Source organism: Strongylocentrotus purpuratus, unplaced genomic scaffold (assembly GCF_000002235.5).
Source record: "Strongylocentrotus purpuratus isolate Spur 01 unplaced genomic scaffold, Spur_5.0 spur5_scaffold_1, whole genome shotgun sequence".
Taxonomy (NCBI): domain Eukaryota; kingdom Metazoa; phylum Echinodermata; class Echinoidea; order Camarodonta; family Strongylocentrotidae; genus Strongylocentrotus; species Strongylocentrotus purpuratus.
In genome coordinates this window covers 21,250,543-21,394,721 of record NW_022145594.1, presented here as the reverse complement: position 1 = coordinate 21,394,721, position 144,179 = coordinate 21,250,543, and the positions used below count along the sequence as shown (strand labels likewise).

The window sequence follows — 144,179 nt, the reverse complement described above, 5'->3', positions numbered from 1 at the left end:
TAAAAATAATTTAAAAATAATAGATCTAGATAATAGTATACATTCTCAGATTTTATTGAATAATAATTTGCCAATGTGTGTTTTGCGTGACTGCTATTAAGCATTTGTATGCTACTATGCTTATGAACTAGGGGACATACGCCCTTAAGTCATAAATGACAGTAATGAGGATTAATGCCCCACAAAAGGGCACTAATATAGCACATCGACACGGTTTTGATCCTGGGGCCTCACAGTTACGAGGCCATTGCTTTGTCACTGAACCATGACTGTACGCAGCGGGGGCTAGGGTAGGGGGCACTTTCCATAAATAATTTTTTTTTTTAAATGCAATAAATTTTCAGTAATTTATTGCATTTACCCCGGTTCCCAACTTAACAACATCTTCTGTGTGCCCATGCCTTGAGCCATAATGCATGGCCGTCCAGAGGATTTTTGTTATGTTGGGGACCGGGGGGAAATGCAATAAATTATTGAAAATTTATTGCATTTTATGTGTGTTTTTTGATTTATGGAAAGTGCCCCATACCCTAGCCCCCGCTGCGTACAGTCATGGTTCAGTGACAAAGCAATGGCCTCGTAACTGTGAGGCCCCAGGATCAAAACCGTGTCGATGTGCTATATTAGTGCCCTTTTGTGGGGCATTAATCCTCATTACTGTCATTTATGACTTGGGGGCATAGGTCCCCTAGTTGATAAGCATAGTAGCAAACACATGCTTTAGCAGTCCCGCAAAACACACATTGGCAAATTATTATTCAATAAAATCTGAGAATGTATACTATTATCTAGATCTAGTATTTTTTTTATTTTTTTTATAAATAATTCCATAAATTGGGGTAAAACTGAAATATTCCAACTTTATGAGCAACAGTGTAGATAAATATATATATATATATATCTCCCATCCACTGTCCGACATGTATGGATAAAAAAACCACCGCAAGTTACTGGTATCGTCTAAATATTTGCAGTGGGAACTAATATTCGTTTACACTTGAAAAAGGTTACGTATACAAATAATATTGTGCTTCAATTTAAAACATGTATTCACGTCGTAACATTATTTGGAAAATGAATCAAAGTAATAGTATGCTTCTATTCATACCCTAAACAAATGTATGATGCTGATTTTTATGGAATCAACAACTTTATATATACCGTTAAGACTTTTAATATATCATTCATATTTAGCTATCTGGCTTTTGGTAGTATAGACGTACCTTCATTATAGACAAACATAGATCGAAAGTATCATCATCACTTCCATCAATAGTACACATATCTCAGAATATTTCTTGCAGAAAACCTGTTAAATTATACAGTATGACATCATTATAATTATATTATATTCATTTACATGCACGACATAAGTGTGTAGAGTAGAACAAATAACCGAATGACATAGCATACCACATGCAACAACAAGATATTTATTCACAACACTGCCCATCCGAAAACAGACGGTATGACTTTTAAAACATATTTGTTTTGATCATTACGATAGTCTAAATTTACTAAAATAACAAATACAAACTAAGTAATTAAGTATATACAAACTCACACAAACAGATCATGAAGAACTTCAGAATTAATAAGAGCGAGCAAATCTTGAACGTGTTCCGATGATAATTACAATGAAGGAGAACTGCAAGTTCGTATTGTCACTCTGAGGATTGAGAAAATGGAATGATTTATGCTGCATTTAGAAGGATTAATGTTCTCTATACAAAATCATATATATATATATATATATATATGTACGTATAAATCAGGTAAGAATATGATAGATACAATATCCAGAATGAATCATATTTACCCCGAAGTACGATGTAAACAACAATAACATAAACAAAGAATATGACAACGCAGTAAAGATAGTATTACTATAGAGATACCATTGCGCCTGCTTCTTTTGCCTATAAGCCAAATGGCGTGTTTACATGAGTTTCGCAACATATTATGGCGTATAACACAGAAAATCATTTTACTTGTAATTAATATAAGTAATATCACATATTCCGTTAATTGAACAAATATATTAAAAAGTATAGTAAGTGAAACAAAGAAAATATACATTTGTTCTGATTGTTCGGGAACGCATATGGATGGCACCCCGCCGCTCGCGGACTTTTTTCTTTCGAGTCTTGTGCATCTTTTTAAAAAAAAATGAAGATCGGACCTACAGTAACAAGGTCACATGACCTTTTGTCTTTGCATGTCAGCCCGAAAATCGCTCATTTTTATGATTTGTGTACAAAACGTATGGAAATGTCATTTTTCCTAAAAATAGATCAAACATTGGTTATTCGGTCTTGCTTAAAGTTTAGGTCGTTGCTTTGGGAGTCAAAATAGTTGAATTGTAGTAAGAAATTAAAAAACAAAAAAAAAAACAATAAAATACATAAGTTAACAAACATGGAAATACATAAGAAATTATCAAAACAAGAGAAAACATAAGAAATAAGCTTGCTCTTTCAAATTGTTATGTCGTATTGTTATTCCAAATGGTCTAACGAATATATGTGCTGAAAAAGAATGCTTAAATATGAATAATATGTGATTAATGGGTGATTTTATGACCTTATTTGCATATATTATCATAAATATGCAAATGAGTGAATTTTTCAAAATATTGAAATTATCATATTATTCTATACACTTCATTTGCCATGCGTGCACATTTTCGCAGAGATCGGCCGCTTCACGGCCGAGATCTTAAAGGGGGTCATAATGCCCCCCGGCCGTACTAAGACCTCAAATAGCCCGGCCTTTTTAGGGTTAAATCTATATATGTGCAGTCAATGATCATCGCATTAGTATGGTATCAAAGAAGCTTTTTACATTCTTTAATGCATTTGCGAAGGCTCGAAATTTTGTTAACACTCCCTCTGTTTTCATCTTCATTTGATTAAGTTCCTCTTCTGTCTTCCTCAATGTATTTGTTAAGACTAGGGATTTTTTTAACAACTCCTCTATTTTCTTTTTTGTTCGGTCTACTTCCATTTCTGCATTCATTCGTGCAATGTCAGCAGTTTGTACTTCTGTTATCGATTCCTTTTGACTCTTCTTTGTTTGAATTACTTCCACCTCTGTCTCCATCGGTTCAATTGCACAGGTTTGCGATTCTGTTTTTTTCTCTGTTTGTTTCTTTGTTTGACTTACTTCCATTGTTATATTTGTACAGGCTTGTAATTCCGTTATTATTTCCTCCCTTTCGTTCTCTGTTGGATTTACTTCAGATTCTGTCTCCGTTGGTACAATTGCAAAGGCTTGTAGTTCTGGTAATATTTTCTGTATTATGTGCTTCGTTTCATTCAGTTCCTGTCCTGAAATACATAATGCATTTGTATACGCTTCTAATTCTGTAATCATTTTCTCTACATCCTTCTCTGATTGATTCACTCTCTCATCTACCTCCTGTAATCCTTTACTTGATGCATGTAGTTTTTGCTGCGCTTTTGCTATGTCTTCTGTTAATAACTGCAACGTCTTATTTTTTTCAGCAACTTCATTTTCCTTACAACTGAGCTCTTGTTTTAGTGTACGTATTTCTCCATTAAGTTTTTGGATGCGACCTCTTGCTTCTTTCTTCAGTGTAGCCTCATACCGATGCTCCCTTTCCCTCTGAGTTTGATTACCTGAGAGAGGGCTTGTCATTTGGACATTCCCCGGAGACACCGTTACAATAAGTTCATTGTATGTGCACTCTAGGAAAAGATTTGACAGCTGCTGAAGGCAAGATGTATCGGCATTCCCGCTAACCTCTATGTCCGTAGGGCTTTTCCGTCCTGAACATGAAAAGAATAAGATGATACAGTTTCTGACCTGGTAATATTGCATCTCGGACTGGTACCCGCAGGGGAGAAAGTATCGATTAATGTACACTTAGGTGTAAACCTTTAACAAATGTAATTTAAACTGGGGGTGAAAGCTTCACAGAGTCCCATTCTTGTGATGCAAAGTCAACATAGTCTTAGGAAAACGGAAGATGGAAATTCCCAAGTTCAGCCCATGTCACTACACACACCTTTTAAAAGGATAGTTGAGTTCTGTTTTCAGACCGCAAATGCCTTCAAAATGCATGGTTATTGCTCTGATTCTTATCTTTGAAATTTCTTGTGCACTTTTAGAACCTAAAATTGCTATGAAGGTAATTTTAGACCCCAAAATGTGTGAAATGTAGCCAATACGATCATACCAATTCAGCTCCATTTAAAAAAAAAATACTGTGACCGTTAATTACTTATTTAATTAAAAATAACATTACATGAGCCGGCTGGTTGTGAATAATATAACCAACACGAAAATGCCAACAAAAAAGCCAACACCGGCATTGGCTGAAATACGACGTAAAAGGCGCTATTTCGTGTTTTTTTTTTTGTATAAGTATTAGAAATCGTTATATTTTATGGATATTTCAGCCGTCTCTGAACCGATTTTGATCAAACGAAGATAATTTTGTCATTTAAATTGTATGTTCTTTCAAATTTGACACTCAGTTTTTCATTATCTCACCAAAAAAAATATTTTGTGTAGCGCCCTCTTCAACAGAACTGAACTATCCATTTAACTCTAACATCTTCAAATTGGCATAAAATTCGATTAAGTATTGGATACAGATATTACAGGTGAAATTTTACGTTTTTAGCCCCGTCAGTTATTAGAATAGAGGTTTCCTGCCCTGGAAAAGGTCTCTCCAAAAAATCTTCTGAAGATGGTGGTGGATTCATTTGCTTATTTCACTAATATATGTTTTTTTAACAGAATTCAGTCAGACTTAAAATATGATAATAAACATTGGACACGTCTTTCATGCCAAATGGGGGTGTATTCGCATACAATTTGTTGGATGCCTTTTATCTCCCTGGGTTACAGTCTAACTTGTCACTCTGTTCTCACTAGAGAGCCTAATGACCTCCCTCTCCCTACATTCCTTCCAGCTCAATACTCCCTGATGCAGGACATCAAAATTCACATCAGCGGGGTTGAGAAGCTCCTAAAGAAGATTTGGCCCTGTGAATTAAGGGTCCTGACAATACTTCTTCTATTCTTCTGAAAAATGTTATCGTTCAGTAAGTGCTGTTCTTGCTCATATATTCGACCAGTCAAACCAAAGCGATCAGCTTCACTGCGACTGGAAAAGGGGCCAACATATTTAATGTCTTTAAGGAGGGGTACAAATCCAAGACTTGCAATTACCGGCCCATATTCATCAGCACCTTGTCAGCTACTGGAACACATAGTCGTAGTGGCTTATAAACTTCCCGTTGATATGCAATTCATCTATTTAATTTTCCAGTTCCGACAGGGTCTTTAAAGGTACTATGTCCCTTTTGCAGGGCCAAAAAATGTAAAAGTTAAATTCCAACTGCATTTGAAAGATAATACTAATTTAGAACTTCCCTAAAAAAAGTTGGGGCTTGAAAATGTTTTCAAGTGGGAAAATAACCCCTATTAGTTGTCAAATCGACTTTAGGGCTATAGAGCCCAAAAGTAATAGTCTTTATTTTCAGACAATTGTACCGAATGGTCATACGTTTTATGCTGCGCAAAGATTCAATCAGTTTAATCTTGGCCATCACAAGAAGTGGGTTATTGATGTAGACAAATGCTCATGTACCCTTTACAACTCTATTCATGTATGTTATTACCAAAGAAGAAAAAAGCCAGTCAGTCACTCAATACTGTCTGACAGTGAAGTCTAGCAAGTAAACGGGTTTCCTTGCATAATTTGAATATGAGGACACTGCTAACGTTTAAATTTCACAGATAGGACATACATGACATATACATAATTCCTGCAAAGTTCTACAGCATTTTGAGGTTAGCTGCAAAAGGGACATAGTACCTTTAAGTGTCCGGTAATAGGTTAGCGCATCATAACCCTTGTATACCAAAGTCAGCACAGTTTAAAATGAGTAAGGTTAAACCTCTCATGAATGATTTGGCACTGAAAGTCTCTCAGATTAATTCTCTTTTCTAGACAAACGTATATCAATGTAAAAAGAACAACCCAATTACTTATATATATTTTTAATAGTTTTAGGTTTGAAGGTGTTTCTTGCTTTTTACAAAATAAAAAATTCGGTGGGGGGTCCATTTAGATAATAGAAGAAGGACAAAAAAGGGCAACTGCAAGATCCATAATTGTATTGTAGGGATTTGTTTAAACCAGTGGTCGGAAAATAGGGAAATAGGATAGTCACATAAAAGTTATCTAATTGAATATTTAGCTCAATATGGGTTACTTGGGTTTTTCTGTAAATTAGGAACTGCGTCAGACGATGCAAATGTAATAAAGGTATCTAGGTAACACAGTTTCTATGAATATTATCATTAGGGTTTAATTAGGTAGTAGTAATAATGGGGGAATAATGATACGCACCGTTTACAATCTCCTCGAATTCTTTGAAGTTGCCATCGGTGAAATCTTGTGGAACTTCATTCCTGTAAATGATACCACAAATATGGAAATGAACAAGGTGATATAATATTTAAAAAAATAATGGAGCTTTGTAAATGGCGCTCATGTTCGGCATGTTGATATTCCTGGCGCTTTGTTATTATTACTCCTGCATGGCTTCAACACATTATTAATTAGAATGATCCAAACCCTCATTGTTTTATTTTGTTTGAATAATTATTGTCTTTAGCATTCTGTTAAAAAAAAACATGAACACTGCTTGTTGATTTAAGGGTTAACATGTTGCAATAAATATGAAGAAGCCATTGTAGCTGACCTCGGACGGGGCAATCATAATTATACATCAACAACTATTTTGTTGGGTGACATTTGATAAGCTGGCCTTATATAAGGCAAAATCCATAAGGCTTGAGTTAGACAACGATTGGATATTGTTAACAAACTTGGAATGTGCAGATAGTTGAAGAAGGTGTAGTGTGAAACTTTCTCGGCTATGTTTGGTTTGGATCGGTTTGGTTTTATTTTCCGTATAAAAACATATATACATACAAGAACATGAGAATAAGCATAATTACTTTAACAGATATACAGATACATTTTTCAATTCAGAGCCATTGAGCCTTTGCTCTTCCTAGAGGTGATAGAATGAACACAGATGAGCTAACGGAAAGGTTAGACCTGTAATAAACTGTAGTGAAAAGAAACTAGATGTTCTGAATGTTTTGACATCAGACTAGGCACGCTTATCATACTCATAGGCCTAGGGTCTAGATCTAGACTAGCTAGACCTCTAGGATTTTTTAAATTTAATATAGCCAGAAATCGTACAATTACCCAAATCTCTACTAGAGTTATGGCTTAATACGCTCGTTGGCTCTTAATTAATTCATGATTGTCTTATAAATATAGATTAAGCTCCACATTAATTTACACTTAATTAACTCTAGAATCCAACCTTACATTGTTGCAATTTTATTTGAACTCGCATTTGTTTACATCGTTGGGACGCAATTCGAAAATGTGTATTGCACTCACAGTTCAAAACTACGTGAGCATAACGTCAAACTAAGGGTATGGGGCTATTATATATTTTTTCCTCTGCAACAAAGTGATACGTGTTGATTTACTTTGGCAACTTTTTAGTTTCAAGGATTGTCGTACTATACAAATCAAACAATCTTATATAAAACATAAAATCTTAAGACTTAGAAAATATTAGGCTTAAAGATTCAATAGGCAAATGAAATATCCAAATTAATGTTCAAATTTGCCGAAGGCATAACATCGCAAGGCCGAATTTCATCCGCACGCGATGTGTGTGTCTCTCTACTGTTGGAGTCAGCTACCTAGCAAGTGCAAATCGCTGTTTGTTTGGTATTTAAAAATGACAGCGATGCAAAAAAATCATCGTCACCATGAATGTGAAAGGTTTTTTTTTTCTTTCCACAAGAGGTCTCTCCGGTCTCATTATTTGCAATAATTCGTCGTAATGCCTTTTAATGGTGTCTTCTTCTTCTCTGATAATCCAACAAATAGTTAGACCTGACTTAAGCCAGACTTTAACTAGGTGTACGTACCCCAGGTTTAAATATGTGTACAATTATCACAAAGTTAGACCAGGCTTAAACCTAGGTCTAAGTTAAACCTGACTTCAGAAACGCAATGTTAAACCTAGGTTTAAATCTGAGAGTTAGACGAGGCTTAGACTCGACCTAAACCTAGGTTTAAAGTTAAGCCTGACTTCAGAATACGGGCCATTCAAAATAATCTTTCTATACAAACAACAATTGTAGCAATTGCCACTTTGCAGCAAAATTTCTTTCCATTCCAAATAGGCGTACAATATATTTCTCATCTTTATAATATTGTTAAACTTTCTTTTTCAACATATCAAAAAGCGGAACCATACTATTCAGTTTACAAATAAACATCTTTTGTTCAATTATTATAACAATGCAATGTGAAAACAATCAATAATATATTTATCTTAAATAAAAGACAACGTGTTTTCTATCTACGCGATCCACTATTCCGATGGGGGGGGGGGGCGATGCTTACCATTGGGAGGAGAGAGTAAACATCATGGGTAAATTATTTAGTTTGATTTGTGGTTGTTAATTTGCATTTTTTGTAAATAATGTAATTTAAAAAAAAATCAAAGGTTTATACTATTAAATGCCTATTATTTTTTACTTGGTTTTGATTTGAAGTGTTTATTTTGTCATATGATCTTGTTCAGTTAGCTTGTGTAACTGGCTTTTGTTTTTACTATAATTCGTATATTTTCATTTAGTTCACGAAAACAACCGTTTAGGTTGGAGCGAGTTACCGTGGTTAATTAAATAACTGATATGAAATGATAGGTAAACAAAATATTGACAGTTTGCTTACCTGTAGATGAAAACGGCACAATGTGTCAACTCCGGTGATGGATCGAAACGGGTAATGGACCTGGCTTCAAGTAGTTCCCAGCCATCTAAAATATACCAAACAATGTGTTTTATATTTTGGCACATTTCAACGCAATTATGTCATGGAAACAACTTTAGAAAGGTAATCCTAACTTAAATTTTGTCAGGTACAAATACAAACAGAAATGAACTTAAAATGATAAGAGGAAAAACTTATGCATACCATTACATGAAACCCGGAAAACTAAATCTTTTTCACTACATATATTCGCTAGACCATTTGGAATAATTATACAACAACAATTTGGAAGAGCCAGGTTATTCCTTATGTTATCTCTTGCTTTGATAATTCCTTATGCATTTCATTGTTTTTTTAAAACTTATTTCACTTTTAACTAATACCAAATAACCAATGTTTTATCTCTTTTTAGGAAAAATGATATGTCCATATGTTTTGTAAACAATTCACCAAAATGAGCGATTTTCGTGATAAAATGCTAAGATAAAAGAGCATGTGACTTTTCAAATTCCGATTTTCAAACATATTGTTTTAAAAGATGCGTAAGACTCGAAAGAAAGAAGTCACGATATGCAAACTTGATACCTGCTGCGGTTCCGGAGTAGTCGCTAAATTACTAGAGGGGGTCAAATAGATTCCCCCCCCCCCCAGGTTATCATAGGGTTAAGTTCCTTTTTTCACATGTAATTTTGAAATAATAATTGCAATACAAAATTATACTGTGAAGATGTGTTTATTGTTTAGGAATATCATTTTTTTTAATATGCTATGTTTTGTTAATGTATTGTTTTATGAAATAAAAGAAACTTAACTGAAACTAAGATCATATACAAATATGGGAAGAGATAGGGTCGCTAAAAAGTGATATCGGGTAGTTTTAGAACGCTTAAGCTCGAGAATAAATGTTGGAAGCCTTGAGATTACCTAATTCACAATATGGACACAGTTACCTACGTTAAGAATGACATATACAATTTCACGAAACAAACACCAGCAGGTAATACTCTCACAACCTAGGTTACAACGTTGAAACAGGATCATACTATCCCTATAATGTAATCCTGAATTTTCAAAAACACAATATGTTTGTGTAACAGGGTTCTTAGGGAGTAGTTGTCCTAGGGGAAAATTTTCCGGGGGCAATTGTCCTAGGGGTGGTTGTCTCTAGGGGGATTATCCGGAGGGAATTTTCCAGGGGGGGGGGGGTAATTGTCATTTGGGGTAATTTTCTCGGGGGGGGGGGATTGCCTATGGTGTAATTATGCTGATTCTTCAAATCACCTGTTTGTGTAATACTCACCTGATTTCTGCTGGAAAATTAGAAAATCTCCCTCATCTTTCAAATCATCTTCACTAAGAGTCTTCAAAAGGGTATTGCTTGTGGACCCCTCAGCGCAGATGATGAGATCAACATGGATCTTGTCTTTGCCGTTTTTCACATCGATTCCTGCACATTTCTCTTTCTTAGCTTTAATTGTCCTAATCTCTTTGTTGGTGTTATTTTCACTAAGTTCTGTGGTCGCCTTGGAAGGTTTTTCCTCCACTTTACGAACTTTAGGTCGGTCCGGCAAAAGTCTCACGAAGGACAGCATTGTTTCGGCCACATGGTCATCATTCATAGGATCCCCAGCTCCACAGAAAAGGACATGGGCTGAACACTCAATTACAGTGGGTTGTTTCTTCTTGAAACTTTCCTCGCGGTCTTTGTTTCTCTCCGCCCCAGTAACAATGACTGCAACACGATCACTACCTGCAGAAATGAATGGCAACATATGTGAATCGATCATTTATAACTTGTACACATTGAAAGATTGCAACCTAAATGTACTACTAATTGAACTCTGCCTAATTTGTGTGAAAAACATGTACCGTCACTCATTAAAATGTAATGTTTGCAATGTAGGTAAAACAATCCGTCTTATTAACAAATGGTTTCGTCCCATTTACCAAACGCTGTGTTTTAGAAAGTGTGCTGCAAATTTGTTTGTATACGAATAAATATTATCCTTGTGGTTGTACGCAATGCTAGCGTTCGAAATCAGCCGGTGTCACGACGAGGTGTCTCTGCGTGACACCCTGTCTGTAAGACAAATCTCGCCTGGTGGTATAAGTCTAGCAAACACATCTAGCGATTCTACAGGCGAGAAATGTCTCCAAGATTGGCGTTATAACTCTCTAATTTGCGAAAAGTGTCCACTGGTCAATTAACGTAATTTTGATAACAAAAAGGAACCAAATCATACTCATCAAATTGTAGAGAATATTATGAAACTTACAATTTTTTTCAACCCTATGCCCCCTCCCTCTCGCCTCCCCCTAATGAATCCGTAAATGTATAAAGCTGATTGACTTAACAAATCGAGTAAGATGTAAATGTAAATGTTAATGTATTCCTTATCATGCTCACAACAATTATTTACGTTTTTTTTCCAGAAATCTTTACATATTTAATTTTTTGTCATAACACGGCGATATTTGAATTATTGAAGTGTGATGTCTGTAATGTAAAATATGTGAATTGTAATATATTCCTAATCATACTCATGGCAATTATTCAACCGACACAGCCATAACATTATTAACATCAGTATGTATATTCACAATACAAGTCTGAATTCTTAGAATGGGCACACGGAAATGGGGTGTTACGTCCAGATACGTCTATCAGCGCTATATATATCTATTGTAGGTTTACCATGTGTGAGTAGTTGTGCACATTATGGATGCGGTACGAGTGTACTTCAAAAACGTGGTTTACCCTAAACGATTGACGGTTAATGAAAGAAAGACATTCCAAACTAGTCACTTACCAAATTAAGTCTTAATTTTAAATTTGAATATAATGAGCTGTTTCAATACAATGATGTTTCATCATTTCATTACTTACTGTTTTTGGTCCAATTTAAATATTGAGCTTTAATTTCACTACCTGCTACCTACAGAAAATGAATATGGAATAATGATAAGGACCGTGACAATCTTGCAAAGAAATTGATGGAATATAATACCAAACAAGCTATACTGTAATACTGAATTGTACTGCTAAACCTCAGACACCGCAAGACCACTTCACCCCAACCAATACTATTTCCAGCGCACAAACACATTCGTATGAAATTCTCACTCCAACTCATTACCGTTCCATACTTAATAAAACTGTAAAATTTCTGTAGAATTAGGGCCCAACTGGACCTCCCTTGTAGGTAACCCGTGCACCTTCATTAAATAGTAGTCCCAATGGTGAGGGAGCGTCTTTCAAAGTGAGGCAACAAAAGGGGCACTTTCTGGTTACAAAATTACCGTGGATCTAAAACAGATCTTTTGAAATCGTGTAACTTGGCTGCAATTAATAGCAGTGCTAATACATTTCTTAATCTATATTCTTCATTTGGTCTACATAATTTGATAACATTTCAAGCTCGTGTAGCAGCCAATACTGCAATATTAATTGACAATATATTTATGAATGTTAATCATTCCGGTGAAACCATTAATATGTACTGATGTTTTGATCACCTGTCACATTAGTACTTCACGATATTTTCAAACAGATCCATAGCAAAACATGTGAAAATAAATAGAATCTGACAAAAGTTCCTACTAATTGATGAAAAGAAGAAACAACATTATTTGATTCTTAGCTAAACAGGGTAAACTCGGTAGACATGTGATTTGAATAAATAAATGACAAAATAAAGTAAAATGGTGACAGGACGCACCGTTTTGAAAAGTACGTTTTTTTCATTTTTCACCTTTTTTTACTCTTGAATTCACGTTGATCTTTAATTCTCATCAAAATAATGTCATCAGTTTTATTTCTCATTCAGAAATCTAAGATGGCCTCCAAGATGGTGACTGTTTAACTTATTGGAAAGTGTTGTAGGTCATTCACTAGAGAAAAAGTAAAAGTGGTGTGGTCTAGTGGATAAGTCACCCGACTGCAGATCACAAGGTACGGGGTTCAAATCCCAGCCCGGCAATAATGTCCTTTGGCAAGACGTTAATCTACATTTGCAACTCTCCACCCAGCAGTTAAATGGGTACCCGGTAGGATGCGAAAGTTAAAGTAGTTTGCTCAGCATTGTGAGCGTCTGTCAAATAACGCCTAGCTGGAGTGCTCCGCAGGGAGTGAAGAATGTGCATAGATTGCGTGCGGGCAAGCCTGAATCCGATGACCGGGTTAATGATATATTTGTAAAGCGCTTAGAGACAGTTTGTATTAAGCGCTATATAAAAGCGGAATATTATTATTATTATTATTATTACCAAAACAAATTGTTACAATAAATTGTTAATATATCATATCATATTATCTGTGTTTATATTTACTGGGTTCATAAAGTCAACCTATATCGATGAAAGTAAAAACAACAATATCTTTCTTCTTGTTTCCTTTAATCTAAAATAACTTAGATCCCTAGGACACCTTCACCGCCTCTCCCGTCACATTAGGTCTATGTCGTAAAGTCTATGAAAACCTACTTCCATGACTGCCTTGATAAAAAACATCGTGATTAATCGTCGGGTACTCACCGAGGAGCTTCTTCCAGTGAAGGAAAAGCTTTTGATAGCGTGCATCTCTTACGTCTGTTAAGGACATTCTGCCCCGGTAGACTGAATGAATCAATATCACGCCATCGTATTGAGAGAAATCGTGTCCATTTTCCAATATTCTACTTGTTATTTGTACGTACTTTACGCATACTCTACACTGTTCTTCCAAAACCGATATTAAGGATTTAAACTCGGTGTCAGATCGGGCTAAAGAACAAACTGCAACCGTGCTTTTTCCAGCCATTGTACGACGTAAAATGAAGCTCAACCACGTCAGATCACTGCGACATATTATATCGTCAAATAGATGTGGGAAGTCCTAGGAAAGGGGCGGGTCAAAGTAATTTTGTGTATGCAAATTATGACTTCGTAGGCGTGACTTGAAGCAATTTTAAAAGTAGATCGTTATGAATATGGAGTCAGTATTCTGATGCTCGCAATGCTATAAGTTTGTGTAACGCTTATAGTATTCACTTCGTCAAGAATATGTCTTGATATAGGGACGCGTTTTAACTAATGAAAGGATTGTACAAGGAGAAGGAATCTTGTTTCCTCATCATCTCATAATCATGGAAAACACTCCATTTCGCTGTATGCTTGTCGGATCTCCTGGCGCAGGGAAGTCGTCCTTTATCAACACGTTGATAAATTACGTAAATTCAACGAAGCGTTTATGGCAAAAGAAGGTGAATAGCTACATACCGACTGCAAATTCACAATCAATGGGTGGACATACAATGACACGAGAGCCGGTCAAATTAACAGACAACCTGATTATAGTAGACAACCGTGGATGGCATGACTGGAGCAACGAAGCTGCCTTAAAAGAGCTATCTGCTCAAATTCGTAAGTACATCTCTTGAAGGTTTCGTGGGAGGGGGTAATACGTAAACTATCATATTCTGCTTTCTTTAAGTAGGCGACTGATGCATGTAAAAAGCACATTAGTCGACATTGAAACGAAGTTATTCTTAATATACACAGACGTTAAACTCATTTAGTGTCAAAGATATTTTGGTTCATACTTAACATGCTTATTGATATGTCCCTTGCCATGCAAAGACGATCATTCTTAAATGTATTTATTCTTATTCCTTTGTATCCTGCAGACGTTCAATGCCTTGTCCTCACATGCGTTCTGAAGTAGTTATTAATTCAATTTTATTTTAAACTTTATTTATAATCATCCAACAACATAAATGACACATTAAACAGTCATCAATACACAAATTGGCAGGAAAAAAATGAAAGGCTCCTTTCCGAAAAAGCACAAGACTTGCCAAACAGAAGCCACCTGATCATATCATGAAGGAATGATAACTCAATGCCTTGTACTAAATTCACCCATTCGAATAAATTGTGACCCCGCAGCACAATAACACCAAATATTAAGATGCAAGTACCAAAATACTTAAAGGTAAAGACCAGTTTTGGAAATGCCCCCCCCCCCTCAAAAAATGAAATGGAAGCTCTTATTAACAATCATATGAAAGAATATGCTTTGACTAATACGTAATGATCCAAATTTTGCCGAGAAACCGCCTACTTATAGATATAATTTGGAAATTAGTTTATCTATTTGGACGTGATAGATATTACGCACGTGCGCGCACGTGTGCGTAGTCCCATATACATCTTCCTGTGTAGAGTGCTTGTAACTTTACCAAGACTGGGCCAAATTTATTATCATTTTGATGATTCCAGAACCTTGCAGTACACACCAATAATTATATGCTAGATGATCAACCTTTTCTGACCGATTCCACAATGTTTCTTTCACAATGCAAACGCATGACCAGAACTGATCTTTATCTTTAATCTAAATTAAAATATTAGGTTATTATGAGTAAAATTGCAAATGATAAACAATTGTGTGCAATTTTACTCTGTTCAGAATGTTCACAAAAAATAGGTATTAAGCGGTATCAGCCTTAGTTTGTAAATTGCATGCCACAACCACACAAACTAAGCACACCTCATTTATTCGAATGTAACATAATACAAAATATTTCAGAGGCGTTTTTTTTTCATTGTAGTGAACACCCCTAAATCGGAGGGGGCGTCCCGGAAAGCGGTCCTTTTGACGACAAATAGTATGTTCATAATATGTTGAGGAAACCTTGAACCACCCTAAACGTGGTGTCATATGAAAGAAAATTGAATTATCTTCATTTTGATACATATTTCAATGGAATTGGCATTAATTAACATTAACATATTAGGTAAAAAGATAATATTTGTTGGGGGGGGGGGTAATTTTTTCGAAAAATTTAATTTTACATAGGCTATATCAAAATTGGAGAAATGCATTTTTGTTAAACTATTTGCCAATGTACACAAACTAAGATAAAGATATATTTTACAGCAAAACTAATCACATTGGATTTGGTGTCAAGAGATGGATCATTAAAATACCTTCAAGTTGATAGCAACTTTATTGAGTTATTTAGTGTGTGACATAAACAATTTCAACCGAAATGGTGCTTTTTTGTACATATTTGTTTCCCTCTAATTTTGGCCAGTATCTCGGTATACTAACTGGAAAAGAGTGATTGGACATTTGGTAGCGCAGAAAGTTCAAAGGATTTGGAGTGCTGAGTGCAATTGATAAGCACTTCTTCTGTACTCTGGGATGTTATAGGAAATGGAGGCATTGGCATTCCTCCATGTCCAAACCATCTACATCCATTTATCCTCATAACCTGTGCCACCCCATCAATCACATTGATTGAAGGAGAAATTGGATATGCCATGATTATGACAAATAAAACCCCTTTCATACAAAAAAGGGTCGATAAGTGTGTTTCCAGTTAGAGCGAAATAAAGCTATATTTGTTATGATAATTAAATTTTAGCTTCCAGCATTTCCTGAAAGTGTATGATATTTGTTATGTAATTTCATTAATTGGAAGTAAAAGAGTGGTAGATTGCAAACAATTTTTTTTCTTCAGATTGTGATGCTGTTGATTGATTTACGACCCTTGCTGCCGTGATAAATAATTTTATTTCAACAGTAAGAATGCTTATTGTATAACAGAAAAAACTTTGTACAGGGGCTATACAATCTCATTATCTCTATCATATTCGTTTTCTTTAAACAAGATCAAACTTCAGTATCAATAATTGTTGGAAAAAAGAGACTCGATTATTCTGCTTCTTAAAACAAATGTTGAATAGGATAAGTATTATACAAAACAAGAGATAGACAAACAACTCCGAAAACTTTCCTTAATCCTCTATTTATAATTTTGTTAATTATAGTATAATTTAAATTATCATTCTTTCCCTATTTCTCATTCTTTTCTTCGTCCCCGCCCGTCTCCCCACTCTGGTCCCCCATGTTTTCCTAACTTACCCTCATATTCGCATATGTCTCTCAAAACCCATTTCCCCCTTCTTCTCTCCTTTTCCTCTTCATCTGTTCTTTATTTCCTCTGCTCCAACCTTCGCCCCTCTGTCTCTCTCTTCTCCGTATTCCGGCCCTTCTCCCCTCGACCCTTCCACTCTCTGTCCCCACTCTACATTCCCTGTTATCACCCTCTCCCACTCAGCCCTCCCTTGCGTACCATTTTTCCTTCGATCCATTCTAATTCTCGACCCCCCCCCCCCTTTCCCATTTCCCCCTTCTCTTTCTCTCTATCTCTCACTTTCTCTCACCTATCTTGTCTGGCAGGTATTTTATTCCACGATCTTCCCATTTACTTCACTACATCAACTACCTTCCCCATTAGCCCTCTCTACCCCTCCCCTCTTTCTAAATTCCATTTCCCCCATCCTTTAACATCCACCTCGCCTTACCTCTTCTACTCTTCTTCACGTTCCATATCTGTTAACTCCAATATTTCGGCTTTAATTTTCTCATCCCCCCATTCTCTGTCTCTCTTTCTCTGTCTCTCTTTCATTCTTATCCTTATCGGTTTTACTTTTTGTTATCTTATAATCGCATTCTTTACGCCTATTTACATCCTTGCTACTTTCCCGCTCTGTAATTTATCTCTGCATCCTTGTTCTGACTTGTTATCAACTATTCACCTATCAGAAATAAATTATTATTGTGACAATCATTTCAAAGACATAGAAAAAGGTTTAAAAATTTATATTTATGGGCACAGGTGTATATGCCTCATTGACTTTCCCACTAGAAACAATACACTTTCTATTGTATATGTGCAGTTTCGACACCCCATATTGTTTATTATATACCTCACTTAAGAAATCCAGCCATCTGATTGGTCGAAATTGCATTCATAAACTGTAACTGTTCCTGTAAAATTCCCGGTAACCATGGTTAAAACAGTTCAAAATCCCAATAACTATGGTTACCGGGAAAATAGGTCAGTCTCCATGGTTACCCCATAGGTTTACATGTTAAAAAATGGTTTGAGCGATCGAGGATACCGTACGTGTGCGAAGAATTGGTCGATATTTTCATACAAGACAAGACAATTCCAAACAAGACAAAAATGGCTCAAGAATCTCTCCCAAGATTTCAACTTATCAAATGCAAGACTCGCTGACAGCAAGAACAACAAAAAGGGTACGTGAAATTATCCATAAACATGTTCGTTTAGTTGCTGAAAAAGCATAGACGTGAGACTCTAGACGAAAATAGATCTAGTTGTCAGGGTGTCTGATCGCGCACCCGATGTTGTGTGTTAAAAATATTCCCATAGAGATTGTACGGAATGCAGTCTACGTGCAGTCTACGTGCATTCCGCGACCATGCAAAAACGATCAAGTTTTTTTTTTCAATTCGAGATTCAAACCTTTATAATCTGTTGTGATCCTGAAGGTGATACTCAATAAGTCAGGTGTCATATGGAAGCGCAGGTTCTTCTCCATATTCCCCACAGGGCCGGCCCACCCCAAAAATTGTAAAAATATCTTGCTTAGACTAGAATCTAGATCTAGTCTACTCTCAAAGATACACTCATAAAAAACAACCGTGCAGATAAACTAGAGAAAGGCCACGGTGGTGTCATTAGTTGACTCTTTTGTTTTCGGCATATAAAAGTATTAATGACTGCTTTAATATTCGAGAAATAGTTGTTTTTATACGCTCAAGGGAAGGTTACAATTAAGCTATTGCCCTCGGCACGCCTCGGGCAATAGCACAATTCTAACCTTCCCTTGAGCGTATAAAAACAACTATTTCTCTCAAAGCAGTCATTAATACTATACTATGATACACAATACAACCACAAAATTGACATAATTTTTCAACTTTTCATTATTGCTTTAGTTATAGAACTTATAAAGTGCTATTCTTTGATTATGTTCGTCTTCTTTCTCTTCGTATTTTGCCTATTTTTTCTTTCCATTGACCCGACGAACAATATTGGAATATGTGTGGGTGTGCGTGTGTGGTTGTATGTGTGGTGCGTGTGTGTATGTGTGTAGTGTATGCGTGTGTGTGTGCGTATGTGTGTGTGCGTATGTGTGTGCGTGTGTGCGTGTGTAAGAATGTGGGTTTACCTACCGATTGATATGGAGTACAGTCAGTGTCGTAATGAGCCAAACATTTGATGGACACTCAGCCGGTATTTTCCTTATCGCCAGGAACACAATAGATACATGTATTATAGAACCGTTGAAAATCGGTGTTGGTGGTTGGAAGCTGATGTGGTAAAAACATGCCTCCCGTGAAAGAGAAACCGATGTTGATATTTGCGCCATAAAAACTGCACAAATATCATCTTCTTAATAATGAGTAGTTGTATTCGATCTAATTGCATTATATGATATGTATGTAATTAGTTATGTTGTGATTTCTGTGATAATGCTACGTTATATTATCTGTTTGCTTGATTTTGATTTCGATTTTTTTTTTCTTCAATGTATTTCTCTTGGTCATTTAGGGGATTAACTTTGTTTAACTATTTTGAGCAATACGACATCTTAGCTAGTGTTTTTTTAGTTATGTCAAATTTTACCTTTTATTAATTCCTAGATGGCCAAAGGTCTTTCGATGATGATGTTATTTGGAATGATGATAGCAACTCAGCTACCGCCGACAAATCAGACATACCGATGGCAATCACGGATAAAATAGACTGCACAACACTCGTCTTAAAGTAAGTTAGATTATCCCTTTTGTACGGAAGCGTTAAAGTGCCATTCTACTTGACGACATGACGAGATATTTCATCTTGTCAAGTCGACTTAATATCCATATCATGTCGACATGTAAAGATATTTAACCTACCATGTCGACATATCAACTTTTATTAGTCGACATGACGAAATAAATTATCTTGCCAAGTCGACTTCACAAAAAGTTCATTTCGTCATTGCGACATAAGTTATCTTACCAAGTCGACTTCTAAAAAAATACATGTCGTCATGGCGACATATATTATCTTACCAAGTCGACTACCCCAAAAGTAATGTCGACATGGCGAAATAAATTATCTTGCCAAGTCGACTTCACAAAAAGTTCATGTCGTCATGGCGACATAAATTATCTCACCAAGTCGACTTCCCAAAAAGTCATGTCGTCATGGCGAGATATGTAGTGTGACGACTATTTCATGCAGCGCGCGTATATGGCAAGCCCTTTGTGTAAAAACCAGATAAACTCTGTTTTTCTCAGATAAACTCAGTTTATCAGAAAAACTGAGTTTATCATTGATAAACTGAGTTTATTAACTGATAAACTGAGTTTTTCTGATAAACTGTGTTTATCTGTTGATAAACTGAGTTTATCTGAGAAAAACAGAGTTAATCTGGTTTTTACACAAAGGGCTTGCCATAAACGCGCGCGCTGCATGAAATAGTCGTCACACTACATATCTCGCCATGACGACATATACTTTTCGGGAAGTCGACTTGGTGAGATAATTTATGTCGCTATTACGAGATGAACTTTTTTGTGAAGTCGACTTGGCAAGATAATACATGTCGCCATGACGACATGAACTTTTTGTGAAGTCGACTTGGCAAGATAATTTATTTCGCCATGTCGACATTACTTTTGGGGTAGTCGACTTGGTAAGATAACGTATGTCGCCATGACGACATGAACTTTTTGTGAAGTCGACTTGGCAAGATAATTTATTTCGCCATGTCGACTAATAAAAGTTGATAAGTCGACATGGTAGGTTAAATATCTTTACATGTCGACATGATATGGATATTAAGTCGACTTGACAAGATGAAATATCTCGTCATGTCGTCAAGTAGAATGGCACTTTAACGCTTCCGTACTTTTGTACTCTGCAAGAAAAATAATTCTTCGATTCTTCAAACAGTAAATCCCGAGGCTCTCACAAAAGCAATATCGTTTGGGGATTTCCATGAGCACTTTTTCATTTTTTCTGACGAGAACCTCTAAATAGTTGTGCCCGGCAGTACCCTTTCCATATTAAGTTGTTTGTTTTTATAGTATTTTCTTGTTATTGCTGTGTGATTCTTCCGATGGTAACGCACAAAGGATTGATAGCCTTCAGGCAACAAAGGGTTCTCATCCAGATGTCTATATTCGGATGTTTCCACTGTTCAACGTGTGAATACGTGCGTGGTTATGACAGTGGTTCCATTCGAAAGATATGACGTAAAGCCTCAGAAAGTTTTAAACCCTAATTCTGACTGAGGGGCATTAACCCCCCCCCCCCCCCTTCACCCGCACTCTACTAAATCCATGCCTGCCGCAAACCTATTTTAGATCGCGACTTGCCTTTTGAGACCAGGTTTTATCAAACAACATTTTATTTCCAGTTCATTTTAAGTTCATTTTATTGAAAACCACACAAAACATGATATAATCTTTTACATAAAAAAGAGACTGGTATTAAATAGTACATTAATGGACACATATTAACTTGATTACATCATAAAATGAATGGTTTTAGGACCCCTTTAGAAGCTAGGGTTGTGAGCGGGGCCCTATAGTGAAACAAAATGCATAGGCTACATTAATATATGGCAAGGTGAATAAATAATAAAATGTAGCGCATAAACAAGGGATGGAAATACTAAGCTACAGAATAAAGAACACATAAATACTCACACACACACGCGCGCGCACACATACACGAACACACACAGCAAACACATTGATGGGTCGGTCCTTAGTGGTCAAAACGCATTTGAGAATGAGAAATAATTAAGATACAAAGAAAAATTATGTCATAGTTACAAGTCGGGCGAAAAAAAGAACAAAAGGGACATTTTGCATACATACGGGTACAAAATATTTACTTTCCTAAATTGCTCCATAACACATCTAATTGAACGATCAAATATATCAAGCAGATAACTTACTAGCGTTGATTAAAAGCTACTTTTACTTTTTCCGTCTATAATTAGCCTTATTTCTCTTTCTTTGTCAGAAATGAGGAAGTTTTGAGGGGCACCAATTTGACGATTTGTGATAAAGTGTCTTGCTTGTGATTGGTGAACGAAAACTGTGCTTGTTAGTGATTGTTAGTGTAAAGGAGTGTGTTGCGATTGGTCTATGGGTGTGGAGCAAGGCACGTGTAGAGAAGAGAATACATAATGGTGTCGAGGGAAGTCAACACATTCAGTATTGAGGCTGCACACCGATCGGTGAAGAGCGTATATAACATACCACGCGTATCACTTCATCACTATCAATGTATTAATGCCTTTAAACTTAGTTGTGTGTTTTTGGAGTAATGAAAGTGCAATGTCGAGAAGAAATTTTGATTAAAATGTGGACATGAACAAGAAGGTGTACTCACTTTCTAGCGACATTGAAAAACACACGTTGTTTGCTTTTTTAGTATTTTCTTGTTATTGCTGTGTGATTCTTCCGATGGTAACGCACAAAGGATTGATAGCCTTCAGGCAACAAAGGGTTCTCATCCAGATGTCTATATTCGGATGTTTCCACTGTTGAACGTGTGAATACGTGCGTGGTTATGACAGTGGCGTACGCAGGATATTTTCAATGGGGGGGGGGGGGTTAACATTTTGAAATTTGGTCCCAAAAATTTAGCAACGACTCAGCCAGCCGCTGAATAAGCGCGCGGGGGGGGGGGGTGGGGGGGGGGGGGGGGGTAAGAAGACATGTTTTTGTTTGGGGGGTCCCGAAATTTGAAAAAATGACCGAACGACATTCAGTTTCGTTGGGGGAGGGGGGGGGGGAGGTTATCTTTTTTAGGTCATCCATTGAGATTGTTTTATGGTTTTTTTTTAACCCATTTAAAAAAAAAAAGTCGAAAGGGGGGGTTCCTGAAAAAATTAACCCCCCCCCCCCCCTTCGTACGCGCCAGGGTTATGATATTATTTACATTTGGTGATATGACGTTAAGCTTCATATAGTATTTCACCCTTTTTTTACTAAGGGGCAATTTAGCCCTTTAATAAGTCGCCCATTCACCACGAAGCACAATCACCTCTTTAGCCAATCACAAACTAGACACTTCATTAAACATTATCGAATTGCAGCCCCTCAAATCTCTGACTTTTCTGACAATCAAAGAGGAAAAACACTTAATTCAATTCAAGAGTTCTTTATTCGCTTTAAAAAGCACATATAAAAAAATAACAAAAAATATACAATATATTCTACAAATAGGCACATTCACAATATATGTAAAGAAAAAAAAAACATCAACAACAGAATACATGTATAACAGGGTAAGATCACAGTGTGCATAAATACAAGATAATTTCCTCGCACTCCTCTCGGTTAAGGAAACCCTTACATAAATAATCATCCCTCGAGTTGATCAATTCCTTTACTTGTTCAACTATGCGTATTGTCTCATCATTCACTTGGCATTGCACAGCCCACTGCTTTTGAATTTCATTGTTATCCACGAAGTACTTATCATTCAAGAATCTTATGTTACCTCCCAACACAGAATGAGCTCCATACCTGGCCATTCCAGCTATATATGCCACTGTATAATTTTTGGAATTCATAGCTTTCACAACAAAAGATAAACATCTTTTTGCAAACCATAACTCTGGATCCATAACACCTGCTAAATAAGGCAAAAGATGACAGTGTGTCTGCCATGGAATTTTCCAAACCCTTCTTATTGCAACCCGCCATTGTCTACAAATATTATCAAAACATTTATCAAACAGAGGATATAACTGTGAGCCATAGAAACTCGAACAATATTTATGAAACAATATATTTCTTATGTGAGAGTTAGCATATTTGAAATTAAACAAAAACATATTACATTGTCGATTGAAATCTCCAACACACTTTGAGATATCAAAATCATTTATATTCTTAGAAATATCATTCCCTAGATGAGTTACTTTTGATGCAATATCAATATGTCTTCCATTTATCGTGATTCCTGGATCCATAACTGGTTTACCATTACAGCTGAAAACTATTAACTGACTCTTTTCAGGGTTAAACAGAATATCAAATTTAATGGCATAATCTAAACAAGTTTTAATCATTTCTTGAAGAGCAGTCACGCTAGGTGACAGCAGTGTCAAGTCATCTGCATAACCAAATGCTCCTGCAAAAACATTGCCCATAAAGCACCCTATCCCATTGTCACATAACTCTTCTATCAGCCCATCTAGATACAAACAGAACATGCAAGGAGAGATAACTCCACCCTGTTTAACACCATTTTTAACTGTAAAATAATCAGAATATGCATTGTTCCATTTCAACCTTAGCCTTTGATTCTTATACATATTAAGCAATAGCCTGCATATCATTGGGCAGACCCCTTTGCTCAGCATAATGTCAAACAATTTCACATAATTAACTCTATCAAATGCTTTACTAGCATCTAGCAATAATCCATACACATTACTCCCTTCATGATTAAAGTACGATGCAGTTTCTTTAACCATAGCAGTACATAGTGTAGTTGATAACCCTGCTTTGAATCCAAACTGTAGGTCATTAGTCTGCAAGTTCCCTTCTTCCCTTTTCATAAATACATAATCCAAAACTTTACCAATGATACTACCAAGTGTTATTGCACGAAAGTTTCCTGAATCGCCCAAATTTTTCCAACGACCTTTAGGTATTGGTACCATTGTACTTTTGAGCATACCATCTGGCGACACTCCATGCCATAACATGGCAGTAAAAAGCATTGCTAAATATCCACTGATTATTTTCTTTCCATGTATAATATGATCAGACATCACACCTGTTACACCATCACTTTTGGAATGATTTAACCTAAGTATTGCTCTAGATACTTCATCTCCTCCTATAACATGGTCATTCTGTAAACACTCATTACATTCACATTTCTCCTGTGTAGTGGAGTTTATGTGATTCAATAACGTTTCCATATTTCCTTCATCATATCCAATACTTTGATATATCCTTCCAAATTTCAATGCAAACAACTCTGCTATATTTTCTTCCCCTGAACACCATCCACTCTGTTTGGGTAACCCTTAGGCTTTTTTTAATGTTTCTTCACCTCTTTCCAAAAATTTCTGCTATTCTTCTCTTTTAATGCATTTGCCATTTTATCACATCTAACTGACATAGATTTGTTCAGCATCAATTTCAAAGCTTTATGATACTCAGACCTAGTTTTCTTTCTTAATCCATACAGTAATCCCTGAGATGGACGATCATTTTCAACCCATATCTTATGCCAAAATAATGCACTCCTAAAATAGGCCTCAACATGATCATTCCACCCAGGCACCACTTTACACTGTTGAGAACTGTGACTTGAAATCATAGCATCTGCACTACTCAGTAAAGCAATGATAATATCATCATGAAATACATTAATGAGGTCATGATGTTTTCTACATAACCTGTCCCTACATTGAATGGCTGAAACAGGGATTTTAATTTGCCTGAAGTTTTCTTCCAATTTTTGTTTATACAACTCCAAATTTTTTGATGATGCAAACTTCCAGTTCACTTTCCCTTCCCTTTCCTTTGATTCTGTTTCCTGATCAATTTCTGTTATCTTTATATTTAGCACACTCTTGACTGCCAGATGATCTGAAAAATTGTGAACACTGTCAATTGTTTCATACCCATGTAGTGCCTCAACTAGATTTTCTGATAACATACATTGATCAATTAGAGATCTTACACCACTACCCTTGCTACAGAACGTATAATCAAAATTACAACAAGGATCATTTTGACATAAGTAAAAAGAATTCTGGCCTAAAAATTGCAAAAGTGTCGTAGCTTGGTGAGAGTCTTGAGAGATATCTGTATTAAAATCACCACATACACATACATGATCATTGGGGGTTCCTTGTAATATTGAGTCAAGCTCATTTAACGTGATCTTGTATTCATCCAAATTTCCATTCAGACACCTATCATCACAAGGCATGTATACACAACATATTAAAAGCATTTTCCCGTCAGCTAGAGTAACTCTTACAGCTGTTAACCTCGAAGATTCTAAAACAACAGGTTCCAAATTGAGTTTTAAGTCACGTTTCCATAAGATTGCACATCCCCCATGAGGTCTCCCTTTTAGCAAAACATCTTCTTTCATTGCACTAACCCCATGTTTTCCTATTCCATTTTGCAATTTATCAAACCATCCAAACTGTGACTTACACAACCCATGTTCTTGTAACAGTAAAAAATCAGCTAAGCCAAAAAGCTCCTGTAAAAAAGGTGATTTTGCATCATTCGCACATTGTGTGTTATAAGAGATAATTGAAATGTTATGCAGCATGTTCATCGTTCTGATTGCTTCTCCTCCACCACCTTTGAACACACACACCATAAGGCCATATATCTCCGACCATTACTTTGTCTTTCTCAATAACGGGCACAGTGAGTTTATATGAACAGTATGCAGCATTCGGATTGGATACACACTGAATTTCAGCTGAAATAACACCTTGACCCGTTATATATTCCAACATCTGCTCATCAGTTGTGTCCTTCGACACTCTGGATATGAAGAAATCTCTCTTCGGCAGAGGTGCCCCATGAACTACACCACTCTTCACACTACCGTGTACCTTGTATGCAGACTTTACTTTACTATCACTCCTAGGAGTCCCTGCTTTCCTTTTCTCTTTCTTCTCTTTAGAGACATTAATCCATGGCGCTTCATGTTGATCAATCTTCTCCTTTATCAATGATCTACTTTGGCTATCACTCACTTCGCTATCAGACATCTGTTTTCCTTTGCGCTCTGCACGGAAAAGTGGAAAGAGCTTTTGATTAATGCTAATTAGGCGCTTATTAGGTTCTAATTAATTAGCCCTGTCTAGTTACACTATTTTGAATACCTATGATATCCGACCATAATGCATTAGAACATTGGATTAGTGAGCACGTCTCACCTTGTTCATTTAGGATTGAAAGATATGTAGAAAGGAGAAACAAACCAATGCGATATGATAGTTCAATAATTCAACAATTCTCTTATAACGTAATTTAATAAACTGATACATCTTGCAGCCCTAAAATATACTGTTTTTAATCATTATCAATTCCAGTTAAAACATTCCCATTGTGTCCACTAACTCTCACCCAATGAGACTGCAGGGAGTTCCAGATCCATCATAGGATATCTTATGATGATGCGAAAGCTTTGAATGTAATAATTCAATTTCGCTAACACTTTCTATGTCTTAAGGTACATAACGACGTTTTAACAAATGCCACGAAATGGAAATGTTTAAAAGTTTTGGACTTAAACCGACCAAGAGGTTCATTTTGGTGAAGGAACTGAAAGAGGAAATATCTGGTGCTGGTTTTAGTTATTACCTCAAATATCCTTTTAGTTCTTTGCTGCATTTATATTTTATCAGAATTCATGAGGGTTACGTCGAATTAATTTACATAGCAAAATGTACTGAGAAAGGGTTTTGACATCCACTCTTCTGTATCTATCTTTTCCTTTATAGCGGAATTGGAGGAATCGATGCAGTTGAAAACATCACCGGGCTCATCGAGACATGTCGTCAAAATACCAGTACGTAGGCCTATATTTACTTGCTATTCACATTTTCTCTTCGAATGAGCCTTATCCGTCGCAACTACTTAATAGGTGTTTTACATTTTTTCTTCACATTGATTATTTAACTGGTAACTATAAAGACAATACAAATCGTATATTATAAACATATGTAATTTAAGTAGATATCTCCTGAAGAGAAACATGTAGTAGAACATGTTGCTGTTCCTTTTTCTCTTTACATGATAGAGTTGGGCTGTTAGATATTTGTTAGATTATTGTCATTCAACCATTACTGGGCCAAAAAAAAAATCACATTTGGAGAACAATGTATGAGTTTGTAAGTTTATTGTCAGTTTCTTTGGTATTAATTATCATTTGTTATATATCTTGCATTAAGGTTAAGTAATCTTTGAGTTTTCATTCGCAATCCGAAAGAATTACCCTATGCTCCTTTACGCATATGAAATGGCGCAATGAAAAAATTAGCAGAGATATCTTAGATATCATGGAACAAGAAGTTAGTAGGCTGTTCAAAATAACTAAATGTTATCCTATGGATTTAAACAAGGTTCTGTGAAAGCCTGGTAATACATTGCAATATTTCAAACAATGAAGCAATGAAGCCATGTAGCATGAGGCATGATTTTACTCTTTAAAAGATTTAAGACCAAAGAAGCACAAGTATATATACGTGCTTTATGTATATAGCCTGACCCACATTTATTCCATCAGCCAAAACTTGGTAGAAGGTGATTTTGTCAACACTTTTTACAGACCCCGGTGCTTAGGCATCCGTGGCAGAAATATTACGACTATGATATCATTGGACAGAAAGCACGTTACTCTTCATCATGAAATTGACTTTAAATTCATATTGGTTTTCACGTTATATTCAGAGCTCAAAAAGTGGGTTACTTTATTTTTCCTCACTGTATTGCACGAGGTCCGGTCCCAAAGTTCCCATACGTACAGAATTTACAGGGGATTAGACATAATAAGATAAGGCAGATTATGATGTAGTAGACTTCAAAGAATTTACCTAACATACATAAATTGGTTACAAATTCATATTTCCTGTGATGCTTTTTAAATTTATTACAGCTTATTATTGCTATCATCAACAGTGCAGTAGCGGGTCCAGGGGGAAACCCGCCCCCCCCCCCCCTGGGAAAAAAAACATGTAAAATCACGTGATTCTTAGCTCTTTTGGGGGATGCCCCCCCCCCCCCCCACCCCGCCCACTAAGCGACTTTTCGGCCGGCGCGATTTTCACATTTTCGGGACCCGACATGTCAGGCAATATTCTCCTAATAGAAACATAATATCTTCCAATAACTTCTGTGTAAATCTTTTGCTAACACGATGCTCATCAACAGCAGGAGCATTAAAGGGGTAGTTGAGTTCTGTTGCAGAGGGCGCTACACGGAATAAGTTTTTGGTGAGATAATGAAAAACTGAGTGTCAAATTTGAAAATAAAACATAAATGCTGGCGGCCATCTTGAAAAATAGCCCGACTGGCTGGACGTCAGAGAAAATAAACCGAGCGGCTATTTTGAAGAAAAAAAAGAAGAAAAAAGGCCCTCCTCCTTCCTATCTTTCAAAAAGGCAGGACGCTAAACATGTTTTTGTTTTTAATGGCCTTACCATACACATCAAAACTTAAAATAGCTCAGTTTATTGCAAACTATCATTGTACTTCAATAATTCTGAGGGCCTCCTGTTGAATTGAATAATATTTGGCCAGGGCAGTTGAAGAAAAAAATCCATTACAAGCAAGCATCAATATACTGTGGATCTGAGCTTTGTAATAGATGATCTTCCAACAACATATAGCTTACTGGAAACCTTACGTAGCGGTCAAAGCCTCTGCCCAGCTCTCTTAGCTTTAATAAATATATTGTTTTGCCACAAAAGTTTACTGCCAATTGTGTAACCAGTTTGGACTGTTCAAAATAAAGATCAGGTTCGGAGAAGGCTGTCTCATTCTAGTTTTCACATTTTGTTTAACAATTACTTTTTCCTCTTTGTTTTCTCCTTCAATGCAAGTTGCTGATTTTTAAAGCAACATGTGTGAAGGTTGTTTGTAAGGTCTGGTACGAATTACAGGGGCATCCTCATTATTGAATAAATACATGGAAAATTCATGTACAAATTACACCAGAGACTGGTGATCAATACAGACACGCATTCCTCATATTCATCTTGGTCATATTCATCTAGGTTAAATAATAATGATAATAATAATAATAACAATAGTGGGTGCTTGGTTTGCCCTCATGTCTGTCATACGTGACACTCCTGGCGCTCCCTTTTTTTAAATTTATCTTGTTTAAAATTCATCTTTGTTAAAGAACAAAGCAAGCGGCTTAATCTAAAAAATTCCTGGCTATATTTCTTTCTGTAATGTCATTTTTTCGAAAATGTATTCATTTGCGCACAGAGCGACTACCATCTGTCGTGATAACCCACAGAGATGCGATATCGGACAAAGAAGTCAACAAAATGATCGTGTTCCTGGAAAACGAGAAAATCGACCAGGAGAAAATATTCGTCGTTAAGAACGTCACATCAAAGGATGAAAGTCTCGATGATAAGACGAGGTCATGCATCATTGATTTCATTAGAATTTGTCAGAATGATGGTCAAGCTGGTGCTTCAGCTCACAAAAGACGGGAGAATATGGAGGAGAAACGGGAGAAGAAAAGATTGCGTGCGATGGAAAGAGAGATTTCAGAGGGCCAACATGAGTATAAAAAGGCGGAGATAAGTGAAGCTAGAGCGCGATTAGAAAGTGAAACAGAAGCTAAGAAGGAAATGGATAGTATGAAAGAAGAGGCTTTGAAAAGAGAATTAGAGCATGTTGAAAGATTGCAAGATATGTCAGAAGCAAACCACAGACAAGTGAACGACCTTAAGCTAAGGAATGAATCAGATTTGCATGAGCATCATAAAATGTGCTTGCAGGGACTCTATGAAGGTCGACTAAAAAAGGAATGCATATCTTAAGAAAACGAAATCCTAGAAAAACAGTATAAAAAAGAACCATACGTTACAACTTAAAATATTTGTTTTCCTTATTTTCTGAAGAAAACGATCGTTTCAATTTATGAAATTAAACATGAAAATGACTCCATTGATTTAAAGTGCAGATATTTTACACATAGGGGACGATATCAGTAATTGGGATATAGTTAATAGTTAATAGTACTCAACTATATAAATTCAGCATTCTCTCCTCTTTTTGTTTCTTCTTCCAATTCTCGTTTTCCCCTTCTTATTTTATCTTATTTTTCCCTTGTTTTGCAATCTGGTAGGCAATTTAGCGTACTAACAGTGTATTAAAACGTCATGAACATTGTCATTATCATCCGTAATTTTTGTAATCAATATGTATCAACTTGTTGATTTCTGTGTACTCCAATTTCGGATTCAAATCACTTTAGATGGATACTTAATTATATTCTGTATTATGTTTCAGTTGCATAATCAGCCATGAAAGTAAATTCTTCTTTTCATTAATGTAGTCTTTACTCATTATATAGGCCTATTACTTAGTAAAAAGTATGCTAAAATATAATAATAGAGGTTTGGCCTACCACCAAAAGATTTAGCTTTTAATCATGAATCGAACGGATATTGCGGTAAGAAATTTATGGCTGATATGTTTCTTATTTCTGTGGAGGTATTGAAATAGTATATTTGGATCATAGAAATAGCAAATAATATTTCTAGGAATTCTTTTTTTTTTTTTTACTTGAATGACTCGCATGAAATGATAACAATATATTTTTCATAAACAAATGTGCATTGGGCAGTACATGTATATAAAATAAAAGGGACTATCAAATCCGTATTTTATAAATAAAGACTTGATGAAATGTATCATTCTGGGGGAAATGAGATTTAAATGTTATTGATATTTTATATCCCACATACTAATAATCTCGCTCTACGATTGGTCAAAAGTAAATCACGTGATGAAAGATAGTTCGCCCATTATTGATGGGAGAAGCAAAAAGTTCGTTACACTGTGTAGACAGTACTACTATCTACACAGTACAATGCACTCTCACTAAAGATAGAGGTACTATCTACACAGGGCAACGCACTTTCACTGAAGCTTATCCAAAAGCACACTAATTAAGCGCGCATTACCAATGAGCGCAATTAAAGGAAACACATGCGCGCACCGTACCATCGTTACTATCCTTGGGTATAATAATCCAAATGTTCAATTTTCCTGAATAATGAACTTTCTTATTAAATAAATGTTCGGACTTTTGAACCAAAGCCCTTCCCTCCCCCCCCCCCCCCCAAAAAAAAAAAAAACACCCACACCTCTCCGGTATGAGAAATTTGTATTGAATTTAAATAAAGAAACAGAAAACAAATCTATTTAATATGATCTTTTATGAAGGTTTTGCATTCCTACAGATGTAGATGTCATACGGTTTTTACAATAATCTTAATTATCAATTAGATTTTTATTGTAAGGTTCGTTCAGATACAACGCGGTAAACCCCCGAAAACTAAATGAATGGCAGTTGCACTTAGTAAAGATCCTGCGCGTATCCACTGAGCTGTGTGTTAAAAGATACATACTTGTAAATTAAAGCGTATTACATTTTCTGTAATCATTTAATAAAACCGCCAAAGTTTAACGCATTATAATCTGAACGAGGCTTTTATACTGGGAACGTACTGGGCATTGTAAAATTGAGAGATTGTAAGACCGTTTTATTTCATTTTCTTGATTGTATATGTATATGTATGTATACTTCTATTTCTTGTGAATTTCATCTTCAACTGATAGCTAATAATAAGCAACGATCTCTTTTTTCGTATATCACGTTACATATTCTTTATTGGTGCGTTTGCTTTGTTTTTGGTCCTTAGCATTCTGCGTATCTATGTTAACAGTGTACTTTATGTAGTTCCGTTCAACTCCAGCTATTCACAATTATACTTAACTGGAAGAAAAAAGCTCTGTGCTATAAGTAACACAAATGTTATAATTTTAAATTTAAATGTAATGTACAATGTTATAATTTTAAATTTAAATGTAATGTACAATTATTAGTGTAACAAGTGTATTCCACTAAATAGGTGGTTACTTTATGCATTCAATGTCTATGTAGTCCTTGTTATAATGGAGATATCATGAAACTAAATAAGAATTATAATAAATGTTACCAGAAACACTTTTGGGAAGATCGTAGCATGTAGTTTATATTAATGTATAGAACGTGCTATTGTAAGCGGTTGATAAATGTAAATTATTCGTTTACCCAAATTTGTTGAAACAAGCCTTTTGTTGCTAATCAGTTGTTGCATGCTTTGCTTTATATATTGTAGGAAATTATAGAGCTAGCGTATGATCATGTTTGCGATGAAAAGTGAGCAATGGTAAAATGTTATGATAGACATAATTGTAACAAAACAAATAGTATAAATTACACTGTGTACAAATCTCTGTACAGTGCGTCTACAAATATACACACTTTGAAAATATGTTTACAAATCACAATTTCATAATATCTGCATGACTTAATTTCTTATTACACAAACATGGGTGAGGTTCTTTTCAATCGGATGATAGTAAAATATCAACATTATTTTAAACTAGAGTTAGCACTGGCTTCTTTAGAAAAACTTCTTTTTGTTCAGGTCAATCTTCTTTTGTTTTCTACACAAGATTTCCATCTTTGTGTTTATCATTTTGACAAAATTTAATAACAGACGAACGAAAACTTTAGACATGCAATTTTAATTTCAATTCTAATTTCCAATATGCGATGTTGTCTGGAGCATGTGAAAAATATGCAGTGTAATGCATATCGATATCTCTTACATCCAGCTTTAATTTTTTTTTTAAAGCATTATGTGGATCAATATATGTATTTCATGTCTGAATTTCTGACTCACGATGTAACACCTGTACTTGGGTACCTTCACATTTACCTTTTCTTGGGTCTTGCGACTTTTAAAGATGAATTAAACATTGACAGAAAAAGATAAGCAAATTCGATAATTTCAACACAATCAACGCAAAAATGTAATGGAAATCAATCCCTTGCAATGATGAGGCATCGTTGAATTACAGGATAGCCTTTTCTTGAATAGCAAGGTAAACCTCAGCAAAACTTGCTATGGGAGTACATGAATGGAGGTGTCTAGATACAAGTATTGAACACCTGTTTTGGGAGGACCCCGCCCCTTTCCTTTGCCAATTTCTAGATATGCAACTCGGGCATAGCAGAGCCCTGTAAGCCCTATATATAAGATTAAAGATAACAATTGTTCCAATCAATTATTAAAGATATAGTAAACAAAGAAGATACAATAACTGCCTGATGTGCAGTTTCATCCAATCCAAAGCTATTTTTTTTTAGAGCAAACCAGTTTTTCTCAATTCGCCAGTGCTCACTCAAACGTAAGATTATTCAAATAGCTTTAGTGTTATCCGAATTAATATACTTTCTGTAGCCCTCCTGCATCTAATGTGTGTTAATTATGCATTCTATATATTTGTTTAAAATCGTTTATTATCTATATAAAATTATATACACTTAAAATATTGTATCAAAACATATTATGTTCATGAAAATGTATGATGAAAAAAGAAAAAAGATGCAGAAACCAATAAGTCAAATCAAATCAAATCATATCAAATCATCCATAATTTCAAAAAGGAAAAATAATGCGGATATAGTTAAACTCTAATTTTGGTTTACTTTTTAGACGGACTGTATCATTGTAAAGTAATTGTTAGTAAGATTGTTGGTTTGTAATTATTCTTCCATAAAACCTTGTAGAATAAATGATAAATAAATTAAAACTCTTGCACGGTGTATGGTGTTTAATAATCGTTATGTTGATGTTTCTATGAAAATTGTTTTATAACTTGCAATTAGTATAGCGTATGATTAAAATGTGTTGACGGTTCAGTGTCCTAATACTTAAATTAAAAAAGGAGTACTTACTTTCAAAGATATTATTGATACCCTTCTCGCAATTCCGAATTTCCAACCATCATGACCTGCACAAATTAATGAAAGCAGATATAGTCTTAGTGGAAAGATCAATAAGCGAGCAATAGTGCAAGAGAGTATGGACATGAAAAGAGAAGAATTATCAGTAAATGAGACTAGACAGAAATGTTTGAACTAATAAAGTTCTTTTGAGCTTCTAACTAAATGACAAGCATAGTTATTACAACCTGTTGTGGTGCCTAATCAGCACTGTAACATCATTCACTTGGTATAAGTACACTTGAAAAGTGCTGAAACTAGCTCTGACGGTGCTAATAAATAACACCCTTAGAGACTTAGTGAAAAATAAGTAGCAAATGTGTGGGTGCTGTAACGGGTAGCACATGCACCTGTGCTAGATAAGCAGCACACAAGAGCAATCAGAATATATGAGCAGCCTAAAGGTGCTATGCATATTTATTTTATCTATTTATTTTCAGGTTTTTTTAAAAACACGGTTGCCTCTTCAGCTTAAAATAAAATGCTGTCCGTGAGGGCCCCGGATGAAATTAATACAAACGATCGTATATCCAAAAGAACTAAACAAAATATACATAATACACAATCGTAATGTAGAACTTACAGCAGGAAGACAAATATTAACAATAAATTAAAACACATGTATACATACAAATTCAAGTAAGTGACATTCAAATGACTTATAGTATACTTAACAAGTGAAATAGGGAGAGAAACTGACAGAAATATAAATACAAAGTGGGATATGTATGGCGAAGACAAAACAGGTTATAGAAGGAAAGATGAATGGTAGAGAATGTAGGTAAAAAGTGAGAGAAAACGTGAGAAAGAGATTGAGGGTTAGAGGACAAATAAATAGACAATATGAGAATAACCAAAGAAATTGAACATTTTGAAGAAAAAAATAACTTCAGAGTGGATTTAAAACCCTCATTAAACAATGATACAGTAACATACAAAATATAAAACAAGGCGAAAACTAAAGGCTGTCGAAAGATGGGTGCAACCTGAAGAAGGCCCTTTGTTCTGTTTTGAGTATAGTCCTCCAAGTGCTAAAAACAGCACTTCAGTTTTAGAGTTTAGTACTAGAACTACTTTATTCGGAAGAATAAAAATCGAATCAGTGTAGAAATAGCAGATATAAAAATGTAAGAGGTAAAATGTCAGTAACAACAAAGCAGTTATAATGGTAGTAGTACACTGCAAATTCGTTGGGAAATGACTTTATACAATAGTTGGGTGGTTCTCTCATTAGTCCTTACACAGGGATTGTGTTAAGTTGTGTTAAAACAAAAGCAGCTGTGTAAATTCCTTTCACAACTTAACACAACCCCTATGTGAGGAGTGAACCATGATGTGTGTGAAGTCGTTACACAACGATTTTGCAGTGTATTACTGCCATTATAACCACTACTACCATTTGTGCCACTACCTCTACTACTACTACTACTCATACCACTCCTACTACAACTACTTTATTACTACTTCCTCTGTTTTACCTTTGCTGTTACTGACGTTTTACCTCTTACATTTGTATCTCTGCTATTTCTACACTTATCCGATTGTTAGTGTTGCAATCAGCGGCAGCAGCAGCAACAGTAGTAGGAGTGGTAGTAGCAGTTTTACAAAGGGTATTACTAATTTAGTTGTTAACTGTGACAATTAAACTATCATCGATGGCAGTAATACTGATATACGTAGGCGTAATAGGACAAGAAGTAGTATGCGAGTAGTATCATTAGTAGAAGTAGTAGTAGTAGTAGTAGTAGTAGTAGTAATGGTAGTAGTAGAAGTAGCAGTAGTAGTAGTAGTAGTAGTAGTAATGGCAGTAATAGTCGTAGTAGTAGAAGTAGTAGTGCCCCCCCCCCCCTCGAAAAGAGAGAGAGAGAGAGGGAAAGGGAAAGAGGACAGAAAGGGAAAGAAAGAAGAGGAAGATGAAAAGAAAAGGGGAAAAAAAGAAGGATATCGGGGCCCGAAAGGAACTTGCCTGCAAGACTCCCCTCCGTCCTCCTCCCCCTCCCCCCCCCCCCCCTCATCCAAAATAATGAGGAAAGGGAAAGAAAAGACGGAAAAGGTGGATAAAGGGAAGGAAAAAAGAGGAATAAAAAAGGAAAAAAAGGGGGATATCAGTTGCAATGATTCCGCTAACAAGTTTCGGATCGCGGGGGCCGAAAGGCCCTTGCATTCCTCCCCTCAGGTGGGTGAAAGCTATTTTGTTTTGTTTTTATTTTGTGGTCCTCGAAAATTTGAAAAATCGCACCCCCCCCCCCCCCCTCCTTAAGTGCCAGTGGAGGGGGCCCATCTAAAAAAAATTAAAAAAAATAACGATTTTTAACTGTATTTTGTTCCCAGGGGAGGGCCCCTCCCCACCTCTAGATCCGCCACTGCCCCAGCTAACCTAACAGATAATTTTTTCCGGCAAAAAGGTGTAGATTTTGGAGGGGGGCACTGGCGTCCTGGTTGCCCCCCCCCCCCCCCCCTCTAAAGTAAAATTCAAACGTGGTTAATTTTTAATTCGATACCGGTGATTCACAAATGTTGCTGAAATGACATAATTTTCCGAGATATAGGTAAATTATACTTTGTATGCGTTTGTTGGAAAATGACAAAGTCCTAAATTCACAGTCAGGCTAGAAATATGCTTATTTAAGATGCCTACATAAGGGCTTCCCCCCCCCCCCAAAAAAAAAAAAACGATAGAAAGAAAGGGGAAAGGAAGAAAGTGTCACAAAATAATGGGGTATCAAAATAGGCTGATCTGACCGTGATAAAATCCCTATAACCCCTAAGCTTCCAGAGGCTTTGCCCCCTGGACCCAACCAGGGCCCCGAGGAAGCCCCTGGATACTCATCTGACCGTATTCTAAAGCCTAAACTCCTTGAGCTTCCGGGGGCAAAGCCCCTGGAACCCTAGGCAATTAGTGAACGGCCAGTGTCACAACGGTATCGAAATAAGCTTATCTAACCAGAGGTTTTAGGCATTTAACTACGGTAGTTAAATGCCTAAAACCCCTGAGCTTCCGGGGGCTCTGCTACCTGAACCCCACCTAGGGCCTTGAGGCGGACTTGAAGTTGAAACTCATCTGACCGTGTTTAAATGCCTAAAACCACTGAGCTTCTGGGGGCTTCGCCCATCGTCCCCACCAGAGGGCCTAAAGCGGGGCCCTGAATGCTTATCTGATCGATATAAAATACCTCAAATCCCTGAGTTTCAGGGGGTTCATCCCCCTGGACTACACGCCAACTGGTTACCTGCCATGGCATGAATAAGGTATAAAAAATATGCTCATCTGACCGTAATTAAATGTCCATACCCCCTGAGCTTCTGGAGCTCCGCCCCTTGACCCCCCCCCCCCCCCCCCCCAGGCGCTTTGCCCCTAGACCCCACACCAATTTAGGCTACGCTCTACATGATCGTAAATACTTTAGCCTCCCCCACCCAATTTGTAAAACGTTCAGCGGGGCCTGCATGTAAGAGTACGGTGAAGCGGATTTTTTTTGTCTGCCCCCCCTTACTGTTTTTGCTCATTACGCCACTGCTGATCACCATTACGTACACATATTTGGGTCACATAATTTCATATTGAAAGAAATTGAAATATAACAGATACCTAACTGTGTCACACTATAATTCTAAAATGAAAACATACTTGAATATATACGCGCTGTAATTAAGAATAATATTTTGAAAAGATCGCTATTTACAAGAAACTAAAGATGTCTTGGGCAGGAGGAGGTCTTTTTAATTTCCATCAAACTAAGCGAGAAGCAAAAACAAAATTAACTTTCATTTGGGAATTACGACACACACAATATGAGATCCCTCTTGCCAGGAGAAAGGAACAAAAATGAAAGAGAATTAAACAACGATAGAAGAGATTTGCGAGAGCATGAGGAATTGCATTTCTTTTCAAAGAATAATGGATAACAACACAGTTTATACCATTTTTTTGTTGAGGGGGGGGGGGGGGGGGGAAAATGTATTTTGCCCCCCCCCCTCAAAAAAAAAAAAATATTTCTTACATTTTTTTTTAAATGCATATATTTGAATTGTAATGTTTTGTTGGAATAAATTTGAAATTGATTGGAGTTCTTTTTATAAAAACTGATAGCGATACGCGCATATCGTTGAAATATTGTGAGAGGATGGGCAATCGTGTTTTCAAATTTTATTATAAGGTTGAGAGGACATGAGCCCCTTAACGCTGGCGTATTGATGGGGGGGGGAGGGGGTTAGTTCTAATTCGATACCAGTGATTTACAAAAGTTGCCGAAATTACCTGATTTTCCGATATTTTTTCTCAATTTTTGTGTAAGTCATACCTTTTGATGCGTTTGTTGGCAAATTAGAAATTCCGAAATTTACAGTCGGGCATTAAGAAAAAGGTTTATTTAGAAGCCTTCATGTCAGGGCCTGCAGAGCGGCTGGGCTCGGGGTGTCGAGCCCCCCCCCCCCCCTCACTTTTTGAAAAGTTTGTTACAGAGAAAAAGAAAGAAAGAAAATAGTGACCTGCCAATGTCACAAATGAGGTATCAAAATATGCTCATATGACCGTAAGTAAATGTCTAAAACCCCTGAGCTTACGGGGGCTCCACCCGGACCCCACCAAGGGCCTTAGGCGGTCCTTTGGGTGCTCATCTGACCGTAAGTAAATACCTAAAACCCTTGAGTTTTTATTCTGCCCTCCCCCCCCCTTCAAAAGGTATGTGCTCATTACGCCATAGTGCCCCTGGAAGGTGAGCCCCCTGGAATGCCCCCCCCCCCCCAAGCCCAAACTGCTTCCGGCGCGCCTGTCTCTCTCTCTCTCTCTCTATATATATATTATATATAGAATATACTTAATTATACTTGATTATATATATTCTTTCTCTATGTCTCTCTCTCTGTATATAGAAAGTGAAAGAAAGAGAGGAAAAGAGAAGAGAGAGAGAGAGAGAGAGAAAAAAAAAGAAAAAGAAAAAGGGGGTATAGCCATAATACTGTGGGTGTAGCATAGAGATAGCCTGTGTCATCCTTTGCTTGCATCATAATTTCACACTGTCTAAGTCGATCATGAATACAAGTTAACATTTCCATCTGTGAGGAGAGTTATGGTGATTTTAATAAAGGATCGGACAGAGAGTGCAGAGAGAGAGAGAGACCAAGAGGTGGAACTTATGGACAAGAATGACTTGAAATCAAAAGCAACATCTGCAGGATAAGGGAACTATAGGAACAACAACATTAAAGGTAAAGACCAGTTTTGGAGAAGAAAACAATCAGGAATAAATACATCGGGCACATCGGGGGAAAAAATAAGACTATTATAGAGCTAATCTGTTTGTGGGAGGCTAGAGCACAGGGAGGAGGAAGACTAACAAAAGGCCTACTGCTGAAAGCAGAATGAGAGATCGGAGAGACAAAACCAGGTAATAAATAATTTACAATTTACGACATATATATGGACATGAATGAATATTGCTTGTTTAAATTAAGTGGACTCTACAAATCTGTTTCAATTTGATAAAAAATAAAAATGGAAGATTATCACATTTTATTTTCTATAATGGTCACATGAATATAGATATATCTCTTCTTGAATTATAGAAAGTGACCACTTAGCTAGCACCTGTTCGTTGGTTCGTATTTAATCGCAAAAGATCAGAGTTCCTCCTATCGCATCCCCAGTGACTCTACTCCGCAATCTCGCATGGCGCCATCCCCGTAATACAACACACAAGTGTGGTAACTGCAATAGTGTGGTACACGTACGATGGATAGGAGAGACGTGAACACACACTAATGTGAAGACGCACGGCACTTGTGCACAGCATTTACATGCATTACCAATCAATCCGCTGCAACTTGTTGACTGATACGGCAAGTGAAAACAAACAGGTATTTATTTATTGATTTGAATTATAAGATACGTTTGTATTACAATGATTATTGGATTTATGATATGAAACATTGTTAAATGTCCTCGCCATGGGGAAATGTATTTGATTATGTTGTATGTTCAGCGCTAGCGGACAACCCGTCTCCGTGAGAGAGCGAAGGGGGTGACAATGTACGGAAGAATATCTGTGTGTGTACACATCGTCATCGCATCCCCGTGAAAGTTGTGACTTCACAGATGTACGTGCGTGCATGTGAGGCCACTTTCGTGCGATGTGGTTCCAAGACGGGAGAGCAATGGACTGCGATTAGATGAGAATGGAACGTAAGTTGCATTTGATGCGTGTTTAAATGCATATAAATAGGTTTGTGCTGGTACATATGCAAATGGATGAAAAATGCATTTTCAAAAGCCATTTTGTTTAAGACTGTGTCAGTAGGTGATCACATTGAACCGTTGCAATGCTATTTTTGGATAATTATAATTTGGTGAAGATGACAGATATATATGGCCATTAAATTGTGTTGCTATGGTGATGGTGATGGTGGTGATGATAATTTGGTGATGGAATTGTCTCTGAGAGTTAATTATCTGAAGATATGTTGGATTATTTATGATAATGAGTTAGGATTGATTAATGAAGACCGGGGTATAATTTTGAGATATATTCATTTTATTGTTCATCAATTAAGTGTATTTCCATGCAATTCCTTCCATTGGATTACTATCACAGTATCACTACCCCTCTAAGTGCGCAGTGTAAAGTCAATACGGGCCAATATTTTATGTATTACAAGCCGGACTTTGTTGCGTGAAAAGTACCCCTTTACCGGAGATTTTGAGAACATAAATGTGGTTCCTCCGTTCCTGAGTGGGGGGGGGGGGGGGGGGGGGGGGGGGGGAGGGTGGAGCCTCAAATATAATAACTGTAAATTTAGTATGTAATAATAATAATATTCCACATTTATATAGCACTTAATTGACTATGACTCTAAGTGCTTTACAGATAAAGTATTACCCCAGTCACCAGATTCAAGCTTACCCGCATACAATGTATGCACATTCTCCACTCCCCGGGGAGCACTTCAGCCAGGCACCATTTTTACAGACCCTCACGATGCTGAGCAAATTACATTAAATGTTCGCATCCTACCTGGTACTGTACCCATTTAACACCTGGGTGGAGAGTATACTTGCCATTAATACTTATCACAGCACTTCTTAAAATGGTGACAACTAATATGCTCAGGCAAATATCAGCCTATATTATATATTGCTTAAAACACAAATGGGTATATAAATATTTTTGCTAAAAGCAAAGCATCATTCATTATATGCCTATCAATGTAGTTTTTATTGCAAAATCTTCACTATTGGGTAGTTTATATGTGAGTATTAATGTTGTTGTTGTTGTTGCTCTTAGTGTATTAACAGAAGTGGGCAGACCAGGAACGATCCAAAGGAGAATAAAAATTGGCTCCAGAAGTTCTGAACAGAAGAACTTGATTAAATCTACTCCATATGTTCATCTTATGGTTATATCACTGATTTTCAATTTGTAAAAGCAGTTAGGGAATATCTGTAGTCACCCAAATTCCCTGGCATTGTGATATTATTTGATGTACTTGGTTATTTACATGTACGTGAATCTGCCTGTAAACTGGAGGATCAATAAATGTACAGGTGAATGAATGCATAACTCAACTACAGTTTATACAAGAAAATGCATAATTTCTGTATTTTCCTTCTTTGAGTAACCTGAAATTGAGATATAACATAGTAGAGGTGTCGTGGACGAGTGGGTATGACTGTGTATCACAAGGTCCGCGGTTCATGTCCCACCGCGGCACTAATGTCCTTTGGCAAGACATTGATCTACATTTGCCACTCTCCACCCAGGTGTTAAATGGGTACCCAGTAGGATGGGAAAGCTAATGTGCTTAGATTAGCAAGTGTGCGCTTGTAAAAATGATGCACTGGCTGGAATGCTCCCCAGGGAGTGGAAAATGTGCATACATTGTGTGCGGGTAAGTCTGAATCTGATGACCGGGGTAATAATATGATTGCAGGGCCCTCATGGAGAACAGTATGAATACTGATGAGGCTACCCTGGGTAAACAAGACATATTATTATTATTATTATTATTATTATTATTATTATAGATGATGACATGTTTCCTCATCATATGATTGTGTGAAAGCGTATATGACCAGGTATTTATTTTGCCTAACGCGTATTTATCCAGTGGTAATGACCGGTCATTATCAACATCATGTTATAAAACATCACTTTATTAAACAAATAAAACATCATTTAATTAAACGAATAAAACATAATCTTATAAAACAATTAATTCACATCAATTTGTTCGGCATCAGTATAATTACCCAACCTCAGTACCTTCAAAACAGTCAAAACTTTCACCTCGGGCTTGTTAGACTGTTCGAAAGGTACATAGTGTGGGTAATTGTTACTAATGCCCTCACTGATGTGTATTATTTGTATACTTTCATTGACAATGCGATTCATTTCAGTCTTTCTTGCAGGAGCCTAACAACCCTTCAAGCCACAATGACAGTCTCTAGATCTTTTCCATGACTGATTTCCTCTCTGGACTATGACAGCGCCCATGACAGCCCTCGGTATGGGAAACCAACGATACTTTGACGTCTACCTGGACGACCCCAGTTCCAGTGAAGATGAATACGTTGACCTCAGTCGACCTTTGATGTCCCCAAGGAAGTTTGCTCGCAGAATACCCGCACGCCCCACCCCGGTGAAGACGAACACGCCAGACACAAAACTACCAAAAAGGAAGCCGGTATGGTACTTTAAGAGGAAGAAGGATTGCCTCCAGGCTTTCTATGTTGTCATGATCATTATGGTGATTGTTCTATTTGCCTTAGTTTTGATGAGGATCTTGAAGGATGCCGCCAAACACCGGACCAGTGATGACGAAGATACAAATCATCTATCTGCCATTGCCTCATTCGGGAACTTTGCCATGGGTAGGCCTTTTGGGATCGGCATGCCGATTAAACCCTCGGAAAAACCCACTGTGTCTTCCAATTTGAAAGAACCTCCAAAGACCCCCACTGTTGCTAGTCAAGATGAAGATGAACCATCCAAAGCTGATGCTGCTAACCCGCAGGAAGAGCCTCAAAGAACAGTACTACCTTGTACCAAGTACACTCTCCAGGATGTCTGGATCCAGAACATTCCACAGCTACAGATAGAGTCAGGCATCAGACTCTTGGATGTCAACCAAGACAGTGTGCTAGATGTGATCATAGGATTTGCAACAGGTAAAGCTTCATGACCACAATTCAATTCCTCCTTTAACATTTCCTGTTAGGCCAAATAAAAAAGGAAGAGGCCCTTGTTTGTCTTTTTTCAAAATGGCTGCTCAAAATGGCCGCTCGGCATGTTTTAATCAATTAAAGACAAAAAAATATATAAAAAATAGGAGGCGGCCCCAAAAAAGGAAGTGGGCGGACGGGGACGCTAAACATGTTATTTGTTTTAATGGTCTTAGCTTTTGAAAAAAATTGTGTTGACAAAAATGGTCAGAAATGTTATCGAAGCAAAGTTACATGGTTAGGTATAATTATTACATTGGATATGGCTGCTTTCCTCTGTCAGGAGGCAGGTAAAATAACATCACCAATTACAATAACAACCTTTGCTTGTCTGCAGATGCCAATTCATATTTTGCTCATCTGTACCTGATGTATCTTTTTGATGTTTATAATTTGTAATCGTGTACTGACATGCAAATGAAACAAATTTCCAATCATTGGACAATAAATTTGAATATGAATATAATATATGAATATGTTCTATCTATTTCAAGGGGATTATACCATGTACCGGTATTTAGATGTGTTCAGGTCCTGGAGAGTATCATTTACCATGTCCCTTGTATTGGAATTTAGAGCTTTGGATTCCTTGCTTGCTTACGTTACCAGGGTGGTCCAGAAATAAAAATTTAAACATATAAAATTGGAACGAAGAAAGAGTATGAAGTGATGTATGCGAAGCATGGAGGTTCTTTGTGGCTAGGCTCCAGGGCCCGTATTCAATTCAATACTTAGCATAAGTAAGAAATTTACTAAGCTGGCTAAGTTAAGTAATTTACTTATGTCGTATTCAAATCGCATTTTAGAATGATACTTACGTAAGACAAAATCTAAGTAAAGTACTTAATGATAAGCATTGTGACGTCATACGGTCAATTAAAATTAATGCGCAATTGATGCGTTGCAATAAATGCGCGCAGATATAATTGTGCGCAGGTTATAATACTGCGTAACTGAGAAAACCATTATGCCTGCCAATCAAGGACTCCAAATAAATGTAATTGGCTTAAGTCTGGTATGGAGATTTTGCTTAGTTTTAGGGTAAAATACGTAGCCAAAAGTGTGAATTGAATACCAAAATTGGCTAAGTATATTATCTAATCCAAATGCTAAGTAAAAAGCTTAAATTTTGTACTTAAGTATTGAATTGAATACGGGCCCTGGGCAATGCAATCGTATGACCAGAATTGATATTTACCTTTAAATTCAACTGATTTTCTGCAGATGTCGGTTCATATTTTGCTGATGAGTACCTACTATGTTCCATTTACTTCAACGGATCAACACCATGTTTTGGAGGAGTCCTAGCGTTGGATGGAATCACTGGTCAGGAGCTCTGGAGGCACTATACCAGTATGGAAGTCTTTGCCGTTAACTGCAATGGTGACCTGACCGGGGATGGGGTCAACGACTGTGCCATAGCAGGCAGAGCTGGGGTAAGTTCTGCATTTTATTTGCATTTTAATGTAATGAAACGATCATAAGTGCAAGTTCGACGACATCCCTTTGAGACGTGTGTTTATGTTTTTTAGTCTGAACAACCCTTTTTTTTCACAGGATAAACAGTTTAAAATCAAAGCAATTTCTTTCAAAGGGAAGTTTTACCAAAATATTTCTTTTACTTGTTATGCATAACAATTAACAAGTAATTGAAATATTAGATTTCAGAAAATCTGGGCATTTTTGTTGTATGTGTCCTTCAAAATTCATGTGAGTTCAACGATGAGATTCACAACAGGGCAATAAATTTTATTTGGCGGCGTCTGTTGACTGAAAAAATGCTTGAAAAAATCAGCATGTCAAAACACATTGTTTCCAATGAGAAAAGAAGACGATGCAAACTGCATACCTACATGTAAATGCCAATAAAACTACATAATTTTGTTTATTTGCATTTTAATGTAACAAAACCATCATAAATGCAAGTTCAACGACATCCCTTTGAGACATGTGTTTTAAAATTTACATGCATTTCAATTGGATGTCAGCGGACTTGTATCATTTTGTTTATTTGAATTTTAATGTAATGAAACGATCATAAGGCAAATTCGACGACATCCCTTTGAGGCGTGTGTTTATGTTTTTTGGTCTGAATATGCTATCACTGACAGCTAGGATAAGCAGTTCTGAATCAAAGCGAGTTTCTTTCAAAAGGAAGTTTTACCAAATCTCAAGATTAGGTTTTCATGTGAAGGCTGTTAATACATGCAGTACTTCTCCCTCTTCAAATGTTATTCTTGAATTTAACCCATTAACTACAGAGTTCATTAATCCCCATAGGCTTAATACAGTAGTCAACCAGTTCCAGTAGGCGAGGGTTTCAGTTGCTACATGCTGTACGTGACTTTTGCAGGATAAATGCTAGACCTGATGGTATGTGCTATTGTATGTATGTACATCAGTAGTTGTTGTGCTATGTATTAACAGCACAACTTGTGATTGATCTATACAAAGTGGCAAGAATTGTTTTCAATAGAGGTTTAAAAGTTTGGTGTAAGGCTCAAGTCAAGCTTGGCTGGTCCCTTTATTGAGCCATGGCCTTTGATATCCCCAATCCATTGAGGCCTAGCTAGCTGCTGATGGCTTTGTGGGCTGTTCTATTGTTCAGGATCAGATTTTGGAAGCTTTTGAAAACGTGAAGGCTTCAGTGATTCGCAGCTCGGCGCTTCTATTACACGTCAGCGACCATGACGAGATATATGATAACAGACAGACAACAGCACAAACATAGTGTTACATTGGCTTGCCTTGAGTATAGCCGAGATAGATCAGTCAGTTTGTAATTGTCAGATTGGCTGAGCTACATGTATTAGCATGGTTAGCATGTTATTCATGTAGTTATATACACTGTACATGTAGTACAAAAGATGCCATACATAAGTAGGTGTCTATGTTCATGTATGTTTTGCATTCAATATGGAAGATGGTTTTAGTATTTAACCCCTACAATATTGAATTGTCCCATTGCCCTACATGTATAGGCTTAAACCAAGAACAACCTGCCTTCTGCAGCTAGGCAATGGGTTAAGAGAATTCATATGATTTTCCCCTCTTTATCTGTCTCTTTCTGTCTCTCTCCCTCTCTATCTCCCTCTATCTCTCTCCCTCCCCCTTCTCCCTCCCCCTTTCTCCCTCTCTCTCTCTCCCCCTTCTCCTCTCTCTCCCCCTTCTCCCTCTCTCTCCCCTTCTCCCTCTCTCTCTCCCCCTTCTCCCTCTCTCTCCCCCTTCTCCCTCTCTCTCCCCCTTCTCCCTCTCTCTCCCCCTTCTCCCTCTCTCTCCCCCTTCTCCCTCTCTCTCCCCCTTCTCCCTCTTCTCCCTCTCTCTCTCTCCCTCTCTCTCCCCCTTCTCCCTCCCTTTCCCTCCCCCTTCTCCCTGTCTCTATCTCTCTCACTCTTTCTCTCTCCTCCCCCTCTCTCCTTCCTCCCACTCTCTCTCCCTCTCTCTCCCTCTCCCTCTCTCTCCCTCTCCCTCCCCCTCCCTCTCTCTCTCCCTCTCTCTCCCTCTCTTCCCCCTCTCTCTCTCTCTCTCTCCCTCTCTCTCTCGCTTTTGGCAAGGTTAAGCAGGGTTTGATTTATACCGTTCTAATGCTTGAGGTGGTTAGAATTGTCCTTCTTCTCATACTCACAACATTAAAGTATGGGACCACTGGGGACTGCAATTCATAAATTATCATGATGTTTCATAAACTTGAGCTTTGTTTTCTGCTATCTATGTCAACTCAATCATAATATATGTTGACAAAACTCTTTGTGTTTTTTTTATAACAGCTCTGTACAATTAACTTCTGTCACCATTTATGTTGTCTAGCTGTTTCCTACAGTGAGACCTGTACATGTACATGTATATACAGACTGCTGAAGAAAGACAAGAAAGGTAGTCTTTAAAGGTGAAATTCAAAGAAAATCACAAATATGTCAACTAATGTATCACTAGAAACTGGTAAGCTAACAGATGGCCATCGTACAAGCTATAGGTCAACTACATATCGGGTGATTTATAAAAATACAAATACAGCCACCTCCATAGCAGCTGGGATATCCGAGAGATTCGCCGGAAAAATAACGATGTTTTAATGACGTCACTATATGGACCAACACTACCCAAGCAGACGACATCCCATAGAGAATGAACATAATTGCAAAGCTATTATTTGTCAAATTATAATGAGTTTAGTTTATATATATGTAATGGCATGTCAAACCATTCAAAAGGGGATATGACCCGATTCTCATAACTAAAATCTTTTGCTTGTAAATACACAGGATAGGGGTTAATAAACAATCAAAGAAACCAGACTTTCAAATTGAAAACCCCTCGGAATGATACTAAGGATGGCATTTGTTCCCTCTTGAAACGCCGAACATACCCCGGTGTGTGCAGCTGAATATACAATGGCGTCTTATTTTGTTTACAAGCGACAGATTCCTTTATTTTTGTATCGCTTCATTTGTCATCAAAATAAAACCATGCGCGGGGTTTAGAGTGAGGCAATAGATTATACATTTAGTCTGACGGTAGTGAAGTAAGAGATAGAACTCAAGAGAAGATGAAAACACAGACACTGAAAATGTGTGAGATGTCATGGGGCATCGTCTGCTTGTGCAACTCATGTCCATACTGTGATCTCACACATCTCATCAGCGTATAGGAGAGCTCTTCAGGTGCCATGCCGGGGCTGTATTTAAGCGTTTTGTAATTTATAATAATCATTACTTCGAATGTTTCCCAGCATTGAATTTTGATAACCTTGTCGAATCATAAGTTCAACTTTGCAATAATGAAAATAAAGTTAGTTTTTAAAATTAATGAATATCTACTTTAAAGGCATGTGGTCTTTAAGTACAGATTCGTTAAGTAGAGGTTTTAATGAAAAACTTCAAGGAATACAAAGTACATGTATACATTTATATGGTCTCTACAGTGCATCCCCAAAAAAACTATCCACTTTTTAAATGGCTGCCGAATAAAAACTATATGATCCTGGGGGAAAAGTTTTATATGTATGGAAAGCTCATAAACTCAACTGTCAAGCTGTCAAGCTGTCAAGCTGTCAAGGGATTCCAGCCACCCCCTGAATGGTAATTATGTCAAGTTAAGAAGTGGTAGAAGGTGGCAGTTAAAGAAATCCCGCACTTCGAGGTACCTGAACTCTTTTGTTCCGTACTCAATCCGTCTGCTGAATGATATATAAAATGTAAAAAATGTATCACATGTATTTTATTTTGTTTTATTTGATTGTAGGAAATGATCAAAAATATATCTGTATTTATTATAGGACACGTATATTTAATTTCTTACAATAGCCATCTCTTTCTCAAATTAAATGAAAAGGTCTCTTTTCTATTTATACTCACATGTCGTAATATATTGCATGTTTATTAATACTGATCTCATACTGCCTTCAATAGGTATTCATATTTTATACATACTGCACTGAGTGCACCCATATTTAGGTTTCATGTATAGGGACAATAATTGTTGTGGATCTATCGGAATATCAGGATATATACATTGTTATTTTTCCACCATATAGACAATAACTATGATGAATCTCTTTGATTGTTAAAATGTTTGTGGTCAATGTCTGCCTTTTTATATTCTATTATCATAATGATATAATGAGTCAAACCAATAATAATAAAAATACAAATAATAATAGTAATAATAGCAATAGTAATATTGATAATAATATTAATATTTACAATGTTAGATTGTTTTGGTAATTACTCTACATACATGAACAAATATTGAATATACAGGTGTAATATAAATTCAGAGGAAATATCTATATAATGTGCTATATGTTTATTCTCTCTATACTAGTTTTATGTTGTATGTATCATGTCACATGTACATTTTATCTATTTTTTTTCTTTTTTTTTTTCTCTCTGTGAACAATGCATGTAAACGAAACGAATTTCCTTCTGTACCAATAAATTTGAATTGAATTGAATGTATGGAAAGCTCATAAACTCAACTTTCATATGACACAAAAAAGTCTGAAAACAATTCCTGCTTGGGTGAGCACTGCTCACTTTTGTAAAGGGTATGAAAATTTGGTTGTGCAGGAATTAGCCTTCCAACTTGGGAGAGGTAAATCCTTTGGAGCCTACAAAATTGAGGGTGATATGATACATTCATGATTTGCTGAGTGAATTTCATGGTTTATTAAACCAAACTTTTATTTTTTTTATTGTAGCATTGTAACTTTCCCTGGTAGACTCAGTGGCGTGTTCATGGGAGTCAGGCTGGGGTGATGGTACATGTTGTAATTTCCATGTTACAAACTGTTATTTTTTACATCTGTGACTTTGAATAAAAGCCTTCACCCCACATTTCAATTACCATTTACCTGAAGAATAAGTAGCCGACATCTTGGACATTCCTTTTTTCAACAAACCGTATTTGAATACTCAATTAACATAATCCCTACCTGGGTATCAAGTAAATCAATGAGATGTTCAACGAATCTTACAATAATTGAAATGTGGGGTGAAGGTTTTTATTCAAAGTCACAGATGTACAAAATAACAGTTTGTAACATGGAAATTACAACATGTACCATCACCCCATCCTGACTCCCATGAACACACCACTGAGTCTACCAGGTAAAGTTACAATAGGCCCGTCTTCACTATCTCGAGATTGCCAAATATCCAGCTATTTGAACTATCCCGATCGCAAACTATCCAGCTATTTGCGTCTTCATTAGACCGAAGTAGCAAATTAGCTGGATAGTTGGTCGGGATAATATCCCAAGATATCTCGGTCTAGTTTGCAAAATATCCTACTATTTCCCAACTAGCGGGATAGTTTGCGACCGTCTTCATTAGACCGAAGTACGGAGTCAAATATCCCGATCCCATCATGCACAACGATTTCCGGTTTTCCTCGCCCAGTATGCGATCTATACCGCTCAGCGCACTGACCTTGAGGCTCAGCGCCGCGCTAGTACAACTAGTAAACACGGAAAACCGCAAACTAGACCGAGATATCTTGGGATATTATCCCGACCAACTATCCAGCTAATTTGCTACTTCGGTCTAATGAAGACGCAAATAAGCTGGATAGTTTGCGATCGGGATAATTCAAATAGCTGGATATTTGGCAATCTCGAGATAGTGCAGACACGCCTAATGCTACAATAAAAAATACAATTCATATTCACTCATGCATTAAATGTCAATCCCATAAACCACAAATTTCACTCAGCAAACCCAATTTCATCACAATTGATCATAACATGGTCATACATGTCATCCTCAATTCTGTAAGCTCCAATTTACCTCTCACAATTTGGAAGGCTAATTCCTGCGCAACCTAATTTTCATACCCTTTACAAAAGTGAGCACTTCTCACCCAAGCATGAATTATTTTCGGACTTTTTGGTGTCATATGAACGTTGAGTTTATGAGCTTTCCAAACATATAAAACTTTCTCCCCAGAATCATATATTTTTTATTCAGCAGTCATTTCAAAAGTGTATAGTTTTTGGGGGGATGCATGGTATAGACAGGTAGTTTCTCTATAGAGGTGGTCACTAAGGGTCACTAAGGCAGCTTTGACCTTGAATCCAAAGATTTTCATTGATATAGCTTTTGTATTCATTTTTGTTGTTGCCACAAATGTCTTTTAACCCATTGACTACTGAGTTCATTAATTCCCATAGGCTTAATACAGTAGCAACTCAGTTCCCTTTAATAGGCAAATGGTTAAAGGTAAAGACCAGTTTTGGAAACGCCCTCCTCTCAAAAAATGAAATGGAAGCTCTTATTACCAATCATGTGAAAGAATATGTTTTGACTAATACGTGATCATACAAATTTTGCTGAGAAACCGCCTACTAATTGATATATTTGGTAAATTATTATACATATGTATCTATTCGGACCTGATAGATATAGCACACTTGTGAGGGTAGTCCCATATACATCTTTCTGTGTACAGTGCTCGTAACCTTAACAAGACTGGGCCAAATTTCTTATCATTTTGATGATTCCAGAACCTTGCAGTACACACCAATACTTATATGCTAGATGATCAACCTTTTCTGATCGATTCCACAACGTTTCTTTCACAATGCAATCGCATGACCATAACTGGTCTTTATCTTTAAACAAAACAATGGAATTGAACTGAACTGAATTGAAAGCTTTAAAAAAATTCACTTTTTACCTGAAATCACACTTCTCTTTCACAAATGTTTTTCTTCTGTACCAGGTGATGGAATTAGTTGATGGAGCTAGCGGGATACTACTTTGGAAGTATCATGTACAGGAATCAGACGAAGCTCTCAGCAACTTCTACACGGCCCAGTTCATCCATGATGTCGATGACGACGGTGTGAGAGATCTGCTCAATGTCCTGGGGGGTGACCCTATCAGAAAACCAGGTAAAATATTAATTATCCTTAAAGAGAAGGTTGAGTTCTGGGAAAAGGTGAACAATAATTTTAGAGCATTATCATTGTATTATCAATGCAAGTGTGAAAAGACATCAAATAAAAAATGTTCTCTGAAAAGCATGGCCCTTCAAATGCCTTAATATTCTAAATGTGGCATGTAACATCATAAAAATTGGGACCAATTTTTATGCCACATCTTTGTGTAGTCCCATATATACATCTTTCTGTGTACAGTGTTTGTAACTTTAATAGTTTATTAAGACTGGGCCAAATTTCTTATCATTTCGATGATTCCAGAATCTTGCAGTACACACCAATACTTACTTGCTAGATGATCAACCTTTTCTGATTGATTCCACAATGTTTCTTTCACAATGCAATCGCATGACCAGAACTCAACTTTATCTTTTAGCCTCGTTCAGATATGACCCGGCGAAACTACAAAGTAAAGTGGAATACAGTGAATGTGCGCAGGACCTTAAATTTGTTGCACGCCCTTGCGATTCACTTACATGTGAACAGATGCTGCAGTCTTTGTGGCGGTTTACCGCATCATGCCAGAACAAGCCCTATTCTTTAAAAAATGTATTTGGTAGAGACCCTGTTAGAAAACCATGTTATGTAATCATGAGATTGAGATTGAAATTGAAAAGGTTTTATTATAATTGCACTTCGCAGCCAGATGGCTGAATTATGAACAATTTACATTGGCAATAATACATACAAATGTGGTTTGACATTCTCACAAAGTATAATATTCATGATTTGCTGAATGAATTTAATGGCTTATTAAACCAAACCTTTATGCATGAGTGAACAGGAATTGCATTTTGTATTGTAGCATTGCACCTTTCCCTGGTAGACTCAGTGGTGTGTTCATGGGAGTCAGGATGGGGTGATGGTACATGTTGTAATTTCCATGTTACAAACTGTTATTTTTTACATCTGTGATTTTGAATAAAAACCTTCACCCCACATTTCAGTTACCATTTACCTGAAGAATAAGTATTCCTTTTTTCAACAAACCGTATTTGAATATTCAATTTACATAATCCCTACCTGGGTATTAAGTAAATCAATGAGATGTTCAACTAATCTTACAATAATTGAAATGTGGGGTGAAGGTTTTTATTCAAAGTCACAGATGTAAAAAATAACTGTTTGTAACATGGAAATTACAACATGTACCATCACCCAATCCTGACTACCATGAACACACCACTGAGTCTACCAGGGAAAGTTACAATGTTACAATAAAAAATGCAATTCCTGTTTACTCATGCATAACAGTTTGGTTTAATAAACCATGAAATTCACTCAGCAAATCATGAATGTATCATATCACCCTCAATTTTGTAAGCTCCAAAGGATTTTCCTCTCACAAATTGGAAGGCTAATTCCTGCGCAACCTAATTTTCATACGCTTTACAAAAGTGAGCCGTGCTCACCCAACCATGAATTTTGTTCGGACCTTTTGGTGTCATATGAAGGTTGAGTTCATGAGCTTTCCATACATATACAACTTTTCCCCCAGAATTGTATATTTTTTGTTCGGCAGCCATTCCAAAAGTGTATAGGTTTTTTGGGGGCGCACGGTATAGCAAACAATGCCTAATCGGTGCCTTTGGGTACCCCATGATCCCCTTTTTCTTATGTTAATTGAGAGCTGATTTGATGAGAAAACCACCTGTCAGTGACCTTGCAGGGAGGTCTAATTCCCCTGGCCAAACTAATGCAGACAGGCTTTTAAAATGATGTACAAGATCTGAGATTTTTCTAGTGATTTCAAATGACTGAAATCACATTTTTTGACTTTTATTCTCCTTTAAAGCCCCATTGTCCTACTTGTAGCTACTTGCTCCCTCTATATTGAAAACTTCCCCAATCCGTGCCTGTCGGTCCGCCATGATCCTCTTTTTCTTTTGTCAGTTGAGAGCTGAGTTAATGAGATAGCCACCTGTCAGTGACCTCGCTGTGTTGTCTAATCCCTTATGGCCCAGTAGTATTGACGGTCTTTTAGATAGAGTGATGTGTAAACTTCAAACCCTTTAATTTGAACTTGTTTGTTTTCCATACACGCAGGTGCAGAGGTGGAGCACAGTGGAAATCTGATGATACTGAGCGGATTTGAAGGTAGCGTAATCAGTAGGTGTGAAGTACCCGACAGGATGGAATCATACTATTCACCACAGGTTAGTTCAATACCCTGTTTACACAAGCAGATGAAAATCGTAGAAAGAAACGCTGTTTGAAGGTAGCGTAATCAGTAGGTGTGAAGTACCCGACAGGATGGAATCATACTATTCACCACAGGTTAGTTCAATACCCTGTTCAAACAAGCAGATGAAAATTGTAGAAAGAAATGCTGTTTGAAGAATTATCGCAGGGCTATTCACCACAGGTTAGTTCAATACCCTCTTCACACAAGCAGATGAAAATCGTAGAAAGAAACGCTGTTTGAAGAATTATCGCGGGGCTGGAACAGCCTAGGACACATGGGTGTGCCACATCTATGTCTGGACCCCAAAAGTGTCAAATTTTAAATGCATACGGAGTTGATCTAAAAAGTTAAATCCGGCAAAGCCCCTCCCTAAAAGGTAGGGCAGAGCCCAGGGCCCCGTCTTACAATGAGTTGCAATTGATCGAAATCGATCGCAAGTCCTCCAATCAATCGCAAGTTTGCAATCTCCTATCTCTTTTGTACATAGTTGCGATTGATATCAATCACAAATAAGTTGCGATTGATATCAACTCTTTGTAATACAGGGCCCAGATTATTGTTCAACAGAAGGGGCGTACTCGTGAAAAAGGGTAGTGGGTATAATATTTAAAAAAACGGTTCATTTGAGATATATATTAAGTGTCTCAGTGCTTGACAGCTGGACAATCCTCGGTGCACCATCGCAATAAGCTCCACCCAATTGTTTGGTTTTGCACTATATTACGTTCTCATTAGACAGTCACATTACATTGGAACCCTGATTCTTAAAAGGGTTTTTGTTCTATCCAGTCATCAGCTTTGCAATACAATATTTGGGCAAGTTGCATTCAGAGGAGAGATTAAATTCATTAGTTCTGATATAGCTATATGGTTTTCATATTGCTTCATGTGTTATCCTCAATACCCTTGTACAGTGTAATATTTATACCAAGGTCAATGTGTACTTCAACAGGCCTGTATTGATATTAATATAGTAAACTAAGCTCCTTGAATTTTGTGAGTGGTTTTCTGGCCAGTTCGCTAGCCAATGCTGCCGTGTACCTGAGCTGATAGGCATGGCAATCATTTCTTTTTACAACATATTTCCCTGTGGTGATTGCTCTGCAGTCACTATCATACATTATATACCTCATTTTAAGATTCTTTACTAATCCTGTCTTCTGATTGGTTGAAAATGCAGTCATGTTCTTAACCATGCCCGCTAAATGAAATTCATAGTCATTTTTCCCGGCTCTACCGGTTTATATCCATTTTTCATAGCACTTTTTCCATGGCTGTGAAACGTGACGTCATTTTGCTGCGATCCCCATTTTGGTTTACGTGTTACCGTATAAGTTTCTTTTGTGCGATGACCGATGCGCAATACCGTTAACGGTGTTTGAGTGCAATTCGATTTTGGTCGCTGCATTCAGGCGACGAATCTACCAATCCACGCAGCGCAGACGACCGATCGCCATTTTGTGTACTAGTCTCGATCGCAAAATACTGGGGTTTTTTGTTTCCAATTTTTTGAGTCAACATTTTCCTTTTTTTCGGTATATAAAATATATATTGACTGCTTTTAATATTCGAGGCATAGTTGTTTCTATAGGGTCTCGGGAAACTCACAACCTGCTATGACCCCGCGGCGCAAGCGCCTTGGGGTCATAGCAGGTTGTGAGTTTCCCTTGACCCTATAGAAACCACTATGCCTCTCAAAGCAGTCAATATATCCTTATTATATTTTTGATCAATGAAATCTTGTTCAGTGATTGGTCAACAAAGCATCACGTGACCCAACATAACATTGCTATGATGGAACCGTGACGTCATCCATGGTATAGTGCACTATACCATGGCACTATATTATGGATGATGTCATATACATGTATATGCGATCGATCAAGATCAATGTGCTATCGGTCGCGGTATGTCCGTCTGCGCTGTTTTCACCAGCCAGAGCAACTGCAATATACGCTACTTCAGTGACAGTAAACATTAGTATTAATATTTAATTTATAAAGTTGTTTTGAAAAATATAAAACAAATATATCATGCATTTCAAGTCACTAGTGAAATTATGGATTCCTCGGCGACAGAAAGAGCACTATTTTCTTCGGGGCTACGCCCCTCAGAAAATAGTGCTATTCCTGCCACCTTGATCCATAATTTCAACTAGAGCCTCTCCGTGCATGGTATATTTGTTTACTAACCAAAAATGTTAGTTTATTCAACCATGGACGTAGTAGACTACATAACCCAAATGTAACCCTATACATAACCTAAAACCCAATTGCAATGTAATCCAACATCTTTGATGAAACAAATCTCAGAGTAGTCAACACTACTTCTACTACTGCTGCTACTACTACTATCACTACAACTACTACTGCTACTACTACCATCACTACTGATGTTTTCAGAAATGTTACCATATGATTGTTCTCTTGTAGATTTACTACCAGCAAGGTGGGAAAGCGATGGTTCTCTTTGGAACAGGAGGAGAGACAGTTGGAGGTTCCCTTTGGGCTTTACCCTTAGAAGATATCATTATTTGCAACATGAGTCAGGTATATGTTATGAATGATTACTATGATTACAATGCACTGCCATTGTAGTTTTAAACTTGAAGTTTGTGAAACTTTTAACCCTATTTTAACTGGGCTATTTCAGACCGGGTTTTTACTGGGGGGGGGGGGGGGGTCAATCTAAGATCTTGGCCGTTTCACCCCCGATCGCTGCCAAAATTTGCATACATGTCAAGTGAAGTGTATAGAATACTATGGTAATTTCAAATTTTTGACAAATTCACTCATTTTCATATTTATGGTAATTTATGCAAATAAGGTCATACAATTCACATTTTTGCCCATAAATCAGACATTATTCATATTTAAGCATTCTTTTACACTACATATATTTGTTACATACAATTGGAAGAGCCAGGTTATTCCTTATGTTATCTCATGTTTTAATAATTTCTTATGTATTTCATTGTTTTGTTAACTTATGTATTTTATTGTTTTTGTTGTTTTATTTCATTTATAACTACAATTCAACTATTTTGACCCAAAACAAACACTTAAACTTTAAAAAAGACTAAATAACCAATGTTTTATCTCTTTTTAGGAAAAATGACTTTTCCATATGTTTTGTACACAAATTACAAAAATGAGCGATTTTCGGCCTGACATGCAAAGACCAAAGGTCACATGACTTTGTACGTCTGATTTTCAAAACAATTGTTTTAAAAGATGCGTAAGACTCAAAGAAAAAATTCATGAAAAGAATTTTTTTTATATCTGCCGCGGTTTTAGAGTAGTCGCAAAATTTCTAGGGGGGGGGGGGTCAAATTGACCCCCCCCCCCCCCCAGTTAATATCGGGTTAAGATTTAAACAATATTGTAGGTTCACATGGCACTGCAACAGTTCACTACTCAAAGTTTAACATTTTTATTTTGGGGTTCAAAAGCATGCAATAGATGTACAAAAATTAAGGCTCATCCCATACTGGTATTCAGGGAAATTCCATTGAAAAAATATCACTAGCCGAAAATGATAAAATTTGTGGTAACTCCAGAAATATCTGTACAACCGTGCCATATCTTGTATCGAATGAGGGAGCTCTAAATACTCGATAATTTCATTGGTCAATAGGACCAAAGTGTGTAATATAATGATTTCCTTTAAAAAATAATTTTGGGGGGCAGAATTTTGTAAAAATTTTGGTTTAAAATTCCCATCTTTGATTACAGATTAGAAAATTGTGATGAATATACAAAAGACTAGTGATCATAGTTTTGCATGAGGTAATTAACATTCTAAAGCGAAGATATTTATTGACTACTATGAGAGGCATCACTGTTTCTATAGGCTCTCGGGGATGTTACATCCTGCTATGAACCCTTTGTGTTTTCTCATCCCTCCCCAGGCGAAGGTCATCTATACTGACCCTTACAAGGGTGTGATGACGCCCCCTGTACTTGTTGATCTGACCGGAGATGGCGTAAAGGACATCGTTATGTCCATGTTTAACTCAACCATTGTTGCGTTTAATGGTCAGAGCTATGAACAGCTGTGGAATTACACTTTGCCTTCTTCAGAATCATACAGGTTTGTTCAAATACACAATGGATAACACAAGGGATAACAATATCAAAATTAAATATAAGTTGACATAATAACATTCAAGATAAAACAAAAATATAAAAGTTTATACAACACCTACGTGGATCCTTGTTGGTCACATGATATTCAATAGATGTTATATTGCACGGGCATGCATTTCTGGTTATTTTGCATTATAAAAAGAGAGAGAGAAGATGTTTCTTGTTTAAAAGTATTAAATGAATTGTTAAATCTTAACAGACTGTACGTGGAACTACATGCACAAGAGATTTATCCAACATTTGCTCTGGTCATTATTTCAATAGTAAGGGTTAGCTAGAATCCTATAGGTAACACAGGTTAAAAGAGGATTATGAGATTGAGTCACGCCTTTTGAGTGGTGATGTTAAAGTTTGATCCCCAGACGTAAATAATCATCATATCTGATTGCTACAAGTACACAAACTATACCTCTATCATTGATTTGTGTAGTACTCCAGCTGCTGGTTTGTACAATGCATGATGATGATGTTACTGTGTGTTGTACAACGTACCTGTCACTAACTGTACCTCTTTCTATCTTTGATTCTTTCAGTACTCCAGCTGCAGGGTTTTACAACGATGATGATGTTCCTGACTTCATGGTCGTCTACAACTATGGGCCTGGCTACCCTCTCTACTACTACGTACAGGTAAATAAAAATGTCAGATTTGGGGGTCTAAAACTCACATTTTAGTGTAGAAATGATGGGTTATCAGTCTAAAACATGCTTTATAGGGAGGTTATAGTGCTGGAAGACTTTTTCAGATATTACATGCTAAAGTGCCCCAAGACCAAAGCCAACTGCAGCAAGTTTGGTGTGTAAAATAAAGGAAGGAATGTCACTTTTAAAGAAGGGAACCTACCAACATGAAAGCAACAGTTTCCCTGACATTGCTATAAGAACATCCAGAATTGTGAAACACCTTAAGATTAATGTGTTTGATTCACCACTGCATGGCCGATGTTTTGATGGTTTATTGTGTCACCTTTTTGTGGGCCACAAGTGACCAAGACAAATTGCATGACTTTTCACATCCAAATGAGACAGAGGTAACGAAGTTAAAACTGTAATAATTTGGGGTCACCACACTACTGTTGCCTAGACAGTGTGTAGCAAATTTGAGAGCCACAAAATGTCCGAACAGTCCGAACAGTCAGTTCGAACGGTCAGTCCTCGGCCTGTGTGTTAATGATCTGAAAGGGACGTTTATATGGATATTAGTGTTCACTGGATCTCGATCAAGATAGATTTGGCAATATTTCTGCAAGGGGTGAAGAAACCTCTCACTCTTTTACCCTGTGGAAAGGCCTCCAAAATGCAGACAATGTGGTTTGCTAGCCCAGGTGCCGCAGGCTGGCTAACGTTCTCCAGGTGCTGCTGTTTGTCGCGGCATGAATGTTTATGCCATAAATGTTATGTTATGTTAATCCAATCGGGAGGTACCATAGTTCAAATCCAAGTCCACAGGGTGTATTTTTTGCATATTGGAGTTGCATCGAGGTTGATCAAAGTTAAAATGTATTTTTAAATTATTTTAATATTTATCTTGATTTTGGTCGTTCTTTTATTCCTGTTCATGCCACAGTGAATGTTTGTCCAAAACAAGCCCCACATACATATTGAGTAATCTTACTTGAATGTTAGTGTGAATTAAAATTATTATACAGTTATTGACTGGCAGGGGGTGTAATATAACATTATTTGGACTGCTGAAGGGAGTTATATTTTCCCAAGTGGTTATATTTTCCCAAAGCGCGCAGCGCTGAGGGAAAATATGGTCACGAGGGAAAATATAACTCCCTTCAGGTCCAAAGAATGTTATATACCCCCTGCCAGTCAATAACTGTTATATTAGATAGCCTTTTTTTGTGGGGGGGGGGGGGTCCATATTTTTTTTTGCCCCGAAATTTAAAAAAAAAATTTGGGGACAATCAAAATTACGTAAAAATAATCTGTCGAGATAGCTCAAGAAAGAAAAAAACCTTACAAAAAAAAAAAAAAAAAAAAAAAAATTGGGGAAAAAAAATAAATAAGTAAATAAAATCTTACCCAAAAAAGCATTTTTTGGGAAAAAATGAAAATGTGGAAAAATTAATTTCAAGGGAAAAAAAATTCATGAAAAAAAAAATTTGAAAAAATATAATGACCCTTGGTAATGGTGTAATGTGTGTAATTGGTGACATACAGTCCTCAAGAGGGCGACATGCATTGATTAAAAATATATTCATTTCACCAGCCAGTAAAATATAACACCGAAAAGTGACCGGCCAGGAAAATATAACAATTTTGATCCTCGCAATTGATATCACGTGACGAGCTCTGGACCAATCACATCTCGGTATCTGTCTAAGCTATCTAATATATAGATATAGTTGTAATTCCTCTTTCTTTTGTGAAAGAAATCATAAAATTCTGTCAAGAAACTGTGCAGTAAATGACAGTGTCTGCCACTCTGCCATTTACCCATTGTACTCCTCATACAATACCACCCAAAAGTTATTGTGCATGATTTTGATGGGTATTTAACGATAAAATATTGATGAAAACACGATGAAATACCAAACAAATCACGATGAAAACACGATAGATTGCACGCTAGTAAATGATTTCCTCTATCGGGGATGCGTGTTACCTGCATAATCACACAATATTCTATCGTGTTTTACGGTTGATCAATACGCGTATTTGCAACTAGTCACGTCCTCTGCAAGCACATGTCTTACTCACCGCGCGCGCTTCGTCTTGATAAGTATAATTTGTACACGCAGTTCCGTATGTGTCTTTGTTTACGTCACAATAGAAAGTATTCACGTGTGAACATTACACACAGACTTGCTCACCTACATGTACGTACATGTATATGCATGGATGTCTTGACATGACTACATGTTTTGTAAATAAGTTTTTTTCCACGAGCTGTGGATTGATCGTCGTGAATGGCCCCTGCAAGGATCCTCTCAATACATGTAAAAATGAAGTTAAAAATTTAGACCATGTATCATGAATAGTAGGCTTACATGATTTAATGATTTTCTTTATTTACTATGAGCAAAAAATGTTGGTACTTGGTAGTGGTATTTAACTTTTCAACTTTCATAACTAATAATTTTTCCATGAACTTTTATTTGTTTAAATAACAGATTAATATCTTGGATGGAAGGAATGGACAACCTCTTCTCCAGAAAAACATCATTAGCTCAGGTTCTACAACCACTTCTCCCTTGACTGTAAGTACTGAGGGATATGGCAATGATGCATACTTCTACTGGAGACTAGGTTGTGAAGGGCATGAGCAAGAGACAGAGGCCTTTCATTTTCTTGGAGAAGAAGGTAACCATGCATTGTATTCATTTTTTTCTTTGAATACCTATATTTGAAATTGTCCTTTTAGTGATGGGTACATAATAAGATAAACAGTGGCATACATGGTAAATTAAAAAAATATTATTACCCGTATTAGACATCTGACCTGGTCATTTACAAAACCGTATCGCCCTAGTTTTCATTAGCAGTGGGAACAAAGGGATATATTCTTTGTATTTTCCTTGGTCTCCCTGCCCGTATAGACTTTGCATGTAGAGACGATTGAAAATATAGTCTCATATTGACCGCACTCGCACTGCTGGTTGACAAAGTTTGTTCAGTTCTTTAAGATTGTCATGGTTGATTAATATGTATTTGCTCTAGATGTCTGATTTGGATAACCATAAAAATATTGACTGGCTTAACTTTCGGGAGATACTCACAAGACCCATATTGCCCTCGTCTTTGACTCGGGGCAATATGAGTCTAGTTTGGGCAATATATGTGGTATCTCCCTCAAAGCCAGTGAATATTATATAATTATTTTTAAAGAATAAGTGGACATGATATCCTTCATTAGGAACTCCATGAATTAAGTAATGAATCTCTTCATCTCTATATTGTTTTCTTTAGTTTTGTTTGCACCATTTCATATTGTTGAAATCTCTTTATTTGTCTCTCTTTCTCTGTATATTTAAAACAAAGAGTCTTTTCTCCTACTAACTTTTACTTCAATTTGTCTCCCTCTTTGCTGTCACTGTTTCCTTGATGGGCCAAGTTTCTGTTAAAGATCAAGGCAAAAAATCCCTGAGTCGAACCAATTTTTGTCAGGAGAGGTTCAATACAGGATTTGTGACGACGGCAAGCCTACTGAATCAGCACATGGATGCTCCTGGGCAGAGTATCTATACTTCAGGTAATGTATATGATATACTTGTACTATTACTAGCACTGCTACTGGAACTACTTCTACTACTACCTTTACTACTACTACTACTACTACTTCTACTACTACCACTACCACCACTACCACCACTACTACTACTTATACTACTACTACTACTACTACTACTACAACTACTTCTAATGGTCCTTCTACCACCACCACTTCTACTACTCCTACTTCTACTACTCATTACTACTTCTACTACCACTACGACTACTACTACTACTACTACTACTACTACTACTACTACTACTACTACTATTACTACTACCACTACTACTCCTAATGGTCCTTCTACCACCACTATTACTACTACTGGTCCTTCTACCACCACATCTACTACCACTACCATTACCATGACTACTACTACTACTACTACTTTTACTAATGGTCCTTCTACCACCACCACCACCACTACTACTACCACTACCACCATTACCACCACAACAAATACTACTTCTACTACTACTACTACTACTACTACTACTAATACTACCACTACTATTACTACTCATTACTACTTCTACTACTACTACAACTCATCACTACTCATTGTCACTACTACTTCTACTACTACTAATAATAATAATAAGAGAATGCAATTTTTTCTTCTAATTTGATAGGAATAAAAACTATATATTTTAGTTACTTACTATTTAAGCAATAGTTTTTTGTTTAAATCTGCAAAGGGATATATGCCTGCAACATTTCAAGCATTATCAAATATTATCAACAATTTCTTTTTGTGCTTACCCTGATACAGCTGACCGCTTTGCAGATGAGCACAGATATGAAGTCAATGCTACTCGTATGGCCATGGACTACCTGGACAAATACCCTGAAGTAATAAATATTGTACTCAACGCACAGAAAGAGCAGAACGCACAGAAAGAGCAGAACGAGCAAAAATACGACAAGGAGCAGAAAGAAAACAACGAGCAGAAATACGACAAGGAGCTGAGAGAAAACAATGAGCAAGCATCGGTAGAACCATCCTCACCAAAGAAACAACATCAGGTAAGTTCATATTACAAGAACCAACAAATGCAGGTTTACATTTTTATTCCTCCGTTACGAAGTAGCCTGAGGCATTATGTTTTCGGGTTGACCGTCCGTCCGTACGTCCCGTTCTTGTGATCGCGTTATCTAAAGAACCAATGAATCGATTCCTGCCAAACTTTAGTCATGTATGTATCTTGCAGAGTCGATGAATTGATTAGATTTTGGCCTCACGAGGTCAAAGGTCACAGGGCTCATTATGTACGCAAAAATAGCTTGTGATCACATTAGAACAGATGGACAGATTACCATGAAACTCAGGACATGTATGTATCTTGCAGAGCCAATGAACTGAGTAGATTTTGGGGTCATGAGGTCAAATATCAAAGGGTCATACATATATATGAGAAAAAGCTTGTAATCACAATATTCTGAGAACCTGAAAATGGATTACAATCGAACTTGAATTTGACAAATTTCTTCTGTTTTGGTTTGTAAAATTGCTCTATAACGGAGGCATCATTTTCGACTGCACGCAGTCAAAGTTTCATCTAGTTTCTTATCTTTTCTTAATTTTACTGGTTTTCATGATTAAGTATAACATTAGAAATAAAAATCATGTTGCAATTAAACAAACTATTTCAAATAAATGTACAGAACATTAATATTTTTGTTTGCCTTAAACATGACTAAACTTTGAGTATAAATACTTACTTCTTGGACTGTCTGTAATAGGGGATGTACTATACTTAAATAGCTTTAATACTGTAAAGCCAGAAACTCTTCCAACATGACATTTGTACAAATGATTAATGGCTGTTTTTTACGGCAGGCAATGTATTTGCAACAACAAAAATTTAAATCATTTACATACATGTATAAGGGAATGAGCATGTAGTGTACAGCAAACCAGAAACTTTAAGAATATGATACGTTAAATAATCATAAGTGATAGACCTTTAAAAAGAAGAAATCTATTGGCAATAGTAGGAACATAAATCACTGGAATGAAGAAGGACATGCATGGAGTTTTGTCTGAAACGAAAATCTTTGCATAACATTAAAGGTAAAGACCAGTATTGGAAACGCCCCAATTTCAAAAAATGAAATTCAAGCTCTCATTACCAATCATGTGAAAGAATATGTTTTGACTAATACATGATGATAAAAAATTTGCCGGGAAACCGCCTACTACTTCATATATTTGGTAAATTTGTTTCTCTCATGGTCTGTGAGAGATATAGGGTAGTCCCATATACATCTTTCTGTGTATAGTGCTTGTAACTTTACGAAGAATGTGCCAAATTTCTTATCATTTTGATGATTCCAGAACCTTGCAGATGCTAGATGCTAGATGATCAACCTTTTCTGATCGATTCCACAACGTTTCTTTCACAATGCAATCGCATGACCATTACTGGTCTTTACCTTTAAAAGCATGAAATTTGTTTGCAATCAGAGCAACAAAGGACTTAATTGTAATGGAACATATTCATATATTTACCGTAAGACTTGAAACTATCCGGACACTATTGGCAAATTACAACCAAAATTTTCATTGCAAGAAATTCATTTTGCAACAAAATTATTAATCCTGAATCTGGTGTGCTCATAAAGTCTGCAGTAGTGAAATGTTCACTCTATACCCTGGAGACAAATCTAATTGCCAAAAAAAGAGCAAAATCAGGAATCTGGAGCACTCTTGATATTTTGAATATTGGCTAGGGTTAGTCTGGAGACAAATATAGTTACAAATATCTTTTTAAGATATTCTGACAAATTTATTGAAACATTAGTTGTCAAGTGTAATGATGTTACTGTGAAAACAGAATACCATGAGGGCAATCTTCATCACAAATACCAGTACAAGAATATACACAGACTTGAAGAGGAAGTTTAATAATAATAATAATGATTTTTAATTTGTATATAGCGCTTAATACAAATGTCTCTAAGCGCTTTACAAATATAAAGCTGTAGAAAAATCCAGAACAACTCAAAATACTAAAAATAGGATGGAATAACCAACTTCTGTGTCTGCAAATCACAACAGATCTCCCTTAATAATAGCCACATCATTCCCTCTCTATTACTTTCATCCTATTCAGACTCCCAAGCTCACAACCGCATCTCCACACACCGAGACACCTACACTTGATTTCCAGAGTGAGTATTATAAACTGATGGCCCGATTGTCTGCCTTATCGGACAATCTCCAGGATCAAGGTGATTCTCCCGGTGATGAGGATGACGGATTACCTGACCAAAGGGATCCTTCAAACAAAGAGACCAACTATGAACTAAGTACTAAGAAAAGTGATGATAGGAGCTCACCAGAACTTAGAGCAAATGAAGCAACAATGACCACTACCTTACCGCCGGATGATGATTCTTTGTTGGCTGGAGATATTGCAGGGAAGCTCAAGGATCTTGGTCTCCCGGATTCTTGGTTTGGATCTCCAAAGGAAAAGAAATCGGGAGGAGAAACGGGCGATGAAAATCCCTTCGATGACCTTGATGGCCTTTCAGAGGAGGAGATTGAGGACATCATCAAAGACCTCCTTGGACTGGACAGTGAAGGGAAGATTGGAGGAAAGACCAGTAGCTTCCTGTCCAAGCGCAATGCCAGGTTCTTAGATGCAAGGTCCAGCAGGTCCAAGGATGAGCAGCACCTGAGATCACGCCGTCATGCTGGGCTCCATGATGCAGGAGGGATCCAGAGACTCATCTCTACAGGAACCCTGGCTCCACCTCTTAGTCCAGTCCTGGATGACCTACCCAGCAACCCTAATAGCATCGATGTCATCTTTGCGACATATTGGTTCTATCCTAAACCCAACAGGGTGAGCTGCTTACAAATTTTCACTTCAACCCTGTATTTGTGTACATGCATTCTTTGTTGAATGTTATGCAAAGTTTTCTTGATGGATCAAAGCACAGATTTACATAATTGCTTAATGTGTGACTACCCACGCCTTCAAGCAATGAGGTATATGCTACATGTTTGAAACATGTAAATGGACGTATAACCAACATAGTAAAATGCTGGCAATAGTCTTGATGGCAGAATTGGTGTGAAATGTTTTAGCCTTAATAAGAAAGATGGTTCTTGGAAATATCCTTGCATTGTATGGATGAATAATATTAATAGCATTAAGTAGAGGAAATGAAATTGTAGTTGATGAAATTAGGAGGTGCTTGTAGTTCTTTAAATACAAGAAGTGGTAATAGTGGCTGAATTTGTGGTATCAATGCGATTGTAAACCAATAGTTTAGATGAAAATCCTTGGATCGTTTCTAATTACATTTTTTTTTTTAATAACATGTTTGGCAATCTATTGTTCATGACACGTTTCCTTTTTTCTTTTCTTATTCAGGTCATCACAGCTAAAGAGCAAAAATGCATTGACGATTGGATGGATAATGAAAAACAGAGAATGGATCCAAGCAGTAAGTTTGCATTTGTATGGCTAGAACTCAAGTGCAATCAATTTGCAGTGCCCTTGTCTGAGCATAGGCATAATTGGGCAATTGCAATAAAACCAAGCACTCAATGATAGCAACATTTTCATATGTATTATAGTGTAATAAAAATGTGAGCATCAAATATTACTTCTATAAATAGATATTTCAAGGTCTCGACGCAAGGCTCGACGTTCAGAACAAATTGACAGTCACTGACTGCTTAATTGTCATCAGGAGTTCCATATAGAATTTATGTCTTTATTAATCTGGTGGAGATGCTGACAGCACAAAGTTCATGTGTTGTACTGAGCGAGGCGGGAAGATTCGCCATGACTGAAAATTTTGACTCTGTGTACAATGATGTATATGGTTTATGAGACTGGAAGGTCAACAGCATCATAGGAATTGGTCTTGTGTGCCTTCTGTCAACTTCATGTACCGGAAGCATCATGAGAACTGGACGTACATAAGTCTAATTTTCTAGGTCTTATTTTGAATGGATTTTGTGTGCTTTTGTTTCTCCTACAGATGAGTATTACGGGCTTGACCATGATGCTTACGATCATCTGGGATCAGAACATTGTAGGAAGTTAGGTAAGACCTAGGTAGACTAATCCACATTTATGACAAAGATTTATCCTCATTTCTTTTTTGTAATGTAGAATGTACGGTGCCAATTCCTTGAGAACATTTTAAATCTCTTTAAGTGACCAGATAGACCTACAGTTGATTTGAATATACATGTAAGCATCAATAGAGAAACAAATATGTGAGTAATGTGTTTGTCTTTATGCTTATGATAATAGAATAGACCTAGATGCTGCTTGTCAGTATCGGCTTGCATGGTGATGTAGATATACAGTAGGCTTGCGGTAGCACCTTGTAAGAGAGAGGGAGGATTGAGGAGTCCAGAAAAGGACTCTTGGTAATCTTTCTTGAGGGTGTGTAGTCCTTAAAAGGACTGTTGGTGTAGTCTTAAAAAAGACCTTTTCAGGACTCCTCAATCCTCCATCTCTCTCACAAGGTGCTACTGCAAGCCTACTGTGTAGAATAGACCTGTTTGTAAAACTGTCTTCCCAAGATCATGAGTAGCCCATTTAAGGACATTCAGCTCAAGTATGTAGATGGTTAATTTTTATCATTTCTTGTTTTTTATTTTTCATTCTCAAGTCTACTTTTCTCCAATCTATAATGAAAAGAGACCAAAAAGAATATCATGGACCAACCTGATTCCCAACTACGGGAGAAGGAAAGATCTAGTCTCTTTTCTTGGAATCCACATTTTTCAAAGTTGAACTTCCTCCTCATACTTTCAAAATCGTGTTGCTGCCCCTCCCAATGATAACAATGTGTGGATTTGGTCATTCTAAGTGAATTTTGTTATATACCGGTATTACAGCTGCTTCTGTTCCAGCGCCCCCAACCGATGCGCCTACCGACCCTCTCAACATCTACCCCTTCAACCTGGATGCAGGGGAGATGACAGTCTACAGGCTACGCCTCTCGTGTGACTGCGGTCTTAAGGAGGCGCAAAGGACCAACCCAGGGGCGCGGTGTGCCAAAATCTTACCCTACCACCAGCAGGGTTGGGGTGCATACTTGGGTACCTATGGAAACACCTACTTCACAGAGAGAACAAAAAAAGATGGAGATGATTAAATTTAGTTGTAAAGAGGCCCTTAAGGACAAACATACACTTCCACAGGCACTGCCGACAACTGACAGAAGAAAATAAAGAGATAAATATATTTGTTCATTCTTTTTTAGAGAGAGGAATTGTATAATATATAGATTTTATGGGCATTAATTAATTTGTAAAAGCATTATTATAAAAAAGAGGGTAATATTAAAGCGATTGCGTTAATAAGGTATGCATTCCAATTCCATGGTCTATAAAAACATGTAACCAGGTGCTTGATTTGTTAGGGAAGAAGATATATATTTTAATCATATCCATGATATATGAAAACAAATGTACATAGAAGTGTAGAGAATATCCTCGAAGACTGGTCGAAAGTTTTGGTTGCCTTATTTTTCCATTTAACTCATAAATCTTGTAACAAAACATCAACAGGCAATTCATGTACAATGAAGTAGTGGCATTATCTTGCCAGTGCGATGGGACCTGCTGATGTTAGAGTGCTCAAGTGAAACACCCACCTTTTTGTTCTGTTAGTTTACAAACACTACTGTATATGCAATTGTATCCTTGTATCAAGTTTGAATAAGCATGCAAGGCTGAAGGGATTAGTTTTAGGGTGTATAAGATCAAAGGTCAAAGTTCACACGGTCATAAAAGTGTTAATGACAATTATTAATTATATTGTTACCGCGATAACTTGTAAAGTATTTAAACAATTCAAACCAAACTTTGAGTTGAAGTATGAGTGAAAGGGCAAGGATGTACTTAGATTGTGGGTGTATGAGGTTTGAGGTCAAAGGTCACAGGGTCATAATGGTGTTAACAAAAGCCAGAAAATATGTTTTACTGTTTGTACAATTTGCAATTAAACTCAGCTTTTTAGGAATGGTCCAGAAGGTTTCTAACCTCCACCTTGGAATGATCAGCAAGAGGACATTACAACTGTGACCTTTGAGAATTTTATCAAAGACCAGAGGTCACATTGACAGCTATTGCTTTCAGGAGATTAACTTGCTTACCGAAGATCCTAGAGATATATATTCTGTATTGAGATCAAAAAGTTTAAATCTCAAATGTCTTATCCTAATTGTTATCACCATATACAGCATTTCCAATGTGTTACAATAACAGTACTTTCCATGAAATGTCCATGTATATTACTGGACACTGTAGGCATGCCATTTAAATTGATTCAGCCATGTGCTCTTTAGAGATGACTATATGAGTGAGGCAGATGTTTGTGCTCTGTAAGGCTATTTTAATGAAATTAGGAAAAACAGGGGTCACAATGTCATGCATAAAACACTAAGCTGTGTGTATAGACAATGATAAAGAAAATAGTGGGGTTGCGTATTTCAACTTCTTGAGTTTTTTTGGAGGTCGAATTAGTTATTGCAGAGGCACATCAATTGGTGTAATATCATGAAATTCTATCTGATAAAGAATAATCATATTTGTATATTTTTGTATTATTTGTATATTTTGTTCTGTCCATCTTTTGTTATGCAATAACACAGGGTGGGTAGGAACACTGGGGTTAATAAAGTGTAAATTTATTTAGGCAATTTTTATTTCTCGGGAATCGTTCAGATTCTTTCCATTTGCTATATACATGAACAAGTTGACATGATGTTAATTTATTTTCAGTGTAGCTTGTCACAAATAAATGAATTCTCTGGTCACATAAAAACATAACAGTAAAAAAGTTAACAGTAAAATGTCTACTCTTGTATTGGGAGAAAACAAATTATTATTAACAAATATCAAATGTTGTTCCTATTCACCCTGGTGTTCTTTTTCTACTTGTTTTACATTATGAAGAATTTGTATATTTATGTTCAGATTTTCATTTGGTATGTAAGATAAGAAAATCTTGTTTTAAAATACTGTTGCTTAGTTATACATGAAATGGTTATTGTATCTAATCTTGAGAAACACAAATAAATGCTGGTGGAAATATTAAAGATAAGGTCATTGTATTGTACAGCTCCACCAGTGAGATGATGATAAATTTGTCTTTTCTTATGGGATTGTAGTTTTAAAATGTGATGAATATTTTACGTAGCTTAAAGAAATATAATGGCATTATTATAAGGACATGTCTGCGACCCATCCTATAAAGAGTTAATATCAATCACAGCTTACTTGCGATTGATATCTATCGCAATTATGTTCATAAAAGATGAAAGACTGCTAACTAGCAATTGATTTTGAATTAATCACAACTTTTCTGAAGATGGGACCCCCGAGTGCAGAATTGAATTATTGTTGGTGATGTTTGTCAAGTTGATCAAAAGTTCTTTTTGAAAAACCTGAGATGGTAAATGCATTTACCGGCTCCATATCCTAACGATATGGTTCTACCTCAGCATGATATAATTATGATTATCAACAATCATGCCGTTTGTTCCAGACGCGGTTTTTAGTGCCACTACATTTTGCTAATCTACCTGTATTTAGTAAAATCTTCTTGTATTGATAGTCTGGTAAAATTGACTCAGATTGGAATTTTGTTAATGTATGAAAAAACATGTTTAAATCTCCATTACTAAATGGTAAAATGGTAAATAGTTCTATCATTAGAGTCTTTTTACGTTACAGATAACGTTTAGTTCACACAAATGTACAAACAAGATATTCAATATAACATTCAACAACAATAGGTGGCTTGAATATAAAACAATTTGGCACAAGATGACTGTTTGACTAGCACTGTTTCGTTTTTATTGTTCCCATAGAGGCTGATTGACATATACATGTATACAGTACTAATATTATATTCCTTGATTAATTTTACAGCATTTTATTTGCAATATTTTTGTACAGTATGTAAAATTGGGAGCATGGCATATTAACAGTATATATTCGCTTTATCATTTAGCTCATTTTGCAATCGTCTATACTGATTGTTAATACGACAAACTTTGTAATAACTGAATTTTTCTTCTGATGCCTGAGGATTTATCATTCTAAAGAGGGTTAATGCAGTATATTGTAGAGGGTTTGGGTCTATAGTGGATACTTCGCGAGACTAATGTACAGATTGTTTCGGGATCGAGTCCTGCAGTAAAACTAATGTCCTTTGGCAAGACATGGATAGATCTACATTTGCAACTCTCAAGTCTAGTGAGGTAAATGGGTACTTGGCGTGAATTAATTCCTTGAACTGCTAGAGCGCCATAATGCCGGCCATGCTCAAGTGGAGGTAATACTTGTGGAGCACCAGGTCTCTATTTCACAAAACTTGTCATCAGTGACAAATAATAGTTTTTGTTATTAGCTACTGAAATTCTTGCTTTCGATTGGGTATCAGCAGATCGTCATTGTCAGGAGTGTCAAATTTAACAGTCATGAGCACTTTACAAGTACCCACTATTATTATTATTATCTTCATAAAAGTTTCGGATGGAGATCATTTATTGTAATCGTTTCTCTTTAAACCTCAGTTATTGTTTTTGTCATTTTAATTCTAAGATGTATATTGAATCCATAAATTGATGAAATAAATACTGCCAATCTAAATGAACTGAATTTGTACATGTGCATTGTATCTTCATTAAAGTGCAACAATTATCAATAGTTAAAAGCTGTTTATATTTCATTCGACACAAATACAGGGAAAGTGCACTTTGTCCTTGGCAAGATGCAAATAATGCACAGACAATTTCAATTAAATCCCCACTGCACTACTTATAGCTACTTGCGCCCTCTATATAACAAACAATGCCTAGTCGGTGCCTGTTTGTCCCCCATGATCCCCTTTTTTAAATGTTAATTGAGAGCCGGTTTGAATTTTTGAATTTTTGAATTTATTAATAACAACACATCACAATAAGTTGACATAAATGGCTTGATAGCTGATGAGCTAGCCGCAAACATTGTGGAAACACATTAAAAAATCATTATTAAATGACAAACCTCTTAAATAAATCAGAGAAGCAGAACATACGGTGGGATTTTCAATGAAATCAGATAAAAAAGAATTAAGATATATATTTTTGAATGGAATTATGATCACTAAACCTTTCAATAGTACACAAAGGAACTAAATTATTTTATTCATATTATTCCTGAGGGTCCCTCTTTTTCAGAGAAACTATGGTAATAATACGCTATCCATAAAATGTCTTGAGTAGTGCCCAAGAGAGAAGATACTTATGCGAAAATCAGATTTTATGACATTTTTGTACATGAAAAATGGGAGAGATATCCTCATACGTCACAATCCAGTAAATAAATTGCCAATTCGAGAATATAATATCATAAGAACAATAACAATAGTGTTAAAGTTCACAAGTTAGTCTAAATATACTCATATGTTGCAATGTTACCTTCAAATCCATATAAACATCAATACATTGATGTCTTCTTTATTTGTCATGTTTGTCCCAACAAAATTTAATGACGACACTGAAGAAGAGCTGAAACACATCGTGAATGGTTAGTATAACATTTGTAATTACTTTCTATAAACATGTTCATGAAAATGTCGTACATTTTAGTATGCTGGATTTCCTGGTCTAGATGGTCGACATCGCTGAGTTGATGGGCTCGGCGGATGAGGGCGTTGTGGACTGATTGTAGTACGTATGGACGGTGGAAGGATCTGTAGCGAAGATATCTATCGGTGTGTGTGGGTTTCCTGTAGACTTGGTGAGCGGGCTTGCCGGATGGCGATTTGGTAACGAGGACGTGTAGGAAGGGGTGCTGTTGTTTTGCTCGGTCTCCATGGTGAACTTGATGCTCGGGTGATGCTGGTTGATGTGGGCGAGGAAGTGGCCTAAGTCACGTCTGTTATGTGGCCAGATGACGAATGTGTCGTCGACATATCGGAGCCAGAGAGAAGGGCGTTGTGAGAGAGTCTGGAGTGCCGTTGTTTCGAAGTGCTCCATGAAGATGTTGGCTATAACCGGTGAAAGAGGCGATCCCATGGCTGCGCCTTGAAGTTGCTGGTAGTAATTGTCTCGCCATTTGAATGAAGTAGAGTTGAGGCAGAAGTACATGAGGTCATGTATTTCATCTGGTGTCAGGGGAGTTCTGTCGGGGAGGGTGTCGTCATGCACTTTCGAGACGATTCGGCAAGATTCGGTGACAGGAACATTGGTGAAGAGAGATTCAATATCGAAACTGACCATCATGTCTGTATCGTGTATGGTGGTCTTGGAAGGAATGCCAATGAAATGCTTGGATTTATTGATGTGGTGTTGTGATTGTCCTACGAGTAGTTGGTGAATCGAGGTCAGGTGTTTGACTGTGTCATAGCAGGGCAATCCTCGGGTTGAAATGATGGGGCGAAGTGGAATGGTAGGTTTGTGTATCTTCGGCTGGCCAAACAGGATGGGGCAGGTAGCTGAAGATGAGCGAAGTTTGAAGTAGAGTGGCTTGGATAATTATGAATTCTGTTCTGTGAAGAGAGAGGAGTCGCCACCATTCTTATAAGTACTCCTCTTCATATCTGGTCAGTGCCTCTTTTCCTTTCTAATAAGGGACCTATCCCCTTTTTATAAATGCCCATTTCCGACTCTTATGAATGCCTCTTACATTATATTATGGGTGCCCCAACTCCGTTGACTAATGCCCATTTACCATTCTCATAAGTGCCTTTTTTAATCCTAGTGATTTGATTTTTTTTCAGGTATAAGAAATAGGTGTCTTGTCCTTTTCGATACGTGTCCCCTTTTCTTTTCTTTTTAAACATGCCCCTAATTTAAAGTGACTAAGAGCAATTTCCCCCAAGGCTCGCTCGCTTCACTCACTCGCATTCATAGATTATATAATTATGTTACTTAATTATCAAAGGCCTTTTCAGTCTTCCGTTATGAGAATGTGAGTATAACCCCACCAGGATTTGGTTTTGTTTTTATTTATAAGCACTGCGACCTCACAAATCTTAAAATTTTCCCTCGCTTGCATATGAATATTCAGACCATCACACCCAACTGCAAAGTATGATGCTTACACAATATCTTGTTTGATGTATCAAGAGAAATACATATTGAAAGCATCCCATTTAATGTAAGCACAATGTAGGGGGTATATACCAATGTCTAACAAATTGCATATTTTCGCTTTGAGATTTCCCTATGTATATAGGTGCCCTTTTTTCCCAAGAAAATGCCCTTTTTTGTTGGTCCCATCCCCCACTTTGGAAGTCGCTGCGACGCCCCTGCTCTGAGCATCATTAATCTCCGATCAGCAATTGAATTTTCCACCGTCGGTCGAAGGTTTTATATCATCGGGAGGTCACGTGACGCCTTCGTGACCTAGTTGGAACGCATCGTACTCTCTATACGACTTCGTGTATCCATCGCGTGGCCTTCGTGACCTGCGGCTACGTACTTCTTATTATAAATTCACATCTTCATGTTGCCTTCGTGTGTGGTTTGGGTGCCATTATGTGACCTTCTGTAGGCATCGTACTTGTTTCGGCTGTTGGTTGGCTTTTGACCAAGTTCGGGGCCATCTTCGTGCGAAGTTCAAATTTCCTTCATCGTGTGTCCGTCTTATATCAACTTCGGGACAGTGTGACGCAATCATACACGATATGCCTTTAAGGTTGAGTATAGTGTTCAATCAGAGACAAAGGTTGAAGTTAGGACTTTAGTTAATGGAGGAATAATTAACTGCTGAGCGTATGTCGCCGGAACATACACATAGCCTACGTCTTAGAACCCATCATAATTGTCCGACTTTTTGGTTATGACTGATAGCGTGTCCACACACAAAACAATTTATCCCGAAACTCTATAACGAAACATCAAATAAAGAATCATCGTATAAATTCCAGGGTGTCCACACACAAGAAACGTCGTATAAAGAATCATCGTATAAATTCAAGGATGTCCACACTCAGAAGAAAGTAATCCTGAAACTCTACAGCGAAATATCGCAGTTTGCTACTGCGATCATGAAATGGTAGCGGAAATAAGAGGTCAGGTCTCCTTTCGCTCGAGGTCACGTTAAGCCCCGCCCAGTTATACCGTTCTAGTTCGACCAGCTATACTAGTTACGTCCACACACAACACATTCCGTGATTAGGCGTGATTATTTATACGTCGTATAACGAAACGCAGGTTTAATTGGGCATCGTTTCGTTATACGACGTATAGTTAGTAAGCATTCGTCGTATAACTATCGCGAAACAGTATAACTATCCTGAAACGGTATAATTATCACGCCTAATCACAGAAAATATTGTGTGTGGACACGGGGTTAGTATTATGCAACGGTTGTAAGTAATTAGCTTAGCCATGGACGGCTGCACGAAATGAAACCCTACAGAACGGGATTTAGTGATTTTCATTGAGTAAGTGTTCGTCTCGACAGCTTTTTGTAGAAACACTGTGAAAGGCCCCGAGGCATACTCATCAAAACTCTGGCATCTAAGGAGATACGGTTCTTCATAAATGCACCAGCGTTGTATTCCATGATACATAGATAGAATTACCCTTTGGAGGAAATCAATTCTATTCGTGGACTACCTAGTACTAGTTCGTGGTATACTTGGCAAGTGATTCTCCAAGATACTCCTCATGGAATTTTAACTAGAGTGCATATCGGGAGTGATGTCACTCGAAGATATAGAGTTGACCCTTGAACTCGACGTTTGAAATATCTGTTGACCTTTAGGGGTCATTAAGGGACATGCGCGAACTCAAAACTGGTCATTTGATGGTTTAAAAAGAAGAAGACCTATTTAGATACATCAAGGCATCTATACAGTCCTGGTCCTAGTGCTGTGAAGTAGGTCTACTTGAATATCAACGGAAGCCAACCGCATAACCAGTGCAATGAAGAGTCCCAGCAAGTTCCTGAGTTCCCCTTGTTTCCCGGTGTTTCTGGTACTGTTCATGGATTGCATGGCTAAGGTTGGTCTTGTCAAGTCCATGGGTGTACTATTCCAAGATGTTTCCAGAGATCTCCAGATGGATTCCACTGACTTTGGAATCGCACTTGGACTTTTACTCTCCGTCGGTAGCATAGCAAGTAAGTCTCTGCCATTAATGGACCATTTTCGAAATTATGCCAATCTATTACAGGTTAAAGGTATAGACCATGCAGTTCTGGACATGCGATTGCATTGTAAAAGAAACGTTGTGGACTCGATTAGAAAAGGTTAATCATCTAGCATTATAAGTATTGGTGTGTACTGCAAGGTTTTGGAATCAAAACAAATCATAAGAAATTTAGCCTAGTCTTGGTAAAGTTATAAGCACTGTACACAGAAAGATGTGACTACGCGATATCTATCCAGTCCGGCTATCCAGTCCAGATAGATATAATAATTTACCAAATACATGTATATCAATTAGTAGGCGGTTTCCGGCAAAATGTGTATCACCACGTATTAGGCAAACATCTTTTTTTCACATGATTGGTAATAAGAGCTTCCATTTCATTTTTTGAGAGGGGGCGTTTCCAAAACTGGTCTATACCTTTAACCTATTGAGCCAATCCAATTGAAACTGAGAAAGCGGCAACTGTAGGCTACATGGTGGCCTCTCTAGACAGGTTCTACAACACAATGGGAGACAAAAACATTACTATAGACAGGTGACTCCGAAGATAGCACTAGGAACTAGGAACTGCGCGTCTTGTTGAGGGTAGAATGAGGAACTGTATATTTTGTCCTCTTTCTTTGTCCGTCATGTTCATAGTGGTGTTCTCACAAATGCTCATGTTTGTATTCTATAGGCCCCATCGTCATAGCGCTGTATAACAGATGTCCTCATCCCCGTCTCTTCATGTTACTTGGTGCTGTGATGAGTCCGTGCTGCATTATTCTTGCATCGTTTACCAACACGAAGGCTGTATTACAAGTCGGATTTACCGTTTCTGGTAAGTTATTTTTTTCTTTTTTCATACGTTTTTATTTATTTCTCTCATAAAGAAAAATTGTACATAATTTATAACATAGGTCTTAATAAATTTGCAAATGAACTTTTACATTTACATACAAGGTTCCAACTAAAAGTTACACATTTACAGATGAAAAATATTTACATAAACAAAGTTATATTTTCACAAAAACAAAACAGAAATCGCAAATAAAGTTCGTACTATTTTCTCGACCAGTTTGAATATAAATCTCAAATTATTTCTTTTCCGCAATATTCTGTTTTCCTCTTAAATTTCCTTTAGAGACAAACAAATTATATATATAAAAAGAGAAAGAGCTAGAAAACACCTACTACCCCCCGCCCCAAACAACATTTAAACACATAACAAGTACAACAGTATACAAAACACACACCAACATAGAACGAACAAACAAACAAAAGAAAAATTAAAAAAGAGAAGAGAAAAAGGAAGGGAACAAAAAGATGATCGATACCAATAAAGAAATATTATTGGGTTAATAGAAAATTTCGGTTAAATCATAAGCGGAATTACTTCTTTAGAATTCGATACAACGTAATTGTCTTCTTCTTTTTTTTTATTCAAAACAAAAATAGGAATATACACAGACACTCCACCGTCATGTCCGTTTCTATCTTTACGAAGAAGGTCAAACATTACCAATACTGAGTTTACTGTTAAAAACCGATTCGTCTAAAAAGTTTCATTCAGTGCAGGAATATGAACTTTTGAACTTCATTACTCAGTAAAAATATAAGTTCATTTGTTTCTGTTACGGAGGAGGCTACGAATATTTAGACGTGCACATATGTTGTTGCTAGGTTGGACAAACATTACAACTTGCCCTAACAATATCCAATGTATGCAATTTGCATTATGACTATTGAAATACATTTATTACCCGTAACACGTGAATGAAAGAACTAGAAACAAGGCACTTTATAACAAAGATGCATATGTATTGAATTTTATTACAATTACGAAAGTGGCATATTGAGAAAAAAAGTTAAACCGAGGGTTTGTTTGAAGTAGGTCTTTGAAGATCAGGGACTTTTAGATTCTGCACGACGTGAAAGTGGACTGCCCTTTTAAGACAATGTTACGTCCTTTTAAGGCACTGGCAGTGACGTCACATTGCCCTAAAAGGGCAGTCTACGTTCTCGTCGTGCAGGATCTAAAGGTCCCTATTGGAAGGCTCGAAGAACCCGCGTAAATTTGATTCCTCTTTGCTTGTTCCCGTCACAGGATTGGGGCACAGCATGGTCCGAATGCCTTGCCTTGTGGCATTGAATCGACTTGCAGGTGACAACTTCAACATCTTCTACAGCCTTGCATCTTGCGGACACGCTCTGGGAATGGTACTCTACCCTTTCATGGCAGAAGAGCTGCTAACTGCTTACGGATGGAGGGGGGCTCTTGTGATTCTGGCAGGTCTCATGTTTCATGAGGTCCCTTGCCTGATGACCATTCAGATGCCCTCGAAGGATATTCCTTCGAAAGATGGAGAAGGATTGCAAGACAGTCATCGAGACAAGCTCTTAGCTCCCTTGGTTGAAGAGCCCGAAAATGAATCTGATATCCCTATCGACAAGTCGCGCAACGCCGTGCATGGACACTCGCCTCTCAGTAGTATAGCCGATGTAACGCAGATTCTCCTGAAGTGGTTTCGCAGTACCATGATATATTTGGACCCAATATCTCTTTTCATCTTCCTATCACATACTTCGATGGTGTTTGTGTACAGTGGATGGCTCTCATTCCTTGTTCCACACGCCCTCCAGAGAGAACTTTCTAGCCATAACATCATTCTTTTGACATTCTGTGCTGCCGTTGGAAGCATCTCTGCAAGAGTCTCTGTGGGTTTCCTCACCCATAGGCTGATCCGTCCCATTGACATGGTTCTTATCTTGAGCATCATGAATACAGTTGTTATGGTGACTGATGTGTATATTCCGAACCTGATTGTCATGTTGATATCATCGTTTTGTTCATCGGTTAGTTTCGCAGGAAGAGGTACCCTGGGGCACTTGGTGATCAAGGCACGGGTCTCAGCTGATCACCTGGCGATGTCTTTGGCTTTCCTGGAAGTCGTTGCTGGTTCAGCAGTGTACTTTAGTGGATTCATAGCAGGTATTCCTGTTCCGTTTTACTTTCACTAATAATGATTCGGTTTATCTCTACCTATACCTCAGGGTGCTAATAACCCCCCCCCCCCCCACCCCCACCAAATGTCGAAAACAAGGGAGGGGAAAAGGAGAAAGGGAAAGAGAGAGAGATATGGGGTGGGGTGTGGGAGAAAGGCAGACAAAATAAGATAGTATTCACATTTCATCCATTTAGTAACGCCCTCCCCCCCCCCCCCCTCCACCGGCGCCTTTGAAGTAAACGGTTACATAATTTTGGCTTACATAGGGAAACACAATGTGACTTTAAATAGTTCGAGAAAGATGGGAGAAAGGTTAAAATAAAATAGTCTAAACTTTGGAAAGTGAGGTCAGTAATGATATGGAGAAGGTCCTCCATGATAATGTTGTCATGACCAATCCCTTCCATTCATTTTTAACCAATATTTGTCAAACTTGGTCGAAGAAACATCTCATTCGCGCCATGAAAAATGAGTCTAAATACATATTATCCACAATATATCACGAAAGAGGACACAGCACCAGGGCTTCGACCTCCTTTGGTGAGTTGGCGTCTCATTTTGGACGTTAAGTTTGTACTGTTTTTTTATTTTTTTTTTATTTATTTAACACCAAGGGAAAAACACTCTCCCGTATAATATATTTATGTGGAAATTAAAGATCGAATCTGGAAGAAGAAAACAAGTTTAAAGTTGTATTTTGATGAGAAACACGAGTATATTTTCTCTGTAATAATTCACAGCCCTCTCCGATCCCCATAGTAGGGACTCTTAGATTCTGCACGACGAGAACGCGGACTGCCCTTTTAAGGCAATGTAACGTCACTGCCAGTGCCTTAAAAGGACGTCACATTGCCTTAAAAGGGCATTCCACGTTCTCGTCGTACAGAATCTAAAAGTCCCTATTATATGTCTCTCCAATACAGGATTTACGGCTGACACGTTTTCATCATATGACGCGTCGTTCAAGCTCCTTGCCATCGTCGATGTCTTCACCTTTTTCCTCATGTTACCCGTCAAAATAGTAAAGAGACGAGAAACCTCCTCGTGCGAGCTGAAATGAAATTCACACGAAGGAAAGACTGTCGAAAATAAATTCACGTTTTAAACCTGCACTTAAAAAGAGATACAAACAATTACGTTTTTGTGAATAGTTTCATGTGAAATAGCCAATACCATTATCAAATGTGTCGATGCCGCTAGAGATCTTGGCGTGCAGCTAGATAAAAATCTTACAATGACAGCTCAAGTCAATAATGTATGTAAAACCAGTTCGTTTGCTCTGCACAAAATTGAAAAAAATCCACCAATTCCTAACCAAAGAAGCTACTAAGCAGCTGGTTCATGCCCTGATTATATCTCGCATAGATTTTTGCAATAGTTTACTACATTCTCTTCCGGATGTTCACACCAATAAATTACAAAGAATCCAAAACTCAGCAGCCAGACTAATCACTAGAACTAAATGCAGAGAACATATAACACCCATACTTAAACAATTGCACTGGCTGCCAGTTAAGTCCCGTATTAATTATAAGATAATTTTACTGACATATAATTATCAATGCCTAAACGTTACAGCCCCGTCTTACCTCCAAGATCTCATTCTACAATATACCCCTACAAGAAAATTAAGATCAAATAGTAAATCCCTCCTGGTAGCTCCAAGCACTCAAAAAAAATATTATGGCACTCGCTCTTTCAAAATTCTTCGGCCGAATTGTGGAACAGCTTGCCTGATACTGTCAAACAGGCAAGCACAACAGAATCATTTAAGACTCTGTTAAAGACCTATCTTTTTGTAAATTGTTAATTTGTTCTAGCTGTTTAGTGACTCTTTGGTTATAGTATCATGTACATATTAATATTTAATTTATTTTTCATGTTTAAATTTGTATTACCTAAATTACCCTATTGCATGTAAGCTATTAAGGAATTGTGTATCATTATTGTTGTTTGTAATTAATTATTTTCATGTATCAGGCATAGATGTTCATTTCTATTCCGCCCTTTTCCTTCTTTTCTAAGCGCATAGGGACTTTCTTTGTGTTAATGATATGCGCTATACAAATAACGTTCATTATTATTATTATTAATCAGGTGTTAGATTTTAGGTGTTAGTTGTTAGGTGTTAGGTGTAAGGTGTTTAGTGTTATAGGTTAGAATTCTTTATTATGTCGCAAGGGACCAGCATCACAATTGTTCTTTCTTGCTGGTCCCCCCCCCCCCCCCCATTCGTATATGTATTTTATGTTTATCTTTCGTTATGTTATTTGTATGCTCTTTACTTATCTGTAAATATCAATGTTATAATTATTATGTTTTTATATGACGAATCGAATATATTAAATTGAAATTGAATTGATTTATTTGATAATAATAATTATATCGACTATTTAGGAGCGCTATAAAAACAAAGTACCATAGCGCTTACACACCTACAGAATAGTGACGAAGAAACATGAAATATATAGAGTTGACGATACTATGTCCCTTTTGCAGCCAACATCATATTCGGTAGAACTTTGCGGAAATTATGAATAAGTCATGTGTGTCCTAACTGTGAAATTTAAACATTACCAGCATCCTAGTATTCAAATTACAAATTGAGTGACTGACTGACTGAGCAGTAGCAGGTACACGAACATCAAAAATCCACTTCTTGTAAAGGCCAAAATAAAACTGATTGAATCTTTGTACAGGACAAAACGTACGACCATTCGGTAAAAAAGTTCTGAAAATCAGACTATTACTTAGGTGATTGCAATCACTTAAGTTGATTCGACAACCAATGGTCGTTATTTTCCCACTAAAAGTCATTTTCTAGCCCTTTCGTTTTGAGGGAAGTTCTGAATTAGTATTATATTTCAAATGCCGTTGGAATTTAATCTTTTCATTTTTTGTTTGGCCTGCAAATGGGACATAATACCTTTAAGAGAGAAAGAGAAGTTATTTATTAAATGAAATAAAAGGAGCTACGTGATTTTCAAGGAGGGAATTACAACTCTATCACTCTTGACGACTTTTTTATATTTTTTTATTAAACAATTTCCTGGGTCTCCGCTCCCTAGACTCCAGGCAAAGGCTCTTCCCCTGCACCCCATCCGTAAAGATAAAAGTGGTTCCCAATACAACCTCTGGTTTTGTAAACTGACAGAGAGTGTAGTTTAAAGCAGGGCTCCCACTTAGCCAAGTTGGAACCTCGAGTTGTGGCGAGCTGGCGCGATCTTATGGCAAGCCGTTTTATTATTAATTGATATCAATAAATCAATTCTTGATATCAAGAAATATGTTTTAATGATAAAACTGCTTGTCATAAGATCGCGCCAGCTCGTCACAACTCGAGGCTCCAACTCGGCTAAGTGGGAGCCCTGTTTAAGCTTCTAATAACCACTTCCGAGGACTTTTTTAAAAATTATTTACCCAAATCCTTGCAATCTGCTGCCTCGAGATCACTAGAGCGAAGAAAGGTAACACTGTCAATGCGTAGCAAGCGTCCCTATTAAGTGAAGGATTGATTCTTTTCATCCAGATGGATTCGTTTACCATTTTTGACCCTGAGTGCGCTTTAAACTTAATCGTCCATTGAAAAAATGTTAACTCCAGTATTAAAGTAAAGTGGGGGGGGGGGGGGTAAGAGGACATTTTTTTTGGGGGGGGGTAAGGTCACCTTGTTTAGGTCAACCATTGGCATAATTTTTTTTTTAATTTATTTAAAAAAATAAAAAAATCAAGAGAGGGGGGGGGGGGGTTCAAAGAAAACATACGCAAAAAATATACATTAAAAAAACTCAAGGGGAGGGTTAATCCCCCCCCCCCCCCCTGCGTACGCGCCTGGTATGGGGTCATGAATTTGGTTCAAATGAACACATTGGAAGCATATGCGATTTTACAATATTCAATGATCGTTGTCATGGTTGAAATCGAGTGTAAACTGATGCAATTGTAAATATTAAACCCAAAGTTGAAAAGTGGGAGAGGCATTTTTTTATGATGGAATAGGGTCACTTTTCAAAGTTAAAGGGGCACTTTTCCCATGTAAAAAGGGGCATTTCTTACAAAGTCAGAGGGGGCACTTTTGGGGTTCGTGAAAAAGTAGAGGGGCGGGCTGACATTGGGCGACCTGACATATGGAACCATCTTTGAAGCTACTGTGTTTCAGGGGCGGATCCAGCCTCCGGCAAGAGGGGGGGGGGGGGGAGCAAATCTTGAGAAAATATTTAGTAGCGAATCAGCCAGCCGGCAAACGGCGAATCAGCGGGGGGGGGGGGGGCGGGGGAGTAAGAGCACATATATGTTTTTGGGGTCCATTTTGGGGGGACATTTTTGCGAGGAGGGGGAGTGATCGAAGCGCCATTTTTACATGACTTTCTGTTTAACTCCCATTTTCACCTATCCCAGATAACCCTAAGTTTTGTGTTGCTGCTTTCTATGTAATTGATAATGCATGATTATAGAGAGAGAGAGAGAGAGAACCACCATCATTATGCAATGGTTAATGGTTTGTGTAATGTACATTTGAAACCATTTCTTAGCGTCTTAACCATAACCAAATAGCGAACCTATTCTTGAGGAAAAGCATTATACTGAACTGATTAAAGAATAATAACTTTATATTGGCTCATACAATAATACTGATACTGGCTAAAGACAATGTGGTATCGGCACAGTAAGATCGTGTGTTTTTATAGAGGTATTTCAAAATGACATTCTGATAATCAACATTTTATTCTTTATTCATATGTATCTACGCATAAAACAAGTTATCTATATAATTTCTTTACGTGACAAAGGTTATTCTTCCTATACAAATAAAAAAGAAAACAAGGTTATTTAATAAAAGGATCATGCGACAAATAACCCGGCAAATAACCAGTGTGATCCAAATTGATGCAAATATTCTGTTTTAATAAGCAATGCTTTTCACCAGAATCTTCTTTGTAAAAAATGACTTTTACAAATCTCAGCCATGCAATTCTGCCACTGTGCTGAAATATTACTTTCAGATTACGTACATGTAGGAGCAGTATATTCTTGAATGAGTATTTTAAATTGAATGGAACGTCTCAACTCAGTAAGCATGGCTGAGCTTTGTAATTACAAAGAAGATTATGGTAAATAGCAGTGCTTATTCAAACAAATATTTGTCGCTTAATCCCTTTTAATGACCTTGCTTACTTTTTCCGATCGTTTGCAAGGGGAGAAGAAGCTATGCCACGTTAAAGACGTCATAAAGATCAGATTTTTATGCGTATGTATTATATACACAGGCCTTGCGGAACGTTTATCAAAGTGGGAGGCTAAAGTATTTACGATCAGGTAGAGGGTAGCAAGCGAAGCAAGAGGAACGTAAATTGGTTTTGGGGGTTCAGGGGGCAGAGCCCCCCTAAGCTCAGGGGTTTTAGGCAGTTTATTACGGTCAGAGAAGCACAAATATTTTGATGCCGCATTTGTGTGCACTGGCAGGTCACAATATTTTTGTTGAATGCCGTAAATCATGGTCTTGGGCAATATTTAATTCAAATGAGACACTTGCTAAAGACTTAACAAATTTAATGTTGACCATAAAGGAGAAATATGTCCTCTTACCCCCCCCCCCCCCCCCCTCAAAGTTCGAGCAACAACAATGTCCTTTTAGTTATGGCTTTTTATTTGATCATGCATTAGTTGTATATTTTATGCACTACTAACCTCTTGTGGTGTGAATTTTGTCCTGATTTTACTACTTACTCATCTTAAGTGAATCTTAGCAGACTTAAGGAACATTTTCAATAGCCCCCTTTTTAATTGTATTTTGATTGGGTGAAGTACATAACAATAAATAATATGTTTTTGAAATAATAGAAAATATCATATTTGTATTGGTTTAAGAATAATTTGTATCACTTTTACGATGGTATGTACATGCTAAACGCTGTAATTATTCAAATAAAGTAGAAAGATATTCATTTTAAGTGACAATTTATTAAGTCTTGGAAAAAGAGCCTCTTAAAAACTATCACAGATGAATAATTACTCAAAGGTCAAAAGCTCAACATTATGTGCTTATATTTTCGAATAACACTCAAAAAATGATCAACAGTGGCCATAAAAAGTCTCTTCTTTGAAATTAATACTGCCAACCTTAAATTCCATATACAAAATTATCCAGTATTTTTCTCACTTTAGTGGGTTTCAAACTTCGGTAGTAAATTACCTTCATCTAGTGCCATTTGCCGAATGAATATAGCTCAGACAAAGCATTTTATTAGTTTGAGATATCCGATATAAATGATGGAACTCTCCTTGTTTCTTCGAAATTTAAATCATTTAATTTGATTAGTGAATTTCAGTCAATTCAAATTTTGACAGGAATGTTCGGCCACATCTCATGCTTTGCTTGTGTCAACTAACATATTTGTGGTGCAATTATGGAAGGGTTACAATTGAATTATTATCACAATGGTTTAGAAGGTTATCTCAAACGTACCTACTTAAAAGACTGACATAATTGTACTTGAATCTTAGTGATTTCTTATTCTCGAATGCTTTTTGACCACTAAGGACCTGCTCATCAGTGTGTTTAATGTGTATGTGTGTGCGCAGCAGCGTACGCAGGGGGGGGGGGGGGGGGGGGGGGTGGGGGTGGGGGTCGAACCCCCCCTCAATTTTTTGTTTAATAAAAAAAATTGTGCTATTAATGGGTTACCAAAAAAGGTGACCTAACCCCCCCCCCCCCCAACAACAACAACAACTGAACGAAATATTGGTCGGCCAAATTTTCGGGACCAAAAAAAAAGGAGTCACATTATTGTTACCCTGCACTTGCTAACCGAAGATCCTAAAGATAAATATTCTGTATTAAGATAAAAAAGTTTAAATCTCAAATGTCTTATCGTATTTGTTATCACCATATACAGCATTGCCAATGTGTTGCAATAACAGTACAGTCCATGTAGTGTTCATGTATATCACTGGACACTGTAGGCAAAGGAATTGATTCTGCAAATGTTTATGCTCTGTAAGGATATTTTGTATTATTTGTATATATTCGTATTATTTGTATATTTTGTTCTGTCCATCTGTTGTCACTATTAAACACAGGGTGGGTAGGAACACTGGGGTTAATGAAGTGTAAGCTTATTTAGACAATATTTATTCTTTGGAATCGTTCAGATTCTTTCCATTTCCTTTATTCATGAACAAGTTTACATGATGTTTATTTATTTTCAGTAAAGCTCGTCACAAATAAATGAATACTCAGGTTGCATAAAACATAACGGGGACAAATTTAACAGTAAAATGTCTACTCTTGTATTGGGGGATAACAAATTATTGTTAAAAAATATCAAATGTTGTTCTATTCACCCAGGTGTTCCGATTCTACTTGTTTTACAATAAAGAATGTATATATATGTTCAGATTTTCATTTGGTATGCAAGATAAGAAAATCTTGTTTTAAAATGCTGTTGCTTAGTTATACATGAAATGGTTATCGTATCTAATCTTGAGAAACAAACTAATGCTGGTGGAAATAAAGATAAAGTCATTGTATTGTACGGCTCCACCAGTGAGATAATGGTAAATTGGTCTTTTCTCATGGGATTGCAGTTTTAAAATGTGATGAATATGTTACGTAGCTTAAAGAAATATAATGGCATGAAGGAGATGTATGGGACCTGTCCTATAAAGAGTTGATATCTACCGCAAGTATGTTCATAAGAGATAGGAGACTGCTTACTAGCAATTGATTTTGAATCAATCCCAACTCTTTATAAGAAAGGGCCCCTGAGTGCAGAGTTCAAGTATTGTTGGTGATGGTTGTTGATTAAAAGTTCTTGTTGACATACCTAAGACGGTAAATGTATTTACCAGCTCCATTTCCTAACGATGTGGTTCTACCTCAGCGTGATATACTTATGATTACCGTATCAACAATCATGTCGTTTGTTCCGAATGCGGTTTTTAGTGCCACTACATTTTGCTAATCTACCTGTAGTTAGTAAAAAAAATTCTTCTATTGATAGTCTGGTAAAATTGACTCAGATTAGCATTTTAGCAATGCATGAAAAAACATGTTTAAATTTCCATCACTAAAGGGTAAATAGTTCTATCGTGAGAGTCATGTCTTGTTTTGAAATAAAGGTGTCTTTTTCATGGTACACATAACAGTACGTTTAGTTCACACAGATGTACACAAAAAATATAACCAACATAAGATTCAACAACAATAGTCAGCTTGAATACAAAACAATGGGGCACAAGATGACTGTTTGACTAGCACTGTTTCGTTTTTATTGTCTTGCATAGAGGCTGATTGAAATATTCATGTATACAGTACTAATATTATATTCCTTGATTGATTTTACAGCATTTTATTTGCAATATTTTGTGTACAGTATGTAAAGTTGGGAGCATGGCATATTAACAGTATATATTCGCTTTATCATTTAGCTCATTTGGCAATCGTCTATGCTGATTGTTAATACAACAAACTTTGTAATAACTGAATTTTTCTTCTGATGCCTGAGGATTTATCATTCTAAAGAGGGTTTAATGCAGTATACTGTAGAGGGTTTGGGTCTACAGTGGATACTTCGCCAGAATGTTGAACACATTGTGTGGGGTTCGAGTCCGGCCGTGAAACTAATGTCCTTTGGCAAGACATGGATAGATCTACATTTGCAACTCTCAACTCTAGTGAGGTAAATGGGTACCTGGAATGTATTAATTCCTTGAACTGCTAGAGCGCCATAATGCTGGCCACGCTGAAATGGAGGTAATAATTGTGGAGCACCAGGGCCCCCATTTCACAAAACTTGTCATCAGTAACAAATAACAGTTTTTGTTATTAGCCACTGAAATCCTTGCTTCTATTTGGGTATCAGCAGATTGTCATTGTTATTGAAAAAAGGCTTTGTGAAACGGGTTCCAGGAGTGTCAGGTTTAAAGACATGAGCGATTTACAAGAACCCACTATTATTATTATTATCTTCATGAAAGTTTTGGATTGAAATCATTTATTGTCATTGTTTCTTTTCAAACCTCACTTATTGTTTTTGTCATTTTAATTCCAAGATGTATATTAAATCATATATTGATGAAATAAATACCGCCAATCTAAATGAACTTAATTTGTACATGTGCATTATATCTTCATTAATTATAGTGCAACAATTAGTAATAGCTGAAAGCTGTTTATATTTCATCCAACACAAATGCAGGAAAAGTGCAGTTTGTCCTTTGCAAGATGCAAATAATGCACGGACAATTTCAAATAAATCCTCACTGCACTACCTATAGCTACTTGTGCCCTCTATATAACACACAATGCCTAATTAGTGCCTGTTTGTCCCCCATGATCCCCTTTTGTAAATGTTAATTGAGAGCCGATTTGATGAGATAACCACCTGTCAGTGACCTTGTAGGTTGAACAAATGTTTGCAGTCATAAATAACTTAATTGAAAATATGATGGCTTGACAGCTGATGAGCTGCTAACATTGTGGAAACACATACACAAATAATTATTAAATGACAAACCTCAGAGAAGCAGAACGGTGGGATTTTCAATGAAATCAGACCCCCAAAAATAAGATATATATTTTTGAATGGAATTATTATATTGGTCTGATTTAATTCAAACTTTATACTTGAGTTTCAAACTTGTATTTATCTGATATTTTTCTTTCATACAAATGATTTTTTACAAAGGTTGAATTACCCGTTAATTAATCAATTTGGTAATAATAAAAACATAGCTCCAGTGTATCTCGACTCTCTCATCGTTCCCTACCAATCTGCTCGTCCTGGCCTTCCCTCTTCTACTGACACAACCCTGCTACACGTTCCTCGAACATACACCACAGCTGGCGACAATGCTTTCCAGGCATGTACTCCTCATATCTGGAATGAGCTTCTACGTTTTATTCGTTTATCTCCTCCGCTGGATTATTTCCGAAAATGTCTCTAAACTCTCCTCTTTGACCATGATCAACGAAAGATTCTTTGATAATTTTTATGTCAAGCGCTATGAAACAATAGTTAGTTTGTAAGAGTGCTATGGAAATGACTTTAGTATATTGTATTGTATAAAGAAATCAAGTCACAGAGACAACAATGCCAACTCGTGTGTTTGTCTTCATCGCTAATATTGTCCCTCATATTCGAATCTGGTGTTGGTTTATCTATTCCCGTTGTAAAACTCTTGTCTATTGCGGCAGCTTCACCTTTAACTCCTCTTACCCTGTACTGAGCACTACTTTTCTTCTCTTCTAGTTTTTTGCATTCAGCAGCGTATTTTTCCTGAACTTCAGAAATGTGTGCCTTTTGACTAGCAATCGTTTCAGCAAGTTTTTCAAGCTCTTCTTTAATTTGGTCCAGATGTATTTGGAAGACCTTCTCCTGCTCTTTAATCTTCTCTGTTGCTTCATATACTTCCTTCTTGATAGCCTGCAGTGTTGTTCTTTCATCCTCTTTGGCTGAACTGAGTTGAGACTTTTCCTTCTCGAGTCTCGTAATATTGCCTTTCAACGCTCCGATTCTACTACGACATTCAGACATTTCCTCTTCTAATTCTCTAATTCCTGATCTAAACTGTTCCTTCAAAGCAACCACTTGTTTGAGTTCCAGTTCCATCTTATCTTTTACTGAAAGCGTTTCAGTCTTGGGATGATCTCTTTCGGAAGATTGCCCTTGGACTCTTGGAAGAATGCGCACTATATGAACGCCCTCGTCTGTGCAGGATAAGGATATATCTAGTATTTCATTCAGGCATACATCATCAACCACGCCTTGCATAGCAACCAAAACTGGCTCCGTTTGAGCTTTGTCTGATAAAGAAAGAAAACAAGAAAAGTCATACACTTGAAATTATATGGAACCAGTACCCTCAGTAACCCGTACCTTTAAACGCAATTTACAGAAGAAGTGGTAGCAGTAGTACAACAACAATAAGAACAACAAAGATTATAATAATGGTAAAATAATGGTGTTATCGACAACAACGATTATAATAACAATAACAATTATAATAATAATAGAATGATAAAAAGAATACAAATAATAGAACTATAAACACTTGATTTTAAACCAGTAGAGAATGGGTATTTGGGACATGTCTTTACTTTTGTTTAGTTATATTCAAATGAATCATTTGTTTATGCAAGATGGACTAATGTCCGTTGGTAAGAGTGGGAAACAAAATCTTGTTATTCAATAATGTGATTTCATCCACTCCTCAGGGGAATTTTTGAGGGGGTTGGAGTGAATCCTTAGCCGTAGCTATTTTCTCTCGGGTTTAAAATGCTAGTACCTTTAAGATAATACTAAATTAATAATACTAAAGTATACGAAAAGTACATGAGCATGTTTATAGAAAGTAAATAATTTTGTTATACTAACCATTTACGATGTCTTTCAGGTCTTCTAGAGTGTCGTCATTAAATTCTATTGGGATCTTGTCCCTGTGTAATACACATGAAAAATAAAGAGGACAGTTAATACATTCAAAGTATTGATAGCAACATATGAGTATATTTAGACTAGTTTGTGAACTAACTTTAACATTTCTAACGAGAAAATATAAAAAAATAACGAGAAGTCAAATGCTTTTAAATTCCGGTTGTTAGTATTTGTATCATTCTTTATAAGCTAAATCAGGAAGACGGTGTGAGTTTATATTCCCATTTCTAATATAATTGAATTTTCCTTTCGAAAAATCGGATGAAAGGAGGAACTTTTAGATTGCGGTGAGCTTAAGATGTCCTGAGAATCGGTCACTTATATAGTCAACATTAACGAGTCTAACACCAGACCGATAACAGACCCAACAGATGACACGGAATAATTCAGTTTAGATAAATAATAATAATATTAATTAATAAAAATAATAATTATTGTTATTATTATCATTATTTTCATTGTAATATTGATATCAATGATAATAAGGATAATAATAACTAAGATAATAATATTAATGATAACAATAATGATAGCATAAATCATTAAAAAAAATAATAGTGATAATACTACTACTACTAATAATAATAATAACAATGATAATAATAGAAATAAAGATATACCATACTTAAATAGGGCTTAATTTTATCAGAAACATTTCGGCTATGCGCTGTAATGTAGGGAAGTAAAGAAAAAACATATATTTCAAATCATCACTTTATTGATTAAACTTGCACGACAAAGGAGACATAAACAGCCCAGGACAAAACCAAATTATTTGTAGAGGCAGGGCTTTTAAAAACAGACATTGGACAAAAATACAGTAATATAAAAGAACTTAAACAAAAGGAGTGAGATACGCTCATTAGTTAAAATTGTTTCCATCAAGAATTGAGGTATAATTACCTGTAAATAAAGATAGCAGAATGCATGCATGCTAAAGAATCGTACACGGGGTCGGTTTTTGAAGGGTCGGTTCTTGAATTGTCGCTGGTAATATGCTGCCATCCATCTTTGGATTTAAATACAATGAAATTAATGTTAATAATAGCAGCCGGATTTCTTGTAGTGAGTCCAGACACGTTGTGTATCCGGGCAGGATGTAAAACAGCAATTTGAAGATGTTTGCAGGCATCAGTTTACAAATATTCTAAGATTTATGTTGGACTATATTATAAGGGGAAAATATTGATGATGGTTGGTGCTATTGGTGAAAATTTTCGTTAAATCCTAAGCAAAAACAGAGAGCTTTGTGGTTGTTAAGTGTCTGGAACCCCCTCCCCCCCCCCCCCCCAGCATACATGGCGAACATGTCATGTCACACTTGAAACCCCCGGCACGCTTCAATCTACAATCGTGTATGATTGGGTTTCATATTCTGAAGCTAAATCATTAATATAATGATGATGACAATGACAATAATAATCTGGACTCAATTAGCATTAAATACGAAATACCGTCTCTAAGCGCTTTATAAATATTATTCCCCGGGTCATTGGATTCATCCAGGCACAATGTGCACCATCTCCACTCCCTGGGAAATATTCCTACCATATGGTCACCGTGAGGCCATTATGGCAATTACTAACGCAAAGGAATTTTTCATCCTATCAGGTCCCCATTTCTCTCCTGGTTATAGGAGGAAAATGTAGTTTGATGCCTTGTCAAATGAAGTTGTTGATGTATCGGGGATTGAACCCACGCTATTTGCATTTCAAGTCAAGCGTTTGAACAACTCGACTACAACACCTCTAGACTTGCACAAAAGAGGAAATTTAGCCAATTCACCTTGTGTTTGTTCAAAGCATAGACAGTGGATCATATTTTGCATCGCCTCTGTCTTAAGCGTCTGCAAAAGAGAATCTCGAGTACACGCTTGTGCACACATGATGAAGTCAATACTAGGCATATCAAGACTCCATCTGTCCCCGCTGTAAGTCACCTTTGTGGCTGTGATGTGTTCAACCTGAGGATGTCTTTGGCTATCTTGAAGACTTCCTTCGGTCTCAGTTGGGAGTGTTGGCCACCCCGGAGCTGGTTTAGGACTCTCCTGCACCTTAGCCAAGAAAAGGTTTACCATGGATGTCACATCCTCATCCTGAAGACTCCTGCAGAGCTTTACCCACTGGGAGCATCTCATCGTGGTTGGCTGCCTGTTGGCAAAAATCTCCATTGAAGCTTCAGGATCCGATAGTCCATGCACCAAGACAACGATACGAGAAGGACCTAAATAAAACGGGAATGGGTAATGAAATAAATAGAACGAATAATTGATAACCATTTATATTCCATTTTACCAAGAGTACGTGCCCCCCCCCCCCGTTTCATCGAATGGTGACAGCTTTAAAGGCAGATGAGAAAAATAAGAAATAGTAAGTATAGCCTCATAAATAAAGCATATTGTAATAGGTCTACTAGAATGAAAAGAGTTTTTTTTCAAGCGACCCTCCTGTGAAATACAATTTGAAAAATATGACATTTTATTAACAAATTGGAAAGTTATCCGCAAGTTATTTACAGTTACATTATTGGTTCGGTCAATTTAAAATTCTCATACGTATACAGTGATTAAAATTATTTTCAATTCACAACTTTCTTATTGTTTCTCCGATTTCGTTCACGCTTTCACTTAATATCTACTTCTTTATTTGTTCTGCTTTCTTTCAGGGTAATTTGTTATTAAGTTTTGATTTTTCTGTAAGCTACAAAGGCCACTAGTACTAGTAGAATATAATCCAAACTTATAAGATGACTTAGCAACGGGATTAGTAAGGTAAGCCCTAAATTGAAAAAAAAAAATTCGTATATTACTTGTTATGATTAGTGTGACATCGGGGTTAAATTCACATTAGTCAGCTACAAATTCGATACTTGCATTCATTTAGTACATGTGTGGATAATTGTAAAGTGCATTTAAACATATATTTGGAAATGCGATATTAAAAAACATTATTATATATGTGAGTAGCATAATTTTATGGAAGAAGATCTTACACCCATGTGTCATCAATGTCGACTTCTAAATATGTGGGCAATTCCACGGAACATGCTCACTAGCACCAACAAAGAGAGACTAAAGACTATATCTCCAGAAATACGTATGCGATTTTGGTAAATGTAGTATCTCAAGAAAGGTTCCTTGGTTTTTACTCCTTGATACGGAATACAAATTAAAGACACTATTTATTTTTTTCGAGACAGTGATAAAAGTACATTTTTACCCTTCAATTTACCAAACAATTATCAATTTCGAGGATTTACACAAATATAGATTTTCCTCCCAAATTCTTCGTTCCCCATGACCCCTTCTTTCGACGGGGATGTACTTACCGAATTCTTTGCTAAGGCGAGGAAGAAACTCGTCATACTGGGCATCCTGCACATCAGTAATGGACAATCTTCCCCTGGCAATTGAATGAATCAAGATCACTGCATCATACTGGCAGAATACACGACTTTCCCTTTGAACATCACTTGCAATACAGCAAAAGGTTACATTAACATTGCCATGATTTTCCAATTTTGAAATGAATTCTTCATACTCGCTTCTGGATGGAGACATAGAACATACAGCCAATGAAACCGGGTCGTCCATTTTCTTTTAACAGTCAACCTTAATGTAACTGCTGGAAAGTCGCTGCCACACGTTTATATATCCCAAAAGAGAGGAAGTGAAACAGAAAGTAGGCGTGGTGACTTTCCTAAAATGGGCAGGAATATGCAATGAAGCAGATCACGAGACAGTGATGATGAAATTTGTAATTCGGAGAAAGTTCTAGCAGTTTTATTGCGTAATAATATTCGATATGCTCTCTGTATATAAATACAGTCGCATGTTTCATTTAAATATAACATAGTATAATCGACGAAGATCATTTGAGAGCAAGGATTGAAGAAAATGGCAACTTCAATCGAAGATGCCCGTAGCCAAATGGATGCTTTTTGCGACCAGGAAAGTAAAACCACGGTCATGTTCGTCGGAGCTCCTGGAGCTGGAAAGTCGTCCTTAATCAACTCCTTGATCAACATCATCGACTACGACAAGGATTCTAGGCAGAAGGGTGTCAGCAGGTACATCCCCACTGCCCCGCCGGACATGATGGGTGGACACACCCTTATGCGGGAGCAGGTGGAATTGACCAATGCTCTGACCATTGTGGATAATCGTGGGTGGCACGACTGGGAGAAAGAGGTGGCTCTGAAAGAGCTAGTCGCTCAAATAAGTAAGGTTACATTAATATTACTTATTATCGTAGTGATGATAGTGACAGTAAGAACGATGATAATGATGATGATGATAATGATGATTATGATGACAGTAAACGTAAGTATTAGTAGTAGGAGCAGTAGCAGTAGTAGTAGTAGTAATGATGATTGTGATGATATTAATGATGATAATAGTAATGATAATGATAATGATAATGATCATGATAATAATGATAAAGATAAATAATTATGATTTTAATAATACTTTTAGTAATATTGATACTACTACAACTATTAGTGCTAGGCCTACTTTTAATGACAATACTAATAACAATAATTATTATAATAATAACAATAATATTTTTTAAATAAAGGTATAATATTACTGAGAAATGGTTTAGTAATGATGATAACAATGATGAAAATGAAGGCAGTAAACATTATAACAATTACAAGTGTTATGATGATGCATCATTTGAATGGAATTAAACCAACCATTTGCAAACAGCCCCTTTATTGTGTGTTTTTTTAAAGCCTGGTCGATTGTCATATTTTTTTAAAAGAATTACGACTAGTTTGATATATCTGAATAATTATTCTTCTTTCAGATGCCCGACGGGCCTTCGTTGATGATGTAGATTGGGAACATGGAGAAGAGGAAGAAGACATCCTGGAAATTCCTCTAGTTATTGCCGAGAAAATAAGCTGTGTTACCATCGTTATCAAGTGAGTCTCCCCCACAATGTATTCCTTGATTATGTCTGCGAAGTGGGAATTAGATATGGGGTTACGCACTGTTGCCAAGTTGACTATGATATGGCTCTGTACAATAAACAGTATCAGAGCCATCTATACACAAAGTCTGGCCAACCCGGTTTGAGTTGGACACAATAGGGCGACTAATGCTTTGTTGGGCAAACACAAAACACAAGAATATACGCCATGTTGTGACCAAGTGAAACCAAGTTGGCCAAGCTCTGTAAATAGATGGCTCTGAACAGTCTACGCAAGGGCAGAAAGTTCATTAGTTCAGTATCGCTTTACTATAATAAATCCTAGTTTCTTACGTCATGCATATTGCGTCTTTGACACAGATTTATACCTATCTAGAGGATCTTGTCGTTTCAATACAAAAGGATAACAAAATAGATGCACTTGTCACGAAGAGAATCGATAAATAACGGGCACTTATACGTGAGAATAATCTATTGTGAAATCGGTTTTGAAATGAAGTTTAAACCCCTAAGGCTATCGAAAGTAGATTTTAAAAGGGATGTCTCAGAAATGCAGAATTTAAATTCTTAAAGCTTATCTGCCGTAGTTTACAGGAGGGTTTAGACTGCTCTGCAAGGTCATTGGACAGGTGGTTATCTCATCAACTCAGCTCTCAGTTAACATAAGAAATAGAGGATCATGGGGGACCAATGGTCACCGATTAGGCATTGTTTGTTATATAGAGGGCGCAAGTAGCTACCAGTAGTGCAGTGGGCCTTTAAGACACGTAATAAATGTAAAGTATGACATAATGCATTACTGTATGAAATCAACTAATAAGATTTTGAACTACAAAGCTAACTTATATATGTACTCAACGCTTTTTAAGCATACTAGCTAAATCGTATATCCTTTTGTTCGATTGTTGTTGATTTGTAGACAACGTATGCAAAATTTCAATGTTTCTCGCTAGCTCATTTTGAATCCTCAGTTTTCAAGTCGTTACTTTCATTACTAAAAAATGTTGGCTTCACTTGATTAAAATTGACCATCCAGTTTCAAGGAGCATACAAGAACGACGTCAACATGATGTATAATAGTCATACATGTATGCAGCAATATTTTCGAAGTTCTTTATTTAATAGTAGTAAGACAAGTTTGTTTTCTCGTCGTACCATCCCGTTTTCTTTTTCCACTCTCTCTCTCTTTCTCTCTCTCTCTCTATCTATCCTCCTCTCTCTCTCTCTCTCTCTCTTTCTATCTTCCTCTCTCTCTCTCTCTCTATCTTCCTCTCTCTATCTCTCTCTCTATCTCTCTCTCTCTCTATCTTCCTCTCTCTATCTCTCTCTCTCTATCTTCCTCTCTCTATATCTCTCTCTCTATCTTTTTCTCTCTCTCTATCTTCCTCTCTCTATCTTTCTCTCTCTCTCTCTCTCTATCCTCCTATCTCTCTCTCTCTCTCTCTCTCTATCTTCCCCCTCTTTCTCTTTCTCTCTCGCTGAAGTGGTGAAGGTGGCCTCGGTGCACTCAAAGGCATGCAGAATCTGGTCAAGACGTGCAACAAGGAGACTGGTGAGACTACATGTATTTTCTCGAATACTTTTGTGATAAAAAGATATAAAAAGAACAGTCTGAGAATGAATCAGTGATTATATGTTCCACTTGTCTATGAATTTGATTATGTTATAGGCCTAGATAAATTTGAATGTAGCTGTATTACAGTTAGGTTTGTTAGGTTAATACTTGCTGTTACCCCCCCCCCCCCCCCCAACTGGATAATTACTAGTAATGTCCTATACATTACCAGTGACTTGATTTAAGTTACTTGTAACCATTTATATTAATTAACTTTTTATATTAATTAACTCTGTTTTATGTATTTTTCTTTTGTTGTCTTGTATCATATGTAGATGTCCTTTTGGGGGTTTGTGTTTTGTTTCCTTTCATGTCGGTGTTTTAGGATTTTCCGGCCAAATTCGCGAGTTTGTCATTTAAATTAATTTGTCTTGCGTTCAAATTTGGCGGTTTTAGTGCTGTCAGATATATCTTGGGTTGATATTCCTTTTTCTAGTTTTGAAATCTATGAATTTTTCGCTAGAATCGATGTATGTTTCATTTAAATTAATGAATAGTGTGCTTCTTTCGCTATTTGGTCATTCGATTTGGCGCAACACGATTTCTGGCATCGCGAATGTGTACTTTTAGCATTCGAATTCATTTGTAGCATTCAAATTAGCACTTTGTGCACTTAAATTGATGGTCAATATACATTTCTCGTTTATTACACACTTTTTATAGCTCATTCTTTTTCTTTCAAAATTGTTTTTTGCATGTGTATTTCATCATATTCTATTTTCTTTCATTTATACACTTCATATACTTTTAGATTTATCTGATATTCATCATCCTTTAAGTTTGATTGTTAAGAAGAAAAAAAAAGACTTACATCTACGGACTTGATGGTCTCAATATATTTGTAAATGTTCATGTAAGGAAGTTGTTTGTCTTGCGTTTCATCATAAATTTATCACAATTTCATTATGGAGGAAGGGTACAATATTGTGACTGGGATAAGTATTTTTGTATCCCCACTTTTCCGGGGTATATTAACATGTCCGTGCAGAAAAACCATATCCCTTGATTTCGCCCCTTCCAACAAAAATGGAATAACAGAAAAGACCGTAATGGCAAATCATGCAGTTAATTGCATTTTTTTAAATAACTGTAAACGTGTGTTGCATTTTTCCCCCTAACATTCCTAACTTGAATAAACATAATTCGAATACGAATGACAGGTGTTAATTTGAATGATAAAAATGACGCCTCGACAAGTGACGATTAATTTGAATGCTAGTTGAGCAGTTTCTAAATTAAATGACAGATCTATGAAACCCTTCGACCACAATTTTAAATTGAATACCAAAACGGGAAAATTGAATGATAATTGTCATGGCAAAGCCGATCTGCGCTAACTTCAATGCAAAGAAAATGAATTCGAATGACAAACTCGCGAATTTCGCCTGGAAATTCTATCATCTACAAGTATTGTTTATGTTATAATTTGTTTACAGCTCTCTCTTAGTGGGACAAGCCTGCTCAATAAACAAAATATAAATAAACAAAAATCATCCAACGACGATAGAAAACGCCATAATATCCAACAACCACAAAGATAAAGCAAATAAATGAATACATGAATGGATAATTGAATTCAAAATGAATGAATGACTAAATAAACAAGTGAATTAATGAATGAGTAAAAAAATGAATAAATAGACAAATACAAAAAGAATATACATATAAAGCCGACCAGCTGCCCCCGAAAAAAGAAAGTTTTGATGTGAATGTATTTGTCCTATCGTAATTTACCCGTTGTGGGAAAGAATATTTACAAGAAATATATGTTTTGATTAATAACAAAGCTACTTATTTGTATCAAACTGGCATTAAGTTTGTGTTTACTTTTTGTTGTTGTTTGTGTTATTAATCAGGTCGCAAGCCATCGGTCGTTGTCACTCACAAAGATAAGATGACTATGGATCAGATTCAGAAGATAAAGTCTATGCTGGAGCAAGAACATGGGATTGGCAGAGAAAGAGTGTTCGTCATCCAGAACAAAATTGATATTGATACCGGTCTTGAAGCTGGCTCAAAATCACGTCTTCTCGATTTCCTTGAAGGCTGCATTGCTGATGGACAAGCCGGGGGTAGCTTCCATAGCCAGAAAGAAAAGAGACACGAGATCCGAGTAGAGTATAAGAAGAAGGTCGATGCGCATAAAGCTGCAGAAAGAAAGAAGCGACATGCCGAAGCACTAGAAGTAGCTGCGCAAGAATTAGAGCTCGTAAAATCCGTACAAGAGAAAATGAGGCTTGAAATAGTGACAAATAAAGAGAAAGCTTTGGTCGATATTGAGGAGGCTGTGAAGAATGATGAGCGAAAGCATTTGCAGAATATGCACAAGGAGGAAGAAAAGAATTATGCGGCGTTACAAAAGCTTGAGAAAGAAAATGAGCTCAAGCTCATGAAATATGCTGCCGAAATGGAAGCGCAAGAAATTGCCAAAGTGGTTGAGAGAGTAGCTAAAAAGGGAGGCGGACCGTTTTTCCATGTACAAATGAAAAGAAAATGAGAACATTTTCCTAAAATCGGAGGTCTTGCAAGTTATGCAAATGTTGATACAATATCTAGTTTCATTCTTCTTCTTTCTTTTTCCTCGGAAGGTTTGATTTTTGTTTAAATCGTATGAGTCGAGGAATGCTATTGTTTTATGTTATTTGTCAGTACTTGCACGAAAAAGATATTGCCTATTTTTGCGAATGAATAACAACTTCCCAAATGTTCATTTTCATTTTTTTTGAAGAAAATGCAATTAAAACAAATTGTGTACCTGAACTGTCCCTTCTTGCATTGGTTTAACCATGAACTCTATTTCTTTACAAAACTCATAAAAATGTGTCCGGATTCCAGATATATTGTGTGGCAAAAGATAACTAGAAATTGATACTGATATCGATATCATTTTCCCTCCCCTTATGGAGAATGTGCATACCTTGTGTGCGGGTAAGCATGAATCCGATGACCGGGGTAAAAATATATATCTGTAAAGCGAATTGAGAGGGCCTGCGGTCCTGAAATGCGCTATATAAGGACGAATTATTATTATTATTAACTAGGCGTTGTGGCGTGCGCCTGTAATCCCGCTAACAGTGGAAGTTACAAACTGATTCAGTCGAGAACGCAGGTTCGAAACTGAGTCACATCTTTCGGATGGTGACGTTAAAAGTCGGTCCCCAGACGTAACTAATCATATCTGATTCATACACGTCTGTAAAAACCCAAATACACACACACACATTATTATTAAAGGGGAAGTCCACCCTGAAATTAAGTTAGTTTTAATAGGAGTAGAAAAATGAGAGAAACAAGTCAGTGAAAGTTTGAGCAAATTCCGATTAAAAATAAGGAAGTTAGGATTTTTGAAGTTGTGATCAATCAAACACAAATTCGCAACTCTATAACGTATCATGCGAGCTCAACTTCCATTTGCTCAGTACTAAAAAAATCTAAAATTTTCATTTTCCCTCAAGAAAAATTTCAACCATACATGCACCCTAAATATAATAATTGCAAATATGTTTCTATACTCCCCCTGCAAGGAACAAATATATATTCCGTCATCAATAACGAAGAAAACATGATTTTATGGAATATTATGCCCAAAGCAAATGTAGGAGAGCTCGTATAATAAGTCACAGAGTTGCCAATTTGTATTTGATTGATCACAACTTCAATAATTCATAACTTTCTTATTTTCAATCAGAATTTGCTCAAACTTTCACTCACCTGATTTTCTTATTATTCTGCCTCTATCGAAACAAACTTATTTTGGGGGTGGACTTTCCCTTTAACAGTCAGGCCTGCGTAGTCAGGCCTGGCTCATATATAGCTGTGCAGATTCGCACTTTGTTGTTTTTAACCAAAATAGTTTGGTAATTAGGTTATGTTTCTTATGTGACGAAGACCATGAAAATTAAGAATATATACACGTTTGTATTTTTTGTGTGAAAACACTAACATGCATGTTCTGTATTGATGATCTAATACGTTCTTCATTTCATTAGTTTACGTCGACTAAAATAAAGAAAGGAACATGTAAATGTTAATATTTCTGAACCCTATGTGATAGAAGGCACTAATAATTAATTCATAAAGCTGTGCATATACGCTTTTTGTTTATTTTTTAACCAAAATGTTATGGTAATTAAGCTTATGTTTCTTATGTGAGAAAAAACATGAAAATTAGGAAAATATAAAAGTACGCGCTTGTTTGTGTGTGAGAACACTATCATGCATGTTATGTATTGATGATCTTCTTTTAAGTGAATACGTTCTTCATTTCATTAGTCTACATCGACTAAAATTAAGAAAGGAAACTGTAATTTTTCCCCTTTTTTTAACCCTATGTGATAGAAGGGGCACTCAGAATTATTTGACAGTCATTATTATTTCGCTTTAATACAGATTCCCCGACTTATTCTCATCTAACTGGTTCCTCTTTATCATGACATAATCTTTTTCTTTTATACTTATGCTCTTGTTTTTTTGTTTTTGTTTCAAATTTTGTTTGTTATGATATGTGTTATCTTATAATTGTACATGTATTTTTTTTTTATTGCGCACGGACCTACAGAAGAACAGCCTTTTGCTGAAGTTAGTGCCGTGCAAAAATAAAATAAACTGAACTGAACTGAACTGGTGTTGCGTTTTACATTGCACAAAACCTACATTTCAAAATCCGTTCCCAAATCAAACTAACACAAGCAGGATCATTACTTATTGAAATTAATAACTCAAATGTAAAAAATGTCATAATAGGTTCAAGTCTAGACCTCCTGACTCTTATTGTGAATTATTATGAGACAAACTGGATGTTTATCTTCATAAAATAGTGGATGAAAATAATCGTATTTTTATCCTTGGTGACCATAACATCAAACACTCCTCCTCATCAGATAACAGTAATTCAACCAATGGTATGCAGTTGATTATTAATAAACCCCCCAGAATTCATTCATATTTATTAACTCAGGTCGGAAATATTTGTTCAAACGTACATAATAACAAAACCATCGGTGAAATATTGTGTTCTGAAGTTTCCAATCACCTACCCATATGTTTAACTTGTGAAAGTAAACTATGTTGCCTTAAATAACAATAATAATATCCCGCTTTTATATAGCGCTGAATACAAAGTCTCTAAGCGATTTACATATATCGCAAAGAATCCAAACTTAATATAGAATTGCTGAAATAGGATTTATTTTTAGAGGGATGGGCTGATGTATATAATATATATGATTTTAATACCGTATATAAAAATGTTAGTAACAAATTGCATTATTATTATAAAAAGAAAATTCCCTAGGCAAAGTTAAAAATAGGCGAAATAAACCCAGGACTCCTTAGATAAAGAAATTTAAATCATTACAAACACGCCTCAATAAATTACACGTACACAATCCAACTGACATTAACCTAAACACATATATATTTTATCGCAACAGATAAACAAAACTAATCCGTACATCCCGTAGAATTTTCTTTTCTAATAGAATTTTAAAAAGGCCAGTTCAAACACAAATGCAACTTGGTAAATCATCAATGAGTTTATGGGGAACAAAAATCCCCCACCCACGGATAATATCACATTAAATGCCACTCAACTACATGATCCTGGTCTTCATGCGAATTCATTTAATTCATTTTTTACGAATTTCGGCCCTGAACTCGAAAGCAAAATCAATATAACTCACGCTCACTTTACAGACTATCTTTGCAATCTAAACCAAGATCTCTCTTTATCCAACAAATCCTAGCGAAATTATTAATACTAGTATTACCGAATCTCTAAAAAGAATAATTAACCCACTTGAAAGCCTTTAACTCACATATTTCATGTTTAGCTAAAGCCCGCCCCCCCCCCACTCAGAGGTCGGAATGACCGCATGCGTGTTACCAAAATGTCCGGTAAAGGGGTACTTTTCGGGCGACAAAGTCCGGCCCGAGAATTGTAAAAAAAGGGGTGTATTTGACTTTTCACCCGGAGATTTCTTTAAAAAGGGGGTGTTTTTTTTTTTTTTTTTTTATCTCTTTGGACTCCTGAGAAATTATTCCGAATTTAGGGGGGTATATTGAACATTTTTTCCTGATTTAGGGGGGTCTCCAAGGCAGGAAAAGCCCGAGAAAAGCCCGCGAAAGGGGGGTTCGGAAATGTTGGCAGTCCTCAGATAGGTGGTGCTTTCAAAAAGAGGGTACGAGCATATGCGTACCCTAAATAACACTGAGTGGGGGGGGGGGGGGCCGGGAGCTAAAGCCAATCCCATTCTCAAAAAAAGATGATCCCCACGAGATTAGTAATTATCATTCGATTTCCCTACTTCCAAGTATATCCAAAGTCTTCGAAAAAATCGTTCATAATAGGCTACATAAACTTATCACCTAACACAAAATACGCAATTCAAATCAATATGGCTCCAGGAAAAATTACTCAACTCACCTAGCATTACTTCAAATTTATGACAAAATTAGCAGGGGCCATAGCTAACAAAAAAACATGTTATAGGTATATTCTGTGACTTGAATAAAGCATTCGACACGCTCAATCACGCCCATTCTACTCTCCAAACTCAGCCATTATGGATCTAGGGGTCAGCCACTCTCATGGTGTAAAGATTATTTAACAAACAGAAGACATTACGTTACATTCAATGGTTATGATTCTGATCCTCTTTTAATTCAATGCGGTGTTCCTCAAGACTCCATGTTAGGTCCACTTTTATTTCTTATTTATATGAATGATATTATCAATAAATCCCCCTTCTTTCTTGTATCTTATTTGCTGATGACAAAAATATATTTTATTATCACAAAGACCTTAATTCTTTAAACAATACTTTGAAATATGAAATTAACAAAGTATCAAACTGGTTTAAGTCCAGCAAATGTTTCTCTTAATACGCAAAAGACTCATTTCATGTATTTTAAACATCATTCTCATAATACAGAAACATCTATATATATATATATATATATATATATATATATATTCAAATCGATGATATGCTATTAGAGAAGACAAAAATAAGTCCAAGTTTTTGGGAGTACTTATAATGAAACTGTGACTTGGAATGAGCATTTACACCACGTTACAATGTGCATTTCCAAAAGTATTGGAATAATCTCTAAGCGAAAGTTTCTTCTACCTCCATGCAACTGTTATTCCTTCCACATAATACACTAGTTCTCCCGTATTAAACATATTGTAATATTGTATGGGCAAATTGTGGTTCGACTAAAATGAATCCTTTTTATTATCTACAAAAGAAAGCCGTACGTTTTTGTACAGGTTCGCATTTCTTAGCTCACACTTATCCTTTATTATATAAACTTAAAAAAGAAGAAGATTTGAACACTATTCAAGTAGCATTCATTATGTTTAAGTACATTAATAGTCAATAGTTTTTATGGAGAGTGAAATAAATGAAATTAAAAATGAAATGAAATTACCACAATTAAACATGTTTAGGCTTTATAGTTCTGTTCATTTATTCGTACCCTACTCGCATATCTGGAAACTTTCATCTTAAAAATCCCAAATTATCAATAACACACAAACCTGTTAAACATTCTGGTCCGGACATTTGGAATGATTTTCCCCAAAACATAAAGACTTGTTTAACCATCTTCTCCTTAAAAGCTATACTTAGGCGGCAAGTAAAACAATCATACACTCCCCAATCTTTATATTAGTATAATAAAAACGTGAATTACTTTATTCTTTATCATGCAACTGCTTTTTACACCCACACCTGCACTTTATACAATGCACCCACTTAAACACCCAGATTTCTCAAGAGACTAATGTGTCGCCATCTCCAGCCCAACCGCTCACAATGGTAGTCTCCTATGTTCTAAATTACCTCTCTAATTCATTGACAAATATCTACTCTATATTTCTTATCTTATTTGTACGATTCATATAATGTTGAATGTATGACATTATGGTATATGATTTTATATTAAATTACTTTTGTAAACATTTTATTCATTGTATTTATTGTTCAAATCGTTGTAATTTGAGTTTGAATGTGTTTCTTTTTGAACGCTTAAAAAAAAATATTAAAAAAAAATAACTGAAAAGATTCACGATTTTCGGCCGATGCGTGTGGCAGAAACTGTTGTAACTGTAATACAACCCTAACCTTAACCTCCCCCTAAAAAAAATGTTTATAAAGTCGAATTGTTTAAAGAGGCATGTTCCCCGTATTCCAGAGGGCGTTCAAAATACGTACCCGATGGCGGACGGTGCTAGCTGCCTATTGACACCAACAGAATACGGCTCTTACGCAGATGGCATGTTCCGAATGCCCGGACAATACCGATTATCGCATACATGTGCCGAAGTAATGCCAATCGCAGTTCGGCTCTAAGATTCGGCTGCTGTTTCCGCCCACTTTCGTGACGTCGCGATCGTCAGCGATCAGCTGGCTTGGCGAAGGCAGGCCAGGCCGCGCGTACTTTGATTGACAGCTGTATGCAAATTAGAAGTCGATCTTCGGAACCAAGATGGCGATGACTAGAGCAGCGATAACTACACTGGCGGGAACGTGCCACTTTAAGGTGTTGTTTCTCTTGGGATTTTCAGGAGTAGATTCACCTCCATATTTTCTAGAAAAAAGATGACCCGCCAGCGTGTTCGTGGGTGTGTGCGTGTGTGTGTGTCGTGTTGTGTGTGTGCGTGTGTGTATGTATGTGTTTGTATATTCGCACCTTGTATGTGCATTAATATGTGGATGTGCCTTTCAAGTGAAATAAGAGTGTTTAAACATGTTTTAAGAACAGGAAATTGCGAAACAACAAGTCTTTGTTTTTTTAGTCAAATGTGTGTGTTGCACAATGCATATTCGTTTGCATTGAATATCTTATGATTTTGCGAAATCCAAATGCATTCAAAGATGTGCAGATTAAAGCAAGCATATTTTCAACGAGAATTGTAAATTACATTGAAAAAACCCACCTGTAACAGTGGAGTTAAGGCACGTTTTTGATGAAGGCAGTTGCGAAATTAATGATCATTTCCCGAAGATCATTGAGCAATATCCTGAAAGTCAGTTCTGAATGTTGGTCCCAGGGTAACATTTTGGTGAACTATTATTTCTTCTATAAAGAGGAAGCTAGAATATCAAAGCATTGTAAAACATTGGCACGACCGATTATTGTTTGAAGTTTGAAGTTTGATCATTGTTTGAAGGGCAACCTTGGTACGAAATTCATTTATATCTGGAATGAGAAAAATAATGGTGAAAAGTTTCAGAGTCTGAGTTTTTGAAGAGACGATACTCCTCTGACACAAACTAAAAAAGCGAATCATTTATATTATGTAATCCATGGTTTATAAGCTTTCCGTTGACATTATAGTTCATCCATTTCATTTTTCAGTTCGGATATGATTTTATAAGGTACTATGTCCCATTTGCATCCAAACAAAATGAAAAGGTTAAATTCCAAAGGCATTTGAAAGACAATACTAATTAGAACTTCCCTCAAAACAAAAGGGCTAGACAATGGCTTTTAGTGGGAAAGTAACGACCATTAGTTGTCGAATTGAATTAAGTGATTGCAATCATCCAAGTAATAGTCTCATTTCAGACCCTTTTACCGAATTGTCGTACGTTTTGTGCTGCACAACCATTCAATTAGTTTCATTTTAGTGAGTTATTGATTTGGACAAATGCTCACTCATGTACCTGTTGCAGCTCATTCTATGTATATATGTTATTACCATATTTAAAAGAAGATGTCAGTCAGTCACTCAATAGTGTCTGACAGTGAAGTATTGTATTGTATTGTATTTATTTTCCGTCATTTAAAAAAATACATCAACATAATTATATATATATATATTTACAATCATAAAGACACACTTATAAAAAAAAAAAAAGACGGAGGGATGGCCCTACTCAGCGTTGTTAGCATAACAATGCTGGTTTACAGAGGGGTCCCTATAGAAATAGAAAACATGAAAATAGTTATTACAAAAGTAAGGAAAACTTACAGCAAAATAAGAACTTACAATAATAATTACAAATTCGAGTAAAACAAGAAAAATGAGAGAAGTATTTACGATATTTATACAAGAGAGAAAGCTAGACAAGTAAATTATTTATTAAAAAAAAAAAAAAAAAAAAAAAAAAAAAAAAAAAGATACAGCTACAAGAAGTCTGGAATAGTATTGTTTAAATACTTTTTGAATGTTTGAACAGTTTGAAGTAATTTAGTGGTAGGAGGAAGAGTATTATATTGAATTGAGCTTCTGTATTGGGTAGTTCTGCGACAATATTCAGTTCTAGGTTTAGGGAGAACAAAGTTACCGGAATTGCGGAGGGAATAAATATGAGAAGGGGGTTGAAACATTTCATTCATACTGGGAGATAACATATTATGGACTGATTTATAGACAAATACATTAAGATTTTTCTTACGCCTGGATTCGAGAGATGACCATTTTAAAAGTGAATGAATTTGTGCGTTAGAAATGTGTTCATATGGATTAACTTTCATTATTATTCTGCCCGCGCGATTTTGGAGAGTTTGCAGTTTCTTAATATATTTTTTATCACATGAATCGATTAAAATGTCTGCATAGTCAAAAAGGGGTAAAATAATTGCTTTATATATCAAGTTCAAATTCGTCTCATTAATAAAATAACGTAGTCTAGCCAAATATTTTACTAGGTTTCCAACCCTCTTACATAATTTATCTATATGGACATCCCCCTTAAGTTTGCTGTCGATAATAAACCCGAGATATTTTACACTGTCAGTCTGTTGTATTGCAATATTATTTATATATACATTTAATTTATTACATTTACTTAACATATGTCTAGAGCCTATGAGTAAGGATACAGTCTTATCAAAATTCAGTGTTAACTTATTATTGCACATCCATTTATAAATATATGACAAGTCATGATTTAGTTTATTTTGAACACTTTCCACATTAAAATCTGAAAAATAAAGAACAGTATCGTCAGCGTAAAGTTGAATGGAACAATAATGTGTATATTGAGTTAAATCGTTAACGAAAATAATGAAAAGCAAAGGCCCCAAAATGGAACCCTGCGGTACACCAAAAGAAATGGGTAAATGAGATGAAAGAGTTGAACCAAAATAAGTGGAAATAAACCTGTTATGTAAATAATCATTAAACCATGGCAAACATTCTTCAGCTATACCAATATTACGTAGCTTTTCGAGGAGCAAGTCAGGATCAACGCAATCGAAAGCTTTTTTTAGATCAATAAATACTGCTCCTGTATATTTTCCCTGATCAACAGCGTTCATCCATCTATCTGTAATTTTAACCAAAGACGTTATTGTTGAGTGTTTACTCCTAAAGCCAAATTGTTCTGCTGATAAAAGTTTGTTTTCTTCTAAAAAGGAAACTAATTGCCGCTGAACAAATCTTTCCAGCAATTTCGATACCGTAGGTAGTATTGAGATAGGACGAAAGTTATTTGGGGAATTTTTGTTGCCAGATTTATGAATGGGAATGACTTTTGACCTCTTCCATTGATTTGGAAACTTATACTCGAGGAATGATCTATTAATTATGTGAGTAAGATATGGAACAATAATAGGAGCACACATTTTCAAAATTTTGGAAGAAATCCCATCTAAGCCCACAGAAGTATTATCTTTCAATTTCATTAGTTCTTTTCGAACATCATTTTCAGTGACTAAATGAAACGTAAACTTAGCATCATTCTTAACACGAACTTCATCATCATTTATTGAATGTGGAGGATCATGAAAATTAGAGGCTAACTCTGCACCGATAGAAGAAAAAAATAGATTAAACTCATTAGCTCTCATATCAGAATCATTTACATGGGCTTCAGTACTATTAGCACGAGATGTTGGCAAAACAGTCTTCAAAACCTTCCAGACCTCAGTAGATCTCCCCATAGCAGAGGACAGTTTATTAACATAATATTGTCTTTTAGTTTTTCTTATTTCAAAAGTTACTTTATTTCTTAACTTACGATAACAATTCATAGCATCGTTATTTTTGCTTTTCCGTACTTTTCTTTTGGCTTTATCACGTTCCTTTATCAAATTCAAGTCTAGAAGGTAAACGGGTTTCGTTGTGTAATTTGAAAACTAGGTCACAGTGCTAATGTTTGAATTTAACAGAAAGGATATACATGACAGGACATACATTAACAAGAACAGGAAATTGTGAAACAACAAATCTTTGCCAAACTCTTTTTTTGTTCAGTGCAGCTGTATTGCGCAATGAAGTATTTGGCACTCCTGCATTATAGTGCAATGTTTGCAATTGGAATTAGGAATACTAAAGAAAAAAAGATTACCAAATGTGATAAACTAGAATTTATTTCATTGTTAACAATACTATACGCAGGGCCTCATGTCATAATCAAGAACATCCACATTCAAACAATTAATTTTCATGCACCCATCCATGCAGCAATTTCAGAAATTGATATCAACTACTGTATAATAAGTTGGTACTATTTCTAAACTTTATAAAGCATGGCTCGGTAAATTAGGGCAGTCCCACATCCTTATTCCTGTAAAGTACTTGTTTTTTACGCTATATCACGAAGTAGGGCCTATTATTCAAGTAACTACGTAACATTGCCTCAGATTCTGAAACAAAATCCTGGATTTAGCTCATGCTACAATCATAATTATAAACCTTTAGGTCAGTAAGGAATCCCATGACTTTTACAAGCCGATCGCCTTTCCGATATTCAAGATATTTATGATTGCAAATCGAAATTTCAAAATTCCTTTTTTCTAACGGTTTTTATGTCACTACAGTCTACTGGGAAAAATGAGTATGGTAATACCGGTCACTTAAAGATTGTTTACTTATTTGAGACACTTCATGATCATTTTGAAGCGCAATTTGTTCAGGGCTTCAATATTACACCATATCACAGACAATGATAACACGTAGGGCCATGCATCTCAGATTTTACATTGTCAAACGATGCCTTTAAGCAAGAGGACGAATAAATAAGCACAAGGATGCATCAAATTGTCCCCTGCCCATTTCCTCTTCTCTACAACTATATCTGTCATTTGTTTTATTAAAATCCTGTCGTTAATAACAATACACATTAATTATTGTTATAAGCTAATGAAATCCTAACATTTGATGGCTTTGAAAACAATTATCTAAGATCTATGTGAGTTTTATGAGACAGGGCCCTTGTCAATTTTTAGCCCATTCAATAAGTGGCATGTCCTCAAATGTATATCCCCTCTTCCCACATTGCATGTATTATACAATGAGTCCACTCAAAATAAATCCCGATTATTAATTTTTCTCCACTTGAGAATTGAAAATGACAATTTACTTTCGATGCATAATGATGATGATGATGATGATGATGATGATATTGTTTGAGTATACAGTATGCATGCACAGATAATCACTTTCAAAATGATAGCAATGGAACTGTTATCAATATGTATGTCAGCAACGTAGGGCCATGCATCTCAGATTTTACATTGTCAAACGATGCCTTTAAGCAAGAGGACGAATAAATAAGCACGAGGATGCATCAAATTGTCCCCTGCCCATTTCCTCTTCTCTACAACTATATCTGTCATTTGTTTTATTAAAATCCTGTCGTTAATAACAATACACATTAATTATTGTTATAAGCTAATGAAATCCTAACATTTGATGGCTTTGAAAACAATTATCTAAGATCTATGTGAGTTTTATGAGACAGGGCCCTTGTCAATTTTTAGCCCATTCAATAAGTGGCATGTCCTCAAATGTATATCCCCTCTTCCCACATTGCATGTATTATACAATGAGTCCACTCAAAATAAATTCCGATTATTAATTTTTCTCCACTTGAGAATTGAAAATGACAATTTACTTTCGATGCATAATGATGATGATGATGATGATGATGATGATATTGTTTGAGTATACAGTATGTATGCACAGATAATCACTTTCAAAATGATAGCAATGGAACTGTTATCAATATGTATGTCAGCAATCTGGGCATAGCGAGAGCTGAAAAATCTAATAAAAAAAATCAAATTATTTGTCTAATGTTAGTTTTGTTATTTAACGGTTTTTAGTCAAATGTGTTGCACAATGCATATCCGTTTGCCCTGGGAATATCTTATGATTTTGCGAAATCCAATTGATTTCAAAGGTTTGTAGTTTAGAGCAAGCATTTTTTTCACGAGAATTTTGAATGACATTGAAAACCTAACGACACGTAACAGTGGAGTAAATCCATGTTTTTGACGAAGGAAATTGCGAAATGAAATGGTCATGTGCCAAAGAACATTGAGCAATATCCTGGAAGTCAGTTCTACATGTGTAATCCCAGGGTAACATTCCGGTGAACTATTATTTCTTTTATAAAGAGGACGCTAGAATATCAATACATTGGAAAACAATGGCACGACTAATTATTGTTTAAAGGGCAATCCACCCTTTGTAAGAAGTTTACCAACCTGGAATAAGAAAAATAAGAGAACCAGAATGGTGATAACTTAGGAGAAAAAAAAAAGATCGGCCAAATAAAAAGTACATTACGAATGTTTCTTAATTATATCAAATCATTACATCTGTACAAATTTTTAAATGTCATTTATGTGTAGATTAGAGCAAGAATATTTCCAACGAGAATTTTAAATGACATTGAAAAAATAAAACACCTGTAAGAGTGGAGTTAATGCACGTTTTTGATGAAGGAAGTTGCGAAATTAATGATAATTTCCGGAAGAACATTGAGCAATATCCTGAAAGTCAGTTCTGAAATGTTGGTCCGAGGGTTACATTTTGGTGAACTTTTATTTCTTCTATACAGAGGTCGTTAGAATACCAAAACATTGTAAAACATTAGCACGACCGATTATTGTTTGAAGTTTGAAGTTTGATTATTGTTTGAAGGGCAACCTTAGTTAGAAATCATTTATAAAAAATCTGGAATGAGAAAAATAAGAGAGGCAGAATGGTGACAAGTTTCGGAGTCTGAGTTTTTAAAGAGCCGATACTCCTCTGACACACACTAAAAAGCGAAAAATTTATATTATTGTAATCCATGGTTTATAAGCTTTCCGTTGACATTATAGCTCATCCATTTCATTTTTCAGTTCGGATATGATCTTATAAGGTACTACGTCCCGTTTGCATCCAAACAATATGAAAAGGTTAAATTCCAAAGGAATTTGAAAGACAGTACTCATTTAGAACTTCCATCAAAACGAAAGGGCTTGAAAATGTCTTTTAGTTGGAAAATAACGATCATTAGTTGATTGTGATTACAATCACCTAAGTAATGAGCACTAACGTTTTGGGGTTTGTTTTTGCCTCCCGAAATTTGAATGTCGCGCCAACAAATATTTCTCTCAGTGGGGAGGGGGCGGGGGTAGTGAGCACTAACTTTGTTTTTCCTTTTTTGCCTCCCAACATTTGAAAATCGCGCCGACTAAATTCGCTCAGTTGGGGGGGGGGGGGGGTGGTAAGGATTTTTTTTCTCTCAACACCCCCCCCCCCTTATCCTTCTTTGAGCAAAAAGAAAAGGAGGGGGGGTTAACCCCCCAAACACCCCCCTGCCTACGCGTCTGAAGGGGACGTAGTATCTTTAAAAGGGAAAAAGGTGTGAATAAATAATATCTGAATTTTAGATTGGCAGGGTTTTAGAATAGATAAGAATATCATGTTTTTGTAAGGCAAGGCATTTAAGTTCTTTTGTTTAACCAGAACAGGAAATTATGAAACAACAAATCTTTTCACAACTCTTTTTGTTTCAGTGCAGCGTTATTGCGCATTGATGTATTTGGAACTCCTGCCTTATAGTGCAATGTTTGTCAATGAAATTAGGAATACTAAAGAACAAAATATTACCAATATGATAAAGTTGAATTTATATCATTGTTGACAATACAATATGCAGGGCTTCATTCAATAATCAAGAACATCCACATGCATACAACTAATTTTCATGCACATAACCATGCAGCAATTTCAGAAGTTAATATCAACTATCTAAAGTTGATAATTTTTCTAAACATATGTTACGGTCACAAAGGTTCGTACGAACGATAATTTCGTAGGAATCCTTCTGTTTTTCCATTGTCTTCCCGAATTTCCATTGTCTAAAAATCGTTCGTACGGCGTTCGTAGCAGTTCGTAATGGCATTTGTGACCGAGGCTTTTATTAAACATGGCCCGGTAATTAAGGGCAGTCTCACATCCTTACGCTCTTCATCACGAAGTAGGGCCTTTTCCGAAAGTGACTCGGTAACATTGCCTCAGATTCTGAAACAAAATCCTGGATTTAGCTCATGGTGCAATCATAATTATAAACCTTTAGGTCAGTCAGGAATCCCATGGCTTTTACAAGCAAATCGCCAGTCTGATTATCAAGATATTTATGATTGGAAATCGAAATTTCAAAATTCGTTTTCCTAACGGTTGTTATAACACTACCGTCTACTGGGGGAAATGAAAAACCGGTCACTTAAAAATTGTGAACTTTTTTGAGGCACTTCATGATCATTTTGAAGCGCAATTTGTTTAGGGCTTCAATATTACACCATATCACAGCCAATGATAATACGTAGGGTCATGCATCTCAGATTTAACATTGTAAAACGATGCCTTTAAGCAAGAGCACGAAGAAATAAGCACGGGGAGCATCAAATCGTCCCCTGCCCATTTCCTCTTCTCTACACCTTAATCTGGTATTTGTTTTATTAAAATCCTGTCGTCAATATTAAACAATACACACTAATTATTGTTATAAGCTAATAAAATCCTAACATTTGATGGCTGTGAAAACAATTCTCTAAGATCTGTGTGAGTTTTATTGATGACAAGTTTTATGAGACAGGGCCCATGTCGTTTTTGGCCCATTCATTTAATGTCCTCCAAATGTTTATCCGCCCCTTCCCACAGTACAGGTTGTGTACCATGAGTCGACTCAGAATAAATTCCGATTATTAATGTTCTCTACACTTCAGAATTGAAAAGGATGATTTACCTTCGACTTATAATTATGATGATAATGACGATGATGATGTTTGGTTATACAGTATGTTTATGCTCAGGTATTCAAACACAAAATGATAGAAATGAAACTGATATCAATCATTATTTGAGCAATCGAGGCATTGAGAAAGCGGAAAAATCTAATCAAAATTTCCAATTATTTGTCTAAATTTTGTGGTTCTTTATCGGTTGTTAGTCAAGTGTGTTGCACAATGCATATTCGTTTGCATTGAATATCTTAGGATTTTGCGAAATCCAATTGATTTCAAAGATGTATAGATTAGAGCAAGCTTATTTTGAATGACATCGAAAAACAAAACGACCTGTTATGTAACAGTGGAGTAAAGGCATGTTTTTGACGAAGGAAATTGCGAAATTAATGATCATGTGCCAAAGAACATTGAGCAATATCCTGAAAGTCAGTTCTGAAATAACAATTTTGTGAACTATCATTTCCTCTATTGAGAGGCCGGGAGACTGGAAAATCAAAACATTGGCACGACTGAGGATTGTTTAAAGGGCAATCCAACATTAGTAAGAAGTTCATTTATCTGACAGGAGAAACATAAGACAAACAGGAGATGAAATGTTTGCTTGAAGAAAAAAAAGGTTAGGACTGTTTCAAATATGAAATCACTACCACTTTGCAAAAATTAAAATAGCAATTATGTTTGGGGATTGTGACGTAGTCACGGACAACACCCCCGTTTGTCATTAACGAAGATTTAATCAATGTCTGGTTTTCTCCTGTAATGGTTCTTATTTGATTAAAAACATACCTCAAGACTGTAACATTCTCCTCTCTTTCTACTTTTCATTTTCTACTCTGTCCTTCTCTACCCCCTCTTCTCCAATCTTTCGTACATTTTCTGATCAACTTTTCTTTCTTTCTTATCTGTTCTCTTCCTCTTTCTAGTTCCGTTTTTTGTTTCTCTCCTTTCTTTTTAACCTTTGATGACACAGCCTTTTTTATGCTTTTAATATTTGTAATATATATATATTTTGATGTAATATTTGAGTTTTATTTTGTTTCATTATGCATTATTTATTGTTGTACGTTGTTTAAGTCATTCATATTTGTATCGTTTATTGTGTTGTACATTGACTTTGTAAATTGGGCAATTTCAGCTTTTCAGCTGCATGTTCTTTTAGGGCAATAAACCGAATCAATTCAATTCAATTATGATGCTGTATCAGGTTCGCTCTTTTCATGCCCCTCGCACGGTTGGCGTTACTGATACACTGTATAAATAGGTTCAGTTCGGGTCCCTGCATGGCAATGCAGTCATTGCGTTTGGTCGGGGTTTTTTTCTCTTTTTAATTCTGAGTACGAACGGTGGCCTAACAAGTGAGATTTGAAACGCGATCTATTTTTTTTTTTTTTATTTATTTATTTATTTTTTTTTTTTTTTTTTTTATTATTATTATTTTTATTTATTTATTTATTTGTTATTTTTTTTTTTGGGGGGGGGGGGGTGAATGGGCCTATTTTCAATCAGGAATCTGTCGATAACTTAGTCTGTGTGATTAATAAAATTTAACTCAGAAAACAAGGATTCTTAAGCCTCTCGAGTTAAAAGTAGTAACTTTAAAAGTAAAGTCAAAGATAAAAGAAATAGACGGCATGTTTTGATATCAAATTGACTTTCAACGAAAGTTTGATAAATCTGGTGATATGAAGAACGAATTTAACAGAGTCAACAAACAAAAATACGCTACGAAATTCGGTTAATGAGTGCATTCGACGCAAAAACAAATTATTATTTACGATCTTTTGATGATATGTCGGCTTATTGGAACATTATTAATTCCTCAAACAATTCGAAAGAGAGCACAAAGTTGAATACATCGAAAACCTACATGATCATTTTCGTTATTTGAGTTGAAATTCTAATGAAATATTTAATGTATTTATTGATAATGAACTTCCCAAAAAGTCCCATGAAGAGTCGTTGAATGCTCTAAGTACTATCGATGATGTGGTTAATCATATTGTTTGTTAATGGATAAGCCCACGGAGTATAAAAGATAATGTTAATAAATGAATGTTTAAAATGTTTTTCAAATTCTTGCCTAAATAGTATAAGAATATTCTTCAATATTGTATTTGGTAATGGCATCGTCCGACGATCAGCCATGCACCAATCTTTTTTGTGCATGGCTGATCGTTAACAAAACGGAGTTAAGTCTTTTGTCAACTCTGTATGCTGCTACGACAGGCAGCCAGTGAAAATGAACTCGTTTAATCAAATTATGGAAATGCAAGCATTACTTTAAACAAACATAACTTTGTTACTCCTGGCTCATATTTCTTAATTGAGGTGTCATATGAAAGGGCAAAAATTGAACTTCGTAGAAATGGGATTTTTGTCCTTAAAATTTAGATACCGCCCTATAAATGATCACTTAATCACTCATGCGCGAAATATATATACATCATATGAGTTGCATCAAATGAAAAAGGATGATCTAAGAAATAACAAATATGTGTAATTTATTAATTATAATTGTGATTAAGTTATTATAAAACATTAATAATTCTCGGTTGTGTTTTTTGGGGGACGCACTGTATATCTCATATTTGGAAAGATATCAGTACACTTCTTGTGAAGTATTCGTATTAAATTAAAAGTTTGCATCGTGCTTTTTCATAAATGGATCTCATTGAGTTTGCTCTTCATCTTCATGTTTGTTAAATAGTATTATTCCTTGCATAATTGACCATCTGAACCAAAGTTTTTTTGTCAAAGAACAAAACAAAAACAATTCAACCTGAATGTCATTTTCGCAACAAGGACTTAAATATAAAATATAAAATACGAATTTCAATATTTTGTTATGGCGGAAGCTAAAATTATATTATATTTACTTGTTGCAGCAATATAAAAATGAATTCATCATATTGACATGGACAACATTAACTTTCACTTGAATTGATATAATTGGGTTGTTTAATGGTTGTAAATTATGAAAAAAAATATGATGTAGTGCACTGTAGTGAAATGAATTCTTTTGCAATTATTTTCGGGTTGACGTCACTCAGATGTTGGACACAGTAATGTGTTACAAACTAATGTTGTGTTCAATTAGGGCATGTACCCATATAATAAAGCGTTTTGGTATCTGGCGCTTTTGCTTTTTTCTTTAACATTAACTAAACGAATGTTTAGTCAAAGTAACGGCGTGTATGTAACCTACATCATGACATGACTCATAACGTTTGGTTTTTCATCTTGTTCTTTCTCTCTTTATTTCTCTTCTTGTTCTTCCCTCATTTGTTTCTTCTGTCATAGTTCTGTCTAGTCTCCTTTTCTTTTATTTTTATGTTCCGCTTCCCTCGCATTCTGTGTGTGTATTGTGTTGTTACAGACGTGTGTCAATCAAATATGGTTATTTACGTCTGAGGGCCGACCTTTAAACCTCACCATCAGAAAGACGTGACTCAGTTTCGAACCTGCGTCCTCGGCTGAATCAGTTTGTAACTTCCACTGTTAGCTGGATTTTAGGCGCACGCAACTACGCCTAGTTCTCTCTTCCATTATTACCTGCTTATTGATCTTTTCACAAGGACTCTATCTGCTTTCATTACGTTTAAAAGAAATATATATATTTGGGCAGGTCATGTTCATTGGAAATTCGAATTGCAAGAAGGATATCCAAAATAACTTTAAAAGTAAGTAAACCCCCCTTTTTAAATTGAAGTATTAGGACACTGAACCTTCAACATATTATAATCATACTCTATAATAGTGGCAAATTCTTATACAATTGTTAAAGAAACTTTAACCTAACGACTATAAAACACAATACATCAAGCAAGAATTCGGATTTATGTATATATTATTTATTCTACATGGAAGTATTACGGAAGAATAAATAATTTAAAAAAAAACAATCTTAAAATCCATTGCTTACTCAAGTGTAAAATAATGTTAGTATCATACAATTGAAAAGAGCCCCACCTATAATTGTGTTATAAAAAATCAGATCATGCAAACTTAATAAAATTATGATTTGGGATCATATTTTCAAAGTGTGTATATCTGTATACGCACTGTACAGAGATTATCTACAGGGTGCAATATTTACTATATGTTTTGTTACTCTTATGTCTATCATAACATTTTACCTTTGCTCATTTTCATCACAAACATGATTATACACTAGCTCTATAATTTCATACGGTATAAGCAAAGCATGCAATAACTGATTAACAATGAATAGCTTGTTTCAACAAATTTGGGTAAGGGAATAATTTGCATTCATTAACCGTTTACAATATAGCACATTCTATACATTAAACAGCATGCCACGATCTTCCCAACAGACTTTCCAGTACCATGTATTTTAATTCTTATTTAGTTCCATGTTATTTTAATAATAATATGGATTACATAGACATGTAATACGTATATTACCCACCTATTTAGTGGAATACACCTATTGCAAAATTTAAACTAAATTTTGTTCAATTTAAGCTACAACATTTATGTCACTTATAAAACACAGGGCTCCGTGAATTCGTCATGTACGTGTAGGACCTATATCGCGAATCATTACACACTATACAACAAAACCGCGATGTACCGCTTCATATTTGGAAGAGATAAATTGTTTTCTTCTTCTAGTTTGTGAATAGTTGGAGTTGAACGGAAGTACAAAATGTAAACTGTTAAAATAGATACGCAGTTTGCTAGGGAACCTTAACATAGCAAACAAATAAATAAATAAAATGTAACGTGATTTGCGAAAATGAGATCACTGCTTATATAGCTAATAGTTGAAGATAAAATTCATTAGACATAGAAGTGTACATGGTTATGCAATGTAAGATAGAACATCAAGCAAATGAAATAAAACGGTCTTAAAATCTCTGAATTTTACAATGTCTAGTCAGTTTACAGTAAAGCCTCGTTCAGATAATAAAGCGATAACCTTTTTGGGGGGTTTTGGTTTTTTTTTTAATTAAATGATTACAGAAAGTGCAATACGCTTTTATTTTTAACACCCAGATCAGTCTATACACGCAGGATATATATATATATATAACATCTTTTTGTTAACGCAGCCGTTTCTTTCGATGGTTAATACCGAGTCGTATCTGAACGAGCCTTAAGAATAAAAAATCAAACCGATAATTTAGATTTTCACAAGATTATTGTACAAACTATATGACATCTACATAGAAATACAAAACCTTCATATAAGGTCATATAATTAGAAAAATCCTTTCAATTTCGGTATTTACATTCAATACATATTTCTCATACCGGAGTGTGTGTGTGGGGGGGGGAGTGGGCTTTGATCCAAACATTTATTTCATGAGAAAATTCATTATTCAGGAAAACTAAAGATTGGGTTCATTATTCCCAAAGATTGTTATTCCAAGAATGTAATGTGGTTCGTAATATTAAACAGATAAGAATGCTTTATAATTTCGATGATAATATTGAATTTTATTCCATTCTCCTAATTATAAAAATTTCAAATTATGAAACCTTATTGATTTTCGTACTTACGAACATTTAAAATAATTAATTTCAACCAATGAAATGATATATCATTTAAATCTCATTTCCCCAAGAATGATAAAGGTCATCAAGTATTTATTCATAAAATACGGATTTCATAGTCCCTTTCATTTTATACATTCCCCAATGCACAGTGGTGCATGGACATTAAATTCTCATCCTCTCACGCGAGTTATGCCAGTAATATTATTTTTTTCCTATATTATTTGCTATTTTTGTGATCCAAATATACCATTTCAATACTTCCACTGAAATACCAAAAAATAACAAATATTTCCGCCATAAATTTCTCATCAACAATATCCATTCAATGCATGATTAAAATATTCATTGAGGAAAGACTACATTTATTTAATAAAATATGAATTTAGTTTAATGGCTGATTATGCAAATTGAACACCTTCCGAATAAAATGAAGTATCCATTTACTGAATCGAATCCTAAATTGGAGTACACAGAAATCAACTAGTCAATATATACATATTGATTTAGCAAAACGACAGATGCTTATGATAAAGGTCCATGACCTTTGTAATTCATTGTTAGTATGGTAAAGTGCCTACCCGATATTTTAAAAAAGAGAAGAAAATTCAATAGAATGAGAAGAGGAAAAGAGTGACGGAAGAAGAAAAAAGGGGACGAGACGGTGACTTTATAGGTTTAGTAAATTAACTGTTAAAAACACCAGCTTGTTCCTACTATCCCATTGATTACTAAAGATGTCCAAGAGATTCTAAACACCAAAGGAAAGGTCCAAATATCCTAGATAATCGAGCAAGATTATGTTAGTGTACAATGAAAGAGCCTCCCCCCTCCCCCTCCTCCTAATAACTCATATTGTCCTTTATGAGTGGAATACAAAAAATATATTTAGTCATAGAACCAAAATTATGAATATCAGTGGAGTCACTTTCGTTTTTTATTTAATGAATTAAAATTTGAGTGATACTGTAAAAAACCCAAAAATCATCCATTAGCGTTTTCTTCAGGAAGTAAGGACATTTTTTTCCAGAATTTTTTGTTGTTGTTGAGATATTCATTCCTTTCTTAATCGACCTTCATAGTATTCCTTCACGACAATTTTATGGTGCGCGTGCATATCTGATTCATTCTTTAGTCTAAGATCGTTCATTTTTTTGCGGTTTGCTTCCGACATATCTTGCAATCTTTCAGCACTCTCTAATTCTCTTTTCAAAGCCGCTTCTTTCATACTATCCATTTCCTTCTTAGTTTCTGTTTCACTTTCTAATCGCGCTTTAGCTTCAGCTATCTCCGCTTTTTTAAGCTCATGTTGGCCCTTTTCAATCTCTTTTTGCATCCCACTAACTTTTTTCTTCTCCCGTTTCTCCTCCACATTCTCCCTTCTTCTGTGGGCTGAAGCACCGGCTTCACCATCATCCTGACAACTGCCGATGAAATCACAAATACATGACCTTGTGTTATCATCGAGACTTTCATTCTTCGATGTGACGTTCTTAACGACGAAGATTTTTGCCGGGTCGATTTGCTCGTTTTCTAGGAACCCGATCATTTTTTTGACTTCTTCATCCGATATCGCATCTTTGTGGGTTATCACGATAGATGGTGGCCGCTCTATGTGTAAATAAGATAGACGTAAGAACAAATAACATGATAGAAAGAAATATAGCCAAAAATTTAGAGCTGAACCTAAAATATGTGTCAGTCATTAAACCATATCCTTATGATTGCATCACAATTTCGGGAAAAGTACACCAACGACTGGCGATGGGCAGTCAGATCTTCGTTCATGAAGATTTAACTCCCTTTGAGCTTCAATATACTTTGTAGGTAGCGAACTTTACCATGATGCTCTTCTCTTTTGTTGGTGTCTTCAGTTGCGGTCGTTCTTTTTTTCGGTGTCTATGACTAAGGTCGATGTCTTTCTTTTCAAGATCGATTTTCAGAAACGTTTTGGACAAGAAACTTACAAACTCATAAATTTCCTCCGAATGTGAGTTTTTGGCCCAGTAACGGCCAAATGACAACAATCTAACAGGATCTAAAAGCCTAACTCTATTATGAAAAGAGAAAAGGGAACGGCAACATGTACTACTGCATGTTTTTCTTCAGGAAATATCCTTTTAAAATGTATATAGTAATATAAGATGCGTTTTGTCTCTATAGTTGCTAACGATATTTACATAATCAATGTTAAGAAAAAATACTATCAGTTAAAAAAGGCCATAATTAGTTACAAAGGACAAGGCTGCTTCGAGAGAAAAAAAATGAATAGCAAGTAAATATAGGCCTACGTACTGGTATTTTGGCGGCATGTCTCGATGAGCTCAGTGATGTTTTCAACTGCGTCGATTCCTCCAACTCCGCTATAAAAGAAAAAAAAAGAAAAGAGTCGATGTCAAAACTCTTTCTTAGTATATTGCGTTATGTAAATTCTGAGAAAGAAAGAAATGCAGCGAAGAAATATAAGGATATTTAAGGTTATAACTGAAACCAGCACCAGACATTTCCTCTTTCATTTTCTTGACGAAAATGGTCCTCTTTATAGTCGGTTCAAGTCTGCGAATCTGTACATATTTTCATTTGGAGGTATCTGGTAAAACGTCCCTTATTTCCTCAAGTCTCAAGATAAAGAAATTGTTTGCGAAATTAAATTACTGAAATTCGAAGCTTTACCGTGATTAAAACATATCTTAGAACAGATGTGGTACTCCATGTAGCGTGTTCGGATGAGAGCCAGTGAACACAGTGGATATTTGTTTTTTACTGGACTTACGAATTGTTTGTTGGTATAGCTGCGTTAAAACACACCCATCAACATTAAAGATAAACTCCAGTACTGGTAAAAAAAAAAAAAAATTCTCACAGAATCAAACGAAACTTACACTGAATGTTCAAGATTACAAATAAATGACATGTGCCAAACAATTTTGGAAGAAAATGTATACTGGCTGAGTAATGAGCATAGAAAGACAAGGAAACCAAGGTAGTACCATCCCCGACAGCATGTGTGTTGTCCCATATGTAGCTTTCTATGTGAGTGTTTGTTACTTTACCAAGACTTGGTCAAATTTATTATGATTTTGATGATTCCAGAACCTTGCAGTGCACACCAATACTTACATGCTCCATGATCAACTGTTTCTGATCCTTTCACACCTTTTCTTTCACAATGCAATCGCATTACCAGTACTAAAGTTTATCTTTAATATATATATATACATATATACAGTGCGTCCCTTGTCAATAAAGTGGGTTGACGAGCATCCCCTAGGGGGGCATTATTTCTTAGGGAAAGCGTACTGCCAGCCACACTTGAACAGAGGTGCTAACGAGTAGGAAAACATGAAAAAAGTGCTCATCGACACCCCAAAACGATATTGCTATTTTGAGAGCCTCGGTTATCAAAGAGTACTTTTTCTTACAGTCTACAAAAGGAACAATCTCACTTACTTTAAGACGAGCGCGGTGCAGTCTACTTTATCAGTAATTGCCAGCGTTGTTTCTGATTCGTCGTCGGTAGCTGAGTCGCTATCATCATCCCATTTAACATCATCGTCAAATGACCTTTTGCCATCTAGGAAAAATCAAGGTAAAATTAATCATGACTTTGTAGTGTAAAACGTTATATAATACGCACATAATTAAATTCATCGCGATACTTTCGCAATGGGTATTGATTTTGTAAATGCTTGCCTATCTTTGGTGTTTTACTACTAACTCTGCCCACTGGCGTACGGGGGGGGGGGGGCTTGAGAGGCTGCTACCGACCTAAATGTGTTATGCGTGTAAATAAAGAAAATACAATTAAATATGAGCAAATTCGAAGGAAAATTAAAACAAAATAATAAAATTAAACAAGTAAAGGCAAAGGTTTTACTTTTCACGTGGATTAACCCTTGCCATTTTTATTTAAGTGGCAGCCTTGCGAGACCGATCGTATCAAGGTAAAACACACTTTAATTTGGTTTTAAAGTGCTTTTACTATGTTATATGTTTCATACCCCTCCAATCAAACATCCAAAGAGATGTACTTACGAATTTGAGCAGATAGCTCTTTTAAGGCAGCTTCGTTGTTCCAGTCGTGCCATCCACGGTTGTCTACTATAATCAGGTCGTCCGTCAATTTGATCGGCTCTCGCGTCATGGTATGTCCACCCATTACTTGTGACTTTGCAGTCGGTATGTACCTAGTCATCTTCTGCCCTGACTCCTTAGTTGTATTGACGTACTTTATCAACGTGTTGATAAAGGAAGACTTCCCTGCGCCAGCAGATCCGACAAGCATACAGCAAAATGTAGTGTTTTCCATGATTATGAGATGATTGTCCAACCTTTCTTTAGATAAAGCACGGCCCTATACATAGGAATTCTTGACGAAGTGATACTATAAGCGTTACATTCACTTATAACTTTGCAGACATCACATTACTGACTGCATAATCATGACGCTATGCTTTCAATATTGCTGCAGGTCACGCCTACAAAGTCATAATTTGAATACAAAGAATTTAGCTTTGACCCGCCCCTTTCCTAAAACCGCTAACATCTATATGAGGATATAATATGTAGCAGCGACGTGGTTCAGCCTCATTTTACATCGTAATTTTACCAGTACAATGGCTGGAAAATGTACGGTTGCAGTTTGTTCTTTAGCTCGATCAGACGATGAGTATAAGCACTTCATATCGGTTTTGAAAGAAAAGTGTGGAGTATGCGTAAAGTACGTACACATAACAAGTAAAATATTGGAAAATGGACACGAATTCTCTCAATACGATGGTGTGGTATTAATCCATTCAGTCCACCGGGGCAGAATGTCCCTAACAGACGTAAGAGATGCACGCTATGAAAAACTTCTCCTTCACTGGAAGAATCTCCTCGGTAAGTACCCCAGGATTGAAGGTAATACAAAGTTTTGGTATGGGCTCATGAATTTGGTTCAAATTTATATATTGGAAGCATGTGCGCTCCTTCAATATTAAGTGATCATCGTCGCGGTTAAAATCGAGTCTAAAGTTATGAAATTGTAAATAATAAACTATTTATGTTGTAGAGCTCCCTCTCAAGGTCAAGATATTGATTTAGCTTTAAAATTATGATATTCATTTTTTTCTCAAAAGCAGAAATCGTATAGGGGCTAAATTCTCTAAAGTGTATAATACATCCTCATGGCAGAATCGCTATTCTGCAATTTTAAAAATTTCCCAATACTTTGTATTACCTTTAATCACGATGTTTGTTACTGTTAGTATGGTAGTCATGGTAGAAGGTTTTCTTAGACTTTCCGACTTGCCCTAATTTGACGGGAGAGACAGGGAAGGTGTCCTGGGGACCTAAGTTACTTTAGCTTAAAGGAAACCAGAACAAAAATATTGTTGTATTTACTTCCAACAATATAAATTGACTTCATGAACCCAGTAGATAATATTATATGATATAATAATAATATATATACTGCAACAATTTGTTTTGGGAATACTTTTTCTCTAGTTATCGAAGTTAGTGGTCCTACCGCACAATAATTTCAATAAGCTAAACGGTCACTACACCATTTTGGAGGCCATCTTAGATTCCTGAATGAAAAAACAAAAATGATGATATCATTAGTATTAGAGATCAACGTGATTAAACAAAAGAGAAAAAAAAAAGTGAAAAAACGATAAAAACGTTCTTTTCAAAACGGTGCGCCCTGTCACTATTTACTTTTATTTTTTCATGTATATATTACAATCATATATTTACGCAGAATAACCTGTTCATCCATAAAACAAATTCATGTCATATATCAGTTTGAAAATATTGTGAAGAAATAGTGAACTAATATTACATAAAAATAGACTCACTGTAATTTCGGATGATGAAAGTGGCGATTTCGTCAAAACAAAATCCCTTTTTATTACCTACGCGAATCCCCATTTTCGTGCTTGACCTGAGGTGCCTAGCTAAACCTTAATTTGTAGGTGATGTCAATGCCCTATACCAGTTTATAATCATTAGGCCTACACTGCCGATATTATTGTATACCAAACAAAAACGAAACCTGCTACATTACTTTGTATGGAGCACGGATTAACACATATTTCCAAATAGATTGAAAACATTTATACGGAATACGAACAAGCAGTAGATAAGGTATGAGCATAAGTGTTTGGGAGGTTATTGTCACGATCCTGCTTGATGTGCTTGTTTTGGTAAAATGATCACTTGAAATGCACTAAATCCGTGAAGTGATACATAAATACAAACACTGACTAGGGATTGTAAGAATGTTTGGAATCGCTAGATCAATATTTTTTATTTTAACGTGGTATAATCAGGCTTGCTTTTATGAGTAGCTTTTGTACCATGCAATTTCGATGTGAATACATTTGAGACGGAAGAAAAAAATCAATAGACAAAGTTCTGAAAGGGAGCAGTGTTGCCAATTTATTCTTCCATCAGTTGTTCCGTTCATTTCCCTCCATGAAAACCTTACCAATAAGACACAAATGAAAGCATCATAAATATATGTGGATAATAGCATCAGTTATAATCTATAATAACAATTTCATATACATTTTTCACCATCTTCAAATGTTATGGCATACAAAACAGGTTATATTTTAACTTGACCTTATTTCAGCTATTGCCTATACATTTTATGCCCATACAAGAATGGAAGCGTACAATGCATGGTCGATGGAGCCATTGTCATGTAATCTACGCTTGCTACACAAAGATAAAAAACGAATCCATCTATTTGCACCTCTATCATACAATATGTCGTAAAATACATCATTCATGTAAGGAACTTACCTCTTTGCCTCATTTATGCACTAAATTGAAATACCAGACTTCCAGGATGCCCCGGAATTTGAGCAATTCTGTCCTCAAATCAGTCCCATGGTTTCACTGTTTGACTGTAGGATGAGTTAGGCACAGTGTGGCGCTATTTCAATATAGCATTTGAGGACCTTGAATGATATTGCATGTGCAATGTTGAGCAACATACAAACATACACATATCAATATGAGATTGAATGTATCATAACAAAGGGAATATAATGAATTTTGCTTGTATCGGCTGGTGAGAGGCATCCGGCTGCAGTGACGTTGGTCCGGCATTGCACGAATCTCGCCGCGTAATTAGGTTACGACGAGATGTGCCCGGTGGAATCCATATTTGAAATTTGAAAGTATGTTATTTTACGAAAGGGAAGTCATATAGCCGATTATAAGCACATTTTACTAATGATTTCAATATGCAAAGCAACAAAGACATTGGTCGATAATTTTTGAATAAATGTATATGCAAACACTTATCATACATTTAAAGGTAATACAAAGTTTTGGGAAATTCTGAAAATTGGGTGGATAGTGAATCTTTACAATTTTGATATTGTTGGATGCCTCTGTAAATGTATTATAAGCACTAAAAAAATTATCCCCTAAAACACTTCTCTGTTTTCGAGAAAATTTGAATATACAAATTTACCGGTGCTCCCGGTAAATGTTGATAAAATTTCAAATAGCGCCTACGGCCGTACAGTGGTAGCTGCGACCATAACAATCCCAGAATATGTAGTTGTGATATATAGTTTCCAAACGGGAATAGCTAATGGGTCGATTTTAGTCAAGAAACATTGTTTCATAGCTAAATTGATATCTTGACCTTGAGAGGGAGCTATACAACATAAAGAGTTTATTATTTATAATTTCATAACTTTAGACTCGATTTCAACCGGGACAACGATCAATGAATATTGTAAAAACGCAGATGTTAATTTGAACCAAATTCATAACCCCATACCAAAACTTTGTAATACCTTTAAACTATTTTCGTTCCATCATCATAGGTACATAAAAAGCAAAAGAAAACATATAAACAATCAATCTCAAAAATATGAAAATCAACTTATACATGTATAAATCGAATGAATTACAATCATATAGACAGCATGATATGAAAAGCTTTGAATTACGTTAACAGATATTATGATAAAAGCAAATGGAAGTCCTTACAGGATATGTTATAAATGTCACTAGCTAAAGCTACATAAATTGAATATTAGCCATTGTGTCCTTGTTGCAACCAACATCAAATTCTGTAGAACTTTGCAGGAATTATGAATATGCCATGTATGTCCTATCTGTGAAATTTAAACGTTAGCAGTGTCCTAGTATTCAATTTATGCAAGGAAACCCGTTTATTTTCTATACTTCCCTGTCAGACACTATTGAGTGACTGACTGACATCTCTGTTTCTTTGGTAATAACACATATGAAATGAGCTGTAACAGGTACATGAGCATTATTTTGTCTACATCATTAACCCACAAGCTTGTAATGGTCAAAACTAAACTGATTGAATCTTTGTGCAGCACGAAACGTAAGACCATTCGGTACAAGGGGCTGAAAATCAGACTATTACTATTACTATTACTATGTTGATTCAACAACGAATGGTTGTTATTTTCCCACAACAAGCCATTTTCAAACCCTTTCGTTTTGAGCGAAGTTCTAAATAAATATTTTCTTTCATATGCCGTTGGAATTGAACCTTTTCATTTTTTTTTGACCTGCAAATGGGACATAGTACCTTTAAGTTCGGTTGCATTCATAGTACAATTATCATGAAGCATAATACTAAAAGGTCTTTCCCATTCTTTAATTTTGAGATTAAGCTTACAACCCTATCAAGAATGGTGATCTCACCTAAATAATAAGATCTAATCAGTCGCAACGGGACCAGCCAAAGCTAACATTTTTGCTCGCTCACTCCGCTCCCTCGCAATTTAAACTTCACAAAATCACACACAATATCAAACTATTGTGCTCATGCAGCACATGGGGCCAGGGGGGAACCAAAGTGCGCCAAAAGTCATTTTTGTGATTTTTTTTTTCTTGCCCAGTTGAAAGATAGTACATTGAAGAATACCTCAGTAAAATATTTAATTCCGGTAAGCACAATAAGGATATAAATTTACTCCTCTTAACAGCGAAATCCTACATATTCACAGTTTTAGTGCAAAAGTGATTGATTTTTTTATAAATCTTTAAATTTTACATGAAGTTCTGAAGTTATTGATCTTAAATTGCTCTCACATATTCCTGATAGTTCATTTCACTGCATGAATAGGTAAACAATTGGATAGCAACATAATATTCATGGTTTATTGTAGGGTAATTCACTGGAAAATGGACTAATTAGCCATGTTTTTAATAAATCCAGCGGAAATGTTTAGATTTCCAGAGATTTACGCTTTAATGTTATTACCACCATTTTGTCTGAGGTCTAAGCTTTAAATTAATACCAGATTTGGCTGCCGCCTTCTGCCTATTATAATACAGCCGATTTCCCTGCCACATTGCCCCAACAAATGTGTTTAGTTTGGTCCAAGGCTGAATCATGGAGGATTCGCGTCCATAAACTACGGCGCGTGGGGCCGCGTGACATTGTTCTGACATCACGGTTCAAATTTAAAACTAAAGGCACTAGGTAACGTTGTTCAGATGAGAGGAAATTGTGCTAAGGTAGTGACTTCAATGCTAAATGTACAACTAAAGATAATCTGAAAGCTTGAGTGAAAACAGACCATTTAATGATAAAAAGTGGGGAAATTAATCTGATCGATTCCTTTATTCTCCAAGCCATATCATTACAATTTGACTACATTGTAGGTGAATGCAAACTGTCACAATGCAATAAATTGGCTCTACATACCATTCCCTACATTCAAGTGTTGACATATTTTTAAAAGCCATTCGTCTTCTTTGTGCATGGCTGATCGTCAACAAAACGGAGTTAAGTCTTTTGTCAACTATGTGTGTTGCTACGGCAGGCAGCCAGGGAAAATGAACTCGTTTAATCAAATTATGGAAATGCAAGCATTACTTTAAACAAACAGAACTTTGTTAGTCCTGGCTCATTTTTCCTGATTGAGGAGTCATATGAAAGGGCAGAAATTGAACTTTTTAGGAATGTGATTTTCTCTTTGAAATTCAGATACCGCCCGCCAAATGACTTTCTGGTTTTCTCTCTTCAAATTGTTTTTAAACACTCATGTGTGAAATATGCATTATCTGAGTAGCATCACATGAAAACGGAGACTCTAAGCTTTCCAAATATGTATCATTCATTAATTATGGTTGTTATTAAGTTATGATAAAACATCGATACTTCTCGGTTTCGTTTTTTCTGGGACGCACTGTATATAAATATATATATATAGCGCCGATCGATGTATCTAGACGTACCACCTCATTTCCGCATGCCGGGTCTCATAATTTAGACTTGTATTTTGAATATACATGCATTAGTAAATATTTTGATGGCTGTGTCCGGCGAAAAAGTGCCGTTAGGATGATTAGGAATATATTAAAATTCACATTTACATTACAGACATACCGATTCAATAATTCAAATATCGCCATGTTATGACAAAAAATTTGATGTGAAGATTTTTGAAAAATAGCTAGAATGATAGCGAGCATGATTAGGAAAATAATTAGTAACACTTACATTAGATGAATTCGATAAATATACAATCTTACTCAATTTGTTAAGTCAATCAGCTCTATCAATTTATTAATTCATTGGGGGAGGGGATGGGGATAGGGCTGGATACAAATTGTAAGTCTATTAATATTCTCGACGATTTGATGAGTATAAATAGATTCTTTTTGTATTAAAATGTGATGGCCAAAAAACATTATATACACATTTCTGAGAAGAAAAAAACATTGATTAACCGTTAGACACGTTTCACCAGTTACGATCTCAGCTCCCCGGTCTTGGACTCGCCGGTAGAATGCGGCTAGATGTGTCTACTAGACTTATATCGCCATGCGAGATTTGTCTTACAGACATGATTTCACGCAGACACATCTCGCCGCTACCTATGCCTACAAGCACTTGTGATAATATATATTCGTAGTAAAATCTCTGTTTTCAATATATTTGCTGTAAACTTCTTTTTCAGACAGTGTATGATATATAGGACGAAACTATACATTGATAAAGAAGGATTTATTTCACAAACATTAAACCCGAAATTTCGTGGATAACAGGACGTTTTTTCTAACAAGTTAGGCACAGTTCAATCAGTAATATATCGTGGTTGAAATCTTGCAATGTGTACAAGTTGTAAATTGTTTCCTTTCATTTCTACAGGTAGTGATCATGTTGCAGTCATTGTCACTGGGGCGGAGAGAAGCAATGACCTCGAGAAACGCTTCAAGGAGAAACAACCCACCGTAAGTCAGTGTTCCGCCCATGTCCTATTCTGTGAAGCTGGTGATCCTATGAATGATGAACGTGTGGCCGAAACAATAGAGTCCTTCATGAAACTTTTGCCACACCGACCTAAAGTTCGTAAAGTGCAGGCAAAACTCTCCAAGGCGACCACAAAACTTAGTGCAGATAATAGCGACAGAGAGACTGTGACAATTAAAGCTAAGAAGTTGAAATGTGCAGGAATCGATGTGAAAAACGGCAAAGACAAAATCCATGTTGAACTCATCATTTGCGCTGAGGGGTCTACAAGAAAGACCCTTTTGAAGACCCTAAGCGAAGATGATTTGAAAGATGAGGCAGATTTTCTAATTTTCCAGCAGAAAGCAGGTGAGTAGGAAACTACAATATGTAAAGATTTATCCTTACACCCCTGCTTCACAAACAGTGTTGTTGATGCAGGTGAGTAGGAAACTACAATATGTAAAGATTTATCCTTACACCCCTGCTTCACAAACAGTGTTGTTGATTTGATCATCCTTATTAGCTCTTCTTAGTTATTCTAAAATGTCTCCAATTTTTATTAGGAGGCCGATAGATCGTACATATTTTCAGAATATTTATGTTATGCAAGCTTATTTATACACCTTTCGAATCCATATAATTTTATTTGAAGGTTATATTTCATCTCAATTTATATAATTGCAAATTGGAAATATACATCGAAAATCCACCTCCATTACCAGATTGTCTTTAAGAATAAAAAGTTGAATAGTCACTGATGTTATAGATAGGATGCTGGTTATTGAATACGGCCTCGTAATTTTAACGTAGTTTCGTTGTTTGCAAGTTTGGTTCCAGTAGAAAGACATTTTAAAGTAGGCCTATCTACCTAATGTTGATCAGCAATGTTGGCCAGATTGTTGCTACTCATTTGCAATTTGTCCCAGGCAAGCCTTTTAGGGTGAAGGGACATAAACGTCTATTTGAACGGTAAAGTAAATATTTGTTGAATGTATTACCATGGCATTACTCGTCGCATGTGATCTTGCCATGCTATTCCGGAATTTTGCTCCGGTGTTGTTTTTGTTTGTTTGTATTTTTATATTATTTGTAGTAGTAGAAGTAGTGTTAATAGTAGTAGTAGTATTAGTAATAGTAGTAGTAGTAGTAGTAGTTGTAGTAATTTTAGTAGAAGGAGTAAAAGTAGTAGTAGTATTAGTAGTAATGGAATTAGTATTAGTAGTAGTAGTAGTATTAGTAGTATTAGTAGTATTAGTAGTAGTAGTAGTAGTAGTAGTAGTAGTAGTAGTAATCATAATAGTAGTAGTAGTAGTAGTAGTAGTAGTAGTAGTAGTAGTAGTAGTATGTTTTTTTAGGAGGGAGGGGGTATATTTGATTGACAGTGAAAGAGATGGCATTCATTTTGTGAGGCTAGACTTGTTATTAAAGTCATGTGTTCTACCTGCATAACAACTGGCGCATCTCCCGGTCAAGGCGTGTCACCCTCCCCCGATTCTAGATGTTTTAGTTTGTTCCAATAGTTTCTCTAACTTTGGTGATTTTGATGATGGTAATGAATATCGGCTGTTGCCTGTTTTGGGGTTTTCAAGAAAATGTATGAATAAGTATTTCCTCTTATAATTTTTAGTTCATGTGTTAGTGTATTTGTACCGCATGAAATTTATATTAGTGCCCCACTCCTTACGTTTATTATTAGGATAAACTGGCAACGCTACTTGCTCATTCCCTGACGGATGATTTATATTCAGTCGTTGAATTTACCTTTCTAAAGTTGTTTCCGTGACATAATTGCGTTGAAATGTGCCAAAACATAAAACACATCGTTTGGTATATTTAGATGGCTGGGAGCTACTTGAATCCAAGTCCATTGCCAGTTTCGATCCATCATCGGAGTTGATACACTGTGCCGTGTTCATCTTCAGGTAAGAAAACTGTCATTATTTCGTGTACCTTTCATTTCATTTATTTAATCACGTTAACTCGCTTCAGCCTAAGCTGGCGTTCATCGTGAACTAAATAAAAAAATATACGATTTATATTACAAACAAAAGCCAGTAACACAAAATAGCAAAACAAAAACATATGCAAAAAATTATCCCTTCAATAAAAAAATATTTAAAAATAATAGGCATTATTAACCTGAAAAAGAAGGAAAAAGGTAAAAATTGCTATACTCACCCCAAAAAAATTAACAATAGTAAATAAAAGTAAATCATTTGAAAATATATTTGGCTCTCCTCCCAATGATAAGTACCCCACCCCCCCCCCCCCCTCCGACGTTGTGTATCGCCTACGTAGAAAACATGATGTCTTTTATTTTACAAAATATATATATATATATATTCTTTATTGTTTTTTCTTTCTCCTGTGCTATAACGTTTCGTAGTTTGTAAGGCCCTAAGGTACTGAGAAATTATGTATGGATTGAGTATCTCAGTTTTCAGTTTCAGTTTCAGTTTTCAGTTTACTGTTTTTCATATTTCCCATGATACAAAGTTACTTAACAGCTGTTACAAAAAGACGAATTACACATATTTATTTGATAGTGAAATAGGACCGGTACTATACATGGGGATGTGCTTTAAAAAAAATCGTACAATGGATTTTGGTGTAATAATATAAAAAAATTGGAGCATCATTATTCATTTTTCTTTTAAATGTTTCTTAAGTGGTATCTTAATTCAAAAGTAGAAATAACTGATTTGGAGAAAATCTGGAGTCTTTCCTTAAAACGAGTTTAAGCACTTTATTGTAGAAATGTTAGGATTTCGTAAGTTCATGACCCCTACATTTCCATATACTTATCACAATAATCTAAATGGCATTATATGATGGGTTTATCAAACAATCCTGCTAGGCGTCGTGTAATATTTGGACGAATTTGCATTAGAATATATAAGTTAAATTAAATATTTCTTCTCATTTCGTTGATATCTAGGATCCAGTTTAAATTTTCGTTTAAAACGACGTCAAGATACTTGCACGAGGAAACAAACTCTCGGAGTAGATTTATTTTCTACTAGTAAATGTGTATGGTTTGGTTTCTTCACGATCATAAAATATCAAATACTAACATCACATAAAGAAACAAAAGACTAAAATATATTACAAGGACTATTTTACAAAAAAAAGCGAATGAAGAACATGAAATTAAAAGCGTATTTGATATTCTCTAGGTATTCATTTGAATTATTTCTCAATCCAAAGTTATCTAATTTTCGAACATTGAGAGGTAAGTCATTGTAAAATTTACGACCACAATATATAAAATACGTTTGCATGTTTTGTAATCGGCCTAGATACGTTCACCTTGTTTGCATTTCTAAAGCAGTATTCTAATTGTTTAAAAATAATTTTCTCATGCAAATAATGTGTAACATGATCATGCAGAATTTGTACATCAACAAATGAATGTGATTGATTTGGCGATTGTGTAAAGTCTTCCACTTTTGAATGTCTAAAACACTAATTTTCAAAATTATTATTCCAGCACGATTTTGCAATTTCTGTAACATATTCAACTGTGTTTTGTTCCCAGAGGACCCTAATATATCAGCATAATCAAAGTGTAGTAAAGTAAATGCTTTGTACAAAATCTTCAGACTGGATTATTCAAAAAAGAACTTAGCCTTCCAAGAAAGCTAATCATCTTACTAATTTTTGTGGCAAACATTTACAATATGAGCACTCCACTTTGATTCAGAGTCTACTGTAACACCAAGGTATTTTATATAGTTGACCTAGTCAATACGATTATGATGAATTTAAAGGTTTAATATACTGTCCGCGAAGCATCCGTTTGCTTCCTATTAACATGCACCCTGTTTTTAGTAAAGTCCGCATTTTCCCTCTTACGAGGTCTAACTGAATAGCGCGTCACGACACTCCCTCCCTTCCCCCCTTGTCTCAAGCATCCTCCTCATTATTTTTAGACACGCCTTTAAACAATGGAGCACCAGGAGTGACGGAGGCACTGTGCCAGACATGGGCGCCATACAAGGCTCCACTATTACATTATTATATCACCCTGTTCATTTCCATTTGTGTGGTATTATTTACAGGAATGGAGTTCCACCACATTTCACCGATGTCGACTTCACAGAGTTCGAAGAGATTGTAAACGGTGCGTATCTACCTGACTAAACCCTAATGATAATATTCATAGAAACCGTGTTACCTAGATACCTTTATTATATTTTTATCTTCTGACGCAGTACCTATTTTACAGAAGAAAATCCAAGTAACCCATAGTGAGCCAAATATATAATTAAACAACTTTTATTTGAATATCCTATTTCACTCGAAATATAATTTCTCGATCCCTGGTTTAAACAAATCCCTACAATACAAATTATGTCTCGTGCAGTTGCCGATTATTTCTCCTTCTTTTGTTCTCTAAATGGACAAAAAAGAAGTTGTTTTGTTTTTAACCAAAAAACACCTTCAAACCTAAGCCATTTATGAAACATCGAAACAGATGTTCATCTATTTTAAACAACCTATCAAAGTAACTGGGTTGTTCTTTTTTAATTGATATAGGTTTTGTCAACAAAAAAATCGGAGAGACTTTCAGACTTTCATGAGGGGTTTAAACTTACCCAGTTCAAATTGTCCTGACTTTGGTATACAAGGGTTATGGTGCGCTAACCTATTACCAGGCACTTGAATACCCTGTTAGAACTGACAAATGAAATAGATGAATTATATATCAACAGAAAGCTTTTAAACCAGTACGACTATGTGCTCCAGTAGTTTACAGGCTTGTTGAGGAATATTGGCCGGTAATTACCAGTCTTGGTTTTGTCCCCCTCCTTTGATGTTGGCCTTTTTCCAGTCGCAGTGAAGCTGACCACTTTGGGTTGAATGATCGAATATATGAGCAAGAATAGCACATAGAACATCTTCACAATAGACTTTTTCAGAAGAAAAGAAGGAATGTTGTCAGGGCCCTTTAATTCACTTGGCTAAATCTTCTTTATGGTGGGTTCCCACTGCCGATCGAACCAACCCGACCAAGCCCGATCAAGCCATCTTGACCTGGTCGGGCTCGGTCGGCAAGGGCGATCGGGGTCGGTCTACCTTGATCGGTATCGATCTGGCTTCCTACACGACAAGTTTTGGCATGTCAACAAATATCGTGTAGGGGTTGAGAAGGCAAGCGATCGTACAGTGATCGTGTATTGGTCGAGTAGAGGTCGTGCTGATCGGGAATCGATCGTATAGAGGTCTAGTTTGGTCGATCATCTCGATTTATACCCAACTTCTACAACATTTGGTTCCCAATCAACTCGATCAACAACTGTACCGCTTCACAATCGATACATGTGTGCCCTAAACAGTTACTCGACCGAACTCGCTCACTTCTCCCCTGCTTCTCGATCACATCCCGATCACTTCTCGACCGCACTCGATCTTTCCGATCGCAACTCAACCAAGGACACAATTACATGCTCATCTAATCACATTTTCTTCGTACCGGTATATTGCTACTAGTTAAGTTAATCGCTTCTAGAATTGGTAGTAACATGTGACAGCGACACGGCAGACGCGGATCCAGGATCTTTTCTTAGTGGGGGGGGGGGGGGGGCGAATTTCAAATTATGCGAGCCAAGTATTGGTACGTAATTGTGACACCGGCAGTGGCAAAAACCTTTTTCTTTTGGGGGGGGCTGGGGGGTAGAAGAAAAAAAATCCCCCTTACCCCACTCTTACATGCATGCCCCACTGAATGTTTCTCGGCGGGGGCCAAGGGTTGGAACCCCCAAAAGCACAAGGGGGAATAGGCATTTAATTACTGTCAGATGAGCATATTTTGATACCTTATTTGTGACACTGGCAGGACACAAATTGGTGTGGGGTCCAGGGGGCGGAGCCCCCTGAAGCTCAGGGGTTTTATAGATTAAATTATCGTCAGATGAGCATATTTCTATACCTTATTTGTGACACTGGCAGGTCACGAATTGGGGTGGGGTCCAGGGGGCGGAGCCCCCGGAAGCTCAGGGATTTGGGGCAATAAATTACGGTCAGATGAGCTTATTTTGATACCTTGTTTGTGACACTGGCAGGACACAAATTGGTGTTGGGTCCAGGGGGCGGACCCCCAGAAGCTCAGGGGTTTTATATATTAAATTATCGTCAGAATGATGAGCATATTTTGAAACCTTATTTGTGACACTGGCAGGTCGCGAATCGGGGTTGGGTCCAGGGGGCGGAGCCCCCGGAAGCTCAGGGATTTGGGGCAATAAATTACGGTCAGATGAGCTTTTTTTGATACCTTGTTTGTGACACTGGCAGGCCACAAATTGGTGTTGGGAGGTCAGGGGTTGTATACATTAAATTATCGTCAGATGAGCATATTTCTATACCTTATTTGTGACACTGGCAGGTCACGAATTGGGGTGGGGTCCAGGGGGCGGAGCCCCCGGAAGCTCAGGGATTTGGGGCAATAAATTACGGTCAGATGAGCTTATTTTGATACCTTGTTTGTGACACTGGCAGGACACAAATTGGTGTTGGGTCCAGGGGGCGGACCCCCAGAAGCTCAGGGGTTTTATATATTAAATTATCGTCAGAATGATGAGCATATTTTGAAACCTTATTTGTGACACTGGCAGGTCGCGAATCGGGGTTGGGTCCAGGGGGCGGAACCCCCGGAAGCTCAGGGATTTGGGGCAATAAATTACGGTCAGATGAGCTTTTTTTGATACCTTGTTTGTGACACTGGCAGGCCACAAATTGGTGTTGGGAGGTCAGGGGTTGTATACATTAAATTATCGTCAGATGAGCATATTTTTATACCTTATTTTTGACACTGGCAGGTCACGAATCGGCGTGGGTTCCAGGGGGCGGAGTCACAGAAGCTCAGGGGTTTTAGGCATTTAATTACGGTCAGATGAACATATTTCGATACCTTATTTATGACGCTGGCAAGCCACTAATTGGCGTCAGGGGTTTTAAGCATTAAATTACCGTCAGATAAGCATCCAGGTGCCTGAATTTGGGCCCAAGTTGAAATCCAAGGCAGAGTCCCCGGAAGTTTAGGGGTTTTAAGGCATTAAATCATGATCAGGGGAGCCATTTTTTTTTTTTTTTTTTTTTTTTTTGGGGGGGGGGGGGCGGAAATTTTAAAATTACGTCGTCAGATATTTCTTTCAGTGACTTGGGGGGGGGGGGGGAGGAGGAAGACTTTTTTGTTGCTTTGTTTAGCACACATTCTTTGTTTTTGTTGCCATGGAGACCGGGCCCCCGGGCCTACCTCTCCCCCCCCCCCGGGATTGGTCGGGGAAAAATGGGTGATCGGGCTTGATTGGGCTTGGTCGGGTTGGTTTGATCGGCAGTGGGAACCCACCATTAGGATCTTATTAAATTCGCTGATGTGAATGTTGATGTCCGGCATCAGGGAGTATTGAGTTGGAAGGAATGTAGGGAGAGGGACGTCATTAGGTTCTCTAGTGCAGACAGAGTGACAAGTAAGACTGTTACCCAGGTAGCCCTTTTTTTGTTGGTGTGAATAAAAGGCATCCAAAAATGTGTGTATGCGACTACACCCCCATTCGGCATGAAAGTATTGTCCAATGTTTATTATCATATTTTAAATATGACTGAATTATGTTATAAACATATAATAGTGAAACAAGCCCGTAAATCCCCTCACCCATTTGAGAATTTTTTCGGAGAGACCTTTCCCAGGGTAGGAAATCTCTATTCTAATAACTGACGGGGCTAAAAACGTAAAATTTCACATTTACAATCTGTATTTATTACTTACTCCAAATGTATGCCAATTTGAAAAGGGTAGAGTTAAAGATGTGTGTAGAGACAGGGACTGACCTTGGGGTTTTCCGTCTTCCTTTTTTCTAAGACTATGTTGACTTTGCATCACAAGGAATAGGACTCTATGAATTAGCTTTCACCCCATGTTTAAATTACGTATTTTAACGGCTTACACCTAATTACACATTAATCGATAATATATCCCCTGCAGGTACCAGTTTGAGATGCAATACTTCCATGTCAATTACTGTACAACGTTATTCTTTTCATGTTCAGGACGGACAAGCCCTACAGAAATAGAGGTTAGCGGGGAGGCCGATAAATCTTGTCTTCAGCAGCTGTTGAATGTTTTCCTAGAGTGCATATGCAATGATCATATTCTCACGGTATCTCCGGGAGATGTCAAAACTGCAAGCTCTCTGTCAGGAAATCAAACTCAGAGGGAAAGGGAGCACCAGTATGAGGCAACGCTGAAGAAAGTAGCAAGAGGTCGCATCCAAAAACTTAATGGAGATATACGTACACTTAAACAAGAGCTTAGTTGTAAGGAAAATGAACTAGCCACATGCGAAGATAAAATCAGCGAACAAAATTGTGAACGAAACAATATCCAAAGTGATATTGATGGAAAAAATAAGAAGTTGCAGCTTTTAACAAAAGACATAGCACAAGCGCAACAAAAGGTAAATGAAACAAGTAGAGAATTTCATACAAAGGACAAGGCGTTATGTAAGATGAAAGATGAACTAAATAGAATAGAGAAGAACAGAGAGCAAGTGTCAACAGGATTACAGGAGGCAGAAAGGGAAGTAAATCAATCAGAGAAGAAATTAGAGGATGTGATACAAGAATTAGAAGCCTATACAACTGCATTATCATGTGCAGGAGAGGAACTGAATCAAACAAAGAACAAAATAGAAGAAATATTAGCAGAATTACAAGCGTGTGAAATTGTACCAATGAAGGCAAAAATGGAAGTAAATCAAACAAAGAACAAAATTGAGGAAATATTAACAGAATTACAAAACTGTGAAATTGTACCAATGGAGGCAGAAATGGAAGTAGATCAAACAGAGAATAAAGAAGAGGATGTGATACAAGAATTAAAAGCCTTAAAAAACGAAAGAATGATGAAAGAAGAGGAACTAGATCAAATATTGAAGAAAACAGTGGAAGTGTTAACAGAAGGCCAAACCTTTGCAAATGAAATGGAAGTAAGTCAAGCAAAGACGAAAACACAGGAACAGTTAACAGAATTTGAAGCCCGTGTAACTGTACCAATGGAGGCAGATATGGAAGTAGATCAAACAGAAAATAAAGTAGAGGAATTGTTAAAAGAATCAGAAGCCTTAAAAAACGCAATAATGAAGAAAGAAGAGGAACTAGATCAAATATCGACGAAAACAGCGGAAGTGTTAACAGAAGGTCAAACCTTTGCAATTGTACCAATGGAGGCTAAAATGGAAGTAAATCAAACAAAGAAGAAATTAGAGGAGTTTCTTAAAGAATTACAAGCATGTGCCATTGTACCAATGGAGACAAAATATGAAGTAAATCAAACAAAGAAGAAAATAGAGGAATTGTTAAAAGAATTACATGCCTTCAAAAATGCATTGAGAAAGACAGAAGGGGAACTAAATCAAACAAAGACGAAAACAAAGGAAATGTTAACAGAATTTCAAGCCTTTACGAAAACATTAAAGGATGTAAAAAAGGAACACCAAACAAAAAGTATGTGTCAACTATCGTAAGGAAAGGGCGAGCCCTTAGCTGGAACAAGGCAAACGTAGATTTGCCAGATATCGGAGAACACTCTCAAACATTGATGGCTTTAAAATGCCTTTGGAACGAAAATAAATATCCCCGATTTCTATTTGAGATCCACTATATAATTTCCGTTGTGTCTAGATATTTCATAGCACAGCCTAAATTTAACCTTTAACATTAATGCTTCTTTCAGTCAAGGAAATGTTCCGGCCTCCTGGAAATGCGCTATTGTAGTACTGATCCCAAAGGTGAATCCTGCACAAACTCAGACCTATATCATTAACAGATCATTTTGCTAAAGTCATTGAAGGTTTCATCGCAAAATGGATGTACCAGGACATGGCGCAACATATTGATCCCTATCAGTTTGGAAACCAGAAATGTTTATCGACCTCATATTGTTTGATTAATATTCTTCATCATGTTTATTTAAATGCTGAGGTACTAAAAACGTCATCGATGATACTTCTCACATATTTTCAAAAAGCGTTTGATAGAATAGATCACACAGTTGTAGTCAAAAAGTTAATTTAAATTGGTGTACGACCAGCGGTAGTTTACTGGATAGCTGATTTTCTTTCTGAGCGCAAACAAAGAGTTCGCTATCACATCGATCTCTCAGAATGGTGTCAAATAAATGCAGGTGTGCCTCAGGGTACGAAACTTGGACCCTTAATTCTTCTTCTGATGATTAATGATTTCAAATCTTCTGAAAGCATACATATGTTTAAATATGTCGATGATCTTACCCTAGTTGAGTGTCGTAAATCAAACCAAATTTCAAACATGCCAGAAGCTATAGAATGTCTATCTTTGTGGGCTGATATTAATAAAATGCAATTGAATCCTACAAAGTATATTAAAATGGACATTTGCTTTTCTAGAGTACAAGTCAATCAGTCTTCCATTATTCTCGAAAATTGTGTTCTTACAACTGTGTCACAGTTGAAATTACTTGGTATCACGATACAAAACGATTTGAAGTGGGAAGCTCATGTCAGAGATATTGAAAAAGAGCAAATGCGAAATTATGCTCCGTTCTTAAGGGAAGTTTCACATGAAGATCTAATTACTATTTTCATTGGCTATATTTGCCCAATTCTTAAATATGCAACTCAAGTTTGGAGCGGATGCCTCGACTGGTGCACAAAAACAACGCATAGAAAGATTGCAAAAACGTGCTTTGAGGATTATCTTTAGAAAGGATTACCTTAGTTATGCAAACGCTCTTACTCAATCGAAATTACAAACATTGGAAAGTCGTCGAAATGACGTATGTGTTACCTTCTTTATGAAAACTCTATCATGCACAAACCAATTCAAACAATTTATACCCCAAAGAGCACACAATAGAACTTTGCGAAGGACTAACAAGATCCCTGAAACCAGGTGCAAAACTAAACGTATGCAAAAATGCCCAATCCCAGATTTGATCCGTTTGTATAACAACAGTTTTTTATGATTGTATTATACTTTGAATCAAATTAAATTGTCAATTTTTTTTTATTACAATTTCATATTCCTTAGTGCAATGTATCTTTGTATTTTCATCAGCATACACATAATTGTTTCCCCTCTCTTTCTATATGTGTCCCCTTTCAACCCCCCCCCCCTTCTCTTTCTTTCTGTCTCTTCTGCTTTCCATCTCTCTGAATCTTTTTATCTCTCTTTTACTTTTTTAACTCAATTTTTTAGATTGCAATAATAATGTTGTATAAGAGTAATGGTATATAGTATACATATAAACGCTCTAAATAATTATGTAGATTGTAGTGTGATATCTTAAAATGTATACTTGTTTTTTCCAGCAATTTACTCATGTGCAAGTCAGTTTGTCACTGTGATATCTCTTGAAATGTATAATTTTTTTACCGTCAGTGTTTTATTCAGTCATGCGCAATTCAGTTACTGGTACTGCGTTACATGGAAATGAATCAATAAATACAATTTATATATATATTTATCTATCTAATGGCATTGTCCAACTAAAAATACGATATAATGATTATACAGTATGAATCAGGAAAAAATACAATTGTATACTTAGCTATTGATTTAAGATAAAATTATGATTATGGATGAATGCAATGTGTATTTCTAGGTTTATAGGCCGATTGTTGCCAGCTTCTCTGATATCATAACGATGCGATGATAATGGTGATATTCCATGGCAGACGGAGACTTATCCACTAGACCACAAGTCTTCTGTCTATAAAATAATAGAAAAATATTTAATTTTTGTTTAATATACGCAACACGTGAACTTCATACAGTAACTAACCAAATTTGTTTGGATTGCTTTAGTTTACAGTAATTAGAAAACTAGATTGAGGATGAAATAATATATTTCAATGTAAAATAGGCGGATAAGTAACTATAAACGTATAATTTCAAGAAATGTATAAATTCATAATGTTTACAACAACCTTGCTCTTCTTATATCTGGTTAGTACATGAAGAATTAGGTGATTTTGTGTTCTTTTACTTGTCTTTGTACAACTAGCGTTTACAAGCAGCAATAGTATTTGATATGTATTTGTTTATAGCACAACTTCAATTTAGATAATGAAATATACATTAAGGGAATTTCATATCCATAATTATGTTATGATTCACATGCTTGACTGAATCCACAAAATGTATTATTTTGTAAAAAATAAAGAATATGACTATACTTATTCATGCATTATTTCAATTGACTGAACATGTGAGATTACTTCTATTAATTACAGTTACACGTATCTGTGTTAATATACGCCTTCTACGTTGTAGAGCTCATGCAATCAACCATTTGGATAATAGGCAAACAGGAAGGTACAATGGTATCTTTTTAGTAATATTGACTTTACTGCGTTGTCAGATCATATGTTTTAATATGTTATTGTTGTTTACACATGCTTTAGGGTAATTATGTTTCTGTATATTGTATTTAACAAATGATTACTTCATATATACGTACAAATATATATATATACATGTGTTTTTATTTAAGCATTTTTACTAGTAAATGCAGTTTAAAGTATTCCATTCGAATTAAGAGAATTAATTCTTAGTCCTAAGACTGAGTGACAACAGGAACATGCAGTTAGCCTTCATTATAATCATAATCAAAATGTGTTTAAGATTTGTTTACTCTTATCAATTTGAAGTTCTTCATGATCACTTTGTGTGCGTTTGTATCTATTGATGTACCCATTTTGTAGTTGTTATTTTTATCAATTGAGTAAATCGCAATAATCATAAGAAATATGTTTTAAAAGACTAGTC

General features: G+C 36.2%; 7 protein-coding genes across 8 annotated transcripts; 4 read left to right on the top strand and 3 right to left on the bottom strand.

The window, feature by feature from the left end:
- Positions 1–40,029: 40,029 nt before the first annotated feature.
- On the top strand, positions 40,030–72,166 carry LOC100889377. Of its 2 annotated transcripts, XM_030977811.1 has the most exons (16): positions 40,030–40,167; positions 42,704–43,474; positions 44,753–44,964; positions 51,749–51,920; positions 54,015–54,065; positions 54,187–54,245; positions 56,586–56,702; positions 58,064–58,245; positions 58,835–58,931; positions 61,424–61,613; positions 62,365–62,502; positions 63,296–63,549; positions 65,640–66,374; positions 66,909–66,981; positions 67,525–67,590; positions 68,396–72,166. In XM_030977811.1, exons 2-16 carry the CDS (start codon positions 42,787–42,789, stop codon positions 68,653–68,655), a joined length of 3,294 nt encoding a protein of 1,097 aa, XP_030833671.1. In that variant the 5' UTR covers positions 40,030–40,167; positions 42,704–42,786; the 3' UTR covers positions 68,656–72,166. The 2 variants fall into 2 exon arrangements, with proteins under 2 accessions (XP_030833671.1, XP_030833670.1); XM_030977810.1 differs by lacking the exon at positions 54,187–54,245 and having other exon boundaries at positions 54,015–54,124.
- Positions 72,167–73,158: 992 nt separating this feature from the next.
- Positions 73,159–73,773, bottom strand: LOC100889582. The gene has a single exon (XM_003724838.1). It carries the CDS (start codon positions 73,771–73,773, stop codon positions 73,159–73,161), a length of 615 nt encoding a protein of 204 aa, XP_003724886.1.
- A 2,715-nt stretch (positions 73,774–76,488) lies between these two features.
- Positions 76,489–80,703, top strand: LOC115921276 (monocarboxylate transporter 11-like). Its single transcript, XM_030978602.1, has 4 exons — positions 76,489–76,624; positions 77,333–77,476; positions 78,743–79,627; positions 80,567–80,703. The coding sequence occupies exons 1-4, from the start codon at positions 76,489–76,491 to the stop codon at positions 80,701–80,703; spliced, it is 1,302 nt and encodes a 433-aa protein (XP_030834462.1).
- A 7,184-nt stretch (positions 80,704–87,887) lies between these two features.
- On the bottom strand, positions 87,888–94,680 carry LOC100889737. The gene is made up of 5 exons (XM_003724840.3): positions 94,409–94,680; positions 92,867–93,304; positions 91,985–92,090; positions 91,022–91,083; positions 87,888–90,450 (listed from the first exon to the last, which is right to left on the bottom strand). The coding sequence occupies exons 1-5, from the start codon at positions 94,671–94,673 to the stop codon at positions 89,693–89,695; spliced, it is 1,629 nt and encodes a 542-aa protein (XP_003724888.2). The 5' UTR covers positions 94,674–94,680; the 3' UTR covers positions 87,888–89,692.
- A 279-nt stretch (positions 94,681–94,959) lies between these two features.
- Positions 94,960–100,605, top strand: LOC115921476. The gene is made up of 4 exons (XM_030978979.1): positions 94,960–95,301; positions 95,893–96,010; positions 97,503–97,570; positions 99,490–100,605. Exons 1-4 carry the CDS (start codon positions 94,977–94,979, stop codon positions 100,128–100,130), a joined length of 1,152 nt encoding a protein of 383 aa, XP_030834839.1. The 5' UTR covers positions 94,960–94,976; the 3' UTR covers positions 100,131–100,605.
- A 17,913-nt stretch (positions 100,606–118,518) lies between these two features.
- LOC115917995 lies at positions 118,519–124,495 on the bottom strand. The gene is made up of 4 exons (XM_030977808.1): positions 124,172–124,495; positions 123,587–123,710; positions 122,432–122,499; positions 118,519–121,747 (listed from the first exon to the last, which is right to left on the bottom strand). The coding sequence occupies exons 1-4, from the start codon at positions 124,443–124,445 to the stop codon at positions 121,191–121,193; spliced, it is 1,023 nt and encodes a 340-aa protein (XP_030833668.1). The 5' UTR covers positions 124,446–124,495; the 3' UTR covers positions 118,519–121,190.
- A 228-nt stretch (positions 124,496–124,723) lies between these two features.
- On the top strand, positions 124,724–135,515 carry LOC105446369. Its single transcript, XM_011683111.2, has 4 exons — positions 124,724–125,017; positions 131,289–131,738; positions 133,210–133,294; positions 135,434–135,515. The coding sequence occupies exons 1-4, from the start codon at positions 124,753–124,755 to the stop codon at positions 135,513–135,515; spliced, it is 882 nt and encodes a 293-aa protein (XP_011681413.2). The 5' UTR covers positions 124,724–124,752.
- Positions 135,516–144,179: the final 8,664 nt, after the last annotated feature.

Bases quoted from the DNA above. Each gene is read 5' to 3' on its own strand.
- LOC100889377 (XM_030977811.1), top strand. From the start codon at position 42,787: ATGACAGCGCCCATGACAGCCCTCGGTATGGGAAACCAACGATACTTT. The intron at 54,246-56,585 runs GTTAGTTCAATA...GTTCTCTTGTAG, and splicing joins AATCATACTATTCACCACAG to ATTTACTACCAGCAAGGTGG. The intron at 58,246-58,834 runs GTTTGTTCAAAT...TGATTCTTTCAG, and splicing joins CCTTCTTCAGAATCATACAG to TACTCCAGCTGCAGGGTTTT.
- LOC100889582 (XM_003724838.1), bottom strand. From the start codon at position 73,773: ATGGTCAGTTTCGATATTGAATCTCTCTTCACCAATGTTCCTGTCACC.
- LOC115921276 (XM_030978602.1), top strand. From the start codon at position 76,489: ATGGATTGCATGGCTAAGGTTGGTCTTGTCAAGTCCATGGGTGTACTA. The intron at 77,477-78,742 runs GTAAGTTATTTT...TTCCCGTCACAG, and splicing joins AGTCGGATTTACCGTTTCTG to GATTGGGGCACAGCATGGTC. The intron at 79,628-80,566 runs GTATTCCTGTTC...TCTCCAATACAG, and splicing joins CTTTAGTGGATTCATAGCAG to GATTTACGGCTGACACGTTT.
- LOC100889737 (XM_003724840.3), bottom strand. From the start codon at position 94,673: ATGGACGACCCGGTTTCATTGGCTGTATGTTCTATGTCTCCATCCAGA. The intron at 93,305-94,408 runs GTAAGTACATCC...CGTTTTATTTAG, and splicing joins TCGCCTTAGCAAAGAATTCG to GTCCTTCTCGTATCGTTGTC. The intron at 91,084-91,984 runs GTAATTATACCT...TGTATTACACAG, and splicing joins TCTGCTATCTTTATTTACAG to GGACAAGATCCCAATAGAAT.
- LOC115921476 (XM_030978979.1), top strand. From the start codon at position 94,977: ATGGCAACTTCAATCGAAGATGCCCGTAGCCAAATGGATGCTTTTTGC. The intron at 95,302-95,892 runs GTAAGGTTACAT...TTCTTCTTTCAG, and splicing joins AGAGCTAGTCGCTCAAATAA to ATGCCCGACGGGCCTTCGTT. The intron at 97,571-99,489 runs GTGAGACTACAT...GTTATTAATCAG, and splicing joins GACGTGCAACAAGGAGACTG to GTCGCAAGCCATCGGTCGTT.
- LOC115917995 (XM_030977808.1), bottom strand. From the start codon at position 124,445: ATGGAAAACACTACATTTTGCTGTATGCTTGTCGGATCTGCTGGCGCA. The intron at 123,711-124,171 runs GTAAGTACATCT...GATTTTTCCTAG, and splicing joins AGAGCTATCTGCTCAAATTC to ATGGCAAAAGGTCATTTGAC. The intron at 121,748-122,431 runs GTACGTAGGCCT...ATTTACACATAG, and splicing joins GACATGCCGCCAAAATACCA to AGCGGCCACCATCTATCGTG.
- LOC105446369 (XM_011683111.2), top strand. From the start codon at position 124,753: ATGGCTGGAAAATGTACGGTTGCAGTTTGTTCTTTAGCTCGATCAGAC. The intron at 125,018-131,288 runs GTAAGTACCCCA...TCATTTCTACAG, and splicing joins TCACTGGAAGAATCTCCTCG to GTAGTGATCATGTTGCAGTC. The intron at 133,295-135,433 runs GTAAGAAAACTG...TATTATTTACAG, and splicing joins TGTGCCGTGTTCATCTTCAG to GAATGGAGTTCCACCACATT.